General features: G+C 39.4%; 2 protein-coding genes across 3 annotated transcripts; both read left to right on the top strand.

Annotated features, from left to right (window-relative positions):
• Positions 1-2583: 2583 nt before the first annotated feature.
• sf3b2 (splicing factor 3b, subunit 2) lies at positions 2584-21339 on the top strand. Its single transcript, XM_038291334.1, has 21 exons — positions 2584-2770; positions 3163-3209; positions 3336-3383; positions 4820-5053; positions 5352-5427; positions 7383-7477; positions 7684-7792; positions 12222-12316; positions 12399-12617; positions 12703-12828; positions 12904-12984; positions 13067-13294; positions 13372-13521; positions 13820-13909; positions 17326-17433; positions 17533-17640; positions 18967-19109; positions 19446-19547; positions 20464-20563; positions 20670-20855; positions 20953-21339. Exons 1-21 carry the CDS (start codon positions 2641-2643, stop codon positions 21022-21024), a joined length of 2547 nt encoding a protein of 848 aa, XP_038147262.1. The 5' UTR covers positions 2584-2640; the 3' UTR covers positions 21025-21339.
• A 3468-nt stretch (positions 21340-24807) lies between these two features.
• LOC119787458 (phosphofurin acidic cluster sorting protein 1-like) lies at positions 24808-113589 on the top strand. 2 transcript variants are annotated; one of them, XM_038291333.1, is made up of 24 exons: positions 24808-25365; positions 76310-76397; positions 78764-78853; positions 79537-79662; positions 87125-87269; positions 87347-87438; positions 89276-89353; positions 91806-91865; positions 92033-92193; positions 93228-93321; positions 93795-93875; positions 93974-94095; positions 95680-95818; positions 96093-96197; positions 96282-96388; positions 98756-98910; positions 98994-99104; positions 99185-99287; positions 99374-99416; positions 99497-99539; positions 99617-99758; positions 99885-100123; positions 111783-111902; positions 111981-113589. In XM_038291333.1, the coding sequence occupies exons 1-24, from the start codon at positions 25211-25213 to the stop codon at positions 112097-112099; spliced, it is 2718 nt and encodes a 905-aa protein (XP_038147261.1). In that variant the 5' UTR covers positions 24808-25210; the 3' UTR covers positions 112100-113589. The 2 variants fall into 2 exon arrangements, with proteins under 2 accessions (XP_038147261.1, XP_038147260.1); XM_038291332.1 differs by having other exon boundaries at positions 24809-25365; positions 93792-93875.
• The last annotated feature ends 4903 nt before the right edge of the window (positions 113590-118492 follow it).

Here is a 118492-nt window from a genome sequence, read left to right as displayed (position 1 = left end):
AACTTATTGATCTCACAATGGAGAAATTTACCCCTTGGGAAGCAGTGGGCTGCCATCATGGGGCGCCCGGGGAACAGTCGAGGGTTAGGGGTCTTGCTCAGAGAACTAGAGCAGGTTTCAAACTCACAACCTCAGGATTCCAAGCTCTCTGCCCTAACCACTAGGCTGCCACCCCCCCTCACATATACAATTGACACATATACATTGTATATGTGTTCCTTTGAAAACAACCTGTAAAATATTTACACATGTATCAGGGCAGCAGTAAACATCCCCAGATGTAACATCACCATCTGAAGGACAGCAGATAATCTATCAGATTATTGGTGTTTATTTGTTGCACATGTGACATTTATCATATAGCTTTGCATTGGGAGGAAGATGTGAAACTTAGTCAAGTAGTTATTTGCTCAGATTTCTCTTGCTTAACTAGCATTTAAATCAACAAGATGACAAGAACTTCTATAGGAAGTTAATCACCTTGTATATAGTGTAAGTCAAAACAAAAAGGAATGTTTAAAACTATGGGTTCCAGAACAAGCTGGACAAAGAAGTATTCAATGCAAAGGAAATTCAACTTAGGGGACATTAAGTCAAACAAGAATTAAACAATGAAATATAAAAGCAAGGTAAAGGAAGGCGGTAGTTGTTAGAAGAGGTGGTGTAAGACTGGAGGGGCAAGAGGAAGTGTAGAAAATACCGTTTAGGATTGAGGACACAAGTCTAAAGGGTGGTTAAATATATGATAGGGAAACAGCCATCAGACATTCTAAAGTTAGAGCGCCAGGGAAGTATTTAAAATGTACACAACTAGATCAGATGAATTAATTGTGGTGTTATTATCATTATTATTATTATGTTTGTTGTTTTTTTTTTTGCAAATGTAAGCTGGAATAAATGTATGTTTAGTGGATTATAACTTAGTCTGGCAGATGGCAGTAATACACTGGGATGGTAAAGCCCCAAGAAAAGAAAAAGATGAAACAGATCCCCTCATTCAAAAAACAAACAAACATTTGCTAATAGACATTTTTAATTTGAAGAATTAAAGCATATGACTAATGAAATTACGGTTAGTTCATACAATTAAGACAGATGGGTGTTTCAAGCCATCAGCAAGCAAATCGTGTTTTATGTCAAGTATAAATAAAAGAACATAAATTTTGGAGGAAACCCAAAGCGGTAAAAGCATTTAAATATTTGGGGACGATATTTAGGAAGTTCATATACATGTAAAACGCATATGAAATATTCAGAAACTGAAGGTAAAACAATGATAAACCTTTTCAAAACCGTGGCAGGTGACATCTGGAGTGCAGATAGGCTGCAGCTGCTTGAATATATGCAGAGCACTAATGGGGTTATCATTAAGTTTATGGTAATATTACATAGGGAGCGCCAGTGAAATCACCATTACATGTAGCAGGTTGACTATAGCACAGGGTATTATATTTGCATGTACAAACAAAACTACTATTGTTAATCAGAATCAGAAGAATGAGAAGTTTTTATTTGTCATTGTTGCTCAAGGGTACAATATAATGTTTAGCTGCTCAAAATATGCTCAACTAGTAAAGATAGGGGAGACTCTGCTGGAAAATAGAATAAAACTGGCCCTAACATACTGGATAAAACATGTATACCTTAGAGACTCATACTAGAATTACCTTAATATATCCACATATGATTCTAAGAACAAAAATTTGAGTAAACAAATAAGAATTTACATACCAGAGTTTAAAACATATCTATCTAAGCAATTATCAGGTCAATGATTAGTCTGCTCAGCAGAAATGGTGGTATTAGTAAAAAGCTTACAATGAGTGAAGGAGGTTAGACTAGGAAGGGTGATGTGCACAAACTCAAAATTTACAGAAAATATTTAAGGGACAAGAGACATCAGAAAATACCTTTTATTTATGGTAGGTTTTAGATGGGTGGGGATGATGTGCATTTTGTTGGGTACCAGGAAACGAAGGAAAAGGCAACAAAATGCCAGATACACTGGGTTTAAAGAGGCAATATATAACATTATTTCCTCTGGAAAAGAGGAGGGAAAATTAATTATCAACAGTAAAGAAATTGAAATGTGGCCAAATATTTTAAATCAAGATTTAAAACAAGAAGAAATGTATATAAAATACAAATATGTACTAATTGGAATTGTTATTGAAAGAAATGGAAGAGAATTTGCATTTCTGTGACTGATGGCAGGACTGACTTATCTAAATGACATATTATATCTGACTGGAAGGAAAAACAATTATGAATATGAGAGAGTTTGGGAAAAGAAATTGTGGAACATATGGTTTAACTGTTAAATGTACACAAATGAGAGATAGATAATTTCTTTACTAGTAAGACAATTAAAAAAATATTGGGTATGGAAGCAATACTGGGAAATAAAGGAAAAGGAGAGTCTGTATAATTAGGAAAACATTAATTTATCTGCTTCACGCAAAATGTATTAAAGTAGTTAAATGTTTCACTCCGGTGTATAATGGGTGGCGGTATGCACCTAAGAGATGTTTGCAATCCACCCTGATAAGACAGACGAAGAAGAAGCCCAAGCCGCGGAAGCAGCGTATTTCTCTCGCGATATCTCCGCTGCCGCCGTTGTCCCGTTGAAAGAGGCATAACATGGCATCCGACGGTACACCGGTCGCCGAGGCTCTCCCCTCCGAATTGGGGAACGCCATCGCGGCTTTGAATACATGGAACAACCCGGACCTTCAGGCCAAGCTGGCCGAGCTCGGAGCCCCAAACATGGGTGAGGAAAATGCGGGGAAGAAAGTTTTCCAGGCCCTGGGTTCAGCTAACTCCCCGCTAGCCAGTTGCTAGCTTGGAAGAGAGCATTAAACGCAGTGTTGAAGTGGGCCACCACCAGGCCTGCAGAGTGTTTACATTCACATTGTACTCATTTACTCCTTATTTACAAGTATTGGAATACTAAAGCACTAGATGGGATTAGGTCTGGTAATTTTAGTGAAGCTACCACCTCAATAGAAGCGCCTTTGCTAACTTTCAGGAGGAGGAGCTGACCCAATGAAGTTACGCACGTTTGTTATTAATTATAACGCCTGTTGAATGAAGATTTACATAGAAAACGATTCTTATTTCATGTTATCTCGCCGATAATTTCATCCACCTTCTGTCATCCAGGTCCTCGGGAGGAGCTAATTGACAGGCTCAAGAGCTACATGATCCAGGTAAGCTTTAAAAGAATAATAATGTCTGCTCTCTATGAGATGGCTGCAGGGATGGTGGAGGTTTCATTCAGTCTTTTGCAATTGGAAATAAGTTTTTTTTTTTTCTGTGCCTGCTTGTATTTGCAGACTGGAATCGTTCTGAACAAACCAAATGATGGCAAAATGGGCTCGCAGGTGAGAAATCAAATTTTTATCAGTGATTTTCAAACTTTTGTCTTGGTTCAACCCCCTCTCTCTGTTTGTTAGACATAAACGGCTAAAATAAATGGGCTATTGTTGTCCATTTACTTTTTATAACAAGATTGTGAGTGGATGTGATGATTTTTCTTTAATTGTGTTGTTGTTGAGGTTGTGTTACATGTTTAAAATGTCCAGGTTTTGACAAATAAGCTTGATTGGTTTAGACCAGATTAGGGCCGAAACAATTAATCTGATTAATCGTGATTAATTGATTATTGAAATAATCGTCAACTAAGTAATCGTTAAATGGAGTATAGAGACTGTAAAACATGCCTCTAGGTGGCAGAACGACCCACTTAGAGCAGTAATTATATCAAAATTTCATTGGTGTCAAAAGTGCACACATTTGTTACTTAAAAGTAGAAGTATAGATACTGCAGTTTAAAAACACTCTATGAAAAGTTAAAGTATCAACTTGACCTCTTAATTCAAGTAAAAGTGAAAAAGTAGGTGCTCCAAAAACTACTTAAAGTATAAAAGTATAAAGTAACATTTAAAAAAACAGCCAGATGCCACTATATGAACTGAAAGTTAAATTTTTGATTATTTCGACAAATTCTTTGAGATAGGGCCAAGGATGAGGGAGGTCTTGTTGGTCTCCCGATACGCTCTCGCCTGTGTCCGACCTTTCAGACATTTCAACATCTTTTTCTGAATCCAACATTGTAGCATGGCATAGACAATTCATTTTTGCAGTTTGAGGAACACCTGCTTAGTTCGGATGATTTCCTTTAGCTAACCAATGAGTGTCTGCGTTCTATGACTCATCCAATTATACTAGATTTCACTAGATGTGGATGGAGAGAACGATCTGCATTGGATGGCGCACATGACGTGAAATAAATATTATGGAACATTAAACCGAAGCCAAGAGTAACGCGTAACATTTGTTTAAAAAAAGTAAGGAATAGAAAGTACAGATACTTGTGTGAAAATGTAAGGAGTAGAAGTCAGAAGTAGGAAGAAATATAAGTAATTGAGTAAAGTATAGATACCTAAAAAGTTACTTAAGTACAGGAACAAAGTATTTGTACTTCTTTATTTCCACCTCTGCAAAATTGTAAAGAAAAAATATGTAAACATTTTGCATTTAAGATGAAAAGCCATTTTCTTCTGTCAGTATGCTCTATCCAGAACTCCTCAAAAAGTTTCACCTGGTTTACTTTGGTAAAACTTATTTTTTATGGAACCTTTTCTATCTGATAATTGAAAAAAATAATCAACAGATCGATTTGCAAAATATTTGCTACTTACAGCTCTAGATCAGATTAGGATTAAGAAAAAAATATATATATTTCTTCACAGCCTCATCATGCTGAATTAAGTTTCCTTTCTTTTGTTTTCATATTTTGCTACTTCCCTCCCTCTAGATGCCAGGGATGCCGACTATGCCCCCCATGCCTATGCCACCAATGCCTCCTGGCATGAGCATGCTCCAACCTCTGCCTATGATGACCCCAGGAGGTCCCCCTCCTCCTGGTATCCCCATGGGAATGGACCATGTTTCTCTCGCTCCTCCAGGCATGTCCCAAGAGGATCAGCTAAAGATGGCTCAGCAGAGAGCAGCCATGGTTTTACAGCAGGAGGAGCGGGCCAAGCAGCAGGTGAACTTTACTCTCAGTTTTTCTTTGTATTTAATCCCAGGAAACCGATCTGTTGCAGTACAACCTAACCAAAGAAATAAAATAATCTTATGAGCATCCTAACTCAAGTTTAACACATTATTCTTATTGGGAAGTCTATAAATGATACTGCGGCAGTTTTGTTTGTGTAAAGTTGTTGTGCTGTCATCCTTTTTGAATCACATGTTAAGGAATGTCTTACAGATGTCCATATTTTCTCTTTATTTGCTTATACTTACTTTTTTATTCTCCATGATCATTTCCTCTCACCTTTGATCAGGCTGCAGTAATGCTGGAACAGCAGGAAATGGCCCAGATGCAGACAAGATCCATGACGTCTGTTGGGGAAGTCAGAGGTTGGTTTGATCCTTTAGTCAAACATATAAATTCAGAAAAACAAAAGTAACTTTGCTCTATAATGGCTCCTATTCATTTGAAGTTTTAGTAATTAACTTTAAGGTCTTTAGATCATAATCATTTTGTTACTCAAGTTTTATGTTGACAACACATGTGGAAGAAGGATCTCTGGTCCGATGAGCCCAAAATGTAACTAAATTACCAACATAAATAGTAGAAAACTACTCCACCAGTTAAACATGGTGGCAGCATTATGTTTACATGTATCAGATGGATGGCGTTTAATACAGGACGATTCTTTTAAAGGCGCTGGTAAGGTTTCACCTTCCCAGTGGGCAGTGGCCTTAAACAGACATCCAGAGGGAATTTAGATCACATTTTATTCTTGCTAGAACAGTTCAGTATTATTTAGATCAGAAAGACAGGACATTAAAGATGTGTTTGAATATTCTACTCAAATCAATCCACTGTACTTGAGTTGGTTCTACAGAAGAGAAGAAAATAAATGTCTGTCTCTACAAGTTCAAAGCTGCTACAAGTTTCCCCGAAACAGCTTTGATTGTAGCAGAACGTGGCCCTGCAAAATTACACTATTGTTCTTTTTTGTTTAAAAAGGGTCACTAGAAACAGGTGTTACTTTTTCATCAGTGCTCAGAAAAAGATAAAATGTTAGAAATATATATTTACGTTTTTGGTTGTAACAGAGTATGAACATGGTTAAAGCTGCAGTGTCTAAGATTAAAAGCTGTGGAGTCAGACGTGTCAAGAGTGGAAAACAAAGCGCCAAAATCAAGTTACAGAGAAGCAGCAACTATTTCTCAGTTCTGTTTAGTGGTGTAAATCACATCCATCATGGCGATTCGATTCAGTATCGATTTCCTGACCCAACGACTCGATTATTTTCGATACTCAAGAATACACCACGATATGATTTGATTGTTTTTTTTGTTTTAACCTTACAGACTAGACAATGTTTCAAACTTGAAATAAATCAATGAAAGCTGTAATATCGTTATGCATTTTATTTTTTTTTATTTTTTATTTTTTGAAACAACAGCAAATAACAGAAGTAGAAAAGTTGCATAAAAAAATACTGCAATGGGTGCAATGCAATACCTTGGGCTCCAGACGTCCTCGCCCCCTCCACAGACGCTCCGCTGCTCCTCTCCCAAATTGTAGCTGACGGCAATGGTGCCGCAGACAGGAGGCCAGCTTGTTCTGTTTTTATGACCGAAATTGCGGAAAACAACTCATGAAGTTTGGCCCGCTAGAAGAGCGAGGTGCGCGAGAACGCTGGGACCCTTTTTCCACCTGGATCGCTCTTTTTGGCCCTCATGTCCCTCCGTCGTCGGACTAAACTCGCCCCCTCTTCCTCACCGCCTCGGCCGTATCTAGACCCACAGCATGTAGCACAGACCACGCTTCAATATTGAGCATAATATAAAAATGTCTGTGTCAAGCTTACTGCAACACACTGCTGTAAGAGTATAACGAGGAAGCGAGGTAGGAGGGCAAAATAGGTTTAGCGCCACCGCGATACGGGAGGGAGAATTACGCCCAGGAGCAAATGGATAAAAATAGACCGGAGGAAAAAAAAAAGATGAGTCGATACTCTTGCGGACGTATCAATGCATCGGATCGCTGGCTGTTGGATCGATACATCGATACAAAACGATTATTATTTACACCCCTAGTTCTGTTCAAGGCCTCTACAGCATCTCCGACGTTACAAAAAGTACCAGTAGCACTAAATCTCTGGATAATGTTTGGATAAAGAAGAGCTATTATGGACTTTGAGTAGGGATCCAAACAAATTTTGTGATTCATTAGTTGTTAAAAATATGTTATTAGTGTGTTTAAAAAAACAAACAAAAAAAAGTACAAAAAAACTCTTTCAAAATTCTTGAATTAAACTTGCCGTGTGATCAGATGTGATCTCTGTCTTACGTTTCAGCCCTGGATCCTCGAGGTCCACTTCCTCCTGGTGTCACCATGCTGCCACCCCAGAAACAGAGGGTGCCCCCCCCTCCTGGAGAGGATAACAAGGAGGTAAACAAATGATTTATCTGTGGCTGTTGTCTTTTTTCCTCAACAAACTAACACGTTTTATATAGGCTATTTGATAAATATATCTGAATATTGAATCGGGTAACAAAACTAAAACCTTTGTTGTTTTAGATAATCCTTTCTGCTAGGGGCTAGAACAGAGCTATCTTCATCTTTATTAAAGACCTTTTTCATTTGAACCTTTTCAGATCTGGCAGAACGAGGAAATGAGCGTCGGCGGGCCTAAAATCCCTCAGGTCCTGGAGAAGATCCTCCAGCTGAAGGAGATCAGACAGGAGCAGCTCACCGATCCAGCAGGTCAGTTACTGCCAATGAAACACAAACACTGATTTAAGGAGACTTCCCTGATCTTTTTATCTGTTGTTTTTTCATAGTTGGTCCCCAATATTCCCACTAAATAACACAATGGGTTACCTTTATCATTGACCCCATGTCAGTCCTTCTTCCGTTAAGATATGCAGCTGGGATCGCAGATAAAATACAAAGTGTTATCTGCTTCAGGTTATGCTGAGTAACACATGCCTCGGATTAGCCAGGACTCTGAGTGGCTCTGCTCTGTTTTCATTTGCAGATCGTCCAGCTGCTTTTCCTTTATGTCATGTGACTTTCACACTCTCTCCATCCTGTCTTATCTTACCTGTATCAGCACTTCTTAAAATGTGAAAACGGAGGAAAAAAGATTAATTTATACTTTTATTAACCTCCCATAAGCTGAGTTAAAGGCCGCCTCAGCTTCCCTGTTCAACTCTGACAGCTTTCAGTTTGCTGAGGCAGTGGATCCCATCTAGATGAAGGCTGCACAGTAAATGGTGGAGATGTCATTGTGACATCAGTGTCTGCAGTATTCATCCTGCAAAGGGCTGTTTGAAGTGCAGTAATTCCAAGGGTTATGAGTTAGAATTGTTCATGCTAATGTCACATTTAGCCGGTTGGCCTGAGTCTCCTGCAGACAGAGGCTCTTTATAGATTAGAAATCATGGCTTTAAAAGCTTCCAGTTATAGAAGCACAGATGATAGGGAGAGGAAATAAGCTTAAATTAGCTAAATAAAATTACCAATGTTGTCAATGTAAGTTTTTTTTTTTTTTTTTTCTAACTGTCCTGCAGCCTTAAGGCAGACACTGGATTGAAAGGATCTGTTCTGAACTACCAGCGCCTGTTTATAATTAGAACTGGCAGATTTAGGTTTTATAAATAAATTATGCTACGAAGAAAAATACATTTTCCGCACTTAAATCAGATTGTTGTGGAACCATTGGAGATGTGTTTAATTACAAATATTTTATAGCTGCAGCCTGAGCTGAGATAGCTGAGGATGGATCCATGAGTGGGCTGGCTGTCTGCGCTGGAAGCAGCTTGTTTGAGATGTTTCTGTTTGAGGATGGGGTTACTTTAGGTCAGTGGTTCTGAAACTTTTTCTGTCATTCCCCACTTTGGACAAGGGGGAATTTTCAAGCCCCGCCTGTCCCCATCGCCCCAACACAATGCTAATGAAATATGAAACAATCTTAAAATGTTCCAATTTTATTGAAGTAACAAGTAGTATCTAAATACAAACTATCTACATCAAATAACAGCAAGCTCAAAAATAAAGAAAATAAAAATGCAGCTGTGTCAAAATTTGTATCAAGCTCAAAGATAGAAAAAATTAATGTGCCACTCTGCAATCTGTTAATAAAAGAAAATAAGTGAAATCCATCTGGCAATACAGGTCTATTTATCCCTGCATTAGTGGCTGCAATGAGCCTGTTTTGCATTGCACAGTTTCTCAAAACGGGGTTGCAGGCTTGATACTGCCACTCTCAAGTCATGCTTTGTTTTCAGTGAAGCAACAGCTGAAAAGCCCATCTCACAGAGATATGATGTGGCAAAGGGAAGAAGAATGCACACAGCACACATAGTGGGGGAGAACGGGGTTGGGAGGGAGGAGGCGCCCCACGGCAGCAGGACAAGAAAAGGAACGATACGTGCTTTCCCGTAACCCCCAGATTCCACATACTCCGTCAGCGCTCCGCTCCGCTCCGCCCCGCTGACGTACGTCGTGCGGAGCGCTTGTCTTTCATGGAAATCAATGAGAGCTGTTCCACATCCACCGCTACTCCTCCGCACGTCTCCGTCCACGTACGTCTTCTCCGTCCGTCACCGACAAATTACGGAGCCGAGCTATTTTTTGCTCCGCTCCGGTCCGGCCAGGTCAAGATCCGCAATTGCAATCGCACCAAACAGGAAAAAGAACCTCGACAAATTCCGGTTCGTCAAATTAAAATATAGTAGCAACAGATTGGTGACTAGAAATTATAGCACAATTCTTATAAATATCTAAAAAATAAAAAAAATAAAAAAAATAACACCGTTTATTTAAATGATTGGATCCAAACTATTGGTTATTCACCAACCAGGAAGCAGATTTCTCATCTCCATTAAAATATTTATTTTATACCGAGGGACTTAAAGTTTAATCAAATCCATTCAAAAGAAACTTCTTATTACATGAATGAAAAGAGATGCTGAGTTGTAGAGAACAAGTTCATAAAAAAAAAGCAGTTTTGAATTATCCTTATCTCTGTTACAAAAATCTACAAAAAAAAAATATATATATATATATATTTGGGCAGAAACTGAACATATGCTGGATGATGGTGGGATTTTTTTAATATGTCATATTAAATTAAGCGTTCACAGGGTTCATACAGGAATGAGTGACTCTAATTTAATGCTATTTTAATGCTATTTGAAATGATTTTAATGCCATCAACAAGAACCATGTACACAAGTTATTAGTGTACATGAAATATGGAGCTGTAAGCACAGTTCCATGACTCCTGTATGTATGTAAAAACACACACACACACATATATATACGTATATATATCCTCTAGCTTTTTCTCCGCCTCGAGCTTCCTTTCCGAACATACGGCTTTATAAACAGTTCCACGCAAATTAATAGCGATATAATATATCTGACAAAATTGTTTTTAGAAGCATTTTTATTAAAGAATCATAAATGCAACGATAAACATATTTAATTAATTTTAGTGCCAATTAAGGGCTTGATTAAAAAAAGAATTATGAATTGTAATTATTTTTAATGATCCGCGGAAACCCTGGTTCATCTGGCGCATGCCCTCTACGATCTCCAAGGAACTCAGAGCGGAGCGGAGGGGACAGCGGCGGCTGTAGGCTTTGCTTTGTGTAGGCGGTCTGGAGCGCAGCGGGGCGGAGCGCTGACGGAGTATGTTCTCCAAAAGTCGCTAGATTTGTCGCTAGTCGCTTTTTTGAAAAAGAGTCGCTGGAGGGGTCTGAAATATGGCGTCAAAGTCGCTGAGTTGGCAACACTGGGGCGCGAAAGTTTATTCCGTTACAAATAATATGCCGACGTCACGTCAATCATCATTTTGGTACTTCAGTTCCAGGGGAAATTTTTCTCATATCTAATGTTCTTTTAATTAGACTGCATGTAGGCTAGTAATGATTACTTTGTGGGTTTGATTAGTCTAAAAAGCGGCAACATACAGCTATAAGGACAGTTTTCTCTCACACGTTATAGTCACACACACACACACACACACCGGAACTTGGCGCGCCCCACCTGTCACGTCTCAATTCCCCACCAGTGGGTCGCGCCACACACTTTGAGAACCGCGGCTTTAGGTCATGCTTTAGCTCAGCAAAACATTTCAACTCAAATAAAAAGATCAATTATCTAAAAGTCAATAAAGTACTTCAGGCACTATGCTCGCTAACTCAGGAATTTTGCCATATTTTTTGTCTCAGCTCTTTATGAAGGATCATAACAAGAGGATTTTTTTCAACAAAATATAAATTAAAACACCGGCCTGCTTTATGTCAGATATACAGCATCCATTCAGCTGGTTAAATAAGGTAGAGCTGAATCTTCAGATGGAGCATTTTATTGCAAATTTTGTATTTATAAATCTGTATAAAAATTTCAGAATAACAACACTTAATCTGGATTTTTTTTTTAAACTCGATCAGAGGGAATTATAGAAAAATGTAATGGGATTAATTGTTATTAACCAATTATTGAAATAATCAACTCATTTAGTAATTAATCTGTAACTGGAGTTTAGAGACTCTAAAACAGGGGTCACCAACCTTTTTAAGTCTGAGGGCCACTTCAAGGGTACCGAGACTTAGGAAGGGTGCGACCATTACTGACCCATGAGCTGCAAGGGTTAGCATTAGCCTAAACTTAGTTCATTATCACCATATTTTTATTGTTTCTGTTAATTTCTAAGTTTATTTAAACATTGTCATTATAAAAAATCTGTATAAATGATTAAAAAGAAGAGCAACAGAATAAAATAAAATTTCAAACTTAGCCCACTGGTGGGTTGTTCTTTATTTAGAAGACTCTGAGGGCCCCCCATGTGGTCCTTGAGGGCACCGCGTTGGTGACCCCTGCTCTAAAACATGCTGTTAGCTGAGAGAGTGACGAATTTAGAGCAGTTTTTATACCAAAATTGTAAAAAAGGGAAAATAGTTTAAGATGGAAAAATTTTTTTTGTTCATCAGTATGCTCTATCCAGAACTCCTCAAGTGGAGAAGTTGGTTTCACCTGGTTTAATTGCTTAAAAAGTCTTATTTAAGGAACATTTTGCTATCCGATTATTAATCGATTAATAAAAGAAATAATCAACAGATTAATCAATTTGCAAAATAATGGTTAGTTGCAGCCCTACTTTAAATTGTAATTCTCCCTACAGGTGAATATTACGATGAGGAAGGAGAGATGGATGCGGCCGGTTCTGGTCAGGTGATGTCTGAGACGGAGGACGATGGCCAGATGTCCAAAAAAGATGTAAGTCCTTTTAAAATCTCTGAGAGTAAGCTCCTTCTCCATAGGCTGTGTGTTTTCTTTACACGCCAAATGTTTTCACCAGAAAAATCGCAAACGCCGGAACCGCAAAAAGAAGAGCAAGAAGAAGCGAGCGCTTGAAAAGAAGGAGGAAGCGGAGCAGCAGAAGAAAGAAGGGGGCGAGAAGGAGAAAGAAAAGGAGAAAGGAAAAGATCCAGAGGTGGAGATCGAGTATGTCACCGAGGAGCCAGAAATTTACGACCCCAACTTCATCTTCTTCAAGAGGATCTTTGAAGCTTTCAAGGTGACTACAGTAGATTATTAATTCAGACTAAACGTTAAAAAATCTCATTTGTATAATGACGTTATGCTGTTTTCCTCACATTTAGGTAACAGACGACGTGAAGAAGGAGAAAGAAAAGGAGCCCGAGAAGGCGGAGAAACAGGAGGCTGTTGGAATGTTGAGGAAGAAGGGCTTTGAGCTGGAGAGGAAGGACAGCGACGATAGCGACGAGGTACGAATGCTGTCCGCTGCCACAAACGGGATTATTGTTAGGCTCAGATTAACAGCTGCTGTGTTTCACCTGCAGGAAGCCAAGCCAGATGTGCCAAAGCTGTCTAAGAAGAAGCTGAGGAGGATGAACAGGCTGACCGTGGCTGAACTCAAACAGGTGAATCCATCAAAAAGCGTATAAGATGAAGTGGTACACGTGCTCCTTCAGTCTAACCTAATCCTGATGGGTTTTTTTCCAGTTGGTAGCTCGCCCAGATGTGGTGGAGATGCACGATGTGACGGCGCAGGAGCCAAAGCTGTTGGTCCACTTAAAGGCCACCAGGAACACGGTGCCCGTTCCACGCCACTGGTGCTTCAAGAGAAAGTATCTGCAGGGAAAGAGGGGTATCGAGAAGCCTCCATTTCAGTTACCGGAGTTCATCAGGAGGACGGGGATCCAGGAGATGAGGGAGGCCCTGCAGGAGAAGGTTGGTGTCCCTTCAGTTCTCTATACGCTGAGAAGATTCTCCTCTGTTAACGGGTTGTTATGTGACCGACTGTTTAGGAGGACGCCAAATCTATGAAAACCAAGATGAGGGAGAAGGTCCGCCCCAAGATGGGGAAGATCGACATCGACTATCAGAAGCTCCACGACGCTTTCTTCAAATGGCAGATTAAACCTAAACTCACCATCCATGGAGATCTTTACTATGAGGTACAGCACCTGCCTCTCTGTTCTAAGCCTGAAACCAGAGCTGCATTCACCCAGGCTGTTTCCTGTTTGGTAAATGTTAGGCTGATGGTATTCTCATTCTATGGACAATAATAGATACCATTAAAAGAATCAGATTTTTCAGGCTCATAAAGCCAAACAAATTGACTCCAAACAGTACCAGGCTTCTCTCTTTTCATGCGCAATGATTCTCAGGTTTAATATATATATTTTAAATCTTATACTTCGGTTTGTGGGTTCAGTAATTATCTGCATTGTGTTTTGTGTTTTGCTTCCTTAGGGTAAAGAGTTTGAAACGCGCCTGAAAGAGAAAAAGCCAGGAGATTTGTCAGATGAGCTGCGGATTGCTCTGGGAATGCCGGTTGGACCTGTAAGCTCCCTAACATCACATAAAAACAACATGTCAGAGTTTATTGAGCTCAAAACTAGAAATTTCACATAAAAATTTCACCCATACCTGAAAGCATAAAGATTTGGTTGGAATGCAACACCTTCCTGCAGATGTTATATCTCTTCATATCTTTCATATTTAGATCTAACGGCTATAAGCGTCAATCTGTTTTATTGGGATTTTCTGTGAATAACAAATACTTGATACCATTTTCAAAAACAAGGTGATTAAAAAAAGATAAATAAGCAAAGGAATAAAAATCCTTTTATAAACATTAAAAAAATAATCCTCTTTTTATAGCAAATATGTGCAAACGACACTTCTTCTTAGTATTGATGCCATGCAAAATTAGTATTGTATCTGGATATAGTGTTTGAGTTTTGATACTTTGTGTAGTATTGGTATTTTTGATAACCTCAGTAGCTAATCGAAGATTTTGACAAAAAAAACAGCTACTTGCAATTTTTCTAACAAATAGTGTAATTCTACATTTGATGCTTTTGAAGGCATAAAACAAAAATTTTGAGGGAAAGATGTCGTTTCATGTACAAAATTGTTTTGCACAAGTTGACACACATGAGAACAATACACAGTAATAGACTTAAAACTTCTTCTGGCTATTGTCTGCTCTTGAACCTGAAAAACCTCTCATAAATTCAGAAGAGGTTGAGGTTGTTCAGTGTTTTGATTATTAAATATCACAGCTTAATCAGGCATAATGGAAATGAAATTGAACAATTGCAAATGTATTTATAAAAAAAAAATTCGATCAGAAAATGATCATTCTGCAGGTCACTGTCATTCAGTCAACAGCAAGCTTGTTGTTTTGCACACATTTGTAAGTAAAAATCAATAAAAAAAATAATGAAATATAAGAACATAACAATCCTAGAAATACTGCAATCCACTGCCAGCTAGGAAACAAACTGATTCTTAAAATAAAAAGTGCAGATGTGATTCTTTAGGTTTTTTTGTGACTTGTTAGTAGTTTTTTCACGATCTTGCTATGGAGCAAAAACATATTTTGCATTTGGCCCTTTTTTGTTTCATGTTTTCCCAAACCCAAAGTAAGTCCAAACAGCTTATTAAGTTTGCTTAATGTAGTTAAACCCTCTATATTGATTCAATTAAGGTCAATTGTGAGGCTCTAATTTATATGTTTATATACCGTATTTTCACGACCATAAGGCGCACCGGACTAAAAGGCGCAGTCTCAGTTATGTGTGCCATTTCTGTATTTAACACACACATAAGGCGCACCGGACTATAGGGCGCGTTTTTTATATAAAGGTACATGTCCTCTCAGGTGGATTTTCTCACTTAAAAACATATTAAAACTACTTTATTCCCACTGATCACAGCAAATAAAGCTGCAAGGTGTATTTATTACAAAGTATTATTCAAACCTGGGAACCGGCCGTGAGAGACACATCGCTGATGACACAGGGCTGCGATTACTCCTCTGATACAGTTTATTGACGCATAAATTAACTTAAAACATAGGCAGGATAATAATCTGGATGAACTGACTGCAATGATTACATTTTCAGGTGGACTTTCTCACTCAAAAAGATTTAGATTATTTAGATGAAAAAACACCTGCGGAGGTGAGCCCTGATGCGCTGCGGCCCAGAGGCTGGTGTTGAATTAAGTTTTCAGGTAGAAAAATAGAGCGGGAGCAAAACTGAGTATGATTGTGCTTTATTCAAGTATTTATTACAGAGTATTAATCAAACCCATCAAAGTCATCATCCTCTGTTTCTGAATTAAACAGCTGCGCTAAATCCGACATGCCAGTTTCCCCTTCTGCGCTGTCAGTCACTTTCCGTGCAGCGCAGCTCCTCAGAAATAATGCCGGCTTTTGCGAAAGCTTGAACAACAGAGCCAGCAGACACAGTCCATCTACAATCCATCCGCAAACGGTGGCGTAACTTGCACGGCGCTGCCTTCCATTTATCATGAAACTGTGGTCTCAGTCTGTCATCCATCGCTCCCACGCCGCTCGCAGCCTTACTGTGAACGGCCGCTTCGATGTCGAGCGGTGGAAGCTCCTTTGTCAGACTCCCGGGATAACGGCGAGCACAGCGTTCATTTGATTCATCTTTTTTTCACATCGGCTGTGAGATGGGCACGCAGCGATGGTGATGCGTGGAAAAAACCACCTAGTCTTCTCACATACACCTGCCTCAGCCACGCATCCACCGAGCCTTTTCATTTGCGTTAATGTCATCAGAGCGCTGTCTGTCTCGCTGCCAGCTCCCAGATCAGCTTCTCTGATTGGTTGATGCGGCGCGTCCAGCAGCAAAACTTCAATTTTTCCATCTGAGCTGCAGCAGCGCTTAAACGCTCCCGACGTGCTGCACCAAAACGCGCTGCGGGACCTTTTGCTGTGCCTATACGCGCGTCAACCATTGACTTTGCATGTAAACTCGCTGCTTCTGCTGCACCTGCTGGGTCCAGTTCACACCGATGTCGAGCGGTTGAACAGCGAGCACAGGGTTTATTTGTTTCCCCATGTTTTTCACATCAGCTGTGAGATGGGCACGCATGGAGTTACATATTAACAGCGATGGTGAGGGGTGGAAAAAAAACACCTGGTCTCCTTACATTCAGCCACTCTTTCATCATCTCCTCAATGAGGTGGTCTCAAAAGTCGCAGTTACAACACACATAGGGCGCACCGCACCATAGGGCGCACCGCACATTTTGAGGAAAAAAAAAGACGTTTAAGTGCGCCTTATAGTCGTGAAAATACGGTAAATATCCTTTTGCATGTAGAGCAAAAACGTGAGTTTTGGTTTCATCTGACCCGAGCAGCCTTTCCCTCGTGTCGGTTTTACCCACATGGCTTGCAGCGGACTATAAATGGATCTCCTAATGACTTTATTTGAGCCGTGCTTCTCTTCCGAACTCCTCTGAGTCGTTGAGTGCAGGACCAGCAGTTTCTTAAACCTGTCCTTTCTGTTGCTCTACCGCATTTAATCCCAATAAAACGCATCCGATTTTCTTGCGGTAACGTAACAAAATGTGACGCGGTACAAAGGACGTCGCTGCTTCTGTGAGGTGTGGTAGATCAGCGCTCATTAGGAGTGACAGGCGGCTGCTGGGTGATGTTTATTTCTGTCATTCTGTTTATTGCTGTGATTAATGTCTAGGCAGTAAGAATACGTGTGTTTTCTGAGATGCACCATGGTGTGTTCACACCCACACCTCACAAGAGAATCACTGTTAATAAAACGCAGTAAATATTTACCCATACAGCTTGTTGTATAGACATCAGTGTGTGGCAGGTGAAAATCCTCATCATATGGTGAACAAGCAGGGGATCCTGTTATTCACTGTTGACTGGACAAACAACGCTCTGTGTTTATATCTGGTCACCCTTTCATTGGCAGAACGCTCACAAGGTGCCCCCTCCCTGGTTGATCGCCATGCAGAGGTACGGCCCCCCTCCTTCCTATCCTAACCTCAAGATCCCTGGACTCAACTCTCCCATCCCAGAGGTAAACACCTACTTCAGACTCCTAGTCGCATCTACAACCTCCCAAACATATGGTGTTTTTTATTTTGTGCTCTCTTTCATGTCGTTTTCTGCTCATCAGAACTGTACGTTTGGTTATCACGCCGGCGGCTGGGGGAAGCCTCCAGTAGATGAGATGGGCAAACCGCTCTACGGTGACGTGTTTGGAACCAACGCAACAGATTTCCAGGTCAGAACTATGTAACCGAGGACCAGAGAATACCACACTCACCTGGTTTGGTTTATTTTTACACCCTAGTTAAAGGGAAACTAAGCAGAATAAAAGAAGAAACATTTAAATCAGAGAGTCTAGCTGCAGACCTGCACTGTCAGAACCGGACGCGTATTCGAAGCCTTTGAAAGTAAAAGCGAAGTAAAAAAAAAAAGCCAGTATACTGAAAAAAAAAAATATATATATATATATATATATATATAGTATTAGTATTAGTGCAGGTCTATAGCCAGACCCCTCTTGAATGTAAAGCGAAAAAAAAAAACACTAATCATTTAATTGTTGTTACTATGATTAATAACATTTTTTTTAAACCCTCAGGTGTTATTTTGGTCTCTTTAGCCTTAAACTGTATTATTGAATACAGTTTTTGTTTATAACTGACTAAAGCAAATTTTTTTGCACCAGATTGTGGTAATTCTTAAATTAGACTTGGACAGATTTATTTGTCATTTTGTTTACACAAGTGTAAAACAAAAAGAAATTTCATTAAGAACAGCTATCTAGACAAAGTGCAGCCTTGAAAAACAGTTATATATACAAATGACTGTATATTTACAGTTCTAACGCTTCTGTGTTTTTTAATCATTATAAAATATAATGAAATACAATAAAATAGCCCATTTTACAAAAGATTCAGCAGTAATCCATCTCAGTCTAATCAAATGCTAAATAAAAACTTTAATCAATATACCTAATAATTATTAACATAACTGAGGCTTAGTTCAAATATTGAGCATTAAATTTTTGTAAATATATGCTGATAATTATTCAGCATTTTACTTTCTAACAAAAAAGAGAAAAAAACATTAAAAAAATAAGGTGAAAATAATGATCCTCAGTTAATCAAGCGCACAGAAGTCAATATAAGATGCTAGGCTCAAATTAAAAATGCATAAAACAAGCCGCATTTAGGATTGTTTTTTACATATTTAGTTTTAAAAAGCATTTTGTTTAATATGAAATATCTTTTTGTTATAACTGACTAGCATTAAGCAATTAATCTGGCTTTATAAAGAAAGTCATTTTAGAAATTAGGTTTGTTCTAAAAACAAATCTATAATTAGAGAATTTTGTCCTACACGACTTCAAAGGATGTTAGAATTATCTCTGATTATTTAAATATTTAATGTAGAAATAATTAAATATATAATATTATATTAGCTGCTTATTGTGTACATATGTTGTAGAAATGTTTTTCCTGAAAATACAGTTTTTGATCATTATTTTTAGTTCGCCTCCTGTCCTCTCAGTGGCTGACAGGCGTTTTGTCTTTATGTCCAGTCTAAAGCGGAGGAGGAAGAGGTGGACCGCACACCGTGGGGAGAGCTGGAGCCTTCAGACGAAGAGTCGTCTGAGGAAGAGGAGGAGGAGGAGAGCGATGAAGAAAAGCCAGATGAAACTGGATTCTTCACCCCAGCAGACAGGTGCTGACGATGTTAACTGATTCAAGATGTGACAAAGTGTGACTGTTCTGCTTTGGACGCTGAGGAGGGATTCTACATTCTGTTTTTCAAGGCTTCTCATCATTTTATCAGGATAAGCAGCAAAGAAATTGTTTAAAAAAAAAAAAACACAAAAAAGTTTTTTTTTGTTTTTTTTTTTTTACAGTCTTATGAAATCAGAACTTTTAAATGCTTTTGAATCATGAAGTTGCTTTTTTGTGGTTTCTGTTGCAGTGTTGGGCCATGATTGTGTTTATAGGGTCCTTATGATGAAGCATTCCATGAAGTAATCAGTTTGTCTACTTCTGTCTGTTTCAGTGGGTTAATCACTCCTGGAGGCATCACCTCAGTACCGGCAGGCATGGAGACTCCGGAGCTGATTGAGCTGAGAAAGAAAAAGATTGAGGAAGCCATGGACGGGTGAGTGCCACTAATACCTCACTGCTTAGCTCTTCTGATGAGACCAGTAGGTTGAGCTGTCTAAGATTAAAAAAGGTACATATATATTCGGTACATATAGTGGGTACATATCCAGCTGTAAATTTAGTTCATAACACTAATTATCTATATATATATATTCATCTATTAGTAAGATTCTGTTTATAATGGTAGAAACCCATGTCCATGGAACCATTATTTATCCTGCACTTGCTGCTATTGCACTTCTGGTTAGACCTAAACTGCATTTTGTTGCCTTGTACCTGTGTAATGACAATAAAGTTGAATCTAATCTATATCAAATAGTGCACGTTTATATCCCACAGTGAGATCACATCTTAAAGAGATGGTTGTTAAATATAGTGTATATTTATATATCATTTGGATTAAAAGTTACCTTATTCTTTCCCATTAAATCACTTTTTTTCCCCCTTACTTTAATGTAATTAAAAACATCTGCTTTGTATTCAACCCTCAGAAAAAGATTTCTTTCCTCACACTCTTAAATTATTATAATAATATTTACACAGCTTGAACCTTTTCCAAATAAAGTGAGCTGCCATCTTTGATTTATGTGATCAAGTTTTTATTTAATAGATTAACAAAATAAACGCACCTTAATGCAAATTAAAGGAATATTATGCAAGGCCCACAGCATGATGCTGCCTGCTCCATGTGGGGTTATGTTCAGTGTTAGTTTTCAAGCTTCAAAAGTGATTTTCCGACGTATGTGTTGGACCGACACAAAAGAATGCATGTTGTTAGGATAGAAGGCTAATATATTGTTATTAAAGTCTGATAAGTGGTCTGCTTTCCCACTGTGATACCCCGAGTTAAGACCATATCGGATGCATTAGAGCGTGAGATTATGACACTTCATTTGATTCTTTTTTTGTAGAAATGAGACGCCACAGCTTTTCACGGTTCTACCAGAGAGACGGACAGGGCCTGTAGGAGCAGCCATGATGGCATCGACACACATCTACGAAATGTCGGGGGTGAGAGGGATTTCTAAACAAATTTGAAATGTTGGTCTGGAAATACAACTGTTATTATTCTGTTTGGGTTTTTTTTTTATACATTTATTTGTTCTGCGGTTTCCAGGTTGGACGCAAGACGGGTGGAGGGCAGGAGTCCCAGGGTGTGGAGGTTGCCCTGGCGCCTGAGGAGTTGGAGCTCGACCCGATGGCCATGACCCAGAAATACGAGGAGCACGTCAGAGAGCAGCAGGCTCAGGTGGAGAAGGAGGACTTCAGCGACATGGTGGCCGAGCACGCGGCCAAACAGAAGGTTCCTAAACTACATTCTAACCCTCATGTTTTTAACCCGGTGGTGGTTTTTGATTAATAAACCTCTGCTCCCGCTTTCTACTGTTGTTTCTAACCAGCAAAAGAAGAGGAAGGCCCAGCCACAGGATACACGGGGCGGTGCCAAGAAATACAAAGAGTTCAAGTTCTAGAGAAACGCCAGCACTAGGTTGAGCTGGCCACAACAGGATGTGAAACGGAGAGGGACAGACTCCGATTTCAGCTTCGGAGGATGTTCATCACAGCTCCAGTTAACTGTTGGATCACTGAGGTGTTTTTGTTCCCTTTTTTTTTTAAGAAAAAAAAAATGCATCAACAATGTAGTCTGGCCACATGTCATGTACTTGCTGTCATGTGCATTTCCTGTTTGACTCGTACTTTTTAGGTCTGGGCTATTTTTCCACAATGATATTCTTCTCTGTTGTTTTGTATTTGTAAATAAATGATGCAATGACAGAAACGTCAAATCATCATCTCATTCCTTTCATTCCTGGGTGATCTCTTGCAATAGTTTTAGTTTCAGTCTAACTCAATACATTCTCTTTAGAAATACAAGTTATACAACATTTCTGATCAATTTTATATATTTTTGATAAATGCCAGAAACTGTATGTTTAGAAAAATATAATTGTACTGTTAGTCTGTATCATAAGTGTGAATTTATGTCTATGTTAAGCCATACTGGGTTATTTTTAGCTGGAGCTATTTGGAGCTACTGGTAGGAGGAGTCACTGGAGGTTAAAGGTCAGGGGGTTTTCCAAGGCTACCTCACTGGGTTTTCTTCCTGAAATATGTGGGGAGTTTTTTAGAGAGGGGGAGTGTTGCTGGAGTGTTTACTAGCTATCCTAGTACTTTAAAAAAAAAAATTTGTGGCTTAGTTTTCTTTCTAAAAAGCTAATTAAAGAGTGGCTAACTTCAATTAATTTTTTTAATTTTTAATCCACGATAATTCTTTGAGGGTTTCAGTGTCGCCTTGGTTTGAGTCGATTTCTTGGAGCAGGAAAAAATTTCCCAATTTGGAGTCTTCCTGTGTGAAATTTGCACTTTTACCCCAGTGCAAGTGTGGATTATCTTCCCCCCTCTGTCCAAAAATAGGACTGTTTACTAGCTTAAATTTGTAGCCCTTAAATTAGGCCTGCTTTGTTCTTTTAGGATCTTTTTTCCTACTTCGTGTTGTTGAACAGGTCCAGCTGATCTGACAGTTATTAAACCTCACGAAATGGAACTATACTCCCAAAAAATGCTATTAATCTGATTTAGAAACAGTTGAAACCCTTTTTTTCCCCCACATATAGACATGTTGGTTCAAATTGCTTAATTTCCTTAAATAAAATCATGGTTTACCTTTATCTTAAACATCTGTTTGATGATATGAGAGAACTGTGACATTCAGAAAGAGAAGAAAGTGCAGTCTTTGCTCCTTCAGCCGGATGGCAGCAAAGGACGACGGTATCGGTCACATGCATCAGCCTGAGAAGCATAGTGACCTACATAAGTGGAGCAGCTACATGTTGACTCAGTCACTGGTACACAAGTGTGCACACACAGAGCAACAGCCTTATTCAGACAGAGTGCTTCTTTAACCCTCCTGAAATGGGTTACAAGATTGTTTTCCCGCCAGACTGCCAGCATGCTAAACCAGAGCATCTAATGAATTGTAACTGAAACAGGGTGTCATCATTTTTTTAGGCCTGGAAAATGTCACTTGAGGATTTAAGATGGTCCAGGGTTTGAAGATGCATTCTTACAGTTTGAGATTAACCCTCAAACCTATAATCCTGACAAGAAATCCAGCTGTTCCATCGGTCATCCCTAACATCAGAGATGACTTTCTTACAGCAGACATTTAATTGACTCTCTGTGTACTTTCACTTGATGACTGTGCAGATTTGGAGCGCTGTGTATAACTTGGCCCGGGATAATCCCGTAACCATGCTTTAATCTGCTTGAGTCTAATCTGCTTATCAATGGCAGTCACTTCTGGTAGTGAGAAAAGCGTGTTAAAAAGAGCACCAGGAGGGCTGGCAAAAGTGTTAAACGCATTCAGATCACTGGCTACTATACTGAATTCAAATCAGTAATGGTATTTTATTGATTAACACTCAAAGAAGCAGATTTATCTTAATTAAATTTGGCATTTCATGTGTAATAAGACATTTATAACATGAGTGAGGAAACGGGGGACATATGAGTGTTACTTTACTAATTCAAAACAATACAGTCATTTTTCATCAATTAAAATAATTGGGGTTGCCATAGTGACATATCTGATAAATTGCATAGAATATTATTAGAAATCAGTTTGAATTTCCTTCTTTAATGAAGGTTTTATGTACCTTTGAAGTAAAAAAAAATGTTTCCCCCTTATATAGTATTGGATTATCCAGTATAACCTCTATTTAACATCTCTGGTTAAAATTTAGACCCTCATTAGGCCCCAGTTATGACTGCATCCCCAGGCTGCCAGAAACACATGAGGCTGATGTAAGCTTTCTGATCACAGCTGTGATAATCTGCTGAGCCGATGGCAGACGGCCACGCGTGACGTATGCGACGTTGTCATTAGGTCACTTTATGATTCATGATCAGACTCTGAGGAGGCAATCAGAGCCGTGCCTTTGTCACCTGAGGGTTCAAAACGCTGCACCTGCTTTTTATTCCCAAATCTGGAAAAGAAACAGAGTGTTTTTCTATTGTTGTTTTATTATTTGGCATTACTTATCCAATAAAGAACTTTTTTTTAAAATCTATTGACAAGCAGGCCTATGGCTGACCTAATGTCACATCTGATAGCAAAAAAGAAAACAAAAACCAGGCCTTCAAATAACCCTGCGCACAAAAATAAACCTTTAACTAACCGGTTTTGCACCTTTCTGAGAGCTTGACTACATCTGCATGACTAATGGAAATCTTCCCAGCAACACTTGAGTCAGTGTGCAATTAGAGCCCAAAAGACGAATAGTTTCCCCCCATGGTGTTTGTAAAACAAAAATGCCACAATGTTTATTTATTTATTTTTTTACATGAATAATATATTATGCATAAACAAATGACTGTATACATGTAAGAGGAAACAATACATAGTATCTTAGTACGCAATGATATGAGTAATATGTTGCCAAAAGGCAATAAAATTTTCTGATGCAGAAAATCCTATAGATTTTGAATTATCTATCTATCTATCTATCTATCTATCTATCTATCTATCTATCTATCTATCTATCTATCTATCTATCTATCTATCTATCTATCTATCTATCTATCTATCTATCTATCTATCTATCTGTCTATCTGTCTGTCTGTCTGTCTGTCTGTATATATATATATTTTATATTTATATATATATATGCATATTTATATATATATATATACACACACACATATATATCTATTACTACATATATCTATATATGTAGATATATATGTATATATTTTTAACTTGCATTATGCAAAACAAATGACTGTATACATGTAAGAGGAAACAATACATAGTATCTAAGGCAATGATATGACTAATATGTTGCAGTAAAAGGCAATACAACTTTCTGAAGGAGAAAAATGCTATAGATTTTGAATCATATATATATATATATATATATATATATATATATATATATATATATATATATATATATATATATATATATATATATATATATATATATATATATACACACATATGTATATACAAAACTGATAAAACTTTATGTATATATATATATATATATATATATATATATATATATATATATATATATATATATATATATATATATATATATATATATATATATAATCTATACATCTATTACTACATATATCTATAAAATAGATATATATGTAGCTATATAGAGGTAGGCGGTAGTTCAGTCAGACAATAACAGCAGGGAGGCTTCCTATTGGTCAGTTCCTCTGTAGTGGGTCTTGTGCTCAGAGAGCCGCGTTCCTTCCTCTGACTGAAGAGGCGTTGTTCATCTCGATTTCTGCTCACTCTGCGACTTCACTCACACAAATTTCCGCTTCCTGCACCGATAAACACCAGCAGGAACGGAGTCGACCTCCGAGACGACGTCCGGACGGAGACCACTGACGGTCCGTTTCTCCTGACTGGGTCGGGTCCAGAACTCGGGCATGTTTCTGTTCCTGTCGTTGATTAGCACCAGAAACGGAGCAACTTTCCGTTAGCGCTCGCGAGCTTTGAACGCCTTTAACCCTGCGGCTGGAGCCCGAAAAACGGCGAAACCCTGCGAAGAAGAGAGGAGAAGGACCCAGAATAAAACTATCGACCACCGTTAAGATCCGAACCCCCCATACCCCGTTTAGTTTCCAGCCTCCAGGATGTCGGAGCGCGGAGGGCTCCCGCGGACTGGGGGCGTCCCTTCGCCGCACATGCAGCCCTCCAAGCCGGTCAGCATCACCTCCAACCGGCCCGTCCATATGAACCTGTACGCCACCTGGGAGGTGGACCGATCCTCACCCAGCTGCGTACCGAGGTATGTTACTAAACTGGGGGGTCAGCGATGACTTGTCTTTTTCTGGGGGGGTGTTGAATGTTAAATGAGCCAGTCTGTGTTTACACTGCAGTACACAAACACATGAAGGGAATCTATAGAGATGTAGACTTCATCTCTCTGCTCACATTACAAGGAAATTATCCCCACACTTTCCTTTTTTCCTTAAATAAGCCCCCATAACCTCATAGACAGGTTATCTTGTATTTAGCCTGTAGTTTACCACACATCTGATTCCTCCAGACACAAAAGACAGGTGGATGTTTCCTATGAAGAGGCAGTAAATACACAGCTGTAACAGAGTGGTGGAAAAACAAAGGAGAGCTGAAAGGCTCTGAGATGCTGTATTTTCAACAGATTGTCTGCCTTTTACCTCATGCTGATTATGATCAGCAGTGGATCTGTTTGGTTTGTGTGTGTGCTTGTGTGTGTGTGTGTGTGTACCTGCCTAGCCTTCAGAATGAGGACCATTTTTCCCAATTTCACCATCAAATTGACCAGTTGTTGCAAAGTGGGGATTATTTTGCTAATGGTTAGATTTAGGGCCAAGGTGTCAATTGGGTGAGGGATGCATCGGTAATGGTTAGGGTTAGGCTTAGGGCATAGAAAGGACTGAAAATGACGGAAAATCAATGAAAGTCAATGGGAGTCAACACATGGTCCTCACTACATATAGCAGAAGGAGTATGGGGGTGTACCTGTATAGCCCTCAGAGTGAGGAGCATTTTTCCAGTTTCGCCATCAAATTGAGGACCAGTTGTTGCTAATGCTTAGGTTTAGGGCTAAGGTGTCAATTGGGTTAGGGTTAGGTATGCATTGGTAATGGTTAGGTTAAGGGTTAGGGCATAGAAAGGGTTGAAAATGACTGAAAATCAGCACATGGTCCTCACTACATATAGCAGAACAAGTATGGGTGTGTGTGTCCATAAGGGCAATGCAGCAAGGTCACTCTGGAGGCGAGACACCTTCTCCTCCCTAAGCTCTTAAACAACAGACTGTTTCAGTTTGCTTTAAGGAGAATTCATTTAGTAGGGATCTTTTGCACTTTTTTTTTTTCCTTTTTGAGTTTTTACGGCACTAGTATCGGTTTTATGGACAGTAGGCTGACAGGAAAGGGGGATGAGAGAGGGGGAGAGAGATGGGAGAAAGGACCACAGGCCGGATTTGAACCCGGGTCTAAGGCCTCCATACGTGGGTCTTGTGCGCTAACCTCTGCGTCACCAAATCACGCCCTGCGCTTTTCTTTCGTGAGCTGAGAGAAGATGGATTCACTTCTTGTTCTGTGTTTTTATTTAACCTATATTTATGATGCCTCATTGATAGCCCTACAGCATGAACTGCACACAAGGTCTAAGGTTAAGTGCTGTTAACGAGAAGTGCTGTCTATCCACAGACGGTTATAGATTTCACATCATCATCAAAACTGAATGCGCAGACATGCTTGGTAATCTCACGTTATCTATAGACTTGAATAATCTGCTGCAGATGCAGAGATCAATTAGACAGTGATAAGAGTCGGCCTTATTTTTGCTTTGAGCTATCATAAGACAATTATCACTGTTTTTTTGTTTTTGTTGGTTTCTTGCTCATTGAATGCATCCCATTTGAAATAATCCTAGGATTTTCAGTTCACCAAAACTGGAAGTAGCAGAATGCAGCGTTTTAAGGATCTGATTGATATTAGGAATTGATCCGTACGTCACAGCCTTTCATTTCCTGCATTTTCCTTTGGGGTTTAACTTCTGCTTTTATCAATTGCACTTTCCTCTCTATTTTGGTACCGCATTTACGAGAGAAAAAGGGGAATCTGTAGATTGCTTGGACCTAAAACTGTAAGCTGCTATTGGACCAGTAAAAGCCTCATCTTTGCATTTTTAATGAGCTGCCGTATGCATTAAATGTTTATATTTGTAGCAGAGGCAACATCAGGATGTGTGTCAGGGAGAGCAGCAGCTGTAAAATAAGAGACTACCTTTTAAAAATCCACTATAGAGTGAGCCTTTAGGTGTCTCTTTTAAATCCTACAGTAGCAATTAGCATAGTTAGCACCTAAAACTTTAAACATCAGCCTTTCTGTGGGTTTATTCCTTTTTTTTTGTTCCAGCCTCCTGATTAAGGTATTTTTGTTGTTTACTTTCATTTTAGAAGCATGTTGATTGTAAGTAGGGCTTTAACTAATGATTATTTTGCTAATCAATTCAACTGACGATTATTTTTTCAATTAATCTATTAATAATCGGATAGCCAAGGCACCTTAAAGAAGATTCTGTTTAATGAAATGTAACAAGGTGAAACTAAAACTTTTCCACTTGGAGTCCTGCATAGAGCATATTGACAAACAAAAACATTTTTTTTTTTTTACAATTTTTGTATAATTGCTGCTCTAAGTGGGTTGTTCTGTCAGCTAAAGGAATGTTTTAGAGTCTCTATACTCCGGTTAATGATTAATAAATTACTAAATTGATTGATTTAGTTGATTATTTCAATAATAGATTAATCCAAATAATTATTTCAGCACCAATCGTAATACATTGTCACTAGGTGATCCCAATCATCTACGCATTATTTTCGAAATAAAATGTTAGATTTAGTTTGAACTTCATCCCTCCAGATGTGCCAGATGTGATTTTGACAAAAATAAATTGGGCATTTAAAGGCTCATTATCAGCCCAAAGCGTAATGCTTACTCCTAAATGTTGCTTTTAAACTCGCTTTGAGGCACAGCCTCAAGGATGTGTTTGCTGTTTTCTAAGACTCTTTGCTCGGCCTGCTGCGTTATACACATTTGTGTGAATAAATCACCGACTTTGGACGTGTATTTTTAACATCACTTTGTTTGTTTTATAGACTCTTCATCCTTGAAGCAGATGTGCAAATGCTTACAACCGGCTCTGAACATTAAGCGCTTTCAAACTGGATTATAGAATGTTGGTTGTTTTGGAAGCTTTTTTTCTGCAGCCGCCACGGCCCATCAAATAACTTTGATTTTGCTGCAGTTGCGGCGACACAGACAGTAAGTCAGAGGGAGAAAAAAAGGATGAGGAAAGAAAAACAGGGCTTGGAGAAAAAAAATGGAGAATGGAAGACAGCAGATATGAGAGGAGAAAAAGTGTCTCTATCATCTGCATATAAATAGGATTTCTCACCGGCTTTCAGAACCAGAGCTTCCAGCAGTGGAATAACAGCTAATTCAGATGTTGGGATACATTTCTGTAAGCATTTTAACTTTGTTGCTGCTAAATCTTTGCTGTAGCAGCCAGAACTGACAACCCCCTCCTAATTCGGTGGAGGTGCTCTTGCTCAAACCTCTTCCTGCCAGCCGTATTCTGCATGTTGTTTACGCCGCGCTGTGGGCTGAAATTTCCCTCTTCTTCGCTTTTTTTCTCCAAATCCTCACTCCAAGAAAAAAAGGAGGAGGCGGGGCTAAAAATATGACCATATAAATGTTTATGTTGTATTTTTTATTTTCATATCATGGCTTTTTGGAGTCAACCAAGAGGGACTCTCAGAGAGAAGGAGATTTTATCACATCACATGCAGCCATGAGTGATGTTTCGCTTTGCTGCATATGAGCAGCCGGAAATGTTTGCTGTGAAGCAGATCTGGAATTGAACTCTGACCTTTCTCATGTCCATTATTATAACACAGCCCCCACTTGAGGCCATTTCTCTCATCAAATGTCATCCTCATTCTCCTGTCTTTAAATCCGCCGACACAAATAGTTTCACTGACTCCATAGCAGCTAATTGTTGGGGTCTCCTCTCGTTTCTAAAGTATTTGAAAGCACATATTTCACACATTGTGGCATGCTTGGCATCGTCTCCTCTGCTCAGCTCATCGGTTCTTAGCGGCTCTGCTCCTCGACTCAGTGCTTCACCTCCCAGAGACATCAGTGAATAAAGATCAGCAGCTGTTAGGTAGACTTTCTATCAGGAGGAATGTGCATAGTTGGGATTCCCAGCTTCCAGCAGAGTTTACTTTACTTCCCTGCTGTTGGGGAGCTGCTCTGCATCAAGAGTTTAAGGAAGGAGTCCTGGAGCAGAGCTTGTCACCTTCCATCTTTACAAAGCTGATAGGGAAAGTCCCATGACTGAAGTCCATAGATGGAAACTGGATCTTTGTTCTTTGCTTCATAGTTTAACCATTTCAGTGAAAAGTTAGACAAACATTTAACATCTATAGAGAGATTGACTGTTTTGACGAAAGCGCATTTGTTCAAAATTGGTTAAATCGTGAGACCTACGCTAGCTGTGGTTCAAAGTATTTTATTTTTTATGCAAAAAAAAAAAGTGACAGAGAATTTGGATTTTTTTTGCAGATGAAACCACCGACTAATATAGCGGTCCCGGCTACTTTTCCCACACTTATATGACAAAGAAACTAAACCGTTGGCAAAATATCTTTTATTTTCAATAAAATGTTGGAGGAAAGCACCGCAGCCCCTTCTTTATCATGCTTACCGAGATGAAGCTTTATTCAAACACCACAGGGAAAATTTAAACTACAGCCAGCGTGTCTGTCGATCAGCCGACTGCAGGCTAGCTAGATGAGCAGATTATCTCCCAGCTTATTTCACCTTTTAGCTCTTTCAGTTTTGCGTCATGATGAGTAGATCAAGAAGATCGATTGATATTCTGTGCATCTTGGACTAAAAAAAAACTCAATTTAGTAGGGATGTCCTGATCGGATATTAATTTTGGATATCGGTCCGATATTAGCCAAATAAAACGAATATCAGATTATATTTGCTTGCATCTACAATCTCTAATATTAGCTTGCTGATAGAAACACTGAGCTTCTGTTTAAAGTTCATATATCCTGTTGGTTAATATTACATGGTTGGTTGTTCTCATACCTATTGTTGTTGACTTTTGTTCTTTGTTTTGTTAATATCACTTGATCAAACATTTGCTAAAACTCTACAGCACAAAATAAGTCATAATATCATGATTATCGTATTGGGTCTTTATCAGTATCGGCATCGGATTGGAAATAAAAAAATGGTATCGGGACATCCCTACAATTTAGCTGTTTATTATTTTACATAAATGTGCTATAACTTTATATTATTCTAGTAGCAGTTTGAATGATTGTTTTTTTTAAATATTATTTTAAACTTATTTACTCAAAGTTATCTTATTACAGTCGCACCAGCCCATACCTACTCCAGACAAATAGTAATCTGTGGTTAAACCCTTTTAAATGGAATCTGATGAGAGAAATTAAGCAGCTGTATATCTGAAATAAAAAGCTTTCTACAGCGTTCCTAAAAAGCCGTTTCTACATTTTTTTGGCAATATACTTGCTTGGCCAAGAACATGACGCACTTTATAAAAGTGTGTAAAGTGTGCGTTTCCTAATATTGTCTTAACTTGACAGTCTTACCCAACCGATCTTAAACTGATTTTGACACAAAGGGAGCTGCTTCATGGTTGTTCCCTCCTTATAGATTTCTTCAGTCTTACTTATTTGATTCACATTAATGATCTGTCAGGGTGGAAAAAAGATAACCCGGCTAAATATATAAACAAAAAGGAGATTTTAAGCGATCATTGATTAAGATACAAAGGTATTCAAAGCAACTTTTCTCTACATGGAAATAGTATTTACTCCCTTAAACCTAATAACACAATATTAAGAGGTAGTGATCACTGGAGTCTTTGACATCAAGGAGTTTTAAACCAATATCTTTTCCTCGTCCTTAAATTTTAGACACTGACCTTAACTGGGAGCTGACGTCTGCAGCTGTTTAGACGTTCTTTGTGACCTCGATGTCCTCTCAGACTAATTTTGGCTAACCAGCTTGTTTTCCACTGCCTTCTATTTTGTCCAGTTGTGGAACATATAGGGGTGAGCGATATGGCAAAAATATAATATCACGATAAAAAAAAAAAAATATTTAAAAAATCACAATTTTTGTTTTATTAGTATTTTTGAGAATAATTTGATAGTCTTTGGTCAGTGTAACCAAACCAGTTCTGTAAGTAAAACAGTTATAAAAAAAAAAAGTAGTAAAAATTACAATTCAGCCTAAAGAGAAAATTACATTTTAGCAATTTAAGTTGCTAACACATGTAAAGAACATAAATCCACCTGAGACGTGGAATAGTAGTATTGGAGAAGTATTTTGGATTGGCAGCTCTCTCTCTGCGGATGTTTGAACCCCTCGTTTTTAAGTATCTTGAACGGAAACCATAATCTTTTTGCAAGATAAAAAGTAACTGCTTCTGTTACCTCTTTCCTCCTCCTGCCGTTATCAAACTCCTGCGTTAATATTGCCTCTTTGGGTCCGGTGAGGCTGCCTGTGGCTGCGACGCTGCCAGCGGTCCCCTGTCTGTTTGTCTCTCATACCGTTTCAGGTGCTTTCTGTCCAACTGATTAAACGAGGTCATTTTGTTGCCTTTAGCCTTGATAACCGTGCCAGAGAAAACCTTGAAAATGATTTTGTTTTGTTATGCCCCCTTTTCAAACTCATAGATGTCAATTCTTTGTTTTTCAGCTGTTCTTAAATTTCTGATTATCTTTTTGATATTTTTCAGTCCAGAAAGATGTTGTGTTTAGATTATATATCAAGTCTACTGTTCAACTTTTATAACCAGTGTAATCTAGAGCAGTAAGTGCATCAACATGCTGTGAAAAACAAGAGTTTGTTGACGTTCACCAGGTGAAATGACTGCTTTCACTTTGTTTTGTCAGCTGATTTAAAAAGAAAAAGGAAATAGGGCTGTTTTGGTTACTGAATTCCTGGATAAATTGTAATTACTGATGAAATCATACATTTTTCAACCGATACATTTTAAGGCTGATACCAATTCATTTGCCATCAATCTAGCCTCTGAGATTAAAACTATTAGAATCCAAAGAACCAATTAGCTTACAGTCCAGCAAAATTAAAGTTGATTAGAGCCACAAATATTACATGATCTTTTATTAAAACACAACTTATTATTTACAATTTTAAACAACCAGCTGTTCATTTGTATTTCTAGCTTTTAAAATGAATAAAAACTTAAATGCTTCATTAAGAGAAAACATTCATTTTCTTCTATAGAAAATAATTCCTTAGGTAATAACAAGGAAAAAAATAAACATATTTCTGGTCATTTTAACATCAATGTTTTGTAAAATAATTGTGTTACACAATCTTTCAATTTTAAAAACCCCACTAAGCCTTTAAGCCTGGTATATGTTATACTATACTGAGTCACAATTAAGAGCATTTATAGAGGGTCCAAAGAGCCACTGACCGCTTCGAGCTACAGGTTGCAAACCAGATATTTGCTGCTGATTTTTTTTTTTTTTATGTGCTGATTGTTGACACCCATATTGCTCTTTCTTTTTCCATTTACATGGTAGAAATGACAAAAGGATAACTGTTTCACCAGACTGATATTCAACTTTTCTCCACAAGATTGAAAAAATGGCCCAAAGACAATCAAGAGTGTGAGCACTAAACTGGCTTGTACTGTACATTTTTGTTTTAACTTCTCTTGTTTTTTTGGTTTTTTTGGGGGGTTTTATGCATTTGTGTGTCGTAACTAACCTCCCTCCCCCTTAATGCTAACACCTTTTAAAAGCCTAACCAGGGACGAAGGCTGCAAATTAGCCCATGGCTACAAGCCTTATGTACTTGGACATCGGCCACCTGTTTGGTTGCAATGTTTAATTGTACTGTCCCTGTCAAATAAACAAATAAATAAAAAAATAAAAATTTTGATGAAAAGAATAATTTCTTCACAAATCAATGAAAATATTATTAATTCTTAGAAAATGATGGAAGCAGCAATGCATGCTTCACTTCATGCGCTCTCAGTGCATGGCTGCTGAATCAGGGTTCCTGCGGGTCATTAAAAGTCATTAAAAGTCATTAAATTATATTTTTTTAATTAAGGACTTAATTGGCATTAAAATTCGTTAAATGTGTTTATTTTGGCATTTAAAATGCTTTATTTAAAAAAACTGTATAAAAACAATTTCGTCAGACATATTATATCACAATATATTTGTGTGGAACTAAAAAAGCACATTTCAACAAAAGTGGTTGGGAAAACAAAGAATTCGGGACATGGCCTGTCGACGGGTACCTGTTGGTGGCATTAAAATTATTTCTAAGAGCATTAAAAAGCATTAAATTTGAGTTATTGCAGATAATAAATATCGGCCAATGTTTTGGTCCATATCTACTATCCATATCTAGGAGAATATGCAGTCATCACTGCAAGACTTTGAGTAGAAGGTACCCTTGAAGCTTTTAGATATTGAGAGGCAGAGTAGGTACCAAGTACTACTAATCAATGCATCAATTAACTAATTATAAGCATCTTTAAGTGTCTCATATAAGAGTAATTTAACATTTGGAGTTGGCTCAAAGCAATGCACTTAACAAACATTGATTTTGAAGGAATGTTGTCCTTGTGTGGGAAGGACTAATCAGTTATTGACAAAAATCATTAAAAAAAATCACATCTGCCTCAACCAAAAGTGGTACCATGAGATGAAAAAATAAAGAAACAAATGAGGCTAAAAAAAAAGATTGACTCATTTAAAATCAACCCAGAGCTGCTGTTAGGGACACTGCTGGTGTGAGTAATGCTGGATGTTCTGAATTATACATACATAGAGCATTTGTTTGACTCTTCTGCTGTAATTGCCCTGCCTCACAATGGCGGCTCGTCACATGCCGCTTCTTGAGTGTCGGCATCGCGTTACCCCGAAAACACGGCCCCCTGCGTGCAGAAAGCAAGTGGAAAGAATACCAGCAAGCTGTTGCATTTATGCAAGAACACTCACACTCACACAGTGGGTTGTAGTGATCATTAAGAAGAGCTTGTTGTGCCGTTCGCCTCATTGCTACTCGCTCATCATCTCAGCCGAGGTCTCAGTCTGCCTTCCTAAGATGAAATGTTTTTATTTGCCATCATCCAGCATCAGTCCTCAGGGAAACATGATATTCATAAGCTAACATTATTGACCTTTATCCTCGCCGTCCTGCAGCCCTCTTGCTCTTTGAGTTTGTTTGTCCTTCAGTGGTAAACATGTTAAAACCAGGGAAATTTTTTTTTCTTTAGCAGTCCTAAACTGGTGAGTGGAAGAACCTTTGCTGATGCCTCTTACCCTTTGCTTTCGAGCCCTGCTATCTAAGAAAAAATATTTTTACCCGTATGCTTCTCTGTGCAGTGATCCCAAACGATGGCTCTTTCACAGACCTGTCTGGAAGCAAAACGCTTATGGTGACAAAGTCAGTTCAGGCGTAAATGAGTCCACAGATAATTGTCGCATGCAGGTTACACTGGAAAAAAATAATGTAACCATTTTTGGCATTTACTTAATCATATTTATTTACATAAGCACAATTGTTTCATGTTAGCAGGGTAGGAAATAAAACAATTGTATTAAAGTAACTAAATATGATTAAGCAAATGCCAAAAGCGGTCGCATTATTTTTTTCAGTGTGGCTGTAGAAACTGATGCTGTTTGGATTTGTTTAATGCAAAATATGCACAATTAAAGTGAGAAGAAAAAACAAAAAACAGACAAAAAAAATAATAATTCTAACAATTTACTTAGCACAAATCTATAGCCCGGTGGAGGATAACCTTTACACTACAAGCATAGATTTCCTCCCCTGCAGGGATTTCAGATAGTGCTGCGTTAAGTAAGAATACAGTTTAAAACAAAATAATAAGATTATCTTCATTATTTAATCATAAAGATATTCTTATGAATTTAAATTATTTAAAAAAAGAGATTGTTTCTAATCAATTTTTTTAACATTTTTTAACATATATTTATAATCTTTATTTTGTACACACTGCAGCTGCATAAAACACCCTAAATATATCATCATTGTAAAATCTGGGTGTACAATAGTCACATTGCAAAAGACACTAATTTCTGGCTCACTTAGTTTTTAAGGGTTTTTGCAATAAAATATCTAGAAAGTTGTGAAAAGTTTAATGGCCTCATATGCTCACAGTATGGCATTGCCTAAAGGCCAAAGGTCAGATTTTAGGAAGAACAAATGAGGAATAAAGCAAAGAAATTAGTTGAATCTGGTTTAATTATTGCATTATAAACAAATATCACAATCACATAATTTCTTTTAAATGTCAATGAGACCTAATAAACCTCCAGAATGTTAAAAAAAAACTAATTTACCAATGTTAACTAGTTTATTGTGCCAGCTCTTTTATTAAGTAATGACATTTGTTTTCAAATGTATCTATTACTGATATATTAAGAAAACACAGAATGGAGATGGTGAAGTCTATGATAATATGGAGAAAAAAAAATCAAAACAGAATTTAACATTCTTATTTTCTTTCTGCCTTCAGCATAGCAAACATAGACCTCATATAATAGATAATCTGCCCAGCTTCTAAGAAACAATAAAAGTCATTGGTATCTGTCTTCCATAAAGGTCAGCGTTTCTCGTGGTTGCTGTCTGATGGTTTAGATATGAAGAAATAGTAGTTTCTTAATGATTTTACCGCCTCTTTGCCTATTTCTGTTACTTAATCTGCTAGTACACCTATGCACTCATTGCAGTATTTTTTAATGCAAGGCCTTTCAGAATCTATAAAAGAGAGGCATTATCACTTTTCAGTGAATGAGGTTTTCATATAGCCTGGGTGCCATTCCAAACTTAGTCCCGCCCACAACGTTTGAGGTCGGGAAGTTCGGTCTGGCATTGCTCAATAGTAGCGCGAGTATTCTCGCACAATATCTGGCGGGCCAATCAAATTTTCAGGGCGGGCTTTATACGATGATGGACAGATGATCAACAGTAACGTAATCAACCACGTCACCAAAGCGCGCTTGGGTGACAACAACAATGGCTGCCGCCGGAGAGTTGAGGTGAGTAGATTCTGCTATTAGGTCTGTTCTAGAAGATATCGACAGCAAATTAATTTTAAAAGAGGAAAAGAGAAACGCAATCAAGACTCATCTTCTTATTCTAGGAGTGCAACAGCACGCTTTGATTTTTGTTGACAACAACTATGCGTCGCTTAACATACGTCACGCACTCCGTTGCTCTTATTGGTTGTAGATCTATCCAATTGAGTGCAGAGGCATTTTTTTCCTGGTTCATTCGAAAACACGCCCCATAATCACAGCTCTATGGAGCAGTATCAGACTCATATTCTGACTAGAATTGAGTAGGACTACGTCAGGCTAGTTTTCATAGGCCTAGTTGGAGTACAACTTTGCTACTTCTGTTATTTGCTGTTGTTTCTCAAATAAAATCATAACGACATTACAGCTTTCATTGATTTATTTCAAATTTGAAACATTGTCTAGCCTGTAAGGTAAAAATAAAAATTAATCGAATAGTTGTCAGGAAATTCATACTGAATCGAATCGCCATTATGGGTGTGATTTACACCCGTGGCACAATGAGTGTTCTACCATCTACAGAATAACTGCCGCTACTTGTTTATAACAGATTATTAAAGGAAATATGTATTTTTTTGGGGGCCATACAACGTCTTGAAGAAACAAAAAGTTCTGAATCAAGATTTAGAATAATTAGTGTTGAATTAAAATTTCAGCTAATTTGCTGTACAGTTTGAGAGCTGTCTGCTGGCCTTAAAGAACATGATCACTTTTGTCTTTGACTTAGGGTCAAACGGTTTAACATGTTGATGCAGTTTTAGCCTGTTCTGATTTTTCATTTATTCATTAACCGTTATAACTTCATAGTTTTCCTGTGATGAGCTGTCATCAGCTGACATTTCAAAGCGCCTTGGGCATCTCCCGGTGGTGATTAGCGCATTTCGTCTGCAGAGCTTTGCTAATACCATTGTGTAAGGACATGGCCTGACAGGGCTTATATATACGCTCCATTTGATGATCGATTAATCAGCTGGTTACGATCAGAACCAATCAGACAAGACTGTGGGCGGAGTTTCTGGACATCGGCTGATTTCTCAGCACATCTCAACATTAAAACTACAGTGAAAGTATCTGAAGTTTTAGAGAGAATCATTATTATCCTTTCAGCGACCTTTTAGACCAAATCAACTGTTAATGATTATAATTAAATTAGCAAAACATTAATAAACAGCTTTAATAAACTTAGAAATGGGTAACAGCTTTCTCATTTTTCATGCTGTGGCTCAAAGGTTGCTCTGTTCTGATTTTGAGGTTACAGTAAAATATTTGGTATTAAAGGTAGATTCTGAGCAGAAAGGAAAACCTCTACAGCCTCTTGGTTTCAGAAGCCAATTTAACAAGCGGAGGTGGCTTGGCTTGTGGCTCCTTTTTGTTTCTGCTCCTCTGAGTTATAAGTAGCAGAGAACTTTTCTGCTTTCACGCTGCAGCAGCATAGAGGTTGGACTTAATCAGGGTCATGAAAGTGCTGTGGTCTGAGGAGGCCTTTGTTGCGGTTTGCATACTTGAGAGCTCAGAGAGGGATCACACTGCTGGAAGGAGGCGGGTCATTGGTTCCCATAAGGCAGATTAAACTCACACTCGCTAAATAAATAATTTCTAAGGTGTTGTGAGTCCTGCTGAAAGGGAAAGTCACTAACATTCACTTCACGTTCATGCATTGTGTTACGGATAAAGACATATTGACAGAAGACGGATGATCACAGACACAAAGGGTACATAGAAGGTTACAGACATTGTCCGGTTGAAGCGTGAGGCTGCAGACGATGAGCTGCAGCATTTATAGCTTGCTGCAAAGCCTTTTTTTCATAGATATAAATGTGTTCACCTCTCCAGGTAGGCTGCACCTCTGCTGCTGCTGTTGCACATGTTATGCATGCAAATAATGCATGCATACGCTCTAATCCTTTCCAGCTCAGCTTACACACCGTTTTCCCCCCAGATGATAGCACAAGCTTGTAATGCAGTTAGCACAGATTGACCTTGACACGGAGCACGCGTCTTAGCACTACTGCTGATCTATATTTTTAATCCCTCTCTGTGACGGTTAATCAATCACATATAATAATAGATTGGATTTGTAAAATTTGAAATAAATATCAAAGTGATGCACGTTCAATAAAAAAACATCTTTAACATAATGGAATAAATGCATATGTACAGAGTTTCCGCAGGTCATTAAAAGTCATAAAATTATTTTTTAAATTAAGTCCTTAATTGGCATTAAAATTCATTAAATGTGATTATCGTGGCATTTAAATATATATATTTATATATAGGAAAAGCTAGAGAATGCAAATTTCAACAAAAGTGACTGGAAAACGAGGAATCTCAGGACATGGCTGCAGCCTGTCGACGGTAAAGATGACGAAGGATTTTGCCATGAAATATATGAGAGTCATTGGTACTTGTTGATGGCATTAAAATTAATTCTACGAGCATTAAATTAAAGTTACTCATTCCTGTATAAACCCTGATGAGTTTTAGAATAAATCAAAGTTGAATACTAGATGTATTTATTTATATATTTTAATTAGAATCCTTTCCACCCATCAGTTCCAGCTTCCTAAATCTTTTCATAATGCCAGTCTGATCTCTCAGCCAGTTATGATGGCCGCTTCAGGCTGTGATTGATTGGTCGGCAGCCTAATGTGATCAACCCAGCAGGAGCGCAGGTCGATGCTGCTTCGCAGGGCAGAGAGCATCGAGCTGCCAATGCATCAATGCAGCACCTCCAGATAAACTAAATTAGGCAGGCGGTGTGCTCATTAATCCCTAATCGCTTTAATGAAGGGCCGGTAGTATTGTGCGTCCACGTGTGTGTGTGATGGCGGGGGGGGGAATCTGTGAAACATTAAACAAAGCTTTACTTTCACTATCAACAAACCTAATGCACCATAAAGCAGGTCTGCTGGTGGCTCCTTTTCTTCTTTCTCTGACCATAAACACTGGTTATCTGATCAAAAAAGGCAGGTCACATGGTCAGTCTTACAGGCCTAGATAAGAGAGTGAGCCACGCAATGACCCACTGCTCCCAATGAGAAAATCACAACGTTAAACACAAACAACACACTAATTCGGCTCTACCTTCATTTCTTGCACCCATTTCTCCCTTGCACCCAGCTGATGAGTGTCGACAGAGTTAAATGAGCAACATATGTGTTTGAGGAGGTGTGGGTGTGTGTGTGTAGGCTGCCCTCCTTTGGAAGCCACAGCATGTCCTTGCCTGCGGCTGTGGGAAGTAGAGCACGACGGAGGGAGATAACTGGCGGAAAAAAAGGCTGTAAGGAGGAGAGGAGAGGAGGGAGTGAGGTGAAGTTTGCATAAATGTTTATCCGGAGTGCCACATTTTACACTTGTAGCTGAGAAGACCGTTTAGCTCTGCATAGGGCTGTGCGATATGACCTCAAATCAATATCACGATAAATTGGGCAGTTTTACCTCGATAACGATGCACAATAAATGCTCCGGCTCCTCTATCAGAAATAAAGGCATGTGCAGGAAATGCAGCTGATCTATTTATCATTTATTTATGAATAATTCACATTACATGTTACTTTTAATAAAATTTTTGTACCCATTCAAGTTTAAAGTCGTAGAGAAACGGCCGTTCCAACCGTTGCATTTCCGAATTCTTAATGTGAATCTGATTGGCCGTTTATCAAGGGGGCGGGATTGTTGTAGTGGAAGGTGCGCAAGCAAGTTTCATTGTAGCCGGTTTCCTCAAAGCGTCTTGCTAACCAGTTAGCGACTTAGTGCTAGTAGGTTCCCAATGGGAAATTGCATTGGGACCAAGTAGCACTTAGCAACAACAAGGAACGCTATGGACAGCGAAAACATGCAAGAGGAGGAGAGTTTTGTGTCGGAGATCGAGGATGAGTCTCCTCCATCATACATTTTTTATTTAGAGTAGGAAAGTGGGGATTAAGATGTTGTGGAAGAGGACGCCAGGGCAGCAGAAGCTTGGTTTGGTGTAGAAGGCTTACAGCCGTACATGTTTGAGCCCTTGCCTCGCAACGCTGCCAGTTCTGTTAGCTCTACGCCTGCCGAAGACACAGACGTCCATCCCCGTGAACACTGGGACAAAACTCAATGGGAAAGTAAATTATTTTTATTTCTTATTTCAACCGTTGCGTATATTAGCTGTGACAAATGAATCATGATGCTATGACCAAAAGAATTTGATTGACAGATGACAATTGATATATGATTGGCCGATTTTAGGTGTACAAGCTGACGTATAACTAACTGGTCTGCATAAGATAATGGAAAAGCACAGATTTAGAGACGGGTATTATTGCAAATGCAATTAATGTTTCAGCCCTTGTAGAAATGCTGATGATTTTACCTTTCTTGTTTATCATCCTCCGATTCTACATCAGAGGACCTGAAATATGTCTTATTAGATATGTTTCATACCTGTTTTGTTGCCATAGAGCTCTGGGTCACCTAACGGACAAATCTGAACCTCTCAAGTTACATGGCCTAGTTTTTGAGAAGAGCAGCTTGCACAGAATATTGATACTGATGCTGCATATTAACCTGAGCAATGATTTATTTTATATCAAATTAAGCTAAAACTTGGGTTAAACATTATGCACTGTTGCTTTTATACAGAGAAAAATTACATTAATTAATTCTTCTACAACCGCACGCATCAAATGTTGCTTGGGTCTGATCGCGAACCAGTTTTGCTGGTACGCCTCTGCACCGTTGGTCTGGAATTTCTAGAGACGCACAGCAGTTTCCCGCCAAAGCGCAAGGGGGAGCCTATTCGAGAACTCTTGAGAACTACGACTGCGCCGGCGAAAGTGTTTATCTTCCAAAAAAACAACGGAGATGGATCTAGAGTTTCTAGACATAGAAGAGGAACAGGTTCTGTTAATGGAATTGGCAAAAAGACTGATTAACCTGTCGTCGTAGTTGTCCAGGCGCCTTTTCTGTAGTCAGGATTTTTTTGAGGTGCGCAAACGACGGTTGCAGAACCTCTGTGCTGGGGGGCGTGGTCGCGCACAGAGACAGATTTGACGGTTGCAGAGGATATGCGTCAGAAACATAAATTGGCCTTAATTCTACACAAAGTAAGGGTATGAGAGGAGTTGATCTTGTGGTTTGATGTGTTTTTAGTGGCTATAGCAAACATTATTAGAATTTTTATGGCTGCTTTATATTTCACCTTCGTGAAGCTGATTCAAAAGGAAATCATTGTTGGTTCTGTTAGAATAGATCTCACCAGTGGTTTCCATTTATACCACCTGAAAACATCTCCATCAGTGCAGCAGATAAAGCTTTTCCTTTTTTTGGTGTCTAAGAATGCAACCACATCAGATTGCTCAAGACGCGAAGCATTTTAGAAACAGGAAGGAGGAAGAAAAATAAAATGTATTTGGGTTTCTCAATTCGGCTTACAGTCAGATGTCTGAGTCCTTTTCAAAACAATCTCTGTTTATTAATCAGATATTCTTTATATTAATGCGGGCTGTCAGCTCTTAGCGCGCCGCTCTCTGTTCTCACCTATGTCAAAACAAAAACAAAACACCTCAGTGTTCCTGGATCTGCTGCTGAGCTCCCTCATCTGCTTCCTGCAGCTAATGGTGTTGAGCTGCTACGCTTTTGCTGCTGTGCTCTTTCTCACATGTTGTGTTGGGTTCCTGTCAAATGAATAATTTTAAGCATACATTGCTGTTCTGCGGAGCTTGTGTACAGGCTCTCATTGTTGCAACTTCTGTCACTTTCTCTAAAAAGGCTATAGTCTCTTCTTCTGAAGAGCCCCACTGAGTGTTTTGCTTTTCTGACCTGCAGTTTCTGTTGCATTTAGCTGCGGCTGCTCTGTATTGATAAAGCAGACGTCGCATCATTGTGTCTATTCTGCTTAGGGGCTGTAAACTCATCTGCACAAACTGCTGGGTGGCTGCTTAAAAAAAGTGTTTGGATGCTAGAATTAATTAAAGACAAATGATAAGAATATATATTATTATGAAGCAGATATGATTTGATTTGAACTTAAATAAAAAAAAAAGAGAGAAATCCAGTCAAATTGGCCTTTGGTGAAAAATGAAATGCTCCATCTGTGTTGACAATAAAAGGGGCTTTAATCCCAGTTTTGGTTCAAATTCACTGCCATCAAACAACATAGATTGCTGCCAAATCTAAAGAATGACTACTTCAGTAAAACCTGTTGGACAACATGAAGTAGGCCAAGAGAGCTCAAACAGCAAAACAATCTTACCTTTTCTGGAAAAAAAAAAACGGACTTATGCGGAACTAACTCCATCTCTTAATAGCCATAAAGTCATTTCTCAGGATTCTGACTCCAGCAAACCACATTTGAACCAGATGTGAATCTACCAAAGAGTGGCTGTTACACATGATTACAGTGGGCCTCAACACCAAACTGGTATCTAAAGCACTGCAGGCCTCCCCTGCTTTAAATAAGGTCGGTGCTCATGATTCAGCCGTAGGAACAAAAAGCTTTAAATAATTTCCAAGACTTCCTGAAATATACTTTTGGACTAACAAGATTGGAAAATGGAACCGTTTTCAATGGTTTGTGTTCCTTTTTAAATCTTTGCCTAGGCTAAACATCCTTTCTGAAAAAATATGGATCATATAGAATATGGTGGTGGGAGTGTTATAGTCTGGGACTGTTCTGCTGTTTCAGGAACTGGATAACTGCTCCTAATGATGGACTGATTCTGTTCTCTCTGTGTCTAATGTCCGGCCATCAGGATGTGACCATAACATTGTTTTATGCCAGAAAGTATTCCTCTAATTATGTTTTTCGTTATCAGGTTGATCCAAATAAATCACTCAGCAAACATGTAATAAAAGAAACAAAGTCTGTTTCCCTGTTTTTATGCTTTAAGACAAATAATCACTTCAAATTTTTGCCTTTTTTAAATTTATTTATTTCACTTCCACTGCAGCCTCTGATTTTTGTTTATTTAATGCGTTTTTCTAGTTTTAAATTAATTGAATTTTGACATTTCTAATTTCAAAGCTTAAAAAGTGTTTTTGGACCCATTCTTACCCAAATAACAATTTGATCATCTAAGTTATATTATAATGAGCTTCAAGACACTTTAATTTATTTGTGATTCTGAGTGTTAGAGCCATTTCCATCGTTTCTTTTCTGCCAAACTGATCCCAGTGCTAAACAGGTGCCAGTGTTTGCTTGCCCCCAGTTCTATTGTAATAACAAACTATGGCACAGAAACACTTTAACATCTCAGCCTGCAGGACTAAAGAAAGGCTTTTGTTTGAAAATGAGGTGCGAGCTCTTGGATACGTGCAGCCAATCAAAACACAGCAGCGATTATTTTTAAACCTCCAGAGTGACTGGGCGTCTCTGAGCTGCGTTTGCAAACGGAAATTTTCTCTGCCTCCATAAATCTCATTACCGACTCATTCCTTTAACACCACTGGCCTTTAATCACATAATGCATGTTTTACTAATGTAATAAATTCCTCCCTAAATAAAAAAACTTTGAGTGGCTTTTTGTTTGGTTTTGTTCATTAGCTTTCACCTACATAATCTGACTTTTCATATATTAATCTGTTTACTTTAGCTGTTAAATGTAATAAATATTGACCATTAGAGAAGGTGAAGCAATAGATGTAGTATAACAATATGATTAGTTCTCAAAATCTAGAAATTCTTCGATTTTTTTTTGTTGTTTTCCAAAGCTAAGGATGGATTACATCAGGAAACAAATTGTGTTTTTCTCTTTAAATGCCGGTGTTACATTTGGATCCATTAAATAAACAAGAAAAGATTAATTGAACCCTAAATGCTTAATAACTTCACAGAAACACTGATGTTTTGGAGAAAAAAAAATGAATTTTTTTTGTTAACATTGAGTTCATAAGTTGTTCTTGCCAGGAAAGTACCAGGAAATAATGTTGGACTGATGCCATTTTTTGTCCCCGATACTCGATACCTGGCTGTGCAGTAAAGGCTGATACCGATACCATCTGTTTGAACTTGTGGTGCGTGTATATATGAAGAACTGCATACTAATTGGATGTAAAATAATTGCCATCATGGCTTTGTCAAGCTGCTGCCTACCTTTGTGAAACAGAAAACAGACTGATACAAAGTGAATCCAGTAGAACTTTTTATTGCCTACCTGGAATGGGTGACAATAATTGAATAACTTTTGGCTCTCAAAATGGTATCGGCGCCCTATTTGTCGGTACACGCCGATACCGATATCCCCATTTTAGTGCTGGATCGGGTTCCTGCCCGATACTGTTATCAGTGCGACACTACCAGTAATTAATGTATGAATTTGTCAAAAGGTTAAAAACAAATAAATAAATAAAGCGGCCCTTATCTTTCCCAGTATGGCTCTCCTCTTGTAGAAAACCAAAATGTCTCTTTTTCTTCTTTAGTTGGTTCTAACACCAACCATGGCTAAAGTCTCCACCCAGCGAAATGCGGCACTGCTCCATCATCATGCAGACTTTACCAGCTGAATGACCTCCTCAGTCTTTCATCCAGTTCTGCGGAGGCCCACTAATCAGCCCATCTGTTGATAATTGTGGGTTAAAAGCTGAGAAACATCTCAAACATACAGACCACTGTCCTTTGAGAGGTGAAACTGGAAACCATTACTACTAGAGAGAACTATTTTTTTAATTAACCGTACCAGAACCTGTACAAGCTTTAAAGAAATGTTGCATTCAAATTTTTTAAAGGTCAACTTAAAAGAAAAAAAATTGAAGTTAACAAAAAGATTAGATTATAGAGATCGGTATTGGCCAGATCGCTGCATCTCTGCTCTGCTGTTCCAACTTGTCTGGTTTACAAAACAAGTTTGAACTGCTCTTACTTATTTTACTTCAAAGCATCGGTTTGTTCTCTCCCATAGTAAGCAGAAACCCATCTCACACAGATTGTGTGGAATATGACAAACAGGATTTACATATTTAATCAGTATTAATCAAGAGATTTACCAGAAAATAGCCACGATTCCTAACAGTAGAATGTGGCTGGCTAACACCGCTGAATATCATGAGGCATTAGTTAAAGGTGATTAGTTATGGTTAAACAGAGGGTGATTATACACTGAATGATGGCGCTTTAACCAAATAGATATTCAGTCTGGATGTCAAACGAGCGGAAGGCAAAGAAAATCTGTGTAAATCATCCACGGATCATGAAGCTAGACAGATGGAGGTGGGTGAGGAGGGCACTTATAGTGAGGAGTCTGAGAGGGGGGGGGGGGGGGGGGAGAGCCGAGATGGTGCGAGAGAATAGTATAAGGGGCGAAAAATGGGAGATGGTGAATGAAGGATGAGGAGGGGGGAAAAAATGGGTTTAACAGAAAGTGAGCAGATCAAAGCCGGGATGATTTAGGGAATGATTGGGGAGCAGCTGGGACAGAGACATGAGCTGATAGAGAAATTATCTTTTTTTTTCCCTCTTGTGGGCTCTTCATCACCTTTTCTCCTGCCTGCTTCCTTTTGTATCGCTCGCCTCCTTATCTCTCCTCTGGCATTGGTACATATGTTGTTGATGATGTCAGCTGGAAAGTGAATCTAAGCTATTTGTGTTGGATGCCGTCCACCTTCTCCTGTCAATTCCTCCCGGTCTTTTCTCCCTCCCAGAAGCAGCGTTGCAGCTCAGCCCCACAGTCCCTACAGATCGGCTGCATCCAAAGCCCTTTTACGGCTGTTGCCTGTTTACAGTCTGCTTTGGATCTCTGAAGAAGTGTAGCTTCATCTGTTTTCATAGATTTAGTCATGGCTTTCTTCCCAGACCTGCTACGTCATACCCCTACCATTTTAGACCACCGTAAATCAATACTATACTCTACACCTTCATCAAGGCATAAATTTGACCGTCACGCCTAACAAAACATAAGCCAGGTTAATTAATAAATAACTTCTTTCATTTTCGAAGGAGAAAGAAATTGTCACACATGGCTGCCCGAAGCTCAGGGCAACAAAGCATGCGTGTAAGGATTTCACAAGCTAATATTATAGACATAGGAGTTCTTGAATATCAGTGAAACAAAGCAGATAATTAACAGCACGCTCACTCGCAAGATAATGAAAACAAAGGAGATGCCCACAGCTTTTCTTTTTTTTTCTGTTTGTTTGGCACCTTTTTTTTTCCTGAAGTCTGACAGCTTGGAGCCAGAAAAAACAAAACAAAAACAAAGATGAGGGTGAATGCTCCCACTTGGTTGGTAGTTTGGATTCTATTCCATGATCCCCAATTTATGAGGGAAAACACTGAAGGGTTTATTCATAGATTTAACTAAAGGCAGCCCTTTTAGAAAGTGTTTGAATTTGATTTTTTTTTTTACGATTTACAGACAGAATCCTGGGTACCACACCTGTAATGGCTTGCCTTGATCTGTTTTGCATATCTCAGAAAAACAAAATTCGCCTCGGGTTATTAATTCTGTTGCATAAAGAAAGAGACATTTCATCAGACTAGGCATCTTGATGGAGAAGTTTCTCCATAAATAACAAGGTTATACTAATTACTATTAACTACATTTTTAACAGGAATGCGTTTTTTTTCTAGTAATCAGTCTCAGTTTCTACAAAATGTCACATCTAAAGCCACATCTCTGTGTTTTTCAGCTGACAGAGAGAAGTATCAGTGGTGGGTGAAAGCTAAGACCAGAAACTGTTCACACACCACTGTTCATTTCATGTCTTCATTTTTTCACGCTGTCAAGATCCCGAGAGGCTGTTTGTTATAACTTGCTTTGAGGAAGCTTAGGGTTCCAGCACAGGTTACCATGGAGACAAACCCAGATGGGAAGTGAACCAGCTTCCTCAAACTGGACTTTTGGAGCCTAAAGTGGATCATGTTTGGCATACGATCCAACTGAAAAATGCCTTGCATGATATCTGTAGCAGGTGAAACTGGGTGATGATTCCTTACAGCTGCACCTACGCATGTCCCACCAAAATAGACGACAATTGGAATGAAATGTAGTGAGTCAGACATGAAGTGAGACACAAATTGAAACATTCATGCTTTTGGGAACATGCAAACTAATGTCTGGTTCACACAGCAAAGATTTTAAAATTGTGAAGGGATTTTTCAAATCTGTTCAAATCAGTTTATTTGTAAGGCGCCAAATCACAATATATCTAATTCCAAAGCACTTTACTGAGACAGCTCCAAACATATTAGATTGGTTCAAAGTTTTCGATATAAGAGAAACCACCTGACTGCATAGACACATTTATTCAATAGCAGTCCTTCACGCCAATGCATGTGGTGACAGTGGAGAGAAAAACTCCCTTTTAACTGGAAGAAACATACAGCAGAATCAGGGTCCGTGTGAGCGGCCATCTGCCAAGGCCGATTGGTGTGCAGGGAGACAGAAGCAGAAATAGAAAAAGAAGCAGAGATACAAAAGGCAACTATTGACCAGCTCCACACCCATCCAGGGATTTACAAACAGGCCAAGCTACAACATCTATAAACAAAGTTTATGGCAGAAGCACTGCTGATATTTCCCTCTGGGATGGAGTCGCAGGTAAACAGAAACAGATCAGATGAACCTACTATTAGCTAAAATGGGAGGATAGAGATAGAATGAAGCAGACTGATGAAAAGGTGTCTCCATGTCTTCCAGTAGTCTAAGCCTATAGCATCATCACGTCATGATGATTAAAAAACAAAAAGATAAATCAGATTGAGGAAGATGACGGACTGCAAACCTATGAAGATCAAATTCAATAAACGTGACCAATGAGGAAGAAGCAAGGGAGTAGCTTTATGGACAAATTTTTGATGTGAATAATTATTATCATAAGAAAAGGCTTTTATTAAAGGACTTCTGATTGGCTACAGGTCACATTTAGCAGGTTGCATCCTTGTCTGCATTTAGGGAACACGCGATAGGATAGTTGGCCAAGACAATCTAGCATGTTGGATCATGGGGTCCCAGGGGTCCCTTCATTCTTCCAAACAGAACAGATCATTACACACCACACACAGCAAGATTATCTCATTTGATTATTTTAAGAGGCATCATCATAATCTGGGCGTCTCTAATGGGGAAGATGGTGCAAAAATCACCAACTAGATGTTACACCATTAACCCTTATCCTTTGTTTGTATGGAATTTGGCTTGTTTAAACTTAAAGATGGAAGAGGAGTTATTGGTTGTCTAAGCTTTGATCAGAGCTGTTTTATGTTAGATTTCTGGTACTCTAATAAATTTTGGATCTTGCGGGTTTGGTAGTCCCTGGATGGACGCTTATCTAGCAGCTGTTATACCGGTGATAGTTCTTTGTTCTGGGAGTCATCTTGCTTCCTGGTTCAGGCCCATGAGCTTCTGAAATTTTCCGTTTCCTACCGTCTGGAGAATTCTGTTGTTTTTTTTGTGTCCCATTATGATGGAAAGCTAGCGAAAACAATCATTGAAACATCTGTGATTTATGTACAGAAAGTGAAACCTTTTGGCAGAAGAATCCATTACAATTTATCACATTATTATTATTTCTGTCTCTCGGCTCTACTAAAAAAAAAAAAAAACCTGGAAGAAAAAGCTAAATACATTTTAAAAATCACAAAAAATATTAAATAAATACATTCCCTTAAAGGCAACTTGATGACTAGGTCATTTTGGTTTTCATACTTTCCTTTTCCACAGGTCAATTTCAAGCCATTAACCGCAATTTGTCAGTATTGCTGAAAGCCTTTCCTTTTCTATTCAGCGCTGAGCACTTATCCAAGCGTTTACGTCGGCGTAATAGAGGTGTGTTTGCTATCTGTGTGTTTTGGCTCTGTGATTGGATATGTAAGCCAGGCCTGATTTTTCATTTTCCAACCCAGAAGTAGATCAAAGCTACATGTAAAGCATACAGATGGCAACAATACCCTCTGGGGAACAAGTGCAAATGTATTTATTTTTATATACTGTCTTTGCTCTATGAATTTTTCTCCTATCCCCCATTCTTCCTGTTCACTGACTCACTACCATTATATTCAGGAGCTATGACTCAACACATCCCCCTCCACTATCCTCTGGTTTCTCTTTAAATCTTCTCTTATTTTCCTTTCTGTCTCCTCCCTTTCTTCTGCCAAAAGGTTTCACTTTCTCTACACCAATGTCTGCTGTTTACTTCTTTTCTCATCTATCATTTCTATCCATCTAAACTTTTGAAGTCCATCTTGAATTTGATTGTCAGCTGACATGTCACAAAACGCTCAGTCTCACACAATCACAGTCTACTCTTATCTCTGTCAGAACCCAGCATCAGCAACCGCCCACGCACACTAATGTGCGTACTAGATGGCCTCGTATAAAAAAAAAAATCCAAAATCCGAATGGCGCCCACACCTACGTGCAGTTGCATGCTCAAATAGTTCCCCTGCTGTGGGCAAAAACACACTGCAGGGATTCGCATCACAGTTTAAGACTGCACACATGCAAAAACACACAATTTGCTTCATCTGTTATTGACCTGCTTAGAAGAAGTTGCTTTGTTCTTTATGAGTAACTGGCAAACAGGAAAGCCCCACCACAGCACATGCTGATCATGTGGTGCATCGGATTGCTGTGAATGGAGAACACAGCCACCTTATGGACAACCTGTAACCTACTCATGCCAGCGTTCAATCCCCCCCCCCCCCCCCCCCCCCACTCTGTTTCAATGTCTACTTTCACCCACACGTTTCAGAGCGACACATACATTTACACTGGTTTTCAGCGAAACGCCCACACGCATGTGCTGGCAGACTGATGTGCTTATTCATCGATGAACACACACATGCTTGCGTAGGAGATCAGCGAATGCCAGGCAGGCAGAGGCAGCTCAGAGAGCAGAGCCCATGAGTGTGTGTGTGTGTGTGCTCACAGGTTGGAAGTCTTTGGGATTATGTACGGTCGCTGCTCGGATATCTGGTAGCCGCTGGGAACTTCACACCTTTACCAAGTGTGCTGGCAATTACTTTATTTATTTTAGTTGGATCAGAAACTATTTTTTTCATTAGATAAGATGACAAGGTGGAGCAGTCCACTATATCATATAACAACCGCCATCCCAGTTTTGGTGGCGTACCATAAAGCCAGAGAATTACACTGGATATTCAAGTATGCTATGATATTTGAAATATTTCTGATATGACAAAAAAATCTATGTTTATGTTTATGGTTTCTTTATTCCTGGACTATTTTCCCATCCTACTGAGCTACAGCTAATTCTGATTGTATGATATTGGATGTACATTAAGAGCACCTGATTAATATCAATAGATCATGCATCCAATAGGGTGTTTCTGTAATTTCTCTACTACATGGTCAATACAGTGCGTTTCCGATATCGACATAAAATATATAAAAGGCAGAAAAACTGCCCAGAATGCCCACAACAAATGCATAAATGATTTTCTAAAAAACAATAATTTGGCCAAGCCCATAAAAATCCTCCAGTATAACATTTAAAACACATTTAGTTAAAAAAAAAAGTAAAAAGCTTTTATTTTGGGCAACAAGCTGAACATATTAAATCGACGTTTGACCGGGTGATTGTATCTCTCTCCTCCATCTTTCTCAGGCCGTAGCCTCTTTCTTCTTTCATAGTTTCTCTTTTCTCTTGAGACTAAAAATGTTCCTAACAAAGGGCTACACGGTGGAACTCTGGGCGGCGCTGTTACCTTGCAGAAAGAAGGTTCTGGGTTCGAGTCCTGGCCCGGGGTTTTTCTGCATGAGGTTGCATGTTCTCTCCGTGCATGTTGGGTTTTCTCCCACAGTCCCAAAACATGACTGTTAGGTTAATTGGCTTCTCTAAATTGTCCGTAGGTGTGAGTGTTTGCAGTGTTGTGTGTCTCTGTATTGGTCTGTGACAGACTGCTGACCTGTCCTGAGTGTCCCCCGCCTCTCGCCCATAGACGGCCAGAGATGGGCACCAGCCCCACTGCCACCCTGACAAGAATTTAGCAGGAGAAAATGGAATGATGAACTTTCCTCATAAATCCTTAAAATAAGAGTTGTTTTTTTCTTTAAATCATTCTGTTAAGATCCCTCCCCCCTTCTCTGTCACTCATGCCGCAGCTTCCCTTGTCTCTAGTCTCTGACTTGTTTTTTGTTCTGTTTCTTAAAAACAAAAGCCATTTTTTTATTTTTATTTACAGATCCAACCCTTTTTAAAATTCATCTATTCTTTTTTTTTTATCTGATAATAGTACGCATTAACAACACCAACACCATTTCTTGTGTGGACCAAGCCTTTATCACAACAAGGTTCAGGTCCGTCAAAACCAAATTAGTCAACACACTCATACAAATCACAGGACTTCCCTTTTTTATTGATGACTAGCTGGTGCTCTACTCTTTTATGTACCGGTTTTTTTGTTGTTGCGAAAAGCTTGGTGCTGCAGTTTGCTCTCCTTCTACTCTGACTGCAATTTAAACAGCTGTTATGGCCAACCGCTTTCTATGCGGTTACCGTAATAATGGTTTACACCCAGCATTTTGGTCCTCATTCATCAAACTCTTAAACTGCCGTCATTGGCGGGGGGCTGCGTTTACACGAGAAAAGGTCGTCAAAAACAGGGATGATTGGTCTCTCGCTGTCTGTGATTTACGTCATCATTCCTGAGCCTTTTGTTGGGCTTGATTCAGCTTTATCCTGAATATCAGTTAGGGACAAATCTCCCTCCCTGTCAAGCGAAACAAAGTCGCTACAGGGCTGACCTCTTTTGAAAGGTTTAGGTGTTAATAGGGTTATAATTACAATGTCACTTCTGGCAAAAAAACATAGACATTTAGGTCAAGATAGTCAACATCTCTAAGGTTGAAAGCTAAACAGGATAGTTTAGAGCATTTTTTTATCTGCAATGGTTTTTTTTTTACCTCTCTTTTTATCTAATGCATTTTAAATTTGAGTTCATAAGTTCACTAATAAATGTTGGCCAGTACTGTTTGTGAAACATCTACAACTTGAAATTATCTATTTTCATATCTAGAATATCATTAAATACTGAGAACAGTTCGTTTATCACAAACATGCCACGCATGACGACTAGGGGTGGGTATTGGCAAAGAAGTCACGATTCGATTCGAATCACGATTCACATGCCACGATGCGATTCTATCACGATGCATCACGATACTTGAAATATTGCGATGCATTGCAATATTTTCACTGAACACTGTAGTAAAAGGATACAGCCCTTACCAGTGGCTGACTGGCTGGGTATGATCTGGATAGTGTCTTCAATTGATACATAACTGAAAGCAACCGAATTCATACATAGCTGTATTTATTGAAATGACTTTTGGAGGTGTTGCCATGAAAACAAATACTGGACAGAAATATTACTATTACCGGCGTGGACACACTGACAAAAAGATCTTAGGATTCATCAAACTTAAAATAACAAAATAAGGATAATCAGTGCCGTTTACATGGCCTCAGTGGTCCTTCAAACCAATGAAACGAAAACATTAAAATGTTTCAACTTGAAAACTGAAATGATAAAAAAAAAAAAAAAAAAAATTTTTTTTTTTTTTTTTTTTTTTTTAATAATCGATTCTTGCCTTCAAGAATCGATGCAGTAGATCACAACAATTAGAATCGTGATGCATCGATATGACGATTATTTTGCACACCCCTAATGACGACCCCATTCAGATGCTTTCTGAAAACCTACTACAAGCAGCAAGAAATGACTTCAACAGTCTTTTTATTCCAATATAATAACCTAGGCGGGGATTTCAGCCAATGGCTACCTATGACTTAAAAAAGAAAATCTTTTCCAAGTATGAATGATTTTAAAAAATATTTTTTCTATATTATCGTCACTTCTCCTTCCTCATGAAATTCTGTCTATCCTCACTTTGCAGCCTGAAGTGGCTATGTGGTCCTGGATTCGATATCTATCTGATCTTTTCAAATGCGACCTGTGTCTGAGTCGCATTCATCCGACCTGAATGTCAATAATACTCAACAAAGATCCCTATTCTACATCCTGCTATGCAGAAGCAGAAAGAAGAACAACAACCATGGCGGACGATAATCTGAAGAGCAGTCTTCATTTTTTCACTTATTGAAAAAATTGTGTTGTTATTGAACTGGCTGAGATTGGAAAATAAATTAAAGACTGCAACATGGACTCCGGCACTACCGTCCACGTTTATTTCCATTAACACAGAGCATTTTGGCTACATGTTACGTCCTTACATTCTCTACCGCGCATGCGGGACACTTTGGTTGTGTGGATGTAGTTCACATAGTAGATCTCATACAGGTCGCATATATTTGAAAATGTGAACAACCACGCAAAAGAATCAGATTTCACAAAAAAATCAGAATTAAGCATTAAGACCTGCAAACACATTAAGACCTCTCCTCTTTTTAATATAATCAATTAAAAAATATTTCTTCATTTCAGTTAATGAGTGATGTTTTGAAGTAAGAGCATAAAAAACAAAGAAATAGACCAATCTTCCAGAGGGGGACGCTTTGATAGGCAGCAGAAACAGGGAGCTGAGCTTTGATTTGGAGGGAAAACAGAGGCGCTATCTGAGGAGGCAGATGGAGATTTGTGGATAGCCAGAAGAAAACTGGAGCGAGCCTTGAATAGGTGGCAGTAAGTGGGCATGAAATGACAGGCAGCGGGACAGCTGGCTCTGCTTTTTATTGGTGGACAGCTAGAGAACCAAAACAAGGGAAACATACACGTCTAAAAACACATTTACAATAGTTTTGTTTTATGTCAGAGTAACCATGACGTTGTTATAAGAAACTTTCATGTGCCTCTGTTTAGTTCAGTAAAATTACCTCAATTTTGTCATTTACCCACACACATCAGATTTTTATAGCCAGCTGAATTATTATTAGGTCCAGATTGTTGACTCCCACCTTAATATTCAGGCACAAAAGCTGCTAAAAGATACAGAAAGGCTTTGATGATGACAGAGGGCTTCGGTTCAAAGCTAAAAAAGAAAACTAAATAACAGGAGTGTGATAAACAGCCGGGGCTCCTGTGGATGCTTGACACCGGTGTCACACAGCAGATTTATTTATAGTCGGTAAGTTACAAAGCACTTTTCCTGGATTGTCCTCAAAAGCTGCCGCCGGAAAAACAAAAAAACGGCAAAAAGCAGAAAAGATTAGAGCCCGCTCCATTAGCAGATGAAAAGACATTTCATGTAATCACCCTCTGCTCTTTGCTTCAAAACTCACTCTGCGTATCAAGGTGATGTTTTCATCTATTATTATTATTCCTCCGCCTTGGGATTTGTTACCGAGGTCATAAGAGGACAGGCAATGACATCGAAACCACGTTTTAATCCCAACAAATGCTTTCTGTTTTATTTTTGATTCCTATTCAATATCCAATGATTGTCAGAAAAAGAAAATTGGTTTGATTTGAATTATACTATTTAAAAATCGACCTGGTTATTCCGTTAGTTTCAACATACCGCATACAAGTTGAGCCATTTAGGGACAAGTGGCCTACGAGACATTATTGTCTGTAAATGAAAGCATCCAAATTAATCCCAGGAAGCCCTATTAAAAGGCCACATATGCTATCAGGGCAAGGAAAATATGAAAACACCTGAGCACAGTTCACTTACGCCATGCAGCCTGCTTAACTCTTTAATCCTCGGTTTGGTCCCTATGCATGCTAAGATTTTCCACCAAATGCTGTTTATGCATTTTTAATCTGAGCATACCAAACATGTTAAAACACAAACAGGATTATGTTTTTTTCCCTAAAACTTAAAATGGATCCTGCTCACATCCCCTTTTTCAGATTTTCTACCCCCAGAAATTTCCATGTAATACTTATGATTTTATTTGACGTTCCAAAAACAGAACAGGATAGTAAAGTTTCAGATTGGGTTTTTCCCCAATATGAGTATAGAGGACCAATCCTGCCCTAATTCAGAATAAATTTAGAAAAAAAGAAAAAAAATCTTAATGAAACAAGTGGATTTTTCATTAGATTTTCAAAAAACGTATGTTATAGGCCTTTTAAAAACTAAATATTTAAAAAAAGTAGTTTCTCTTTTCTCTCTAACCTATATCTGAAAGTATATCTGAAAAAAAAAAATACTTTCATTTCAATCTTTTGCTCACATTTTATTTCTGCACCATTGTTTTTTTTGTTTTTTGTTTTTTTACATCTATCTGTCTCGCTTTAATTTTTGAGAGATGTTTAAATAGATTTATAGATTGTCTTATTTTCCCAAGCCCCTTTGTTTTATATTAATTTTCTCAGAAATATATTTTCAAAAATTTTTTAATATAAAAAAAAGTCTAAATTTTGATTATTTTCAACCAATTCGGCGTTTTTGTTGTGTTAATAAATTTCACCAAGCCCAAACATGTCGATATTTTACTCCAGGGTTTTAGTTTTTTCATGACCTTGAAAGCCTGCTTGTCCAAATGTCAAATGTCAAATGTTACAGGACTTTACTGTTAAACTTACACAAAAACAAGTTCTTACTTCGACTATAAAGCATTAATCTAGGCGCTAGCTGCAGCTCTGTCTCTCCTTCTGTGCAGCGCCATACCCACTTTAATCGTATTACTGTCAACTAAAGGGCTGGAACGAGAAACTTAGTGTCTCACTCTTGTTAAATGTATTGTGATGGTGCCTCTGTAATTTGAAAATTACCATTTTATAAATTGCGATTATATTGCAAATGTGATTAATTAATGACTTAGACAAATTTTTGTTGTCTTTTTGTATACACAAGTGTATACAAAAAGAAATTTAGTTCAGAAAAGCTCTCTAGACTATTTCATTTTTTAAAGTGCAGCCTTGATAAGGTTAGCAGCAGTGAGCAGTGGGATTTTTACTGTGGTGGAAGAGGATCTGATGCTGGAGCAGTTGTGGCCTGTTGCCGGGGCTTCACTCCATCAGTTGTTGTTGAGCTGCTACTGCTGCCTCCAGCCCCTGAAGCACTCGCTTCTCCTGGATCAGGGGAGGAAGAGGACAATGATGAAGATGCTGTGAGGGTGGTAGCCCTCTGGGTTGAAGAGGCTGACGTGGTTGAAACAGAAGTGGTGGTATCGGCAGGTTTAGCAACGACAGACGATGCTGGAGAAGGTGTGGAAGCCGGAGGGGGCCGGGAGTAACTGGCTGGGAATGTTTCAGCATTTGGCAGGGGAGCATCTAGAGCGCTCTCCTCATTTTATACTGCAGTGGGCTGTGCTTCTCCTCTAGATGCCCAAGATTACCTGGGAACAGTCTCAGAAGAGTTTCCATTCACTTAGAGCTCTCTGTTTCTGTCGCCGCGGCAAAGCCCCCCCCCAGGCCAACAGCACCGTCAGGTACTGCTGGACGCAGCCAAAACCTCGTCAGAATAATGGAGCAGCAGTTACATATCTAATTTTTTGAAGAGAGTTCGAGTAGGAGATTATCCATCTTGTTTTCCAACGAGCGGATGTTGGAGAGCAGGGTTGATGGAAGCGGTGGTCTGTGGGGTTCTCTCTTTAGCTTCGCAGTTAGCCCCCCTCTGCAGCCTCGCTTCTCACGCATCTCTTCCTCAGTCCGTTATGTTCCGCCGATTGTCTTGTTTACATCCATCCGTAGCACTCCACAATGCAACCCCTTAGATTGAAGCATGTCATGTGTTATGATGGCCAGATCAAAACGCAAAGAGCTAAAACTATCAGAACACCGTTTGCATCCATAAAAATGCAAATGCAAAAAAACAAGAAAACCAATAATTCTTTAACTTAATAATTATTGTTATAAGTGCTGCCTTTGCACATAAATTCCCTAAAGATGCACTAAAAGTTGTGGTACAACAGAATGTAGATCAGTCCAAGTGGTATAAATACTTTTTCAAGGCACTGCATATAATCTCCGATATTAAACCACACTTGCATCATATGAGACTCTGTTATTTATGAGTGATCAAAGCAGTCTGTGCTTGTATTAACGCTGAAGTGTTTTTGTTTTGTTAAGGCTTTATTAAAGCATTTATGCCTTATTATTCCTAAAAGACCCCGGATTTACTATCCTCTGGACATGGATTAGACAATCACTCTTATTTATCTGCAGTATGAACGTCACAGAAGCGGCAGACATTCAGTCACAGACTCCAGCTTCCTAACATGGCGGGATGCAGCTTTGATCAATGCACACTTTATTAAAAGCTGCTGGATTAGGACTGTGTTGCAGCATTCTCCTTTTTTTCTCCTCTTCTCTCTCTTCTTCCCCTCATCTTTCCACTGTGAGTCTCTGAGATAATGGCAAGGCATTCATACATATTGATCACCTGCTCCGTAATAAGCCTGCGCTCAGCGTGGATGTTTGCTCCACATGTAGTGAGCGCTGAGCAGAAATCGCTGCTCAGTTTCTAATGTGTGTCAGCAGGTCTAGGTCTGTGAGCCGTTTGGATGAACATCGCTCAGACATGAGCTGGGGCACCACTGTGATGGTGGGGGGGGGGGATATGCCAATGGGCTGTCACTGCTGCTGTGTGGCAGTATGCTGATACCATCCACAGGGTTCCCTCTCTAACAGAATGCTGCTGGAGCTCTGGGGTTTACAGGTTTTACAAGCTATGAATTTGTGAACACAGTTATTAAAATGGGACAGCCCTGACGTTTATGCCTGGAATGCTTTAAAGCTCGGTGGAATAACCTGAAGTAGGAATGTTAGGATTTCAGGTTGTTTACTTTAAAATAGGGGAACTAGTGTAACTTGAGATGGTCTGGTGGCTTAAAAGGAATTGATTATTCAGCAGCAGGGACATTTTGGGTCTGTTTTCACTGCAGTAAGCTTTTTAGAACCAGGGTAATTTTCCTAGATTGTTTTTTTCCTTCTCCTTCCTCTGTATGTACTACAGGATCAAGATTTTTCGATGAACTCTGAGCTCCTTAACCCTTTATAGGGCAAGCTGGTGTTTTTGGTAATTTGCATACCCCTTACAAATTCCCTGCTGTCCTTCAGTCAGGTCTAGAAACACAAGATCTATATCCAGCCATTCAGCAAAGCTACTGCTACATGGCTGTACATCTTATTTTGGCATTTGACCAATTAGATGAGCTCTTGAATTGCCTACTGTAAATTAAGTTTGGGGGAAAAAAGTTGATAAGTCAAGAAAAAAGGTAAAAAGTCCCTCAGAGTGTTTTTCATGAATTTCTTATAGAAGCACTTTAGTTATTTTTCTTAATATATTTGGGCAAGTTGGCATCTCTTGTTATTACATTGACATTCATTTTTGCCATCAAAATATAAATTTTTTATGTTACAAATAAGCTCTTGTCTTGATTCCAATAACAATATTGGCTTTATTTTATTTTATTTATTTTTTAAGTATTTCACTGAGTGCCCTATAAAGGGTTAAGGGCTAAGCATTTTTGCTGAATAAATGAATGAATGATCTTATGTTAGTATTTTCTATGAACTTTAAATCAATGGTAAAACACCATACGTAATAATGGCGATGCTGATATGAATGTTGTTAAAGTTACGACTTGAGAGAATTGAAGAAATTAGAACTGTCTAGTTCACCTAAAATAAAATAGATGTAATTAATCCTGAAGGGGAATTAAATGTTCCTGCTGTTATCATCGAGTTTTGTCTCTTTCTGCTTTAGTTTCATTGCAAAAATGGAACCTCAAAAATGTAGAATAAACGCCAACTTACAATTCCAGCAGTTTTTTTTTTTTGGCAGAATATACGTTTTTCTTTCTTTTTATGATCCTACAAACAGTAACAGTCTAACAGAACTCTCTGCTGTGGTAGCTGGTCTACAAACTGCAGCTAGCTTGCAAACTCTAGTTTTAAAACCTCAATCTTTCTCAATTACTCCAAGGTTATCACTGCAGTTTCTGTCTCATTCTGTGGAGAGGCTGCGTCCCGACATTCATGCTGATTTTGTAAACGCACCTTTTTGCCAAACAGGAAAAGCTGTTGGATACTGTCTGGAAGCGAGTTTTTTCCTGTTCAATGCGTGTTTGGCTCTAACTTTTCCCTCTGAGTTATTGCTCAGTTATTACATGCAGGTTACACTTTCAAGGTTATACTCAGTAGTAAGGCTCTTATCGGGATTGCATTTGAGCTATAAATTCTTTTTCTGCCACAAGTTGTTGAAAACAGGCAGATCTCATCTGTAGAGTTGCAATTAATACTGTGTTGGCTAAGTGAAGGGTTGAGAGGTCACGTCGTGTGTCAGTTTTAACCAAAGTGTTAAAGCGTTTTGCACAGTGTAATTTTCCGAACAGATAGTTTTCTTCTAAATGGGGAAAAAGTGCTGTAGATCGCTTTTAGCCAGCTGACTGGCAGTGTGCTGCACTAACTGGAACTACTGCTACCAAACTCTGCTGTCAACATAGTTTCCTAATGTTCATCCATATACTAACACTATTTGTTTAATACCTCCAAATATCAGCTATAGTCCAAAATCCTCTCTTTTGCTCTATAAATATTTCATCACAACTACTGTTCAGTTTAAGGCCTAAAAACCTGAGCAGGAAAGCTTTGTTTGTTGCAGTAGCAACAGTAAAATCAGGGGGAAGCTTTTTTTGCTTTAATAAATCCTTATTTCTGTAAGTTTTAGTAACATCCCGCTAACATTTCCTTGTAGGAATTATTTAAACCATGAAGACTTGCTAATGAGGGGTGGATTGCGTTTAATGTAACAACCTGATTTCTTAACAAACTGTTAACATTTTAGCTCAATTTAGTAGGCAGGTTAAAAAAAGAGACGATCTGAAGAGTTTTATTTTCCTTTTGGTAACAAATCAGTTCATTAAATATAACCTCAGATCTCTACCTCCATGCATCAGACTATTCTGACTGGATTACTCCCACCTGTGGCTGACATTTGCCTTTCTGAATATAACTTTTTAATAACACCCGGTCATTGAATTAATGAGAAAACCAGGTCCGGATCCACACTGGATTTTCAGTTCAACATTGAGTTGAAAAGGCAAATTCTTCACATTTGTTTATCCTTTAAACAGATAAAACATAAAAGCTAACAAAATATCAGATTAACCTTGTTTTTAGGTGGTTAGAAAATAAAGATTCAATGCATTTGTTTTAAATGAAGCCTGATTGGGAGGTTTCTGCAATTTTTCTACCCTTTTGCTGGTGATGCTGAAGCGTTCTGCATCTCTTTGATTGAGGATGGAGGGCAGCCTGAGCCTCGCTACAGTCTGAGTGCTGATGTGACCTGCATCCCAATCCTCCAAAGCACTGAAACCATCACACCTACACGTACGTCCCAGAGTCCGTCCCTTTGCAATCACCTGAGCCACACAGCTTCTCGCCCCCATGTCACCCCTATCTGATCTGTAAAAGCCCAACCTCCTCCCCCAGAAGCTCATTGTATGTCACAGAGCTGGCAGAGGGTCGTGGAAGAGAAGCAGAGCAGAATGCAGAGCTTCGTGACTCATTTCTCTCTGCAGCTTGGGCTCTGCTCTGTCAGGAGCGTCCTGGGCTGTGTAGCAGAATGCCCATACTATCCTGCTCCTCAAAAATATGGTCGGCCTTTTCCAGGCATGTATTGATGCTGGAAATGTAGATTATCCAAGCATACGGAGGAGAGAGCTTTTCCTTGCCTTTAATGACTGTACTTCATTGATTTGTTCACCCTTACGTCCATTAGCAACGCTCACTTTATCTTGGGGACGATTGCAAAAGTTGGAGCCTGTCCCAGCTTACATTTAAAGGAAAGTATGGGTCGATCTCTCCATTATAGAAGAAACACAGTTACTTACATTCTCACCAAATGTGGAATAATTATTTGATCATCAAGGTGAAGGATGGAAGGAAACGATTTAAACTTCATGCTAACTAGCATGTCCAGACAGCTGCAATAAAATACTCATGTATTGATTCACCAGTGGCCAAACAACTCAATATTTTTGACTCTGTAGAATTTCATCTTGCAGCTCTTGCAGCAGATTAATGAAGTGAGCTTGATCAGCCATTGAGTTTAGGACCTTACTGAATCTGTAATTGATCTGTCATCTATCTGTTTCTTATGACCCTTGTTTTCAGAATGCAACATGCTTGCTGCCATGCATCACATTTTAGAGCGATCCTTTCTGTCTGTGTTGATCCTTTCGCTTTGTTTTCAGCATATCAGTGTGGGAATGGCTGTGTCACCAATCAGTAGTGATAAAACCTCTACTAAACTGTGCAATAAGCTTTGCCTTTTCTATATTAGAAGGAAACTTGATGTTTCTTTTCTAATAGTCGTTGGTAGATGGAAGGATCTGCTGTTTTTACTTCTGCCTCAGAGTCAAACCTTTATGGTTTCTTGGATTTCAAAATTTTCCAGGTCAACATCTTAATGCATCATGAAACAGATTTCCTGGCCCAACTTTAATACACTACAGAGTAGGACTGTGCAAAATCCAATAAACCAATAATGAATGACGGAAGCTACTTTTAAAAACTTAATCTTATTACAATGACCACTTCTTGGAGTAGACCTGAATTTAAGGAGCTACTAAATTTTAGTCTTGAAACATGCTTGACAAACTAAATGACTGGTCATGATGTAATGAAAATATAATGCATAAAATGTTTGCAGCCAATTACACAAAAAGCTAGTTAATCAGTTTTGACTAAAGATCTAAGAACAAAAAGTGATTGGCTGCTGTCTCTGAACTAAGTAAGACCAATGACCTCATAGGTTGAATCTGATTTAATCCATTTATTGCCGCTAACGCTGTAATCATCGACTGCGTTGCTAATTGAATAAATCGTTGATTATTTTTTTCGTATAATCTCCTATACTTTCCAGACTATTCAATACACTTGACTATAAGCCACGCCCAAAAAGTTTAAAAAGAAATAAGCTGGAAACTTGCATATATAAGCTGTACCGCTGATATCTACTGAATTGTCACCCACCAAACCTATAGGGGGAGCTCTAGTGTAGCCCCTAGGGTAGGAACAAAGAAGAATGCTAGCTCCCATTATCTTGTTGGCTCGCAGCAGTAAGAGCTTCTACTGAAAGATGGGGCTTCGTAAGCTCTTTATTTCAACTCTGCACGAGGTGCGTTCTTTATTGGTTCGCCAGCTTTAATGTGAAAAATGTCAAAATGTGTGAATTGGAACATTCGTTCTCCATCACGCCTGCTGCTAACATGTGCTTATGCTAAATGAAAATTTGCATTTTTCTTTGCTAATTTCCAGCCCCTGGTGATTAAAGAAAAACCCACAGGAAAACCATACTTTAGCATAAGCTGCATGGTTCAAAGCGTGGGAAAAGTAGCACTCTATAGTCTAGTAAACATGGCGATAATATCGGATGGTAAAAAGCTTCTTGGACAAGATTTTATACAGAATTTTATAACCAGGTGAAGCTAGGGTCTTACCATCTGGATAGATCTGGGTAGAGCGTTCTGACAGACAAAAAAAAAATGCTTTTTTCTTCTTGAATACAAGATATTTATACGTAATTTTTTAACCAACAATTTGGCTATAATTACTCTTTAAGCTAATGACATGTTTTAGAGTCTCTATACTAAAGCTAACAATTGATCAATTGCTAAATTAGTTGACAATTATTCTAAGTATTTGTTACTATGGATCCATACCAAACATTAACTGTATTACCAGCAGTTGCATTCAAAATTGCAATAAAGGAGCTATGAATTTAGTATTTCTGTTTGTTATTTATTGTTGTAGTTTTATTTACTAACTATACCCTGTTTTAGTAAAAATATCTCAAGTTGTCTGATTAATTGCCTTTATTGAATTCCGGTTATATCTTAAAAAAACTGAGAAGCATTTAGACCAAAAAGTTTTGTCGATTCAGAGAAACAGGACTTCACTGGAAAAAAGGCTGATCTCCAACATCTATAAACAAAGGTGTTGATGGCAGCAGGATGGTGTCACAGCCAAACAGGAACTGACAGGGCAAAGCTACTATGAGAAAAAGCAGAGAGAGCATAACGTTGGAGATTGAACTAACATATTCTGCAGACTGAGAGAATAGAGACAGAATGAAGCAGATTGATGAAATAGGGGTCCCTATGTCCTCCAGAATTCTAAGCCTATAGCAGCATAACTATAGAGATAACTCAAGAATACAAATACATCAGTTGGAGAGCAGTCTCTATGCCTCGGAAGCTAATTCCGTTTGTAACACACCGTCAACATTTATATTTCCACCCGCTTGTTGTTATTAGGACTCTCTATTTTAACGTCCTTTGATTTGTTATGTAATGTTAAAAGTTAAATAAAAAAATATAAAAAAACAAATTAAAAATCCAATGGGAACATTGAGTCTTATGACACAGAGCCTGTATTTTCAGCTCTTGTGGAACCGTAGCAATTCAAAAAATCAAAAGAGTTATTGCTTTAATTCCATAATCCATTCCAGCTTAATAAGCAGCCCGTGGTTCAGTATCTGTTTATGTTTCTGACTCCAGTTCTACCCCTCATGCCTCTGTGTAATAACAAACGTTGAGAAGTTATGCACTTTGATGTAAAGACATCTTAATATAAAAGAAAGCGGGGGAAGTGCACTCCGCTCTGCTGTGCTGACATCTTTACAGCTGGATCCACTCGGCCGAGAGCTATTTTAAGAATGTTTGTGATGAACCAAGGGCTCGTTATTTTAGCTGCCTGTTGGCGTCCGCTCTAAATGTTTATTCTGTATTAATTTCTCCCATTTGTCCACAATCAAAACTTGTTTTTTCTATTTCTCTTTGTCAGATAGAGTTTTGGATTTGAATGGGCTCGATTAGCTGTATGAGGCTTTGTTCAGTTCTCTTTGTTTATGTCAGTTGTTTGCTTTGTGGAGACTAATGATAAACTTGATGACCTCAGGATCAAACGTTACCCATTAGAGGTTTTTTTAGCCACATAAGCTCCGATTCTCACACTAAACACACAAGTTTCAAATCAACCACAAAGCAAGCAGGGATCAAAGCCTAAACTGTGCTCTCTGTCGGTGTGAGGTCACCTGTATTTTTCTTTTAGTTACCAGCAGCATGTGAAATCCTTCTTTAAAAAAAGGCTTGTATCTTTCAAAGGCTTGCGTTAAAAGGCTTGTGTGAGTAGTTTTCAATCAAAGAAAAGTCTAAACTGAGCTAATAGAGGATTGGAATAGATCCCAAACAGCAAACACTAATATGAATATTCTTGGCTCATTTATCTGTCTTAATAAAGCCAGGAATTGCAATAAATGTGTTTTGACAGTTGTTGTTGGAAAGCCGCAGGGTTATAATAAATGTCCCTGTTAATATTTCCCTTTTACATTTTGTTAAACAGAAAACTTGTTATAGGAGTTGCATAAAGATTACATAAAACCCATCCTAAAACTATTATTATAACATTTTTACGCATACTAGAAAAGTTTTGGCTTCTAAACATTTAAAATGTAGGTATCTAATATAATTGATATAAAAAGAAAAAAACAGCAGTAGCTTAGAATGATTTTCCTTTACAATTAACTAAATTCATTGGACAAAACGGAAGAACCCGAAGCCTGAACTTTGCTTAATTATAAAGGCCGGATTATACTTCTGCAACCACACACATCAAATGTCGCTTGCGTCTGGTCGCGAACCAGTTTTGCTGGTATGCTTCTGCAACGTCTTTCTGGAATTTCTAGGGACGCACTGGAGTTTCCCGCAATAGCGCAAAGGGTAGCCTTTTCGTGAACTCCCGAGAACTTCGGCGAATGGTCACGAGAACTTCTTGGGCGGCGCCGGCGGGAGTGTTTATTTTCCAAAACAATATTAGTATTTCTGCGGCATCATACAAGTGGTTGTACATCCGAATTGTGGTTATCCATTGTTGTCATTACTCCTCGGTTTTTAAAAATGGCGCGCCCCGGCACCGAATCGAGAAGGACGACCACACAGACAGCCGAAAAGGCATACCAAGAACCAATCACAGCTGCTATTTGTCAGCGCACTTCTGCTTGAGGTCTGTGCACGTTTGGGACCATCTGACTGATTTTTTGAGGTGCCCAACGACAGTTGCAGCCCCTTTGCGCGGGGGGTGTGGTCGCGCACAGAGACAAATTCGACGGTTGCAGAGGCTATGCGTCAGAAGTGCCTTTACTATACATGGAGAGCTATTCAGTCCTGAAGCATCACAAGATTTCTGCTAATCTATGGTTTCAGAAATATCTATTCTAAATTAAACTTTTCCTCTTCTTGTGCAACCATTGCTACAGCTAACTAGCAGGAACTCTCAAATATGTGGATAAGGCATTTAATAATAAATGTTTTGCTATCATGGTTCGATGCCATATTCATATCTCAGTAAAGTTGAGTCTAAGAGTATTGAACCTCTCTGCATGTTCTATTGCTGTTTTCCTACTGAGGCTCTAGGATTTAGTCCGCTCACTGGGTTAAACCAACTAGCGCCTAGCAAAGATGCTCGCCCCAAAGGTTGGAGCGCTTTATCATCAAATTAAAGGTTTGTCTGTTCAAATTTCTTTTTGAACTCACAAGTGTGCTCTGCAGCAGAAGCTATTTATCAACCAAGAGAGACAATCCTGACGCTTGGCATTTTTCCCCCCCTTGATTTATTCTAATATTTCTTTTAATTTTCTTATGATGCACAATTTTTTTTCTTTGAAGGGTTTATCAAACCTCATGAGTTCCCAGGTTTGATATAAGTACTGTAAACGTTGCTGCCTTAATTGATCATTCTAAATTATTAATAGATTTAATAATTTATAAGCCAATGACAGCTAAGTATTAGACAGGTACTGGTCAGTGTATAAAATGGTCTAAATACTTTTGTGGAACAAAAAAAAAACACCGAAGCGACAGTTTTTTCTGTTTCTGCTAATAAAAACAGGACACTGATTATTGCAGTAATAATTTCTTTTGGATAACATCATCTTTTGATCTTGCTAAAAAGACTGAAGTAAAACAGTTTTGTAGTTTTCTTTTTCCTTCTTTTGATCAAAGTATCAGAGAATTGCCTTGTAAATTCTTCCTGATCAAATAGTAGTGCAGCTAATAAAATATCCTGCACATTTATTGCAAGTTTTGTCAACATAGTCATATTCAATAAATCCGAATAATATTGAAAAGCTTGTTTATTTCATTAACCCACAAGGTAAATCACATATATATCTATTAATTGCACACAGACGGATGTTTATAAGCCTTTATTTTTCTTAAGTATGATGGTTTTCAACTCAAGGCAATTAAGGTTGAATTTTAACATTTGAAAAGTTGAAGAAATGTTTTTAAAAACAGAAATAAGAATTTTGTTTAATAGCTGCTTGCTTTGAAGGTTCTGATAAACCAGCCCAGTCAGAACACTTAATAATGCGTAGAATATCAGTGTGTATTTAATACATTCCAGCCATGGTTTGTACTTTTTTGTTTTTTTTTAAAGATGGATCCAAAAGTATGACTCACACAAAATAAAATAAAAAATAAAAAGATTATTATTTTTTTTTAAATTGAACAATAAATCTGATCCATTGCACAGCCCTCTTGGGAGTATACTAAACTGATATTAGGTGATTTATTCATGGGCAGCTGGGGTAGAGTCTGCAGACCTCTTCCTACATGCAGCTAATAGCTCGACAACTACAGGCTTTAAAAGCATTGGTAAATCAATGAGAGTGATTGAGCCACTCTTGTTTTCTTTACATGTTTCTAAACAACTAAATTTGTCATTCTTGTAGGGGAAAAAGATGCAATACATTTTTTCTATGTTCAGTTACATCTCTGGTAGGGGTTACTTTTTCTTCATGTGTTTAGATTAGGAGAATACTGATGGTAGAACGACTGCTTGCATCTTTAAACGGACGTTTGACTGTAGGAACGACATGATTTAAAACGTCTAAAGTCTTGGTATACTTTTACACCATACCTGTTCCATGGCCACCCTATATTTTTGGTTGTTGTTAATGATGAAAGCATGTTGAAAACAAAATTGGAGCATATTTTTGATATTTCATTAAATGAAGGGAACATGGAGCATCATAGTGTTCTGTATAATATTGATTCCTAATGTCGGTGCCGTGATCCTCTACAGATATTAAACTAGAGCTGCAACTAATGATCATTTTACTAATTGATTGATTCTTTTTTTAAATAGATAAATAATCGGATAATTTATTAAATGAGGTCAACCTAAAAATTTTCCAATTAATGAGTTCTGGATAGTACATATTGAGAGAATAAAAATGTTTTGTTTTTTTAAATCTTAAATGTTATATATTCTTACCTTTCTTTTTTACAATTTTTGTATAATCACTGCTCATCTAAAGGCATGTCTGTACTCCATTTAAATATTAATCGATTATCAAATGAGTTGACTATAATTTCTATAATAGATTAAACACGATTGATGTGAATATTATTTTCATCCCTCTATTAAACAATATAGATAATGATGATGATGAAGCATATTTATGTGTCTAAAGATGTAAAAGCAAATTTTAGAAATACAAAAAAAAATACATTGATCATTGATGCTTTTTTTTTCCTTTTGTATAAATATTAGACCTAAGAACAAAAGGTTTGTTGGAAATATTTGTTTTCCACTTCATACTTTTGGTCATGAGTTCATTCTGGTTCTGTTTTGTGGATCAGAAGCTGTAACCTTTGGGAGCCTTTTATCTACCATTATTCCTTATTTAACTGACAGAAACGCTCTGGAATCAACTATTGAGAATTTTGCCTGATGTTCGTTTTTTTTTTTTTTTTTTTTTTTTTTTTTATTATTCCCGTGTTATTTAATGCACATCTTTATGGATACAGGATGTGACTTCTATCTCCTCTAAGACGGTGGATCAATGTCTGAATGAGAAACGCCTTTGTGTTCTGTACAGACTAATCCTTGTGATGGAACGATAATGAGTTTGAAGGAGTCGAAGTGAAGAAGCCCATAAAAAAGTGAAGGTTGAACAGTGAGGGGGTCTGACGCCGCCATTGATCAGCTCCTCTAAGGGAACGCCGTGTTACATTAGGAGATGAATGAAGCGGAGGCAGTGGGAAGGCTGAGGACATCAGTTACCGTAACGCAGAGAATGGAGGACAGCAGTTTTCTTTGTGTAGTGTTTAAGTCATGCAGGAGGTGAAGGTATGTTGACAAGGGTTGGATCAAGTGTACAGGAATAAGAGGAACATAGCTGGTGTACGGTAATGGAAAAGACGTGGCTGGAAAGAAGAAAAAGAAAGGGAAGGAGTCTAATAGAGTTTTTCTATCGGTCCATCTATATATTTTCTGCACATCTGTACATCTGCTCATCCTTACAGGGTCAAGTTTGGGTCCATATCTACAGCATCTGAAGCAGGGATTTATAGAGCCTCTTCTGATTAGAGATCCTCCTTCCACGTGATGTCTTCTTTGGTCTCCATGATGCTGCTTGTTTTCAAGTCTTCTCCATCAAAACTTTCACAGAACATATATATTTTGGATTTAAGACAAAAGAGTTCTAAATGTTAATACGTAGTATATTTTTCAGCATACATCTCTAGATGTTTTTTTTTTTTTTTTGGTGGAATGACAAAATTGGAAAAGGTTCGTTAGGCATGAATATTTTTGCAAAGACCTGAACATGCATCCTGGTTTAATTCATTATTCAAACAAGAAAAGCTTAGACATTTGTAGCATATTTGTTCAAATTTGCATTTACTCTGCATTGAAAGTGATTTAAATTGCTGATTATTAGAGGAACAAGTGAAGCCTCTAGCTAATCTGGAAGCTTATCCACCAAAGGTAAACGCATGTATTATTAAAACATACCACCACTAAAGGACGATTCATTTAAATGGGGTCTAATTATAGAACACAAAGCTCACTAGTTACATTAAGAGATGGTATTTTATGGCTTGTTTGTGTGAGCCGGTTGGATTTTTCATCTTTGACAGGCATGCTGTTTTTGCTTCTTCTAGAATATCATAGGTCAGTCTGCCCACAGGCTTTATCGAACCGCTTCCTTCCTCCTTCAGCCCCCTCGTTTCATCCAACCAGGCCTTTTTCTCTAAACAAATAAACAATCAAATATCAGCTACTGTCAGGAGAAATACGAGGCGTTATCTGTCAAAGGTGCATTAAGCATCTATTCAGCTGCAGTGATTCAGGCTGGGGGCTTTTTCTGCTTGTCCTATAAATCCATAGAGAGTTTTCCCTTTTTTTTTCTTTTTTTGACAATCTTATTCAGTTAGTAAACAACAAAAACATAAACTTTCATACACATTAAATCCCTTAACAAGCCTTTCCCCTGTGCTGTATTTTCATTGCACAATCCTTAAAAAGAGTGACCTGGTTTGACAGGATAAAAAAACCGCACACTGGTAGCAATAAAGTGACTAACCACTGATGCACCAGGTTGATTTATGAGTCAATAAAACTGTGACATCAACTGTAAACTCAAGTGTGTTTATTCCATTATATTGTGTTATTTGTATTATTGACTTTACATCACTCCTCATGGATCTTCTGGTGACTCACAGCTTGATGTTACCGTCCATATCATCCACTGCAAAATCATCAGCTTTTGTTTTAGGTGTGTTAAATGTTAAACTGTAGAAGAGAGAAAAACAGAGTTGTTTTTTTTTCAAGAAAATAAATAGAAAATTAAAGAACTAATAAGAGCAAAAAAACTAAAACTGTGGATATGAACCCTTTTAATTTGGTTAGAAGTCTGCCCTATATATATATATCATTAGAGATGGAGCCTTTATTGAATGAAAAATTTGATGGAGATCAAATATAATAGGATAAATGTTTCAATTTAAATAAAATAGATTTTAAAATAAAAAAAAAGATAAATAGAATTTTGCCAAATGTCCACTTAGACTTGATTAAAAGCCAGGGAGAAGAAATGTGCTTTTAGAGAGGATTTAAAAACCTCAAAGGAGCCTGCCGATTGAATATGCCAAAGCAAGTTATTCCAGAGTCTCGGTGCCGCTGCCATAAAGGCACGATCACCTTTGCTTTTAATTCTAGTTTTAGGCATGACCAGTAGCAACTGATTAGAGGATCTCAGTGTTCTGGCTGGGGCATGGATTTGGAGAAGCTCCGTCAAATACTGCGGGGCTAGACCATTAAGAGCTTTAAAAGCAAACAAAAAATGTTTAAAATCGATTCTAAAAACAACCGGGAGCCAGTGCAACAAGGCTAGAATGGGTGATAATTGGTATGTGAGTTATGTCTTCAAAATAAAAGTAGGAACTTTGACTTCATGTCAAGACTAACACTTAATCTGTGTTTGATTTCTAATTCCTAGAACAACAAATAAAAGCTGATCTTATCAGAATAACCAAGAGGTTTGCTTTACATCCACATCATATACTCAAAATGATGAAGTCTTCTTTATTTCAACAGAGGCAGTGTCTTCTAATTGTTGACATGCTTTCAGTAGTTCTCCCAAATAAATGTTCCTAATCCGGTGTGCTCCTAGTCTTCCTCTTCTTGGAAGTACAGCTTGCATAATCAGCCAGATGATCTCCAGAGGAAGTGAAACTAACATGCTGCAAAAAAAAAAGGTTTCAACACTTTTTAGAGGGAAACATTTTACTCTTTGAAAGTCATTAGAGGAACTTCAAAATGATTCTAATTCCCATTAACTTGTCGTAGTTGTTGTTTAGCCACCAGATTAGCAGTTTGGCAAAAGAAAGTTTATATTTGGATGATCATGTGGTTGAATGCTTGTAAAATTTGCATCCCAGTCCTATTGTCTGGTCCCTCAGTTTATTTCTGACAGGCTGCCCCCCTCTGATGCCACCCTGGGTAACTGCCCAAATTTCTCTGTATTGAAACCTGCTACTGAAAGAGTGCAGCAGCAACTTAAAAATGCTATAAAAAATGTTTACGACACATTAGGAAGCCAGATTTCCCTCCAGAGACCAAACAGAAAGAGAGAAAATTATGTGAGACATAATGGGGAAAAAAGTACAGAGGTTTCCCATCACTTTCCTGCTTTGGGATGCAATTATCTGCACAAAAAAAATAGATTTGGCTCCTAGAGAGCTCAGACCTGTTGGGAATGAATCAAAATCCTGGATTAGCTTTGCTCCTACAAAGACAAATGGGTTTATTGTTTTTTCCTCATTACGCTTTGCAACCTGCTGTTATATCTCCTGCTGCTGCGTACGGGTAGGTTTGTAATTATTGGTGCCGGAAGACAGAAAAAGGACCTGTTTTTTTTTACACTTTCAAGTCCGAGCCCCTCCATGCCTGCTCACCAATGGGACTGCAGCCCTTGTCATCAGAAAATGATTCATCTCTCTTTGAGTCATCCTCAGCTGTCCTTGACGTTTCTTTTTGCTCTGATTGATAATGATGTGCAATGGCTGCTGCTGCTGAGGCGCTGTGACGGGATCTCAACTGCACCATAAAGGAAGTGTCGGGCTGTTTTGACCTTTACCATGTGATTCCCCTCGGCAGCTCTGTTGACTAAACTCTGACTCGGACACTTAGTGAAAAGGAGAAAAACAAACTCAAGAGAAGTGTTTGGGTATTGACTGTAAGTTCTTATTATATAAGATTTAAACTGTCCTTGAGCTCATTGAGATTCAAAATAAACTTGATGTCATGGAACATCAGTGAAAGTGTTTTAGCTGTGCTAAGAAGAACGCCCTGGCATGAATCAATGGAGATGAAATATTTAAAGGGAAAGTTTATCTATAGGGAGATTTTATAACGGTCCAGGCAGTGTGCTGAAGTAATCGTGTGGAAAATCGCACCTAATCAGTGCATTAAATCAACACGTCCCTCTGAGATTCTTTAAAGCCTTCTCCACCCGACTCGGCAGACGTTTCAGACCCTTAGCATCAGCCGTTAACTCTGTTGAAGGAGTTTCAGGAACTTGGGTGATAACTCACAGCTGTGAGGTCTGATGAAGCTCCCTGCAGTCTCATAAACAGGAACGCTCTCATCAGGGCTGTGATTGATGGAAGAAGATCACGCCGAGCAGGTTCCCCCGAAGACATTTGCTGCCTCTCAAAACGGAAACAATAAAAGGGAAATAATCTTCACCGAATTATTTATCGCACCTGATCAGATCCCTGTCAGGGAACCATCAATCCTGAATTAATCTACAGTTTAAGTCCAATTTAGGTTTGGTTACTCGTTTAAACCAATAATTCTTAGAGAACAAGAGTCGGCTGTAGGGTTTTATATTCTAAGACATAAAAAAAAAAATGTTGCTTCTTTGTTCTGAGGAAGAGCCAAAAAAAAAAATCAAAGAATGCTGCAAAGGAATGATAATGATTCTACAAGCATCCAGCTAAAGATAGTTTTTTTCTGTTAGTTATCAGCAGGGCACGAGGAGGAAGCTGGGCGTTCCAGCAGATACAGGCTAAAGCAGCACTTTTCTCCCCAGTAAACCGAAAATTGATTTGTTTATATTCATAGATTCAGCTTTCTTTCGTTTTCTCGTTTTTATCTGGAGCCGGAAAGCCTTGGCTTCAAGCAGGGAGGCTCAGAGGGCACGCAGCTGAGTTGTCTCGGCGGTTTCATCAGCGGCCCAGAGAAGTTGTCCCTTTGCGTGTGTGGAATGTTAGCACTTAGAGAGGGATGAAAGAGGCCGAGTGGTGGAAGGTCTGAGAGAGATGAGAGGGAGTCGATGAATGAAAGATGTTTGAATGAAACGGAGTGCCTTTAATCTCCATAGCTGTTATTAGGTTTGACTCGTGTGTTTTGGTTCAGTGTGTCATCAAATAACCCGTGTTCATACTGGACTTGAATCCTTTTAGGTCTTTTGATACTTATTTTTGCTCATTTCTTTTATCTAAGAATTGCTTTTCTCTCTTTACATATCTTGGACTTTTTCTAATTATACCATTGTCTTGTGTCGCTGAGGGTTTTATGCAGACTGTCAGCTGTCACGTCTCATTCTTTTATTCTCTCTGCCGGCTTTGATCTCTTCTAAAAGTCTAGACATGTAGTTCTCTGTCTTTGACAGCTTGTAGTTTTTCTGTCTTTCTCTCTTATTTGTTGCTTCTCATTGTTTTCTTTTTTTAGTCGGTTTCTTTTGGACGTTTTTCCTCCGTCACATTTAAAGTATCGAACAGGGTGACCTCTGTAGCTGCCGTCATGTTTGGCATCTCTCTGATTAATTTTCAGCCTGGTCTGCTGTGCTTTTGTGTGTTTGAATTCAATTAATTGGAAAACGCTTTATTGATCCAAAGGGAAATTAAATGCTGTAGCTCATGTTCTTATTTAGTTTTTTTTAATGCGTCGTAGATGCTGATGGCTGAAGAGTCTAAGCAGCTTTTCTTTATTTCTCCCTGAAATGAAGAGTCACGGTTTTTTAGTTGAAGTGTTTTGTTTGTTCGTTTTGATGTAATTATCAGGCTTCACTTGGAGGATGAAATAATCGTAACTTCCCACAAAAATAGCAAACTATTTTCAGTCCTTTTCGTGGGTGGAAGAGAATCTTCGTAGCAGCTTGTCATCAGATAAAATGTCGAGCCACACTCAACGCCTCTTTTAATTTCAGTTTTCATTGGAGTTATCCGTGCCCCTTCAGAGGAGGAGGGGAATTAAAACATCAAGCAGCGTAACGGAGCAGTTTATCTGACTGTACATCAAATCAAACATATGTGTAGGATGCACTGCTTCATTCTGAGTTTCTTCATCTAAAATCAGGTTTTTTCACTCATTTATATAATGTGCGATCCTGTTGACCACCTGCTGAAGGGCTTACCGACATTTCTTCACATTATAATTTTTAAAGATGTTTTTTTACTGGGATCTAAAGTGCAAAAAAAAAATGGGTAAATAATACCTGTTTTTTTAATTTGTTTAAAAATATGTTATATAGTGTGGCATGTATTTGGAAATGCTGTGCCGTAACCTTTATTAAGGTTCTTCACTCAGATCAAAACAAAGTTTTTGGCCTAGATTTTAAATCCTGTATTTAGTAGAAAATCAACGACGCAAATTTTCCTGAAAACACACTTTCCACTCAGTGAGGTACGGTGGTGGCAGCATAATGCTTCCTCTTTAGGAATAGAAAAGCTGCTTAGAGGTGATGGGAAGATGGTTTATTAAAGGCAGTCCATAAAAAGAGAGTTGTTAAAAAAAAAAGGTTTCTATTGACCCTCAACTGCCTCTAGCCACAATTTTAAGATCACTTCACTTTATTTTATTTTTTAGCAAATAATCCAACATTAAACAACGTAACAACAATATAAAAAAAAACTGTTGCCTACCCTGTTTTATACTTACAACCTTTTCAACCTACCAGGTTCTTTACTGCGTATATAAATATTCAAATCTACATAACATGGATTTTATCATTTTACATTTTAAAGTCCTTTTAAAATTCACCAAGAAAGGACATAACTTTAAATCATCATTCAATTCATTCCACATTTCCACAATCAAGCACAAGAGAACAGCGATCCTAATGGGTTTCAAAGTAACCATAACAGGGTTCAGATCAGAATATTCACATTCAATGGTCTAGTCCTTTAATGGACGATGGTTCTCCATCACAATATAGATATAATTACAAATGCTGTGTTTAGCGTTTTGGAACTGATTAATTTGATTAAAATACCAAACTAAATTGACTTTAAGCCTAACAGAAATATATATATTTTTTATCTTTTTAAGTGGGGAATAATGATCTTTTTTTACGGATTTTTTTATTTTTTATTTTTTTAGCTACCCACTGAAAATATATTTATTACCGTATATATTACATTTTTTTCCTCAATTAAAAAATTGGAATTTACACATTGTTTTTTTTTTTAAGCACAAACCTGTATGCACTATATATAATTAATATTTTTCTTTTTTTTTCTTTTTTTAAAGTCATGTTGTGTTTGAAGCTCTAAACAACTTTGATTAGCTGGACTAAAGTCAAAAATGGCTTTTTGGATTGTAAAGCTTGAAGAGCGCTGGTCTAGTCAAAGTCCAGATCTACATCCGGTTGATTCTTACTTCATATATCTAACCTGACTCCGCCAGATGTATTTGCTCCGCATATCCATCTGGAAACATTCCGTTGAAGTAATTTTGGGAAGGGGCGAAAACACTGGTTAGCTGATTGGCCTATGTTGGTGATAGACGGGCCAAATAAACCAATCAGATCAACGAAGCATATGACGTACTAACAGAGCCAATTGATAGATCAAACTCTTGCCGAAACCAGTCGGGAGAAGAGCAAAAACATCTTTCCCTCTGAGAAAAGCCTCCAGAGCAGTGTTTTGCTCTTCTTTCAGTGAAGAAACACTCTGTAATTCCGATAAAACTTGCACGATAGCCACGCTAACGCTAGTTTCATCGGCTGAAGCCGCCATGTTCTTTAGACTGAACTGTCGCGCTTCTCGTTGCATCACACCGCCTCAAAGCCAACGCTGATTGGACGTTCGTTTGGTGAACGGTTCCAAATTTTCTTTAACGGAGAGTCTCCAGACTGATCTGCGAGTGAAACCTTGAAAGCTCGCGAGATCAGGATGGTCTCACGAGGCTATCATATATCTGTCTGTCTTTGCAAATCAGCCCAGGTGCAAAGATGTCCCGCTCTAGGCTGTAAAATTAAATCTGTTTTACCGTTATACGTTATATTGTGTGGTTTTATTAAAAACATTTATTAAAAAGTTATGAAATGTAATGTGGATTATTGTTTTTGTTTTATGTTCAAGGGATTTTAAGACCTCGCTAACGTTTAGCAAACATTGTTTTATACTTAAGCCAAGTCTTAACTAAGATATATTAGAAATATTAAGTAAGATATAAGAAATATTAGACGCCTTTTTTCACATTAATAGCAATATTTGCCATTAAGAGTTTCTCCCATTGAGGATTATACTATAATAATTCACCTAATATGTTTCAAGGAATTCATTGCTCATGTTAAAAGTATCTAACTTTTTGTCAATCATTTTCTACTTTAAAGGTCAGCGTTATTTTTCCAGTCAGAAAATGCCTCCTGGTCTGAATAAAGCAATAAGCCAGGCAGGAATCTAAGGAGGACGCTGATATATTGGCGTCGCATTGGTTGATCTCTCCTGCAAAAGAACCTCTTCAAAGAGCAGCTCTGTGGGGAACAAATGGATTGCTTTTGGGTTATTGATCTTTTTACTTTGTGCTGTGAACCTGCGCTAAGCCACCAGGAGCGCACCCAATATTGGATCTGACTTTCCTCTCCTTGTTTTTCATTTTCTACAGGCTCTTCAACCTGACCCTGAAGAAACTCATTATGCTGAAGGAGCTGGACAAAGATCTCACCTCGGTGGTCATCGCAGTCAAGCTGCAGGTAAAGACACAGCTTTGTCACAACTGACAGGAAATTAGGAAACGAACCAAAAAAAAAAGTTTCTCTCACAAAGTTTTGAAAATATAGTTTGTAGTGGATTAACTAGAGCATCCCAATGAAACGTTGAAAAATCCAGGATGATCAGAAATTTGAGAAGTGGAAAAGGCTGGAAAATTTAAAGATAGGTGTGGAAAAGAAAAGGTTTGAGTGTGTATATTTAATCTCAAATAAAGAAAGGCCCTCTATTTAAATTAAGGTAATATTTTATTGTCTTTGGTCACCTTGTTAAATAAATTTTAATTTATGTTTTGTTGTGAAATTGTAGGAACCAACAGATTCACCCAAAACTAAAAATGTAATGTCTGCATGTTTTTCAATATGTTCTCCACTATCCTCGGATATATCGGATATTTGCGTTTTACATTGAACGTAGAAATGTTTACATTCATTTTCATCGTTGGAATGGGTCTCTGTGTTAACCCTTTGATGGACTCCACTAATGACGATTATTACCAGCTGAGCCATTGGGCGATATGGCCAAACACTGACGGTACTGTGGCCTTAAGAGGCGCCACGAAAATATTCATCCTCAATATAACGAAAATAAAACTACGTATTACTATTAACTCTTAAAATGGAAAAACTAAAACAGGTTAAAATTATTGTTATTAGAGCTGGGAGAGAATCTCGGAAAATAAAGCTAAGGGTATTTATCGCTGTAGTAAATGTAGTGACCACTAGAGGTCAGTAATCGGTCTGTATTCAGTTGTGTAAAGTTCTGTATATAGTTATCGTATAGTGTAAATGTATTATTTTTCTGCAAATTGTGTCATTTGAATTTTATGGTTAAATTATTACATTCATAATTAATTACCGTTATTCTAATTATTTCCACTGTTTTTTATTTTATGCTGATGGGACTTTTAGATTTCTTTTGTATTTATTTGTAATTTGTTTAGTGCTTAAATCAGGTGATATGTTGCCTTTATGAATTAAAGCTGGTGGATAAGAAGCGTGTTTTTCACAGGCCAACTTCACAGCAGATGAAAACTGAACATTAACTGTAGTCATGGCTTTCTCCGATCTAAATAAAATAGGGTCCTCCTTAGGTAACTTAGTTTAAATTTAGAAGTTATATCTGCAAGTTTATTCAGGAGCATACAATTATAGGACTTAAAGCCTAGAGATATGATTCTATTGCGTGAGGGGAATAAAATAGGTTCCTAGCGGAGGTTTACATATTGGATAACAAACCAGAAAGTAGTCTGTCTTCCTCCGTTTTTACCACAGCAAAGTTCTTCACTGTTTTTCGAGGACGGTTATTGGATCTGGATACACTTCATGGGATGATGTTTAAAAGCTCAGACACTCTCTGACACTCTGCCAAAGATGGGTTATTTAAAATTGCTGAGCTCCAGCAGGGCTGCTGCCCCTTCTTAAATTGACCAGCCTATAATTTCAATTATTTAAATTTAACATACATGATGTCAGAAATGTTAAATTAAAAGGCTTTGAAAACCCGTTCCTCCACATAATATAATGCGTTGTGTTATAATACTTCTGTCTTTTACTAGAAGCTCAGCAAACACAGAGTAGTGGATTGTGTGTTTTCCAAAGCTTTTATTTGAAAATCTGAACAGTGTGGCAGGCATTTGGGGTCCGTAAATTAATATTTTGTAAGGATTTGGAAAATAATTTGGAAAATGATGCTAATTTTTTCTTCCACTTATCAATTACATTTAACTTTGCATTGCTTTATCACATATATTCCCACTGATATCTGATGAAGATCATAGTAGTGATACTGATTTGCTAATGTGCCGGAGATCCTCAGTCACCCAGGTCATAGTCATTCCAAAAAGAAAGAAAATTAAAAACAATCCATTCGACTTTGGGAAGTTCATTGGATTGTTTTTAATTTTCTTTTTTTTTTGGATTGATTTGCTAAGTGTAAACAAGTTTTGTGTGTATAGATTTATAAGGCTTCTTCTTGCCAAACCGTTGTTGATACCCGTCATTTTCTATCTGAATGTCTAAAAAATGAACTCATAGGCTGTGGCTCATAGAGCACTATATAGTGGTTACGCCATTTTAAATGAGTGTTTAAACATCTAGTGGAAGAAAAAGTAGTGGACTCGAATTTTCCCAACATGCACCTTGAACAGCAGTGATGATCGATGGTCGCTAGACAAGCAGATATATAGATCTTTGTCATGATCTTGTCGACCACTTTTCTTCAGCATAGCTTCTCTCATCTGCATTTCACTGAATAGAGATAAATACTCTTTCTGGTTAGCTTGCAGCACTAGTGCTTGTATTTTTCCTTTCGATTTACACCTCCTATCTCCTCTCTGTCTCCTCACCAGGGCTCCAAACGGATCTTGCGCTCCAATGAGATCCTGCTTTCCTCAGCAGGACTGACAGAGACTGACTTACAGCTCACCTTCTCCCTGCAGGTACAGAAACTTCCAGCCCTAACTGTAGCTGTAAACTCACTATTAATTGGTGAAAACAAGTAGCCCCTGCTGGTAGTGGGACCATCCTCCTGATTTTTTCCGACCTATAGACAGATCCTGAGTCGTTTTATTGAGGATTATACCCATTTTTTTTCTCCAACGTATATTCTGTCCACTCATTCAGAGGACAGTTAATCTCCATCCTTCTAGTGTTTCTTCTGCTCCAAATCATCCTATCCTTATTCTGCTAATACCTAACGCTGCTAAAAGGTCAGAGAGTTTGTCTCTGTGGATTGCTGCGTCTACACTGAGCCAGACATTATACATTATACATTAAACTGGCTACAGCAACACCGCAGTGGAGCAGCCTATTAAAAGTAAGCAGCAGAGACTTGTCATGGCTTTCAACATTGTTCCAGGAGCCAGTTTGTTCCAATTATTCTGCACCCGGTGAGTCTCTTAATGATGGGTTATGCCCTGTTCGGATGTGACTAAGCGATTTGTTGCTCGGGGAGAACTTGGAAAAGTATCTGGGGGTGATAATCCCTCCTGCAGCAAGTCATTAAGATCCAGCTAATTATTCAGGACCTTTGAAACCAGCGTGGTTGTTTTGATCACTCTGCACCCATCTAGCATTGTTTTCTTACCTGTAAGTTGTCTTGTGTGTGTATTTCTACCTGCAGTACCCACACTTCCTAAAGAGGGATGCCAACAAGCTTCAGATCATGCTGCAGAGGCGGAAGAGATACAAAAACCGGACCATCCTGGGTTATAAGACTCTGGCTCTGGGCCTCATCAACATGGCAGAGGTATCATAGGGGTGGATACTTATTCTCTTGCAGTCCTTTATTTTAAATTCTTTGCGCATGAGGTATGCTGAGAAAATAGTTCAAACTGAAAACTGTCAGTTTGCATCATTCAGGAGGAGGCGGTGCAGAAATGCTGTGGATTTTTCCCTCTGTCCATTATTATAGAGCTGTATTTTTTTACCCATATATTCTATTACAGTCTTAGAGTTACTATTTTCTACCCCGCTGCATTTTCTACCCCATTTTCACTTAGAAGTATTTTCTAAACGTTCGCTTCCCTACTGATAATAAAGGGGATATTGGGCTGCTGTAGAGCCGCAGACAAATATCATTACGGTATTACCATGCCGACCAGTAGGAAGGCAAACAATAGCATTTGAGGCGGGGTTTTTACTTAATCTGGGAAAATCAACGTTTATGATGTTATTTGTTCACCTAATCTGGAAAAGATTGAAAAAAAAAAATACAAGCATTTCTCAGTTTCTGAAAAATGGAGCCATACTTTGACTTGTCATAGATTTGTCAATCTGACCATATCTGATATGTACGACGGAGTATGAGGGCCAGGCTATATAAATATATATATATATATATATATATATATATATATATATATATATATATATATTGTATTTTGAGAATAAGGTAATATTACAAGAATAAAGTCGTAACATTGCGAGAATAAAGTCGTAACATTGCGAGAATAAAGTCGTAACATTGCGAGAATAAAGTCGTAACTTTGCGAGAATAAAGTCGTAATATTAAGAGAATGAAGTCATTATACCACAACCCGTTTCAGAAAGAAAGCTTCGACCTCTGACCAGCAGATAACGGCCGACCAGCTCCAAAAAACAGCAACCTGAGTCTACTTTGACATCCTCCCCAGTTTGATGCTGGTGCTAAAAGATTTCCTTATTTGTGAAACCTGAGCCAAAGTATAACTTCGCATGGTGCTCCACATTCCTCATTTTGGGGAAGAAATTGCTTCTTGTAGGAGTTGTAATATTCTCAGTATTTTATTACTTTATTCTCAAAGTGTAACAACTTTATTCTCGGAATTGTATGACTTAATTCTCCTAGTGTTACGACTTTATTCTCATACTGTTACGACTTAATTCTCATTATGACTTTATTCTCGTAATTTTGTGACTTTATTCTCGAAATAGGGCCAGGCTTGAGATTTTTCTTTTCTAAGTCCCCATCGTGAATCTGAACAATAAGATCTGGATATTTAAATCCAGAAATGGAAGGTCACATCAAGCTGTTAAGGGTTATACTTAAATAAACTCTAATAATACATTTCATCATTACATACCATCGTAGCCTCGGTCAATCCTTTTGTTTTCGTCTAGACTCTACTTTCATCTTTCATGACGGTACTTCCCACCATGAGAGAATTTCAATTACTACAAGCTTCCTTGAAACATATTTAATGTTAACCTTGATCGTAACTCAATTTAAGCTAGTGCTCTAAAAATCCTCTGGTTTTCAATCTTGGGTCTGGCTGTCTCTTTATGGCCCCAACAAATGTCACCATACATCAAACTTCCAATTAGATTTCAGCCTCTTCTGCCAAACGCTGCGGCTGTAGTCTCCATCCTGCAGAGTGGATTCATTTTGGGTCGACCTGGTGTGTGTGTGAGTGTACCTGTTGGAGGTTCATTATTATTTGCTATAAATGTCTGGTTGCTTTCAGACACTGTGTGTAAAAAATAAAGTAAAACATATTAACTGAATGGGATTTCTTTAATAAGAATAATAAAAACCCAAAGTGCAGATAAAAAGAGCAAGAATGCCAACTTTATCTGGTACCTTATATGGTCCTCTGGATGTTTACATGCTCTAAAATTAGACAAGGCAAGTGTAGGATAAGCTAAGATAGTACATGCCACCCTTAATCACACTGTCAGCTTGGAGGAAAGGCCTTCCCTATCTAAAATGGGTTACTCTACTCTTCTGCCTCAGGCCGCTACCGCATAGAAAATAAAGGCACATTTTCTGCATGAAGACAAGTCAGCTGCAAAGGTCAGGAGCCACAGAGAAAGGTCTAAAGTTGATTTATTCACAGCCTGTAGAATGTTTCCACATTTTGTTTGGCCGACACCACCAACTCCTTTTTTATGGGGATTTTCCAAAAATAAAGCAAAATGGTGAAGTGGAATAAGAAGAATATCTGGGTTTGAAGCTGTTCTACATGGAAAACCCATCTGAAAAGTGTGGCATGCATTTGTGAGTCAATATGTAGACCTCTGCCCTGTTCTCCAGTCTTTTAGCTTCTTCCACCATTAAGCTACAATGGAGAGTATGAGCAGAAACGTGTGCCATCAGAAGTTGAAATAAATGGCTTAGCTTGAAAATGAATTTATCTAAACTGAAAGTAAATTTAAAGGTACACTATGCAACCGGTGTTGATTTTCCAGCGAGGCTCCCCCCAGAGGGCGAAAGTAAAAGTGCACTGTCGTAAATATGCACGGCTGTTCACCTGGTTTCTCCGTCAAGCCAGGCGCGGTTGTTTTGAGCTTAGCAGACAGGCGAACGCAACGAATGACTAAGCATCTGACGCGCGTGACGCGCCGCAAACGCGTTGCTGCTCGAGATGGAAAAATTAAATTTTTGCTGCTCGACGCGCCGCATCAACCAATCAGAGAAGCTGATGTGGGAGCTGGCAGGGAGAGAGACACAGCACTGATGTTCAGAGCGCTATGATCACTCCTCTTTAACAGTTTATTGACTCCTAAATTAACTGAAAATGCAGAAATCTGCCGGCAGAATATGTTGGCTTTTATTATCCTGCTGCCTGCAGTTTGGATTATTTAGATGAAAAACACCTACCAGCCGCGGCGGTGAACCGCGAGGAGGCGACCAGGCCAGAGGCTGCTGATGAAGGGATCCCTACTGTCGGCGCACCGCTGCTATGTGGGGGTCTGAGCGGCTCCGACAGAAAAAATATTGGAAGGCAGGATGATAATCTGAATGAACTGACTGCACTGATTACGCTTTCAGGTGTATTTTCTCACTTAAAAACATATTAAAACTACTTTATTCCCACTGATCACAGCAAATATAGCTGCAAGGCAGAGAAAGGATAGTGAAGCTCCGCCCAACGTGCGTCAGACACACTTTTGCACCGCAGCCAGAGCAGCAAAGCTGCTTCAGCCGCGCGTCAGAACTAACTGGTACAAGCAGCAAAAATGAAGCAGCAGACGCGATTTTGCTGCTTTTGCTGCATCCGGTGTGAAAGCAGCACTGCACAAAGATCGCCACTGTGCTAGCAACGAGCATGCTTTTAACTGGGGGCGTGTAGCAGTTCTCGCCGTAAAGCAAGACCGACTCTCGTGAGACTTCTGAGCCTGTGGGTGCGGGTCGGTGCTCCTGCAATTGCAAGTGCAGTATTTCCCCCAGAGACCACCAGGGCGGCCGAGAATACCTTTGTTCAACCTGAAATGACTCATTTAATCATCCAAAACGTTATGGAACACATTAATTAACTGAAAAATTTTGCATAGTGTGCCTTTAACTGTTTGAAACGAATCAGTTTGCTTTGCAAATTCTTTTTAACATATTAAAAAATGCAATATGTTAATTTTTACCTTAGTGCTATGAATCAATTTCAGTTACAATTAAGTTAATTTGTTTCATGAAAGCAGGTGTTTAATCAAACACAGTTATGGATTGGTATTCTGCATCAGGTTAAACTTATTCAAATATAAACTCATGTCTATAAGATTATTAAAAAATAAAAGATAGCTTTGGGCTAACCGTAAAAGCTGGTTATAGCCATCAGCTAAAGACACTAAGTTAGAAAAGTGCGCCATTGGTAAAACGCATTCCTGCATTTTTCCATCAATATGTTTGATTCGCTAATAACCACTGGTTGTTATACTAAACAAGCCAAACCTCCTTCTTCACATCCTTAATTCCTCAAATATAACAAGTGAGACTATTTCATGTAAAATATTAATATTAAAGAAAGATAGAAATGTACCAATAAGGCTTTTTTGGTCTGATTTTCACCATTTCCATGTTTTATTGATCAAAACATTTGAGCAGGGGTATTCAGCTAGATTTTAGGAGGGTCCAATACCTCAATTCACTCCCTCTATGGGTTCCTTAACCAATGGATGTTGCACAAATTATTGGAAAAAATGTGAAACTATTGAGGCAACTTAAACATTTTATTAAGCTTTTTGGTGCTTTTCTTCGTTACAAGGATGTATTAAATATATCTTAATAAATACTTAACTTCCTGATCTTTAAAGAACAATTTTCTTAAATATTGAGCATTCTCACTAAGAGATAACATTTAATCATTTGCAAAATTGAACAGCAACATCATACATAATGAAAGTCCTTTTTAAAAGCAACTTCTAAAATACAACCCTGGTTCTGTAGTTCTTTATTTTACTTAAGCTGAATCCAGTTGCAGCACAAAGTAGCAGGAAAAATGTAAAACTTTAGGGCTCAGAAAACTGGAATAATTTAACAGAAGCCTGAGTTTGTTTATTTTTGTGGTTTTAACCTCATTCTGATAAAATTTCCTCAAACTTTTATGCTTTATGTTTTTTTCCACTTTTTACAATCGCCACAGAGTCACAGCAGCTTAAACAGATTGGTCCTGTAGCGTGTCCTGGGAGAACAAATGCATATCCGTCGTCCACTCGTCTTTGAATTCCCCGTTTTTATATTCAACCTTCCAGAATTTTTCAACAAGCAATCTGGCAATGGAATGGTTGTGGAGAGCACCTGAGGAGACAGAGCTGGGCTGTAGAAGCTGTCCCTGATGAAAATTGTGCGAAGAAAATTTTGATCGAAACCACCAAAGATTCATTTTACTACATAAAACGTCCGGTGGTCCTGAGTCCACTAGTTTGTGGCCGCTGCATTAGAGAAAGAAAGGTTTACTGCTGTTCCCTCCTTAGAAGAAGTAGTTTCTAATCAAACAGAAAAGAAAATGGATTACAAGATTATTTAAAGAATCAAATCATATATCAAAGTTCTACTAACACGATTTTATCAATTTTCCCAATTTCAAATAATTGGTCAATATATATTTTTTGGCCCAAATGTCGATACATATGAAGAAAACAATGAAAAGTGCTCATTGGATGAAAGGAAAAATAAATTAGAACATCATTACAGAAATGCTATGACCTTAATGAGCTGCGATTGTCTGCCCTCTTTAAATCACTTTTTGCTTGAAAGTAATTCAAATCATTTATAAAGATTATTACTATGCAAACAGTTTTGATGAGCTTCCAGCATTGTTCTAATAAATCTTCACACAGAAGCTATGAGAAGCTCAGGCTGCTCTACATCAGCAATGTGCAACAACAGATATTTTAAATGCTGCAATTTTAGCTAAAATAAAAAAAGCGTTTTTCTGGAGAGAATTCATCACATGCTGCAGTTAAGTGTCATACATTAAATCAGCTGAAATGAAATGGATTTTTAAAAAGCTCTGCTGTCGTTTCTTTAAAAGAATGAATTTGCAGTAAATCCACTATCGGCTCCGGCGTCTTGATGGTGAATAAAATAAAAAAAAAGAACAAAAACAAATCAGTGGCATCATCGGGAGCCTTTTCCATTAAGAATGCATGTTTTCCTTCTGCGCTGTTTTTCAGCTTAGCATAATTTGCTTTCTGAGTGGAAACTGGGTAAAATTAGCAGCAAGCTTCTCCCGGCAGCATTGGAAACATTGAAAGGCCAGCAGCTCAACCTGAGCCCAGCCAGAGGATGGATGCAGAGCAGTGATGTCTCTCTTTAATCTGTGGCCACGGCTGTCTCCATAATAAGCTGCTCAGACTTCATTAGCTCTGTTAGAGCAACCAGACTGCTGAGAGAGGCTGGATGTCATTTTTGTTTTTTCACAGAAAATGCCGCTGTCGGCTGCAGACATGCAGAAAATCTATGCATAGCTTATTTATATTCCCCCCTCTTTGGTTACGCTTTGCTGCTTGTCTTTAGTTTTCCTGAACCTTTATTCTTTCATCTCTTATGTGTGTCCCCTGACTGTCATCAGGTCCTCTGTTTCTGCAGCCGCACACCTCATTCAATGCATTTAGAGGTCATGCATTAATCTGGTGCATTTAGAGCGTGCAGGATATATGTGCTCCACAAAGCTGCTCGTTGAATATTATTATGCATTTCTTCTCACCATTCCTCCATTAAGGGCAGCTTTTTAAATTGCATCGTTAAAGTTTTTCATCAATTTTTATTTTTATTTAGTATTGTCTTCAAATTTTTTATTCTATTTTAGTTTTAATTTGTTATTAGTATTTGTTAGCTAGTTTAGTTTAGCTTTTACTTTTTGAAAAAGCTTAGTTTCAGATTAGTTTATATTTGTTTCAGTCATAGTTTATATTCTTTAATATAATATGACTTACATACTGGGGACAAAACCAAAAAAAATAAATAAATAAAAGTTAAGGACCCAACTGCAGTAAAAAAAATCAAAACAGCATCCAGAAACTAGACCTCATATTAATTAATTATAAAAAAAGACACAAACTAAAACTAAGCACATACTCTCTTAGAATTCGGCTAGTTTTCACATTTTTGCAAACTCTAGTTTTTTAATGAAAAAGTCTTTTAATTCTAATTTCCATCATTTCGTTACCGCAATGATAACGATCGCTGTCTGCAGTAGGGGTGAGTATTAGCATGGATGTTGCAAAACGATATTTGGGTCACGATACAATATTATCATGATATTGCAGTATCGCTGTCTATTGCGATATTTTTCCCAGCTATCAAAATTAAATGTGTAGAAATGTTCATGAGAAGATATCGATCGTTTAGTTATTTTGGTATCCATGTTTGAGGTTTGAGTCGGTTCATGTTTTCCACTGTGACTGCCTCAACTAGATATGTCACTGCATCGTACAGACAAAGGGCTCCACAGCTCCATCTGCCATTTTCCCTCATCGATTTAGGTTAAACGTTTAGTTTAAAAAAAAAAAATCGATATTAGGACCTGAAAGATCGTTATTATAACAGGGAGCTGAAAATCATGATTTATCGCCAAAACGATTTTTTCCCATACCCCTAGTCTGCAGCTCCTCTAAAGTTGCCATGGATCTCTTATCTCTTAGCTACAGACGGGGTTTGAATACAAATGTCCACTTCTGTTCCTAGAAGTTAAATTTTAGGAACAGAAACAAGTTCCTTCTTTTCCTTCAACTTCACAGTTATTCACTTTTTTTTTTAGATTTTCTATCACATAAAAACTGCATGACATCAGTTTTAAGTTTGCGTTCGCAATACGACAAAATATGGGAGAAGGTGTGAAGACTTTCCAAAACTGGAATAACACTATAATAGAAAAATGTTACTACCGAAAATGTATTTATAACTGCGCTGCTATTTTAGACCAAATATATATATAAAAAAAGGTTTCATTTGATAAATTCTGGAAGCACCAGCTATTATTTGATTAAAACCTTGTGGTTTTTCCCCCCTGCAGGTGATGCAGCACCCCAGTGAGGGAGCCCAGGTTTTAGGGCTCCACAGCCAGCTGAAAGACGCTTCTGTTCCCGTCGCCGAGGTCCGAGTTTACTCCCTGTCCAGCCAGCCCATCGATCACGAGGGCCCCAAGGCTAAGATGTCTGGTATGGGAGCTTTGAAATATACATTTTTTAATTATTATATTGTCAGATGTTGTTACAGTCTTCTCTGTTTTCTCCAGATCGTTCTCCTGACATCGACAATTACTCAGAAGAAGAGGAGGAGAGCTACTCATCTGAACAGGAGGGCAGTGATGACCCCATTCATGGGCAGGTGTGTTTGAACAAAGATTTAAATAATAACTCACTGATCCATTGGAGCCATTATGCTGCTTGCAATAGCTGCTTGAACTTATCATTTGTATGTACAAATGTAGAATAAGCGCACAGATGGCTCTAAAAATGGGTCCTCACTGGATTTTAGAGCTAAACAAAGTGGTTTAACAAAGGCAGAGGAAGCTGTGTTTTTCGGGGAGGAACGCTGAGGGGAGCAGACAGACAGCAGAGGGAGATAAGACTCTCAAAGTGGAGGGATGGAGAGAAGCTGTGCAGCTGAAAAAGGGATGAATGGAGGGAGGGTGGGGCAGTCCTGCAGCGCAGAGGGGAAGATAAGCTGAGAAAAAAGCTTTACCTAAAGGGCAATTCAGGCGTTAAACGCTGCACCTGAGGTAAAACTACTGGTTCCTCCTTAACAATGGAGGATAAGAAAAATAGAAAGAGATTTGATGGACATGGTTGAGCAATCATTGCTGACTCATCCACAGGTCACCATTTTATCAAAACGTTTGTTTACAGTTTACAGGTCTGTGCCCTATATAGACTTTAAGCTGCAGCACCTTCTATATGTTTTTCTTTCAACCTAAACATGCGTACATTTAAAGGATATCCATTTATTTTTTTCCCCTCAGGCTTTCATCGTTTGTGGACTGTTTTTTTGGTTGTTGTTTTTTTTTTAGCAGGGGCATCCCTACATAAAAGCATAACTCTAATTAGTAGAGTAGTCCATGATTTGGTGGTTATATTGAATCATTATGATCATTACTACATGACTGCCCTTATTAAGGCATTTAGTCAGCTTTTCCCAAAGGACAAGATGAAGCTCCGCATTCAGGACTACCTTTTTGGGCTGATTTGGGCTTTTCTTATATTCACGCTTGCACAATTGCACCTAACCATCCCTATAAAATAAATTCAATTCTATTTCATTCCTCTCTTGAATAATATTGGTTAGTTTTTTTGTACTTGTAATTAGTAATCCATGACTAGGAAGGTGTGGCAGTAATACCAGTAAATGTTGGCCACTGGCTGCTCACTCTTTCACTCTGTAGCAGGTAGATGAAGAGGCAAAGATGAAATGTAAGAAAGAGGAGTATCTTGGAGTCACTAAGTCTGCACAGCAACCGTTACTGATACCACATGCTAACTGATTAGCAGTGCAAGTAACTGCTTGATACAGTAAATCTGTGCTTTTTAGCAAAAAAAAACCCAAAACATAAAAGCATGAGGAAAAGAATGGCTTAGAAAGGCCCACTGCTAAGATTAGTAGGGAATATGTGATGCTGTGGGCTTTTTTCTCCCCAGCAATGCCAATATGACCTCTTTAAAGTATAGAAATTACATGAATAAATGTAACCCTGAATATTTCAGCTACTGTTCACAAGATCAGACCCAAAGAGGAGACGTGAAAGATCTCCAACCCTGTGAAATGTGATGGAAGAGTTGATAACATCCCATTAGCAAAGAGCTGTATTTGTTATTAACTCCAGATAGACCAATAAATACATTACAGATCATTTTGATTTAAGAAAATTAGTTCCTCACTTTATTTCCCCTAAAAACTCAAGTCAAGTTTTGAATTTTCTAGATTTTCCAGTGTCATTATTTCACTACAAATTTTTTTGTTCTTTTGGCTTTTATAAGAGGCGCAAAAAAAACTGCATCACATCTTTCTCTTATTTTTCTTTTCAGTAAATTACATCTCTTAAATTGTCAGTAAAAATATTAGAAATAGACCAAACCTCTTAGTGTTGTAGATTGGTGGAAAAAAAAAAAAGAGAAGCACATTGAATGGGTGAGCAGCTTCATAGCCTTTCTGTTTGCATTTCTCTCAGTATCTGTACGATGAAGACGACGAGGTGAGGAAGAAGAAGCCGAGGCGTAAGCTCCCTCCCAACGCCGGCAGCACCAGGGTGAGACGAATGTCCCCTCTTGTCTCTCCAATTCCTCTTTCTGTCTCTCGCGCTCTTCTTCTACAGGCCTGTTTCGTCTCCAAAGCAATTCGCGGCTAACCCGATTCCCGCAGTAGCCTTTTCAAACAAATCTGATTTGACTTGACTGACTCCACAAACCTCCCCCCTTCGTCTGCCTCCCACCCCGACTCGTCTCTATGGTTTATGCATCGGGCCTCTCGCTTTCCAGCCAATTTCCATCCAGAAATAGATCAATTCTAGTTCCCAGTAGAACCTGTGATAACAATAATCACATCCTCAGATGCAAGGACACAATCTTACGCACTCTTGACATTCAAACACTCACTAAGGCTGTAGAGTTTAACACATAAACACACACAACACTCGCTTGCAGTTTGACAAGCGGAAATTGTTTTTCTGTGTGCGTGCGTTTGCAGCAGTATGACATATCAGAGGGTTATTATAATAGAGCCCTCCTGTGGAGCTAACACACTAAACACCCACACTGCTGCTGGATGTTGGAAGCACCTGGTCCATACGGCGGCTCCTCTGACCTCTGAGCACATCATCAAAGATAAAGACCATCTTCCCATCTCAGGAAATCAGCACTAAGCCTCCGGAACATAGTCAGACGTTGTCTTTTGTTGCTAGTTTTGCTTTTTTCCGTTCTTATCAAACATTTTAAAGGTTCAAGGTTATTTTTATTTAGAGTATATGCCGTAACTCACTTTGGTTTCACACTAAGATCACAAGCTGAGATCACAATGTCCTCCTGGTGCATCTTTCTGGTAGTTTTGAGGTACTGCCAATAGGTGGCGTCATGTCTGTTTATGTCTGCTCATCTTGCGCGGTGCTGGAGTTCTATTTCAGCTCAAAAAGGACCGATTAAACACAGTGATTTGGGAAATATAACCTTATTTTATCAGGATCAAATGCTTTCTGGTCCTTTTTTATGTAGACACATAACGGGCCTTTGCACCTTTTAAAGTTTAAATAAAACTTTACCAATATAGATTCCCACCTGTGCAAATTATGGTAACTATCTTCTTTACTTTGCAAACAAAAACTTGAAGCTTTGACTTTTACCCAGGCTTTTTTCTAAGAATAAATATCAACATAAATGTTGTTTAGTGCTAGAAGTTGGGTTTTCAGGGAGGTTGTTAGTAGTTGTTACCAAAACCTGATCAAAAAGTGGTTTGAGACATTTTAGGGATCAAATGCACAAAAAATGTTGATTTTCAGTCACTCTTACATAGGGCTTTCTTTAATACTTTATCAATTTATTCATATATATTTTACAAATTAATAATTAATGAATAATTTTGGATTCTTTCAAATAAAAAAATTCTGTTATTTTAAATGATGACTGATTAAAGATTTCACCCAGTGCCAGTTATTTATAATAAGAATGTCTGTCTTCCAGCATAATGAGACTTAGTCGTCAAACACTTTGAAAAGTTAGTGCATTATCTATTTGAATCGTCTCTGTGTTTAGACGACCCTGCAGTTTTCACGGATGAGGAACGCAGAGATCACATGACTGCCTTTGCTCGCTGTTTCTGTCGTTATTCCAGCTGTTTTTCTGATGCTGATTAAACCACAGATGTTGATCTTTTTTTCCTGATTGTGAAGCATGAGAAGTTTGGTTTTAGCAGCTTTCTTCTGTCAACAACTTCAAGCTTTTTTTAAACATGGCTTCACAACATTTAAAGCAACTTATGTGGTCATAGATACGTTGAGGTATAGGCCTATATGAGGATTAACCAGGTGTTTAGTTTTTTCAATAAATGAAAAGCAATTCCCAGAGTAGGGGGTTTTATTTAAAATGTTATCCTTTTTCAAGATGTTTTATATAATTTTCTTACTTGTTTTATGTGTGTTTTCATGAATAAATCCTAATCCTACACTATTAAGGGACTGTTGCCTAAAATGAGCTGTGACCCTCTACAGCTCACTCTGGCACGACTACATGATGGACTTAAAAATACTGACGTTAAATTTGATTGTCACTGAAAAAGAAACTTGGAAGTTCTTATAAGATGAAAAACTTGTGACTCTTTCAGAAGGAAAAAAGGATCTAAGTGAAGGCTGTTTTCAAATACAGCTAAAAATAAGCAGCTGAGTTATTCTTTTTAAATATTACATAAACCGTCTCCTTCTTCAAAACAAACACTGCGGCGAAAGGTGCTAACTACATATAACCATAATACGCGCACGCTGTGACACCTTCCACTCTAATGAAACCAAACTGCACCATGAATATCATGTTTCCTGCCCTGATGTCGTTTCATTTAACCACTGTTCTTCTGAGTCATCAAGCATGAAAAGTGAGCTTAGCTATTCCCTGTTTATTACTCTCCTCTTTCAGCTTGTTCCTTTTTATTAACACATGAAATAAACATGTCTGTCCTTGGTGTCTCATGCTGCTCTTTTCACAATTGTTCCTCCACAGCAACCCAACATCAAGCAGAAGTTTGTCGCCTTGCTGAAAAGGTTTAAAGTCACTGATGAGGTTTGTTCTATGCTCCTTTACTTTATTTTAGGCCAGTCTTTAATCTAGTTTTTCCTTTTCATAGATGTATCAAACATATTTTTCCCTACTCTTTGTTTGCAGCTTTATAAAAGCAAACCATTAATTTTTGGCCTTTAAAAACAAACAAAAAAAATCTGTTACTCCAGGTGGGGTTCGGCCTGGAGCACGTGTCGAGGGAACAGATCCAGGAGGTCGAGGAGGACCTTGATGAGCTCTATGACAGCCTGGAGATGTACAACCCCAGCGATAGCGGGCCAGAGATGGAGGAGACGGACAGCATCCTCAGCACCCCCAAACCCAAGCTGAGGTAACAGGATGAACACTGTTAGTTAGAAAACATTAGTGATGTCCTTCCTTTTATGTGGAAAAGCAAAGCTGCTGAAGGTAGCAATAAGAACTCTTGTTTAGGTGGTGTTTATTGGTAAAACAATTACCTAGTGAAAGCAAAACAAAATCAAAAATCTGATTTAAAGTGTGAGGCTGTTTTTGTGTACTAAAATGGTGCCAGTTTTGCAGGCTATTGTACGCTTTATAGCTCTGCATTATGACAAAAAACATGCACACCATGGATTTCTCTGAAAAGTTTACTCTATAGACTGTACTGAGTTGGAAGTCTCTGTGCTGATATTAACACAGCATGCATCTAGATTGATCTAGGGTAACATTTTTTTCCCTCTGGTAATATTTGCTCCCACCCTTTCTCTTCTTTATTCATCCATCCTCTCATCTGCAAATGTTATGCAGATTTTTCTCAACAGCATGAAGAAATAAAGATATGGTGCTTCCACTGGACGGGTATTTAGATTAGATTGGACGGGCTGCTCTGAAGTCTTACTGCTCTCTTTATTAGCAGTTTATTTAGAGCTCCCCCTGTTGGTGAAAACATCTCTCTGCACAAGTCTGAATGAGGCAGTTAACTTTGCTTAAACCTCAGAGGAATATTAACTCGCCAAGTCTATATATTTATATACATATATTTCTATATTCTATAATACATTTAGTAGATACATACAAGACATCTGCTTTGTTGAAATAAAAATGTTTTTTTTTTTTATCTAATGATGTTTCTGAAAAGATTTATTTCTATAGATAAAAGAAGTTTGACTAAATATTCACTGCCTGTTTTCTTATGTAGCAAAGGATTTATTATTTTTCGCCTGTAGTTTTTCTTTTCTTTCACTGTGTCATTTTTTATTTGCTCAACAAATATTGAAGGATTCCTGTCATGTCGCTGCAGGTTTCCCTGCTCTAAGTAGAAAATCGTCTCCATGTCTCAGCTCCTCACTGCAGACTCTTCTCTAGAGAGATGAAATTAGTTTTTGTTTTGGTGTCCTTGTTCAGGCCGTTCTTTGAGGGGATGTCTCAGTCCAGCTCGCAGACGGAGATCGGCAGCCTGAACAGCAAAGGCAGTCTGGGTCGAGATACTTTCAGTCCAGTAAGTAGCCCAGCATCAGTTTTGGGTTTTAAAGTTGAAAGGGTTGAACTTTTGTTGCAAAACTGAAGAATCCAGCCTCAGCAAGGGGGACTAAATCCACTCTTTAAAGCTGCTATGAAGTGTTTTTCAGTGGAGTACTCAGGGAATCAGTTCTTTCAGTTTTTTCTGAGTGAATTACAAATTCAGGAAGTCTTTTTAAGAACTGTCTTCTGAATAGAGCAGATTTAGTCTTTTTAGTCTGTGCAGAAATCAAGCAGCAAAGACTTCAGCTTTTTAAAAAAAATGTAGTTTAATAAGCATTTACTGCAGGGTAACTGTTTGTTCTCATGAAACTCATAAATACACCTACTTTCAGTTTAATTAAAGAGTTCTAGGAGATTCTGTTCTTTTGTTTTTTTCTTCCCATTGGTTCACTTCATGGTAATGTTGACTTTTTTTCCCAAGCCCATCTGACTCTCTGGTTTTCCCAGCAGGGGGAGCAGCCTCCTCTGGAGAAGATGAAACCGTCCCGCAGTCGGAACTTGGACGAGATCCCATCTGAGACGGACACGCTGGTAGGAATGCTTCCCCGCGTCTATGAGTCGGGTGAAGGAGGGAGAGTAAACGTTGTGCCCAGAACCTGTTGGTGAAGATCAGTGGTTTATGTCTGCAGGAGCTCACAGACCAGGAGCTGTTTGCAGAAGTCGGCCCCTGCATTACGGTGTCCGTGGCTGAGAAACCCCGTACGCCCCTGAAAAGCAGCAAAAATGAAATGCAGCCCATGGCATCACCAAGGTAACACCTAATCTAAGCTTAGTTAACTTACGGAAATTACTTTTTGTTTTCTAATCATATGAGTTTGTGTCCCGTTATTGTTACAATGTATCTAAACCACAATGACACTTATGAATGGGTGATTAGCATCATATTCTATTGTATCTATTTTAATTAAAATTCTTAGCAGATTAGCAGGGGACCGTTTCCCACACTGAGCCCAAGAGCCTGTTTTACTAAAGTGCTTTAGATGGATTAACTCCATCCCCCTCATTTTGTTGATGATCCCCTCCTTTGTATCATTTTCCAGACTTAAGTTTTTCTTTTGTCCAAAGAAATTCTGTTTTAAAGGTGGAAAACGGGATAAGGTGTTATTTTACAGTTAGTTCTGTGCCGCCTTGCAAACCTACTCAGTTACACTGTAACAACAATCTTTCATATTTTCTTTTGTAATTGTAAAGTGGAAAGAAAAGGAGGCCTGGCTTAGATATCTTTTTATTTCTTTAATAAAGTTAAGAAAACTGGGATGTGCATTTGCACTCGGCTTCAACTGACACTAGATTGAGGTTTTTTTTTTTAGATTTTTGTTTCAAATTGATCTAAGCCTGGTTTAAGTTATTCTGTTAGAGCTCCGGTTCAGTTATTTCAGATTTTCTTCCAGAATTGTCCTGTTTAAATCTTTGTTTATTGTTTCTTTATTTTATGCAGGCCAGTTAGTTATATGTCAGCTTGTACACCTAAATTCAACCAATCATTTATCAACGGTCAATCAGATGTTTTCGGTCATAGCATCTTGATTCATATGTCACAGCTAATATACGCAACGGTTGAAATAAGAATAATTTACTTTCCCATTGAGTTCCATGGACGTCTGTGTCTTCAGCAGGCGTAGAGCTAACAGAACTGGCAGCGTTGCAAGGCAAGGGCTCAAACATGTAAGGCTGTAAGCCTTCTACACCAAACCAAGCTTCTGCTGCCATGGCGTCCTCTTCCACAACAAGAGGACGCCACTTTCCTTCTCTAAACGAAAAATGTATGACGTAGGAGACTCATCCATGGCCTCCGACACAAAACTCTCCTCCTCTTGCATGTTTCCGCTGTCCATGGCGTTCCTTGACAGTGTCGTTGCTAAGTGCTACTTGGTCCCAATGTAGTTTCCCATTGGAAACCTACTTGCACTTAGTTGCTAACTGGATAGCAAGATGCTTAAGACAAAACCGGCCACAATCAAACTTGCTTTTAAACCATCCGCCACAACAATCCCACCCCTTCATAAATGACCAATCACATTCACTTTATTCACTCTTGTAAAGTCAGGCACCACTCGGGAGAATTTGGAAATGCAACAGTTGGAACGGGCGTTTCCCTACAACTTTAAGTTACGCAAAGAAGTTCCCTTATTAGTTCTGAAGGTAAGGTTTAAGATAGGGTTATCATAGGAAAAGGGACTGATGCTGCTTTCTTTGTTGATTTCATAGATGAGCAATAAAAGCTGCTAAAACACATCAGAGTATGTTATTTATGATTAAATTGTGATAAAATGTTAAAAGCGTCGACATGTTGCTTGATTCCGAACGGCTCTGTTTATTTGTTTTTTCTGTTTAGGTTGGACGGAGGCCACACGCCCAGACACAAGCGCAGCATCAGCACCCCCATGAAGGAGAGACAGCTGTCCAAGCCTCTGAGCGAACGGACCAACAGCTCCGACTCTGAGAGATCCCCGGAGCTGGGACACAGCACACCGGTAGGAGAAACCATCGGAATCCTCCAGGATCTTATCGTAGGCGGCGTTATTGGTTCAGGCGTCATGTCGTCCCTCTGAGGGATTTACACACAAAACAGCAGCTTTTGTTCTAACCAGCACACTGTTCCCAAAGTAAAGAGAACTCGCTCTGTTAATACATGAGCCCTCGGAGCTCAGGAATGAATTATGTATGTGCAGATGAGTCATTTGAAGAGTAAATGGGATTCTGTGGTGGGGAGGGATTTCTAAACCCAGGATACTTATCTGCCTGTAGGTTATGAGGAAAGCCGTGTACGATCAGCTCAACCAGATTTTGCTGTCAGATTCTGCACTCCCCGAGAGCCTCATCTTAGTCAACGGCACTGACTGGCAAGGACAGGTATGCACAAGAACCCCCCAACAAGATGGCACTCGTCTTCTTTCCCATTTGCCTGATTTTTTTCTCTGTGTTTTCTCGTTGCAGTACGTAGCGGAGCAGCTCCAAGGTCAGAGACACCCGGTGGTCTGCACGTGTTCGTCCGCTGAGATCCAGGCTGTGCTTTCCGCTGTGCTCACACGCATCCAGAAATTGTGAGTTTTGAAAATACCCCATTACTTGAACCCTCTGAGTCATCACACCTGTGTTTGCATAAAAAAAACCCACAATCTCGCTGCTAGTTCTTCCTCATGAATAATATTTCTAGTCTCTTGTTTAAGCATTGGTTGTATTTATGATGTCTTGGTTCTTTTTAAACACCCAAGCTTTGATTTCACATCACTGCAGCATTTTACCATTTAAAGCTGTTTGCTGCAGTTCAGCTTTGGTTCTAGGTGTTTAGTCACAGTTTTTAAACTGTTCTTTGAGGCATTAAAGGTTTTTTTTTTATGTTACATTACATAATTTAGTTTAAAGAAAGAGATTCGCCTGTTAATGCAAACAGTGAAGTTTATAGGATTATGTTTTTAGCATTCAGAGTGTGATTATAAGTCAACATTTGAACCATTTTAAATGAAGTCGGCTTTTGCATTCACCTGAAACTTTTTTTTTTTTTTTTACGACAAAAAATAGCTATAGGAGGCAATAAAAGAAAAGGAAACATGAACATGTGCTAGAAACTAAAATCAGATGATAAAAATGAAAAATAATTAAAACAGTTTAATTTAAGCACATGCTATAAAACTTTTAAAATCTCATCAATAGAGTTATTATTGAATGTAGAAATGCTTTTAAGTGATCTTTACAAGTAAAGCTGAAGATTTAATAAAAGTGCTGACACAAGAACCCAGCTTTAAAAACTTACTTCTGCCTTAATGTCCACCTAAAGACGGGGTAGATTTTTAAGTGTTTTTGACCTGAAAAATTGACCCGAAGTTTTCTTGCAATTCTGGTTTATTGTGATTATTTTAATTATTTTAAAAGCTTAAAAAGAAAAGTTAAAAATTTAAAAACAAACACTAAAGTTGTCATTTGAAATGAAGAAATGTCAAATCATATTCCCCTCCATTAAAACCTATTTATGCTTTATTATTACTTTATTCAGCGGTGGGAGAGCTGTCATGGAAAAGAATAGTCCAGTTTTAATCCTGGGGTTTTATGCACATCCAGGGCTTTTTTTGTTTCTCATTTAGTGACATTTTGGATTAAATGTTGTTTGTGTCATAATCTGCCCTGATAGCTCTCCTTAATTATTCATGCATTTCACCTGCTTAACTCTGCCAGCTCCTAATCATCACTCATCTCATCCACCTGACGGTTTCCCTTATATTGGGTTCAGTTCCAGCCTTCAGAGCCAGATCATTGTGTTATTTCTGTTAGTTCCTTGTTTGTCTTCTGTTAGTGCTCTGTCTGTCAGTTTTAGTTATTTCCAAGGTTCATGTCCCCATTTCCAGTAGGAGATTGTTTTTTAGTCCTAGTTTTAATCCCTAACCAGTAGTAAGAGCATCTCAGCATTTTCCGAGCGATTCTGTTTTCCTGATTCTATTCCCTCTCACCCACTGGCCCTGTCTGTCCCCGTCTGATCAGCCCACCTTAACCTTGGTGGACTCCTGCTGGAATCTGTCTGAGCTGGATGCTCGACACTCGGGACTCTGAACCTGCCTTTGCGTTCTGATGAATTCCTGGAACCCTGATCTGTCTGTTGCTGTGTGGATTGGAACCCCTGACCGGACTGCAGACTCCTGGATTCCATTACTACTCCAGTCTGATCTGAATCGCTGTCCTGGATCAGAGTCCAGCCTGCTCTCCGGGGTTGCCACATGGGGGATGCTCTGGATGCCTCAGGGTTGCCTCTCGTTGGCAGTGCATCAGCTGATCCTGTCTAACATTTAAATGGATAGACCGAACTGTTAAACCAGAGTATCAGTGATTTGGTGCTGCCCCGCCCATTTTCTGCAACAGCCACAAGCTGCAGATCCTCAGCAGCGTGCTTCCTCTGTTCTGTTTTTAATAAATGTTTTGAACTTTCCTACTGGCTGTCTCACCTTGAATACTGGGTCCATCTGTCCCGCTTTATGACAGTAACCTGGCAGTAGCCAGAATGATATGTGTATAACTGAGTTGAGTTCTCCGTTATCCATCTGGGATGGCTGCCGTTCACTCAGTCTGAAAAAGGAGGGACGTTTACTACAATACTTTGAGCTGATTGGGTGACATGCCAGCTAGTACCCGCCTTCCATAATATGCTTTCAGCCATTTTGGTCGCCCATGAGAGCCACTAAACGGAGACACGACGATCACATTATTTGTTGTGAGAATGAAAGCTCAGATCTCGCAACAATCCAGCTTGCAGCGCAAGGTTAACCCAAAGGTTACATGAAGAGGATCAGTCATTAAAATCCTTAAACTGGGACATCTTTGTTCCTCACAGTTACTTTAAAACCAATCAAATATAACCGATCAGGTGAAAAGATGTTACATTATCTCGGTTACATCTCCCTTCTGTCTGTGTCTCCCTGCAGCTGTAACTGTAACTCCTCCATGCCGCGGGCGGTGAAGGTGGTGGCGGTGGGCAGTCACAGCTACCTGGGAGCCATCCTGCAGTTCTTTGTCTCTCAGCTGGCCAACAAAACCTCCGACTGGCTCAACCACATGCGCTTCCTGGTGGTGCCTCTGGGTGAGGAAGCCTTCTAAAAAACACCATCCTCACCCTGTTCAGGGCAAGTAAAGTGACCCAGTGTTTCTTTTTCTCTTTTTCAGGTTCCCATCCTGTCGCTAAACACCTGGGATCCCTTGACAACCGCTACAGCTCCTCGTTCCTGGATGGAGCGTGGAGAGACGTGTTCAGCCGATCCGAGCCACCTCAGACAGGTTTTTATACATTTAGAGATCAAATTTCTCCCTCCTTGCGAAGCTCAGACCAGATCATCACTCTTTTTTTTAAACTTCAGATCAGTTGGATATTTCTGGAAGAATCAACCAGTACATCAGCGGAGCCTCAGTGACTCACCAGCTGCCCATCGCTGAGGCTATGCTCACCTGCAAGCACAGAACGTAAGTGAAGAGTCTAAAAAAGAAACGTCCTAAAGTGAGGACAGCTTGTCGTAAATAAACCTCCTTTTATTTGATCTCTTTTTCAGTCGGGAGGAAGAATCCTACCAGAAGTTCATCCCCTTCATCGGGGTGAGATTTTAGTTTCTGAATAAACTGCAACCTGCTCCCAGCAGTGCCTCAGCTGATCGATGCCATCTGTTGTTTTCCAGGTTGTAAAGGTCGGCCTCATCGAGTCGGCGAGTTCTCCCACAGGTGAGGCGGTTTGATCGGTAATGAAGAGCCCGGAGAGGATCCAGTTCAGCTGAAAGCACTTTGGTTTCTTTTCTCAGGAGATCCAGAGGAGGGTGTTGGGGTCAGCTTGGCCGTCCCGTCCACATCTCCACCGTCTCATGGCTCCCCCACTGGAATGATCAAAGAGGCAGCTACTCCCCCCTCCTCCCCCTCCATGGGCAGCGTCTTAACAGTCCAAGGGTAAGGCAGACTGATGCTGATCGTAAAGGTTTAAATTAGAAACTTCATCTGACAGAAAAAAAGGCTGCAAAAAAAAAAAAAAAAACCTGAAATGCTCCTCATAATGTTTCTCTTATTTCGCCACAGGAGCCCCAGCATGCCTCACGTTGTGGACGCCATCGGCCTGCAGGTGGATTACTGGCTGGCCTCTCTAGCGGACAAGCGGCGGGAGGGGGAGAGACGCGACACGGGCTGCAAGAACACGCTGAAGAGCGCCTTCCGCTCGCTGCAGGTCAGCAGGCTACCAGGAGGTGGCAGCAACGACCCACAGGCCCTGGTCAACACCATGGCCATGACTGTGGTCACTAAGGAAAAGAACAAGAAAGGTGAGCTGGAGGATCCAGTTACAATAAATGTCCTTGTCCTGTTCTTATCCTGTTAAACGTGGCGTTTGCAGATGAAGGCGGAAAGGAAAGGAAACGTTTACATAATCTCAATGCAGGAAAGATACACGGGATCAGAACAGGAAAATATGTCATAATTAAGGAATAGTTGCTGTTCATTGATATCAGGAGAGCTCTGCAGGCTCAGTGCCTTAAGTATTCAGACCCTTTAAATGTTTTTTGTCACCTAGCATAAACTTTACATTTTTTTTATACCAAACTGGATTTAATCTGGGGTTTTTTCTCACGTAAGTTTAATAATAACTAGAAAAAGCTGTTTCGCAGAAACAGCAAAGTGGGAATGCTTTTTTTGCTGAACGAAAGAATAAAAATTAGCGAAAGAAACTGCGAGAAGGAAAAGAAGCACAAATTAGCTGAGGAACATATGAAAATGTGAAAGGAAGTAATCAGAAACTTAAAACTGCAGAAAACAATTGAATCATCTGAAGATTTTGTAGGGTAGAATCATCTGGCAGTAAAATGGCAGAAACAGACTAATCTTAAAAGCTTCACAGCCAAACCATATATGACATCGAAAAATCACTGGAAGCGTCTTAATGTAATGTCTCCCAAGTTTCTAGAAAAAGTTCTAAAGAAATCTTGAAGGGGGGCCACCTACTTTCCAGAAACATGTCAGGCGTGTTATAATTTAGCAGCAAACAGAAAAGCTTAATTCCTGTTCAGAAAGAGAGCAGAATGAAGCCAAAGTTCACAACATAGGCTGAAAAGTATTAAATTAGCTGAATTAGAAAAGAAATTAAAATAGAAAAACTTGAATCTTATCTGGTTGAAGAAAAAAGTAGTAGCTTAAGGATGGGAAGTAAAATGTTGAGGAAGATGGTATTGAATAAGTATCAAAATTTTGAAATCATATGTGGAAATGTCAAGACTTGGCAAAACAATTTGAAATTATTTGAAATGTGTCGGTTGATCAACATAAAGAAAACAGTGTCATCCTTAGAGGACTGAAAATCTACAAACCTATGTTTAACACTGACCATGAGAAGCAGAGGAAGGACAAAGAGAAGCTTATAGAAAGAGAGTTAATAAAACTTGAGGAGCTGAATTTACCAAAAAAAACTAACCTGCATGTTACGAGCCACTGTGTTGATGAAAGCACCATTGGCAGGCTTAGGCTGCATATTACGAGGTTAGCAGATGCTTTATTACAGTGTAAATCTTAAAGCCTTATTAAGAAATGTGCACTGAGGTGTGTGGTCAACAGGCCTTGGTATTGTAATTTGAAGAAATTGGTTGACTTTGGGTCATAGCTACGAGCCATACGGCACAATGAATGAGTGTGTGCAAGGAAGAGGCTTCTATCTTGTAGAGTCCCTTTAGTCTTATTTCAAAAGTCTATCATGGATGTGTGTCAAGGGAAGGGTCATCCCCAGCAGTGATATAGAATCCATTTCTAAATGTGAAATCACTGGTTTTCCATGTTATTGGGTGAATAGATGCTGTATTAGAGCGTAAATGGGAGACTTTTATTGTGAAATTCGCTCTGGGATATGTTTTGAAAAGTTCCCTAGAGTCTAATAGAATCAAGATGGTAGAGTTTGGGTCATAATGCTGAGCCATTTGCATCAAGGAAAGCAGGAGTATAACATAGAGGCTTTTATTTTGTAGGGTCACTGGAGTCTTACTGTGAAAGTCTAGCAGGGTTGTGTGTTGAGAAAAGGGTCAGACCCAGCAATGATACTTCATGAATTTGCAATAATTGAATTGCTACATTTACCTGTTTTTAGTTCAATAGATGAAGTGGCAATGGGAGGCTTTTATTTTGAAATTTGACATTAGGCGCATTTTGAAAAGCCCCGTGGAGTCTAATTTTTGGTTAGGTTGAGTTTGGGTGATAATGTTGAGACATATGCTGTAAAAAAAATAAGAGTATAATAAAGAGGCTTTTATTTTGTAGGGTCCCCGGAGTCTTATTTTGAAAGTCTATCAGGGTTGCGTGTCAAGGGAAGGGTCATAGCCAGTAGTCATATGTTATCCATTTCCCAATGTTAAATCAGTGTTGTCTCCCTCCATTAGATTAAAATGTGCTGTTTAAAGTGGCAGAAGTAAAATCCCTTTGAAGCTCGGTTACCTTGACAACGCTTAACGAGCCTGTCAGTGAAAGAGAGAAACGTGCTTCACTTTCGTTCCTTTCCTCTCAGGCTTTTTTGAATGGGAATATCAGCTCCAAACAAACGAGTGCTGAAGACAAACCGTAAATGGTATCTAAAAAAGTCTTTCAGTCTAAGCGACAGCTATCCTTTGTCTCCGATTGGGGTAACTTTCATGGCTGTAGCTCATTCACAGCCTTAATGGGAAGGAGAAATATAAAGGTTTGAGAAATCCTGCTGGTCTCATTGAATAACATGCAGCACAATGGTAGAGCAGAACTCTCAAAAGCAAAACTTTCCCTGCGAACAAACGAGCGGTGAGCCAAAACCGTAAAAGGTATTCAAAAAATTTTTTCAACTGTTGGCGTCAGCCATCTTTTGGCTTCGACTGTGCCAACTTTCATGTTTCTACTAAAAACTATTTGGCCACGGTGACGATGTAAATATTTGCATTTTCTGAGTTTGAGGATTTTTCTCAGAATCAGCGTTTTCCTATGCCCGAACAAGTCAGCTAAACAGCTAAACCATAAATGATATTGAAGAAATTCCTTCAATGTGAGTGCTAGAAGGTTCTGAAGATGTTGTATACCAAGTTTCATGTTAGTACATCAAATAGTTAATAAATGGGAGCGATACGAAAATATGTATCGTTTTGGATTTTGTCTGTGATTTTTGGAAAATCTCTCATTGGATTTCTATTGGGGAAGTGTTGACTTCTTCATGGTCTGGGCCAAACTGTCGGAAAACCGTAAATGCCACACAAATGAGGGTTATATTTCCTGAATCCTGACAAAAATCCCTACGTTTTGATGTATAATTTATTTCAATTGAGTTAAAAATGAGGGACTGAGAAGAATTTGTTCGGAAAAACCAGAACAGCTCAAAAGCTAGAGCACGCACTCTAGCAGTTGAAGAATTCCGTCCATAGACTTCCATTATAAATCTGAAAATCTTAAAATTTTCTTTTAAAGTTTGAAGCTTCACTGAAGCAAAACTGTAAAAGTTAGCAGAAAGCCGAGTTAAACAGTAATAGCAGAAAGATACAGAAACATTTTAAAAGTTGAATGGTGTTTCTAGCTGAAAGTATGCTGAAGTAGTTAAAGGTCAAAGATGATGAAGGTTTAGCTGAACTTTGCTGAAATCTAAGAATTCTACATGCATTTCAATGGGCCAAAAAAAACGCAGAAAAAGCTGAATATCGCGAAAACTACACAAAATTTCTTTACCAAAAGACATAGCAGAATTCTCCTGAACAAGCTGAACGTTTTGATACCAAAATTGTTGAAATCAGATGAAAACTGCGGGACTAGTTAGAGTCAGAAAAATTACAAGTGAAAAACAATAAGTGGGAATGCATAAGCATTCCCACTTATAAAAAAAAAACAAGTGACATCTTTTATTCCAGACATCCGCCTCTGGGAGGTGACCTTAATTTAAAGAGCAAACGGAATTAATGCTGTGAAAAGGCTTCATAACAGACAATGAAAATATAACAAACAAAATGTCTGCAGCTAGTGCGTCACACAGAAAGCTAGTTTATCAGACGTCTAAGAACAAAAATGCTTTTTTTGCACCATGTTTCTTTCTCCGGCACTGTTTACATTTGATCACTGCTGCACTTTAAGGAATGGAAATGTTTCTGAAAGCTGTACAAAATGAAATCTTGTTCTTTATACACTCTATGTATACAAAATAACAATAAAAGTAGCCTAAGTCTAAGAAAAACTGATGCCATATTGAGATAGGGAAGCCAAACGAGTGAATTGATGGAAAAAATTAATGATCCTAATTTTCCTAAGTTTAATTTTCATTAAAAAAAAATAAGAATAAAAAAAATCTATTAAGCTCAAATTTTAAGGGACCAAGCAATGCCTATATAGGTTGAATAAGATGTGATATATATATTAATTCAGCCCCTTTTACTTTGATACCCCTTTATAAAGTCAATTACCCCAAATTAGAGGATATTTAATCTTATCTGCATATCCAGCTGTTCTGCTAAGGCTGCAGAGGATTTTTGGGTAACATTGGTAAACAAACGGCATAGTTAAAACGAAAGTTACGTATGTAACTACGGTTCTATGAATCCCGGATGACCGCCAGAGGGCGGTGCTGAAAGCACTGAATGTTCCCTTCGGGCATGCGCAGTTCGAGTAATTATACCAACAGAGTCACACCTGTGACACCGGATGACCACTCAGAAGCTATATAGCCTGGTGTCATCCTTTGCTCTGCTCCTACAGAATCTTCTCGCAAAAGCAAGGATTCTGAGTGACAGAGAAGCTCTGGCGGTCATCCGGGATTCATAGAACCGTAGTTACATACGTAACTTTCGTTCTATTTCATCCCTACTGACCGCCAGAGGGCGGTGCTGAAAGCACTGAATGACTAATGCCAACGATGTCACAAGGAATCCTGAGCACATACCTCACAGAGGAGGCCCAGCAGAACCTTGTAAAAGGACCTGACCCAGGGGATGAGGGGCAGCCACATTGACACTGTAGAACCTGGTGAAGGTGGTTGGGGAAGCCCATGAAGCAGCAGCACATATAGCTTCCAGCGGAACCCCTCTCAAAGCAGCCCAGGAAGCGGTGACGCTCCTGGTGGAATGTGCTCTCACACCGACTGGCAGGGAGCAGTGACCTGCAGCGTAGGCGTGGCAGATGACACTCACAATCCAATGGGACAGACGCTGTTTAGAAAGAGGACAGCCTAACCTTGGACCCCCATAGCATAGGAAAAGCTGGTCCGAGCGTCTCAGATTGGCGGTGGCTGCAATGTATGCCTCCAACGCTCTTACTGGGCACAACAACTCCGACTCATTCTCAGTTGTACCAGATTGAGGCTGAAACCGAGCGAGCCGCAATGGCTGGTTACGGTGAAAAGGAGACAACACCTTAGGCACAAACGCAGTATTAGGCCACAGGGTAACACCAGAGCCATCTGGATTCCACCTGATACACCTAGGGCTGACAGAAAGAGCATGTAGCTCGCTGACCCTCTTAGCTGAGACGATAGCCATCAGGAAAGCAGCCTTGCAGGAAAGCCACTTGAGTTCTGCTTGTGCCAAAGGCTCGAATGGAGGGTGGCACAGAGCTGTGAGAACCAATGGCAGATCCCAATCTGGGGCTCGTGGGGCTGGCCGCTGGCACAACCTACGAGCACCACGCAGAAAAAGTGAAACCAGTTCATGGCGCCCCACTGTACGGTTGTCAACAGTTCGGTGAAGACATGAAATTGCTGCAACATACACTTTAAGGGTCGAAGGAGAGCGGCCCTTATCAAGGAGAGACTGGAGGAACTCCAAAATAGTGGGCACCGAGCAGGAAAGCGGGTTCTCATTGTGGGCAGAGCACCACTGAGAAAAGAGGCGCCATCTGTTAGCATACTGCAGCCGAGTGGAGGAAGCCCTAGCACTCAATACGGTGTGTCTCACGGTGTCTGAACACCCAGTCAGCCTCCCAGGGGCCATGCCCACAGCTGGAGACGTTGAGGGTTGGGGTGCCATATCTGTCCCCCCAACTGAGACAGCAGATCCCTCCTTGCTGGAAGACGCCATGGAGTACCGTGACACAGACTCCAAAGCAGCGGGAACCACGGCCGCGCTGGCCAGAACGGAGCTACCAGCAACACTCTGTGGCCCTGCTCGAGAACCCTCCGTAGAGTCGGCCAAACCAGTGAGAGGGGTGGAAAGGCATACAGGAGAACCTGCGGCCATGGATGAGCCAGTGCATCCTGGCCCAGTGCGCCCGCCTTCCCGGTTAGGGAATACCATAGGGGGCAATGGGTCGACTCCTCTGTGGCGAACAGATCTACCTCTGCCTGCCCAAAGAGGTTCCAGATTATGCGCACTACGTCGGGGTGAAGAGACCACTCTCCCGGAGCAGGTGCCTGGCGGGATAGAGAGTCCGCAACCTGGTTCTGCCGTCCTGGCAGATACGCTGCGCGCAGGGTACACAGACGGGGATACGCCCATTCCAGGAGATCCCTCGACACCTTCAAGAGACGTGCTGACCTGGTGCCACCTTGGTGGTTTATATGATAAACAACAGAGGTGTTGTCTGTCCGAATCAGCACGTTCCTTCCCTCTAGGTGGGGCAGAAGGCACCTGAGGGCCATGTGCACAGCCCGCAGCTCCAGCACATTTATGTGTTCGGTGCGCTCCCTTGGGTCCCAGAGACCCCGAACAGCTCTGTGTTGCCACACGGCACCCCAGCCCATGAGGCTGGCATCCGTGGTGACCACCTCCCTTCGACACACTACTAGCCCCATTGGAACACCACTGGACAAAAGGGTCCCGTCTCGCCAAGGAGCTAGGGCATGGAGGCAGCTCCTGGTCACCATTAGCCTGCGATGCCTGTGCAGCCTGGCGTCTAGGCGAAAGCTGTTGAGCCATCGCTGCAAAGGACGCAGAAGGAGCAGCCCTAAGGGCACGACACGAGTGACTGATGTCAGTTTGCCCAGCATTCGCAGGAAGGTGATGTAGGGAAACTCCCTGCCCAGTCTGAATCGACGGACAAGCTGGAGTATGTCGTCCACCCTGTGAACAGATGGACGGGCCATCATGGTAGCAGAGTCCAGATGCATCCCAAGAAAGGTGGTTGTCTGAGATGGAACCAGACAACTCTTTGCCAAGTTGACTTTGAGGCCTAACATTGACACATGAAGTAGAAGCTGGGACGTATCCCGAGAGGCAGCTACCTGAGAGGGAGCACAAAGAAGCCAATCGTCCAGGTATGGCAGAATCCTGACTCCGGAGGCCTGTAGAGGAGAGAGGGCTGCTTTCACGCATCGAGTAAACACCCTCGGGGAAAGGGAGAGCCCGAATGGGAGCACCCGGAATTGCCAATGGCGCCCCCGATAGGCGAACCTGAGAAAACGGCGATGTTCTGCCGCAATAGGCACGTGAAAGTAGGCGTCTGTCAGATCTACTGATGTAAACCAATCTCCCGCCACAATGGTCTGAAGGACCTCTGTTATGGTGAGCATGTGGAAGGGAAGGACCTTCAGGTACCGATTCAGTCCCCTTAGATCTAAAATGGGGCGAAAACCGCCGGTCTTCTTGGCCACAAGGAAGTATGTGGAGTAGTAGCCTCTGGGTTGCTGCAGAGGATCTACAGACTCGATTGCCCCCTTGCCAAGGAGGGCGGAAAGCTCCTGGTCTAGTGCCTGAGATTTCACCGGGTCTGTGATGACAGTCATCTTGACCCGGTGTGAGAGGGGGGGCCGCCGTCGGAACTGGAGCCTGTAGCCATTGGTTAAGGTAGCAACCACCCATGGATCTACGGCATGAGCAGCCCAGAAATTCAGCTGCTGATGGGAAAAATGTCCGACGGCTGGCCCGGTGGCATCATCTTCTATCCCCACGGCCCCTGGGGGCTCTGGGGGGAGGGCGTCCAGGATTTGAGGCCCGGGTCTGTCTAACAGGGCGGCAGACTGGCTCACGAAAGTCCCTTCTCGGTCTCTGCCGCACATCATGGGGATAGGAACCAACAGGTCTGCCACCGGTCTGAGGTCGTGGCTGAACGCTGGGGGTAGTGGCAGGGCGGCCCGAACGCTGGGGAAAGGCAGGTATGCTCCTGCGAAGGCCGGAAAGCTGCTGGCTAGTCTGACGTGCCTGAGCAGTCCGTTCCAGCGCCTCCAAGGCAGCTGATCCAAACAGCTCCCCTGGTACAACCGGGACACCCCTGAGGGTCCTACGGCATGCTTCAGTCAGAGGAGACTGTGCCAACCAGACCTGTCTACGAGCTTGGACAAGGAAAGACATGACCCGTCCAAGCTCTCTGGTCATCAGCGCGAAGGCCTGCAGCGCTGCGTCACTATAACCAATCGCCGCACTTGCACCACCAGTGTCCTGAACAGATGCAGACAGGGCAAACATGAGGTGCGCCAGGGAATTGCCAAGGCGGCCAGCACGCGCTCCTGCATTGTACGCCTTACAGAGGAGGTCATCTGTAACCCGACATTGAGTCCGCGGGCACCGGACATCAGGACGCAGGGCTTCATCTGGTGACACAATCAGTGAAGCAACAGCTGGTTCAATTGCTGGCATACGGTCCAGGCCGGCCTTCACTGACTCATGCATGGCAGCTAATACACGACCATCCGAGGAGAGACGCGACAGCGCTCTCGGTTCCCGCCAACAGGCGTGTAACTCCTTCAGGTACTCCTCTGATGGAGGTACAGAAAAAGGAGTAGGAGCCCTTCCACGTCTGAAAAAAGCACTGCCAGAGCTGGATGCCTCTCCTTGTGGGAGTTCCAGCTGCAGCTGCTTCAGGGCCATAGACATGACCTCCCGCATGGAACCGTCACCGGCCTCTCCAACCGCACTCTGAGATGAAAATGAACCAGCCTCAGAGGCTTGAGAGGACCCTGCCTCCTCCTCATCTCTAAAATGAGAAGCGGAGGCAGCCAGAGAGATAACGTCATCCTCTACAACCAGCTCGGGCATTGGTGGGGAAGAGAGCCCAACCACTGGGAGCGAGGGATCACTGCATGGGGCATAAAGCTGCAGTTCATACAGGGGTTCTCAGACAGCGCCTCCAAAAGGTGCTCATGTCCAAGGCAGGTAGGGCACAGGTCGTGGCCATCCTCTGCCTGCAGGGCAGCCCCACAATCTATGCAGCTGTGAGAGCCATCCATGTCGAAGGCCGACAAGGCTTAAAGAACAGAAAGTTATCGAAAATCGGGAGAGGGGGCGCAAACGCAGCCGTCACCAATTACAGCAGAGAAACGAAAGAGGCTGCGAGCACAAGGCAGCCGATACTGGGAGAGGGGGCGAGAACCGCTACCGTCACCAGGTATAAAACCAATAAACCAAAAAAGCTAACAACGTTAGCTGTATGGAAACTTAAGTTGGAAGTAGGAGCGAACAACGCTGCCGTCACCAATTATAGCGGATAAAACAAGAGAGGCTGCGGACACAAGGCGGCCGATACCGGGAGAGGGGGCGAGAACCGCTACCGTCACCAGGTATAAAAGCAATAAACAAAAAAAGCTAACAACGTTAGCTGTATGGCAACTTAAGTAGGGAGTAGGAGCGATAAACGCTGCCGTCACCAATTAAGAGAGCAGACCAACGAAAAGGCTGCAAAAAAAGGTTGATATTGGGAGAGGGGGCGAAAACGCTGCCGTCACCATTTATAATTAAGCAGACCGATGAAGAAGGCTGCAAACAAACCAAAAAAGGCTAACAACGTTAGCCGTCTCCAACTTCGGCAACGAAGTAGACCACACTTGGTTGGGAGAGGGGGCGAAAACCGCGGCCGTCAGTAATTATAGCAGCGCAGACCGGTGAAAAAAAGGATGCAAAAGTAGGGAATATACTGGGAGAGGGGGCGAAAACCGCTGCCGTCACCAGGTATAACACCAACAAACTAAAGAAGCTAACTACGTTAGCCGTATATAACTTCGGCAGTGAAGTTATTCACACTGGGAGTAGGGGCGAAAATGCTGCCGTCACCAGTTCGGAACAAAACAGCACGAAGCTGTAGGTAAAAAGCTAAAGTCGTGAGCCGGGAGAGGGGGCGCGGACGCTACCATCACCAGCAAACAACTCACTTACCTTCCGTAATCTTCAGAATCGACCCGTTGCAGCCCTGGGAGGGCGGAGAATAACCGCAACTCCGGTCAAGAGACAGGGGCTTCAGACAACGGGGAAGTTAGCGAACCGCTTGCGAGAAGAAAAAAGGAGCAGAGCAAAGGATGACACCAGGCTATATAGCTTCTGAGTGGTCATCCGGTGTCACAGGTGTGACTCTGTTGGTATAATTACTCGAACTGCGCATGCCCGAAGGGAACATTCAGTGCTTTCAGCACCGCCCTCTGGCGGTCAGTAGGGATGAAATAGAACTTTGGAGAACAGCAGGAAGAAAGATATAGAGAAAAAATCTTCAGCCGGGCATAGACTGTTTTTGCCGTTTTTCAGGCCGATTCTTCAGGCGTGCGAGAATCTTTTGGATTGGGCCGAGTTTCAACCTCATCATGCATCCAGCACTGAGTAGTATACAGGGGGTAGCGTTGAGTGACAGCGTCTCACGACGGCCTCCTGATCAGGAATCGGAAGGTTGAGGAGAAAATCAAACTGTTGGGAATTCAGTCGCCCCTCATGAGGTGTTCGTGGGCAAATCCTGCTGTTGCTCTCTCGGCTCTGAGTCTGAAGTGATGTGAGCATTTAGATCACATCGGCGCATCAGGCCGTACAGATTAAGAACAAACATTGTGAGCTGGGAACTTTTAAATCGTGCAGTTTCATTATACAGTTTGAGCTGTAGCTGAGTGCAACGATTGAAAATATGGTACAGTGTATGCCCGCCTTAAAACACAACCATTTTTTAAGAGCTGTTTTCAGTCCACCATCTGAAAAGACAAAGAATACACTTCAGCTGCTGATACACCAAGGTGTTGTTACAGCTTAAACTGCAGGACAAACGAGGAGAGCGCTGATTAGAGAAGAGGCCAAGAGACCCAGCATTAAACTGGGAGAAAAGAAGGGCAGAGTCAAATAGAGGAACATCCCAGATGAAAACGTTTCAACAATCTGTGAAAGGACTTTAAATTTGCTGTTCACAGATCTTCTCCATACAGAAAGATTTCAGTTTCTAATTTAGGAAAGCTGGTAGAGGCCAAACTGAAAAGCCCTGACCTGCTTCAAAAGGTGATGCTTTGCTGCTCTCAGAAGTGTTAACTGAATATTCAATACACTTAATTTCTATAGCGCCAGTTCGCAACACGTCATCTCAAGGCACTTTACATTTCACCAGATCATCCAGTCACATTGATTAAAAGTTTTCTATCTAAGGGAAACCAGTTGATTGCATCGACTCATTGATTGTAATGCAATCCCTCACACTAAGCATGCTTGTAGCGACAGTGGAGAGGAAAAACTCCCTTTTAACAGGAAGAAACCTCCAGCAGAACCAGGCTCAGTGTGATCGGTCATCACAGCCAAACAGGAACAGATGAGGCAAAGCTACTATGAGAAAAATCAGAGAGAGCATAATGTTAGAGATTGAACTAACAGATTCTGCAGAATAGGAGAACAGGGAGAGAATAAAGCAGAATGATGAAATAGGGGTCCCTCCAGTCTAAGCCTATAGCAGCACAACTATAGAGATAGCTCAGGATAGTGAATATGAATAGAAACCACTGCTAGACACTCCCTTCATTAATAAACAACTGTGTGTTTATGTAACATATGAAATTAACAAGCGTGAGAAGGACAGGCACTGCATTTGGGGAAAGTAAAAAGTAATATATCATTTTATTCTATAAAGGTTTTTGTTTTTATTACTTTTATTTTCATTCATTTTCATTCATTGCAGAAGGTTTAGCGCTTCTCTTTGTTTTCTTTTAAGTAAATTACATTATATGTAGGAATCCAGCAAAACCTTATAATGTAAAAAAAAAAATGGCACTATATCTGTTGGTTTCTTTTTAAACATAGTCTAGCTGATGAATGAAATCTATATCTATCCTTTGGTTCCCTACAGTTCCCACCATCTTCCTGGGGAAGAAGCCCAAAGAAAAGGACATGGACTCAAAGAGCCAGGTGATCGAAGGCATCAGCCGCCTCATCTGCTCCGCCAAGCAGCAACAGACCATCCTGAAAGGTGACCTGACCTTTAAACCCTGCTCACCATCGCCAAAACTCTCTGCATTTACTCACCACCTCCTCCTTATGCCTCCAGTGTCCATAGACGGCGTGGAGTGGAACGACGTGAAGTTCTTCCAGCTGGCGGCGCAGTGGCCAACTCACGTCAAATACCTGCCGGTCGGACTTTTCGGCTACAGCAAGCCCCCGTCGTAGGGCAGAGCTTTAACTCCTCTGCTCCCCTGACTTTGTTCTCTCCTCACCGACTTCTCCTTTTTTTTTTTTTTTTTTTTTTTTTTTTTTTTTTTTTTTTTTTTTTGCACAGAAGATGCAGATCAAGCAGCCGGATCATTTTCCTTTCTTTTCATCCAACAAAAAAAACTACATTCATCCCGTTTCTCCTTGTAGGAGGAGGAGGGAGCTGGAGTTCAACGCTGTTACTAGTCACTTTAAAGCTTTTTTATGTGTGTGTGTGGATTAAGTGTGCATGCACACGTGAATGTACATTATGTTTGTGTGTGTGGGCGTGCGAGTTTACAAGCATATCACAGCACAAGTTTATTAGCCAGTCACCGTCTATGTTTCTGATTTTAAGGAATTTAGCAGCATGTAAAAACAATCCAGTTATAGCCCTTACCGTCTAAACCAGCCGCTTTAGCCCCCATCACACCACCCGATACTCTGATACTCAATGTGCCACAAATGGTCACTTGTGCTTCAGTTTGCATGCACGACCACAAACGCTCCCTAACCCAAACAGGCATGAAAGGCAGTTTCTACATCGACAAAGCTGCAATAAATCCACTAATGTACTTTTTTATTTCAAGGGCTTCCATTACGCAGTTTTTTTCCTTTAAAAAAAAAACACAATTTAGATGTTCATATGCCAAAAAAAGAAGAAAAAAAAACAATATACATAGATATAAAGGAGGAAGTGTCTTTTATTTTAGAACAGCGTTCTTGTGAAAAGCAAACCCTCGCCCCCTTCTTAAAACCGTTTTGTGAAGCATAGTGGTAAATGTAACGCCATTTGTTTTCTTTGTGTTCAAACGCTATGCACTTTTGAACACACTTGGACCATTCGAATGATTTCAATATGACATCCTGATGAAACATCCGTCAGGTAGCGCCGTATAGCAAAACGCACACCCCGAACGCAGCAGCATGGAAGGAAAAAAAAAAAAAAGGTGCTTATGTTGCTTTCCTCTGTATCCGTTTTTAGATAGAAGCACAAACGCTTTATTGACCGAACCGGCCTGCGGAACGAAGGTGGTCTGTGAGCAGCACTGAGACTTCCTGAAGACAATCAGGATCAGGGGGAAGAGCCAGTGTTTGGGTTCATTCTGTGATTTCGGTGCAGGTCTGCTCCTTTTTTTTAGCTTGTTGTGAGGTGATTAGTCAGTACAGTAAGGGGTAACAAACAGCGTATGTGTACGTCACAAATTAAACTAAATGTGGACAAAAACTTTAAATGAAAAAAAATGAAAAGTATGATAAATAGTTTTCTATAAAGTGATGGGAGATATGTAGTGTGTGTGTGTGTGTGTGTGTGTGTGTGTGTGTGTGTGTGTTGGCACTCTGCATCCATGATGAGGTGATTATCAACATCACTGATTGTCAGATTAGGGCTGCAGTCTTCATCCTGTTCATTTTGTAGCTGCACAAGGCAAATAATCAAGGTCATTTTTTCTGGTGAAACGAATTACGTAAAAAAAAAAACAATCCTGCAAATATAATTAAATATTTGTCTATATTTGAGGAAAAGCTCTGCCTTGTGTCTTCTACAATGTAACACATCACCACTGAAGTATTACAGCATTGTTTTTTTTTTAAGTGTTATTGCTCATCTCTTTTAGTTTGAGAATAGAGGGCATTTCTTGTTAGCCTGTTGGTGTTACAGTATTACCTTTGTGATTTCAGCAGCATTTTTCTTTTCTCCTGTTTGGCTCCATCTGATACTCCAGGTTTTTATGCAGTGAGCAGATCAATGCTGGGCCAAACGCTCATCATGTCCAAATCTTCTTACTGAGTTTTAGAAATGAAATACCCCACAGATGAGAAGATTTGGTAAGGCGGACGTCCTGAACTTGTGTTGACTTTGGACTGAGTGAGAGAATCATCTGTGATTGATTTTTGTCCCTGAACATTAGTGACAGTTTTTAGTTTTGGTGATTTAACAAAAATGTTTACTGGGACTAAACGTTTCCTTCCAAAGGTGAAGCTGAAGGCAATCTACATTTAAAACGGATGAAAATTAACTAAATTTTAAATTCTGTAGAAAATTCGTGAGAAGAAATTTAGATCCCCAAACACTCAACAGGGTCTACTTTATTTAGAAACACATTGTAGTGTTTTGTTTTTTGCAGTACAGCAACCCAATTCTACAAGACAATCTATTTAAAAAAGAGATATATAGATATCCTCGACTTTACACATTCAGCTAAATGACTTAATGAATTCATAGTTTATTTCCTGATTTGTTGCAGTGCTAAGCTGACGTTAGCATCTTTACTCCCTCGATAGATTGGTAGGTAAAAGCTTTTCACTGTGGTTCTAGTCATTTTAAAAAGTCGGCCTTTGCTTTAGAAGCTGGTTGCTTTGCTTTGAAACATCATCAGTTTTAATGGCTAATGTTTTAGCTGCCCTCTATAACCCCCAGCTGTCTAGAAACGGCCCTTCCCACTGACTGAAAGGAAGCTGCATCAGCCAACGCAGTCTCTTCTTCACCCTAATCAGTGAAGCACTTGGTGTTTTATTGAAAACTTGGATTAGACTGAAAAAAGAATTTAAATTGCCTGTTACGCTGCTTTTTTTTTTCAATGCACACATGAAAACTGGTCATGATTATATATAAAAAAAAGGCTGAACAAATTTTAGCCACACAGATATAATTACACCAGAGTCTGTATTTAGTGACGTGCATTTTAAAAAATTACCTCTAACAGAAGGAAAAAAAAAGACCAAATTGTGTGTTATATAGCATTTAAAGCTCTGCATATTAAAAAAGTTAATATACACAATGTGACCACAGTTTATAAATCATTATGAGTCTAGGACTGCAGCTTTATTCTTTGTATACAAGCTAAAAATGAATTAGACCCAAATTGAATCAAATGGGTGAATTAGTGGATCCTTCCTCCTCAGGAATTATTATTCTATCTGTTAATTCAATATACACACAACTTAACCTTATAAATCTCTCTGTTATAAAACTGGTCTTTACAGAACACACACACACACACAAAAAAAAAAACATGTTTAAAAGGAATGTGCAGCTTCTTTATTCCTCCCCCGTAAAGGCCAGTAAATTCTAGCAGCACAATGAAGTGATTCCCTGCTGTTTAAAACTGCAAATGTTAAACTTGTTAATTTGACAAATGGGACAAAAATGATGCATCTAGAATAAAATTTTGTTTTGTATAATTTTTTTCAAGAATATTGCCCCGTTCTGAACTTAAACCCAGTGTTTGTGAGCAACTATCTCTACTCAGTCTGAACAATGACATGTATTGGCTCCTCAGAAAGAGGCCAGAGGTCCTTTATAAACCACATTATTTAGGAAAAAAATCCCCTGAATCCTGCTACAAAGTCACGTTTTAAATATTCATAGTGATATTGAATGTGTTTGTTATTGTTGACTAAGAACCAGAGGCATCTCTATCCTCAACAGGCTAAATTATAATTTCAATGAACAGCGATTTGCCTCAGCAGTTCATGTTTCCCAGAGCGGTTCTGTGTGGAAGTCGTCAGCTTGTTACTGCGTGTCATTCCTTTACCTCTGTATTTGTGTCAACCAGTGATTGTCACCGTGGTTCCTCTCTCTGTGGTTGGAGATTAGCAGCTGTTCTGTCCGTCTGTAATCTCTCCGTAAACAGCTGTGTCTACACGTCTTTTTCAATTGGCCTCCACAAGCTCACCATTCTGGGGGAAAATAATAAAGAAACAAATCACGCTGTCCTCTGTTCCCTCGCAGCTTGTAAATCGCCCATCGGTTCTCGGAGGAACTGTTTATTTTCCGGTTGTTTTTGCTTATTGAAAAGCAGCCGATTGCTGCCTACCGAGGTTCTGCTGGGAGCGGAGCCTCCGGAGCTTGTGGACTTGTGAAGAGTATTTTGCACATACCATTTTTTTTCTTCAGCAAGAAGTTTTATCTGTATTTTTTTTTTTCTATTTGTTTTGCCTTTTGCCTATAACAGCAGTTCTAATAAACCAACTATTATGCTTGTACATACAAGATAGTACTTGATATATATTTTTGTTTAGTTATTTTTTGTTCGTTCGACATGTTTTTTTGTAGTACTGCTTTTTCATGATTGCGTCTGTCTGTAGAACAGATGTCAGGTCAACAGTGAAAGTGCTTATTGTATGTTTTTTTTTAAATAAAGATATTCCTCGTTTTGTAGCTGTGCCTTTCTGCTTACAGTCATTTTCACTGAGTACTGCGCAGTTTTAAATATTCAAAGAAATATATCTTTTGATATTATCTCTAGAACATGTTAGCACTGCAGTCTAATATTTCAGGGTATGGCTGTAAATCAGTTTTAATGGCCAGGAATTAGACTTTGGTTCCACTTTTAAATCTAAAGACATTTTAAGTATAAAGAAGTGTGTTTAGGATCAGTACGTTGTCTGTGTGAGGACAATAGGCAAAGGCTACTACCAAACCAAAGTAATACACAGCAAACACCATAATGCTGAGTGAAAGGATCTGGTTTTAAACACTGTTTCACACAAAGTGGCATCGTGTTTATATTCCAGCCCCTTTGAGTAGAATTACAAAACTTCCAAGTTGAAGTATGTCCCTACAAGGTTTGCATCTGGAGACAGAAAGTCTTTTTTTTGCAAAATCTTTCAGCAGGGGGCGGATGTAGATCAAATAAACCGGGTTAGGGCAATATTTCATCATTAAAAGTCAGAGATGCAATTTTTTTCATCTAAAGGATTCATTTATAAAAAGAAAAAGTTCCAGGGAGCATCTAGATTAGTACAAAATAAATATTTTTTACTCCATGTCTTTTAATCAAGAATGACCGACATTAAGGACAGACCTTAGATGGTATGGGGTATTGCAGTCTAACAAAAGAAGCCAAATGACCTCCATTCCAAATGGCTGGACCCCTTCGTCTGTTCCAATTTGCACGTTTTCAAAACAAAAACAAGGCTTTGTTGGGCTACTGTATAAAACCTGGAACTCAATGCTATTCCTGACAAGCGAAACGAGCAAAAACATCAAGCTTTAAGAGTTGGTGATGACTTAAGGAAGCAAACAGGCTCAGAAGCACGTATAGAAAATCATTAAAGCATTCAGTTTGTCTATTTTACTGTGAAAAGTTATGATGATCATTTACTGACAGCAAGTTTTAAGGTTTTTGGGGAAATGCAGTGATTGTAAAAAAGAGCATTGATGAGGTTTTGTTAGAAATATTCAGGATCACCCCAGAAATTAATTCTATAATACTCACAAATATACAAGGTCGTTATATGATAATCACAGACAACAAATAGAAATCAACAGTTTTTGTACCTTTGTGGGGCCTCATTTTGCTTTGCAAACATCTAGTTCAGAGATGGAGACACTGATTCTTGGAAACCAGCCCTCTGACTATCCACTTGAAGAATAGAGCCCTTGGTGAAAGCCTGTGGTTTAAAACTTAGAAATATTAGTCTTTCATTTTTATTTTAACTGCCTGTCATGGCAGGGGAAAAAACAAGTCTACAGACTTAATTATTCTGACTTGCCTTTCAGGGCTTCCATATAAAACCAATTTATACAAAGATGTTTTCATTTACATGCGTCACACCGCGTACTGTAGATGTCACTGTTGTGCACGGCGTCTAATAGACCTTTGATTGGAAGCATCCTGCTTCCTCTTTCTACCTCCCTACTCACTGACAGCCCTATTTGAACTTATAATGGTGACCCCTGACCTCTGGTTCAGCTTAAGTGTCCTCACTAATATATACAATTTAAACTGGAAATGCATCAGTGGATTTGGTGTGGAAGAACCTCAAATGACCTGTGCAGATTGGTGCCCTTTAAAGTATCATAGCACAGTTCTTCTCGCAGTCTGTCTGCATTGCTCATATTCTCAAAGTAAGAGAATAGTGGAGCTACAATACATGGCTAAAACCAAAGCTCAATGGATACATAAACCCTGGAGGAGTTCATGCACAGTGGGAGGAAACTAGCCAGAATGAGCATGCACAATAACATCAGGTGAACGTGGGATGTGTGATATCCAGTAGAGGATCCCTTCAACGATAGAGCCTTATAGGACACTGCAAAACGTAGTGGAGGTACATTAATGGCCATTTTTTTGTGGTACTGTTACATTTCTTCTGCCTATAAGCTTTCTATTGTTTTACGTCCTAGTCACGTGACTTTAAAGATTCCAGCTGGGAGAAGAAAAAATATATATATAGATGTCCGACATTCGCTCATTTTTTTGTGGAAAGATTAATAACTTGAGTTTGTTTTTGCATTAAAATAATGAGCGAATGTCGGACATATATATATATATTTTTTTCTTCTCCCAGCTGGAATCTTGAAAGTCACGTGACTAGGACGTAAAACAATAGAAAGCGTATAGGCAGAAGAAATGTAACAGT

The sequence above is a fragment of the Cyprinodon tularosa genome, unplaced genomic scaffold (assembly GCF_016077235.1).
Source record: "Cyprinodon tularosa strain WSP-4 unplaced genomic scaffold, ASM1607723v1 ctg299, whole genome shotgun sequence".
Classification (NCBI taxonomy): domain Eukaryota; kingdom Metazoa; phylum Chordata; class Actinopteri; order Cyprinodontiformes; family Cyprinodontidae; genus Cyprinodon; species Cyprinodon tularosa.
The sequence above is the reverse complement of the archived record's forward strand: the minus strand, read 5'-3'. Positions and strand labels throughout refer to the sequence as shown.

What these genes read in the sequence shown, in the direction of transcription:
- LOC119787458 (XM_038291332.1), top strand. Translation starts at nt 25,211, where the DNA reads ATGTCGGAGCGCGGAGGGCTCCCGCGGACTGGGGGCGTCCCTTCGCCG. An exon ending in ACCCCCAAACCCAAGCTGAG is followed by an intron (nt 92,194 to 93,227) that starts GTAACAGGATGA and finishes GTCCTTGTTCAG; the next exon opens with GCCGTTCTTTGAGGGGATGT. An exon ending in GCACTGACTGGCAAGGACAG is followed by an intron (nt 96,198 to 96,281) that starts GTATGCACAAGA and finishes TTCTCGTTGCAG; the next exon opens with TACGTAGCGGAGCAGCTCCA.
- sf3b2 (XM_038291334.1), top strand. Translation starts at nt 2,641, where the DNA reads ATGGCATCCGACGGTACACCGGTCGCCGAGGCTCTCCCCTCCGAATTG. An exon ending in ACAGCGACGATAGCGACGAG is followed by an intron (nt 12,829 to 12,903) that starts GTACGAATGCTG and finishes TTTCACCTGCAG; the next exon opens with GAAGCCAAGCCAGATGTGCC. An exon ending in TCAACTCTCCCATCCCAGAG is followed by an intron (nt 17,434 to 17,532) that starts GTAAACACCTAC and finishes TCTGCTCATCAG; the next exon opens with AACTGTACGTTTGGTTATCA.